Source organism: Podarcis bocagei (assembly GCF_964188305.1).
Source record: "Podarcis bocagei genome assembly, chromosome: 18".
Classification (NCBI taxonomy): Eukaryota; Metazoa; Chordata; class Lepidosauria; order Squamata; family Lacertidae; genus Podarcis; species Podarcis bocagei.
This window is the reverse complement of record NC_138144.1, coordinates 3,037,326-3,179,528: the sequence shown is the minus strand read 5'-3', so window position 1 is coordinate 3,179,528 and position 142,203 is coordinate 3,037,326. Positions and strand designations below refer to the sequence as shown.

The 142,203-nt window shown below is 50.7% G+C and overlaps 2 protein-coding genes and 1 long non-coding RNA gene across 4 annotated transcripts; 1 reads left to right on the top strand and 2 right to left on the bottom strand.

The window, feature by feature from the left end:
* Positions 1-49,842: 49,842 nt before the first annotated feature.
* Positions 49,843-96,420, bottom strand: MIDN (midnolin). Of its 2 annotated transcripts, none has more exons than XM_081177806.1 (8): positions 83,010-83,298; positions 82,372-82,597; positions 79,893-79,980; positions 78,443-78,505; positions 63,268-63,657; positions 60,660-60,792; positions 58,519-58,821; positions 49,843-50,177 (listed from the first exon to the last, which is right to left on the bottom strand). In XM_081177806.1, exons 1-8 carry the CDS (start codon positions 83,281-83,283, stop codon positions 49,915-49,917), a joined length of 1,740 nt encoding a protein of 579 aa, XP_081033932.1. In that variant the 5' UTR covers positions 83,284-83,298; the 3' UTR covers positions 49,843-49,914. The 2 variants fall into 2 exon arrangements, with proteins under 2 accessions (XP_081033932.1, XP_081033933.1); XM_081177807.1 differs by lacking the exon at positions 83,010-83,298 and adding an exon at positions 96,015-96,420 and having other exon boundaries at positions 49,844-50,177.
* Positions 96,421-115,704: 19,284 nt separating this feature from the next.
* LOC308577815 lies at positions 115,705-118,410 on the top strand. Its single transcript, XR_014003713.1, has 2 exons — positions 115,705-116,419; positions 117,711-118,410. It is a non-coding gene; the product is annotated as an uncharacterized lncRNA (long non-coding RNA).
* A 17,117-nt stretch (positions 118,411-135,527) lies between these two features.
* Positions 135,528-142,162, bottom strand: ATP5F1D (ATP synthase F1 subunit delta). The gene is made up of 5 exons (XM_081178084.1): positions 141,965-142,162; positions 139,486-139,639; positions 138,578-138,666; positions 136,612-136,739; positions 135,528-135,678 (listed from the first exon to the last, which is right to left on the bottom strand). The coding sequence occupies exons 1-4, from the start codon at positions 142,094-142,096 to the stop codon at positions 136,617-136,619; spliced, it is 498 nt and encodes a 165-aa protein (XP_081034210.1). The 5' UTR covers positions 142,097-142,162; the 3' UTR covers positions 135,528-135,678; positions 136,612-136,616.
* Positions 142,163-142,203: the final 41 nt, after the last annotated feature.

The following is a 142,203-nucleotide window of genomic DNA, read 5'->3' as shown; positions in this document are numbered from 1 at the left end:
TGGTTCGCCAGAAGCGGCTTAGTCCTGCTGGCCACATGACCCGGAAGCTGTACGCCGGCTCCCTTGGCCAATAAAGTGAGATGAGCGCCGCAACCCCAGAGTCGGCCACGACTGGACCTAATGGTCAGGGGTCCCTTTACCTTTACGCGTTTGATATTGTTATAATTTTGCATTTCTAAATTTTTTTTTTTTAATGAATAAATTCTCAGAGTTCAAGGGCTCCTCTCGGACTGGCAAAAGCAGTTTAGGAGGCTGCGAGGCAGGGTCAGCGAGGGGCAAAGTCCGGGGGGGGGGAGTTTCCGAGGACCAGAGAGAATGGCCCATTCTACTTTTAGAATGGCATACAAAAGATGAGGAAATTAAGGAAGTAATGATAAAATGGGCAATAGGCATTGGGCATGATATTCAGTTTGATACACGGTCAAGGTTATGGAATGTTGGCATGAAATTTACCGCGTATATGACATTGAAAGAAAATATACAGTGGTACCTCGGGTTAAGTACTTAATTCGTTCTGGAGGTCCGTTCTTAACCTGAAACTGTTCTTAACCTGAAGCACCACTTTAGCTAATGGGGCCTCCTGCTGCCACCACTGCGCTGCCGGAGCCCGATTTCTGTTCTTATCCTGAAGCAAAGTTCTTAACCTGAAGCACTATTTCTGGGTTAGCAGAGTGCGTAACCTGAAGCGTATGTAACCTGAGGTACCACTGTAATGAAAATGATATGCAGGTGGTATTTGACTCCTACCAAACCATCTACGAAGTGGGAGATAACCAGAGCATGCGCCACTCTGGCCAGACAGTCTGCGGGCAGGGAGGGTCTCATCCTGCGTACCAGATGGAGCTGGCGGACAGCTGCCCTGGACACAGAATTGACCTGCGCCTCCATGGACGGCTGTGGGTCCAAAATGACCCCCAGGCTGCACACCTGGTCCTTCAGGGGCACAGTTACCCCATTCAGGACCAGGGAGTCCTCCACACCAGCCCGCCTCCTGTCCCCCGAAAACAGTCCTTCTGTCTTGTCAGGATTCAACCCTGATCTGTTAGCCACCATCCATCCTCTAGCCGCCTCCAGACACTCACACAAGACCTTCAATGGTTCTGATTTGAAGGGAGGTAAAGGGTAGGGATGCGGGTGGCGCTGTGGGTTAAACCACAGAGCCTAGGACTTGCCGATCAGAAGGTCGGCGGTTCGAATCCCCGCGATGACGGGGTGAGCTCCCGTTGCTCGGTCCCTGCTCCTGTCAACCTAGCAGTTCGAAAGCACGTCAAAGTACAAGTAGATAAATAGGTACCGCTCCGGCGGGAAGGCAAACGGCGTTTCCGTGCGCTGCTCTGGTTCGCCAGAAGCGGCTTAGTCCTGCTGGCCACATGACCCGGAAGCTGTACGCCGGCTCCCTCGGCCAGTAAAGCGAGATGAGTGCCACAACCCCAGAGTCAGCCACGACTGGACCTAATGGTCAGGGGTCCCTTTCCCTTTGCCTAAAGGCGAAAGAGGAAGAAAGGATGGAAGGGAGGGAGGGAACTGGAAGAGCAGAGAGAAGGGTCCTCTCTCTTGCAGTCCTGCGGTGTCGCCTGCAGGGGGCGCCCTTGCCATGCTGTGTTTCACATACCCTTGCAATGCATGCAGGTTCTTTGTGTGCGGTCCTGGGAGAGGTTTGCCAGAGCGCCAGCCCTGCGGTGCCACCCACGGCTTCTCCTCCCCTAAGCAACCGCCCAGCAGCCAGCCACTTTCCTTGGCTCCTCTGGCCGGCTCTCACCAGGCAGGGCGGCGGCAGATTGGGAGGGTGCAAAGGAGGAGAGACGAAGGCAGTCCCTGGGAACTTAGCAATGCGAGGAGAGCCTGACGGATCAGCCCAATGGCCCGTCGAGCCGGGCATCCTGTTCTCACAGTGGGCAGCAAGCAGGATTCGAACGCAGGAGCAGTCCCAGCTTTCTGCGCTTTGCAACACGTCGCCTAGTAGGCTATGAGGCCTTGATAGTCCTCTTCTCCTCCATGAATTTCTCTAGTCCGCTTTTTGTTGTTGTTGTTTAGTCGTGTCCGCCTCTTTGTGACCCCCTGGACCAGAGCACGCCAGGCACTCCTGTCTCCCACTGCCTCCCGCAGTTTGGTCAAACTCATGCTGGTAGCTTCGAGAACACTGTCCCACCATCTTGTCCTCCGTCGTCCCCTCCTCCTTGCGCCCTCCATCTTTCCCAGCATCAGGGTCTTTTCCAGGGAGTCTTCTCTTCTCCTGAGGTGGCCAAAGTCTTGGAGCCTCCGCTTCAGGATCTGTCCTTCCAGTGAGCACTCAGGGCTGATTTCCTTCCGAATGGAGAGGTTTGATCTTCTTGCAGTCCATGGGACTCTCAAGAGTCTCCTCCAGCACCAGAATTCAAAAGCATCCATTCTTGGTCCATCAGCCTTCTTTATGGTCCAGCTCTCACTTCCATACATCACTACTGGGAAAACCAGAGCTTGACCTATACGGACTTTTGTCGGCAAGGTGATGTCTCTACTTTTTAAGATGCTGTCCAGGTTTGTCATTGCTTTTCTCCCAAGAAGCAGGCGTCTTTTAATTTTGTGGCTGCTGTCACCATCTACAGTGATCATGGAGCCCAAGAAAGTAAAATCTCTCACTGTCTCCATTTCTTCCCCTTCTATTTGCCAGGAGGTGATGGGACCAGTGGCCATGATCTTCATTTTTTTGATGTTGAGCTTCAGACCATATTTTGCGCTCTCCTCTTTCACCCTCAATAAAAGGTTCTTTAATTCCTTCTCACTTTCTGCCATCAAGCTACCCAAGTTAGCTTCCCCCTGTGGCAAGGAGTTCCACAGTTTAACTTTGCACCGCGCGGAGTACTGTCTTTTGCCCATGGCAAATTTTCCACGGTGACTGAAAGCATCTTCTAAATGGACTTCCTATGTCTGTGGGAGCGCATACACTCCGACTTTTCTCGGAGGAAAGCAGGGGCGTTCTATTCCGCATCAGAAAACCTCCTTTAATCTCCCCCGCAAACATAGACGTCGTCTGCACACCTCGAGCGAATGACATCCTCTCCACCGCCCCTACGTTGCAGGATCGTCATCGAGAAAAGAGCGCTCACTCGTGGTTCCTGGGGGGAAAGGGGACGAGAAGCGTGTCGCAGGGTTCTGTCCTGAGCCCGTTGTGGTTCGACGTTTTGATAAAGGATTTAGACAAAATATTTGAGGGTAAAGGTAAAGGGATCCCTGACCACTAGGTCCAGTCGTGGCCGACTCTGGGGTTGTGGCGCACATCTCGCTCCCGGGTCATGTGGCCAGCAGGACTAAGCCGCTTCTGGCGAACCAGAGCAGCTCATGGAAACACCGTTTACCTTCCCGCCGGAGGGGTACCTATTTATCTACTTGCACTTTGACGTGCTTACAAACTGCTAGGTTGGCAGGAGCAGGGACCGAGCAACGGGAGCTCACCCCATCATTGCGGGGATTCGAACCGCCACCCTTCTGATTGGCGAGTCCTAGGCTCTGTGGTTTAACCCACAGCGCCACCCGCATACGCTCGTCAAATTTGTAGGTGACACCAAGCTGTGAAAAGGACCTAGGGGTCTCGGTAGACTGCAAGCTAAACGTCAGCCCAGAGGGTGATGCAGCAGCAAAAAAAGCGAATGCTATTCTCTGCTGCATCTGCAGAATGAAGGGGCACTAATTGTTGTCAGCACCTGTCCGTCTCGAGGGACAATGGAGTGCGTCTCTGGGGGTGAAGCTAAATTGACTCAAATTGAGGAAGCACCCTGTTTTCCCTATTGTAAAAGGTAAAGGGTCCCCTGACCATTAGGTCCAGTTGTGGCCGACTCCGGGGTTGCGGTGCTCATCTCGCTTTATTGGCTGAGGGAGCCGGCGTACAGCTTCCGGGTCATGTGGCCAGCAGGACTAAGCCGCTTCTGGCGAACCAGAGCAGCGCACGGAAACGCCGTTTACCTTCCTGCCGGAGTGGTACCTATTGATCTACTTGCACTTTGACGTGCTTTCAAACTGCTAGGTTGGCAGGAGCAGGGACCGAGGTTGGCAGGAGCAGGGACCTATTGGGAGGTGTGCAATTTTTTATTTCAATAAAAGCACTTCTAAACGGAATCCCTGGAAAGAATCTCTGTGCTGCTGGGAGTCCTATTCCCAAACGCCCATATTGCCAGCTCAGGCTCAGGGCTTGGCGGTCGCCTGCTCTCAAAGATCCTCCTGCTAGATCTTCCCTGGTCCCTTTCCAGAAGCGTAGATCCACAACCCAAGCCGTGAAGGTCGCCCCAGAAGGCGTCCCACAGGTGTTGGGCCTGGAGGGCGGGACCGGTTGCGACAGCATGGGAGGCGTTCCGGAAGATTGGGTGGGCGATGGGCGTTAAAAGGATTTCTAAAATTGGCCAGACGAACAGAGCGTCGTTTCCCAGCCGGAGGGAGAGAAGTTTGGCAGGTCGAGGCAGGTTTTTCTGCAGGAATTGCAAGCAAAGCAACCCTTCTGTCTGGGATCGCACCTGGGAGATCTGAAAAGCACATTCGATCTGGAAGCCCAAAGGTTTCCCCCCGCCTTGCGATTCTGAAATGTTGTTTAGTCATTTAGTCGTGTCTGCCTCTTCGTGACCCCCTGGACCAGAGCACGCCAGGCCCTCCTGTCTTCCACTGCCTCCCGCAGTTTGGTCAAACTCATGCTGGTCGCTTCGAGAACACTGTCCCACCACCTCTTTGGCCATCAGCCTTCTTTATGGTCCACCTCTCATGACTCGAGCTGAGTGTGGGTTCGGGAATGGTTAACCTATGGCTTTCCATGGTTCCTCAGACTCCGACGGCCTCCAGGAATGCAAGGTGCAAAGCGATGGGAAAATTAAAGTGAAGGATACAGTTTCACCTATACGCTCCTGGCGTCCGAACTGGCGGTAGTGACCAGGAGAGAGACCTTGAGGTCGTAGCGCAGTGGTGGCCAAACTCGGCCTTCCAGCTGTTTTGGGACTACAACTCCCATCATCCCTAGCTAACAGGACCAGTGGTCAGGGATGATGGGAAATGTAGTCCAAAAACAGCTGGAGGGCCACGTTTGGCCACCACTGTCGCTTTCTCCCGATTGAAGCGCCGAGTGTTTGAGGACCGGGACATTTGCAGGGAAATCAAAATGCTTGTTTACAAAGCTATTGTACTACCAAATTTACTGTATGCTTGTGAAACGTGGACCACTTATAAATGCCATCTCCAACTCCTGGAAAGATTCCATCAACAGTGTGTCTTGGGAAGACAGGCGAACTATTGTCAGTGTACTGGAAGAAGCAAAGATAAAAATATATTAAAACATCAGTTATTAAAAACTTCCCTTAACAGGGCTGCCTTCAGATGTCTTCTAAATGTCATATAGTTGTTTATTTCCTTGACATCTGAAGGGAGGGTGCCACCACCAAGAAGGCCCTCTGCCTGGTTCCCTGTAACCTCACTTCTAGCAGGGAGGGAACCGCCAGAAGGCCCTCGGCGCTGGACCTCAGTGTCCGGGCAGAACGATGGAGGTGGAGATGCTCCTTAAGGGATACTGGGCTGTTTAGGGCTTTCAAGGTCAGCACCAACACTTTGAATTGTGCTCGGAAACGTCCTGGGACCCAATGGAGGTCTTTCAGGACTAGTGTTACGGTATATGGTCTCAGCAGCCATTCCCAGTCCCCAGTCTAGCTGCCGCATTCTGGATTAGTTGTAGTTTCCGGGTCACCTTCAAAGGCAGCCCCACGGAGAGCGCATTGCAGTAGTCCAAGCGGGAGATAACCAGAGCAGGCACCACTCTGGAGAGACCGTCTGCGGGCAGGGAGGGTCTCAGCCTGCATACCAGATGGAGCTGCCCTGGACGCAGAATGGACCTGCGCCTCCATGGACAGCAATGAGTCCAAAATGACTCCCAGGCTGCGCACCTCTCGCCTGGCCCAGCGCTTGACCCTGACGGGAAATGCATTATCCAGACTTTGGGTGTGGCGTCGAAAGAGGGAAGGAAGTGGGAAGCTTTTAATCAGCAGAATTTGAAAAAGAAAAATCCTGTGTCTCTTTCCCTTGAGGGCTGAGGACCCTTCGAGAAGCGTTGGTTGACTCATTCCCCACGAACCCAAGTTGGCGCAATGCAAACTATGCGGGCGCACATCTCAGGGCAGGACGGTCAGAGTTTGGGAAATGACTGCGTGCGGCGATGACGTACCTTTCTGCAAACTGCATGGGCAAATCCCGACTCTCCCCTCCTGCCGTTTCCAGAAACTGCTACTCAGACACATTTACGGCCTCTGAACTTGGAAGCAGAGCAATCGCAGGTAGCAAACATCCACCGCCTCCTGCACCAATTTGTCTGATTGCCTTTTAAAGCCAGGGAGTGGCAGGGAGTTCCGCAGTTGAACCACTTGGCTCGTGAAGAATGTCCCGAATCTCTCCAGCCTCGGTCCTCGCTGAGTTCGGGGAGGAAAACCCTCGCCCTGCTGCAAATACTGGGATCGTGACCATTTTGCACATATTGCAAATATCATGCAAATCCTATCTTCCAGATGGGGCCTAACCGGGAAGCAAAGTTTCCCTCCTTTTCAAAATGATGACTTTGAGGTGTTGCGGCACCAAAGGTCGTATTTTGCTTCCCCTTTCGGTGAGGTTTTCGGCACAGGGCGCTGAGTCACGGTTCGTCCCCGATGCGGACTCAGCACCCATGTTCCTTCTTTGCAGAAATGTCTTGGTTTGTTGCCCTAGAGTGTCCGGGCCTTGCAAAACGGACAGTGGGAGAATCTCCTGCACCAGGAGAAAAGTTAAACAGCCTACAGAACCTGGGAGTGAAGGAAGACTCCGGTCCTCATCTCCTGGGAAGGTCGGGAAGGAAATTGGCTGCATTTACACAGCTGAGCCTAGGACTTGCCGATCAGAAGGTCGGCAGTTCAAATCCCCGCAATGGGGTGAGCTCCCGTTGCTCGGTCCCTGCTCCTGCCAACCTAGCAGTTCGAAAGCACATCAAAGTGCAAGTAGATAAATAGGTACCGCTCCGGCGGGAAGGTAAACTGCGTTTCCGTGCGCTGCTCTGGTTCGCCAGAAGCGGCTTAGCCCTGCTGGCCACATGACCCAGAAGCTGTACGCCAATAAAGCAAGATGAGCGCCGCAACCCCAGAGTCGGTCACGACTCGACCTAATGGTTAGGGGTCCCTTTACCTTTACCTTTAATCCCCATGTTACATCCCCCCCAAACTACATCACTCATTACATCATGAAAGAGGAGGTCTGGTGGCCGTAATTTGAGCATCCTGGACCCTGCCCCACGGTTCTCCTTGCCCTCCACCAAACACCCATCGAGTGGAACAATATCCGCCCTCCCTTCCCCACAGGTGGGCGGGGGTTTGCGGAGGCTCACCTGGGCGGGTGCCACCCACCTGCTTAAGCTGGCCTTTGACCCGCCCTCGGCCAGGGAGGACAATGGACGGCCGGCCGGGGGTGGGCCTAAGGCCAAAAGAAAAGAGGCTGACCCCTGAGCTCAAAGCTCTTTTGCTGTTTTTCTATTTACATTTCCCTGTTTCCCAGCCAAGTAATCACACCCTTTTGTCTCCATCTGGGTTTGTTATTTCTGGAATGGCTACCTGTCTTGCAAAACGAAATTTCAAAACACCTTTTTCCCCCTAAGAGGAAGTGAGTAAAGAAAGGTGGGGGGGGGGTCAAGTCCGGTTTGTGCAAAACTCAAACTTGCTTGCTATCTCGGGTGGGATGCAAAAACTGCCCTGCGCTTCTTTGAAAGTGTTAAGGGAGAAATCTGAGGGCTCCCTTGGACAAAAAAAAACACAAGGACGCCAGCCAGGAATACCAGAGCGAAACAGCAGCCAGTTGGCTTGGTCTTTATTGAAGACTGTCGCCACAGGACTCCCACCTGCCACCAGGTGGAACAAGATGGAAGCTCCAAACAAAAGAGAACCCCAAACTTTTATTAGCTGATAATCCCCATGTTACACCCCCGCAAACTACATCACTAATACATCATGGTTACATCATGAAAGGGGAGGTCTGGTGGCCGTAATCTGAGCATCCTGGACCCTGCCCCATGGTTCCCCTTGCCCTCCACCAAACACCCATCAAGTGAAACAAACGAGATATTTACATTTCCCTGTTTCCCAGCCAAGTTCATCACACCCTTTTGTCTTCATCTGGGTTTGTTATTTCTGGAATGGCTACCTGTCTGGCACTCAGGTATCAGGAGGCCAGGGATTATCACTCAGGCAGAGGGGCTGCTGAGGAGCTGAGCTCACATGTCCTATAAAGGACTGCTGCCACTGTTGCTGCTGGGCAGAGAGGGCTGTTTGGGGGGGGGTTGTTTTTTTTTACCTATGTCATTTGATATGAATGGTGTATTATTCTTAGTTTTAGATTTTGATTTATGTGGAAATTGTTTCCCATTTGGTTGTGTATTTTTCTGATGTGGTTTATTTATTGTTTATGCCTTTTGTAATTACCAGTATGTAAATCTTGTTATGCTGTAAGCCGGCTTGAGCATTGTTTTTTAACTGTGGAAAGGCGGCATACAAATAAAAAATGATGATGATGATGTCTATATGAATTTCTGAAGTTTCCCCAGTGAGCCAGTACATAGATCCACTGATCAGTGAATTCTTACATTTGGTATTGTGCAGCAAAGGCCCTTTGAATAGACAGGAAGAAACTGTGATGAAGTGTTTTGTGGGGACAAATCGCAAAAGTCACAAAAGCGATTGTGCTGGTTTTGGTAGTGGGCTGCATGTGCGTGATATCTGCTGGAGGGGCAAACCCACTCCCAAAACCTATACATAAATTCCTGCAACATTTCCAACTAAGATTCTACGCATCTATGGATCCCAAATTTGGAGTTTCATAGTTAATGTTAAGTATGAACCCCGTGTATGCTGTATCAAATCCTTGCTTTGGGAGGCATGCAAAACACAGGGTTTTCGCTGCAAAATGCTGCAAAAAAGCAACAACACCCTGGCAAGGGTTTGGAGATGTGATAAGAATTTTAAGGTCTTGTTGTTGTTGTTTAGTCGTTTAGTCGTGTCCGACTCCTCGTGACCCCATGGACCAGGCACTCCTGTCTTCCACTGCCTCCCGCAGTTTGGTCAAACTCATGTTCGCAGCTTCCAGAACACTGTCCCACCATCTCGTCCTCTGTCGTCCCCTTCTCCTTGCGCCCTCCATCTTTCCCAGCATCAGGGTCTTTTCCAGGGAGTCTTCTCTTCTCCTGAGGTGGCCAAAGTCTTGGAGCCTCAGCTTCAGGATCTGTCCTTCCAGTGAGCACTCAGGGCTGATTTCCTTCAGAAGGGAGAGGTTTGATCTTCTTGCAGTCCATGGGACTCTCAAGAGTCCTCCAGCACCAGAATTCAAAAGCATCCATTCTTCAGCGATCAGCCTTCTTTATGGTCCAGCTCTTAAGGTCTTGGATATATATTAAATGTTCATAAATGTACCAACCAAGCACGTACATAGATCAGCACAGGAAGACTGATCTGAAACCGTTTTCGAACAAACCGACCAAATATTTTCTCTGCAGGTCTCAGTGGGCTGCAGGTGCGTGATATCTGCAACCCCTCCAACCTATAAAAATTCCCTGCAACACTGGTGAATGCGAAGCATGGAACCCCATTGTTCGATGCATCGATTAATGCAGGGGCTTCGCTGCAAAACCCAGCAGCAGCAGAACTTTGGGGAGAGAGAGAGGATCCTAAGTTTGGGGGTTCCTGCTGCAGCCTCCCACGGCCGGCCTCGTTTGATCTGCACTTGCAGGCTCGAGCGAGGGAGGGAGGCGATCTTGGGAGGATGACAAGAGGCCTCTCAGACTTGGCAAGCGAGCAGAGCGGAGGAAGGGAGAGAGAGGTGGCGCCGCTGGGCCGCATGAGTCAGCATGCGCCATGCGCAGAGGCGAGGGAGGCCGCTGAAATTCCCAGCAAAGCCCTTCCCCTCGCCTGTTGAGAAACGGGAGCCCCCAGCACATCCCCTTCCCTTCCCCCGCCGCCTCAAAGCTCTGCATCACAGAGAAGGCCTCACGCAAGCAGCACCGATGACGCTGGTGTCTGTGCGCATGGATCTGGCGCATGGTGTTCTCGTCTCCTGCAGGCGGCAGGCAGGGTCTCTTTCAACGCCGAAACCCGTGTGCCTCCGACGGAGCTGCATATCGGATAGAGGAAAGGAAGCGCTTCTTAAGACAGCACGCCGTTAACCTGCGGAACTCCCTCCCGCAGGAATTTGCGCCACCAAATGAGATGGGGCTACTGGCTGCCATGGGCTAGGCTCTGACCCTGCAGTCGGAGGCAGCGATGTGTTCCAGCACCACAGAATTGTAGAGGGCGAAAGATACACCCGTGGGTCATCTAGTCCAACCCCCTGCAATGCGGGAATCTGTGGGTCAATGTGGGATCGGAACCCGCGACCCTGAAAGTCCCAAGCTGACCTGGGATGGCTCAGTCATCAAAGCATGAGACTCCAAATCTCATGCCGTGAAAATGCTTTTCAAAGAAACACAAATTTTGGAGGGAAAAAATACATTGAATTCGCCATTAGCTCGTCACCGCCATCTACTGTCCCGTTTGTATAATGCACCTAAAACGTTACATTTGCAGCCTAGTCCCGGTAACAGTGATAATGACACAAAAGGAAAGAGTACCCCTGAGCATACGCAGAGTGCTTAGGGCCCAGATCTCGCCTCCGTTCAATCCTGCCCAGAGGTTTGGGGATTGGGGGCACCTGGAGGGGAGGGTGTGGGGTGGGAGTCAGCCGTCTCTGCCGCCCCACCACATAACCATTCGCAAAGACATCCATAATTGTCGCAGATGCGTGGGAGCTGTGGACTCTGCATATGGTCAGAGGTGCTCTTTATCCTTACAGTGCCCTGGAGTCGAAATGATAAACCTTGCCTTGGAAATGAAGGAATGCTCAGCCGCTGTTGTGTCAGGATGTGTTAGGCACAGGGCTTTCTGCTTATGCTCAGAGGCACGGCCAGGGACGGTCCCGGACTCCCAGGCACGCAAACAGAACGTCCATTTTACAGAGATTTAGTTCATAGAATCATAGAATCCTAGAGTTGGAAGAGACCCCAAGGGCCATCGAGTCCAACCCCCTGCCAAGCAGGAAACACCATCAGAGCACTCCTGACATATGGTTGTCAAGCCTCTGCTTAAAGACCTCCAAAGTAGGAGACTCCACCACACTCCTTGGCAGCAAATTCCACTGTCAAACAGCTCTTACTGTCAGGAAGTTCTTCCTAATGTTTAGGTGGAATCTTCTTTCTTGTAGTTTGGATCCATTGCTCCGTGTCCGCTTCTCTGGAGCAGCAGAAAACAACCTTTCTCCCTCCTCTATGTGACATCCTTTTATATATTTGAACATGGCTATCATATCACCCCTTAACCTCCTCTTCTCCAGGCTAAACATGCCCAGCTCCCTTAGCCGTTCCTCATAAGGCATCGTTTCCAGGCCTTTGACCATTTTGGTTGCCCTCCTCTGGACACGTTCCAGTTTGTCAGTGTCCTTCTTGAATTGTGGTGCCCAGAACTGGACACAGTACTCCAGGTGAGGTCTGACCAGAGCAGAATACAGTGGCACTATTACTTCCCTTGATCTAGATGCTATACTCCTGTTGATGCAGCCCAGAATTGCATTGGCTTTTTTAGCTGCCGCGTCACACGGTTGGCTCATGTCAAATTTGTGGTTGACGTTCCTGCCTTGCAGGGCGTGGGAATAGATGACCTGCGATTCTATGAGAGCCCTGCTCAGTTGGCTAGACCATGGCTCAGACCCACAGGCCAGAGCTTGTTGCGAAAGGAAGGCGCTCTAGCCATGCTCAGAGGACGCGAGAACATCGCAAGAGCCTCAACTCTCCATTTAGCGGGGCATAGAAAAACGCTTCTGAGACAGGGACTGGACTCAACAGCCAGACCGTCCTGGGCTGAATTTGGGCTGAGCAAACGGACCTCTGAGGATGTGCAGAGTTCTCAACTCCCCGCCCTCCCCCCTGAAGCAGAACGACACTTATTCTCTGGATATGTGGGTCTTATTCCTATCCAGTTATTAAATCCCTTTTATCGTTCTCCTGGAACCTAGAGGAGTTAATCCTGTCGGCTCTGCGTGGGCGCTCTGCACATGTTCAGAGGACGCTGTCTCTGCACGTGCTCAGCGGACGCTCCTTAGACGTGCATGTTTTTTATTTTTGGGTGTTGGGGAGAAACAGGGCGAGGCCCTGCCAAAAAATAAACCGAGGGGGCGGTGTGGGCTTGTTCTCCCCAGCAGGGTCAGCCGAGGTCTCTGGCTCCACGTGGCTGAAGGCCATTTCCACCGTTGAGTCACCAGGGCTGTGGGCCTGTGAGTCACACCTACGCAAAAGACATGGGAGAAAAAAGAGAAATAATATTTTGGGGCAAGCTGGGACAAGGCAGAATAAAAGCCAGCCCAGCGCACCAGCGCGGGCGCTCTGCACATGCACAGAGGTCGAGATGGCAGCCGGGCGGCTCACTGGTTCCCGACCCTGGTTGTCACAGAATTGTGTACCTGGAAAGGGAACCCCGAAGGTCATCGACTCCAACCGCCTGCGATACAGATGGACCACAAGCCCTGTTCAAAAGTCTCCAAAGTCCGCTGCCGTTCAGATGTCTTCTAAAAGTCAGAAAAGTCTGTTTAGGGAAGCTTTTAATGTTTGATGTATTACAGTATTTTAATGTTTTTTGTGAAGCCGCCCAGAGTGGCTGGGGAAGCCCAGCCAGATGAGCGGGGTATAAATAATAAATTATTATTATTATATCTTGACATCTGATGGGAGGGCGTTCCACAGGGTGGGCGCCACCACTGAGAAGGCCCTCTGCCTGGTTCCCTGTAACCTCGCTTCTTGCAGGGAGGGAACCGCCAGAAGGCCCTAGGAGCTGGACCTCTGTGTCTGGGCTGGACGATGGGGGTGGAGACGCTCCTTGAGGGTTACTGGGCCGTTTAGGGCTTTCAAGGTCAGCACCAAGACTTTGAATTGTGCTCAGAAACGTCCTGGGAGCCAATGTAGATCTTTTAGGACCGGTGTTATGTGGTCTTGGCGGCCGCTCCCAGTTACCTGTGTGGCAACCGCATTCTGGATTAGTTGCAGTTTCCGGGTCACTGTCAAAGGTAGCCCCACGGAGAGCACATGGCAGCAGTCCAAGCGGGAGATAACCAGAGCATGCACCACTCTGGCCAGACAGTTTGCGGGCAGGGAGGGTCTCATCCTGCGTACTAGATGGAGCTGCCCTGGACACAGAACTGCCCTGTGCCTCCATGGACAGCTGGGAGTCCAAAATGACCCCCAGGCTGCGCACCTGGTCCTTCGGGGGCACAGTAACCCCACTCAGGGCCAGGGAGTCCCCCACACCTGCCCGCCCCCTGTCCCCCCGAAACAGCACTTCTGTCTTGTTGGGAAGGAGGTGGGGTGTGTCTGAAGCCCCGAGGAATGAAAAAATGCAGCTCAACTCTGAATTCCTGAAAACCCCAGGATTGGCAGGGGAGCCAGAGGAGGGCGTTTTTGCGTTTTCGGCAGAAATCCTCTCCGCCCAGCTTGCTCTGCAATTAAAACCACCACCCTCTCTTTGGGGTTTGGCCTGTGGGGCAGCTGGGGCCGGCCGCCAGCTGCCTGGGGGTGGCAGAGCTCGGCCACCAGATGGATTCAGGTCCCCCCCCCCCGTTTTTTGAATGCCTGGCCCCCAAAAGCCTCTGAAGGAATGTCTGCAATGCCTGTAGGACATGGGTAAAAAGGTAAAGGGGCCTCTGACCATTAGGTCCAGTCGTGGACGACTCTGGGGTTGCGGCGCTCATCTCGCTTTACTGGCCGAGGGAGCCGGCGTACAGCTTCTGGGTCATGTGGCCAGCATGACTAAGCCGCTTCTGGCGAACCAGAGCAGCACACGGAAACGCCGTTTACCTTCCCGCCGGAGTAGACCTATTGATCTACTTGCACTTTTGACGTGCTTTCGAACTGCTAGGTGGGCAGGAGCAGGGACCGAGCAACGGGAGCTCACCCCGTCATTGCGGGGATTCGAACCGCCGACCTTCTGATCGGCAAGTCCTAGGCTCTGTGGTTTAACCCACAGCGCCACCCACATCCCTAAAGTCAAGATATAAAACCACAAAACACAGTGGTACCTTGGTTCCCAAACGCCTTGGTACTCAAACAACTTATGGCGAACTTTTTTTGGAAGTTGAGGTCTGTCTCTTTTTGCTATTTATTTTGCGTTTTCGTTTATGCGGCTCTTTTTCATTTCGTTTTTGCGACTGTGTGGAACCCAGTCCAGCTACTGATGGATTGTGCAACTGCAGTCCATTGTTTTATTGCTTTCATTTTATGGATCAATGGTCTCGTTAGATAGCAAAATTCATGTCATATTGCTGTTTTAGGGGTTGTTTTTAAAAGTCTGGAACAGATTAATCCGTCTTGCATTGCTTTCTATGGGAAAGCGTGCCTCGGTTTTGGAACGCTTTGGTTCTGGAACGGACATCCGGAACGGATTAAGTTTGAGAACTAAGGTACTACCATATTATCACCCAATGTTAGGGCCAGAGAGGCAGAACTGACTCATTATGCAAGTTGTAGCTTCCTTTTCATGTTATAATTGTAATTATGAATCTGTTAAACACCGTGAGACCTTTTGATGATAATAAATAAATACATAATTTTTAAATTGCTATTATTATGGCATGAGATGGTTTCATTCTTCCATTCCATTCCAGTTGCGATCCAGTCTTCGTTTTCCTCTTGGCCCGCTCAAGGAAACCCAATCTTCGTGGCCGCTAAAGTCAGAGGGAAATTCTGGTGTAGATCACCGGATCGGACTGTCGATGACTCTCTCTACATCAGATTTCTCCCTCTACATCAGTATTTATTAATGTATTTCTGTGTCTTTTGTTGATTCCATCCTTATATGCTGCGCCCTGTATTCACATCTTAATGAAAGTGTGAATTACGTATCCGTAAATAAAATAAACCCATTTGCCACTGATCTCACAGCTTTACCATTTGGATGCCTGCCTGCCTGCCTGCCTGTTTGGGCTGAAGTCAACAAATGAATCTGCAACTGATATTGCTGCCTTTTTAGGGGTGGGTGTGGGAACTTTACCGGTTGGATGCCTGCCTGCTCTTCAGGGTAGAGGAGCAAAGCGAGTGACAAGCAAAAAGCTGATTATTATTTTTTTTAAAAGGCTGTTTAATCTTCGTTATTATTAATAATATTTTTAATGCTGCCAGTTTTGCTCTCCGTGGAAAGGTGGGGGGCAGTTTAGCAGAATAAAATAACATTCATTCATCTGCAATCCATTCATTCACACTCCAGAAGCTCCCTAGAGGCCCGTTGCCATGGAAGCCATTCTCTTACTCTGTTGGGGGGGGGGGAAGAAAATGAAAAAGGCTGGGTTGGGGGCTGGGGAGGGGTCCACGGTTTCTTGCAAACCTTCCTCCTTCTCCTACTCAGAGCTCCAGGCTCTTTTAGGCCAGCAGCAGTTTTTTGTTCGCGACAGGCAGGCGATCCAACAGGTAGAGCGTTACGCTATCCCGGTTGAACCTCCACCTCGCCACGTTCTGCTGGGTCCCCAAGCCTTTATTTGGGACGCGAAACCCTTTTCATACGTCCCCCAACCCAGCCAGCTCATTTTTGCTGCCAGAAAGCGAAGCGGAGAGGGTTTCTTTTTAGTTTTTGCTGGGTGGGCGAATTATTCCTCTCTGGGCTGTCCCTCTGCGGCTTGTGGAATAGGCAGCCTGCGATACTCCAGAGACCAAGAACAAATTTCGCCTCCGAGGAGTCTCCCTGGTGAATTGCAGCCTACAGCCTAGAATTGTATGTGTCTGCTCCCGCAATTTGATGTACTGTTTTTGGGGGACAGGAGGCGGGCAGGTGTGGAGGATTCCCTGGTCCTGAATGGGGTCACTGTGCCCCTGAAGGACCAGGTGCGCAGCCTGGGAGTCATTATGGACTCACAGCTGTCCATGGAGGCACAGGTCAGTTCTGTGTCCAGGGCAGAGTGGTGCATGCTCTGGTTATCTCCCGCTTGGACTACTGCAATGCGCTCTCCGTGGGGCTACCTTTGAAGGTGACCCAGAAACTACAACTTATCCAGAATGCAGCAGCCAGACTGGTGACTGGGGGCGGCCGCCGAGACCACATAACACCAGTCCTGAAAGACCTACATTGGCTCCCAGTACGTTTCTGAGCACAATTCAAAGGGTTGGTGCTGACCTTGAAAGCCCTAAACGGCCTCGGTCCAGTATACCTGAAGGAGCGTCTCCACCCCCATCGTCCAGCCCAGACACCGGGGTCCATCTCCCAAGGGCCTTCTGGCAGTTCCCTCACTGCGAGAAGCCAAGTTACAGGGAACCAGGCAGAGGGCCTTCTCGGTGGTGGCTCCCTCCCTGTGGAACGCCCTCCCACCAGATGTCAAAGAGAACAACAACTACCAGACTTTTAGAAGACATCTGAAGGCAGACCTGTTTAGGGAAGCTTTTAATGTTTGATGTATCACAGTATTTTAATATTCTTTTGGAAGCCGCCCAGAGTGGCTGGGGAATCCCAGCCAGATGGGCGGGGTATAAATAATAAATTATTATTATTATTATTATTATTATTATTATTATTATTATTATTATTATTCCCGTATTTCTCCCACTGACAGATTTGATGCGCGACTGGACTCTTAACCCCGCAAGAACAAGCTGGGAAAAGGTGTGTTGGGGGACGGCGACCAGGCACTCTGCACGTGCTCAAACGATCTCTTGCTTTTGCGTGCGTTTCTAATTTATTCTTACGTTCTTTGAGCAGAAAGTGTGCGCTTCGGAAAGAGGAGTATAGGTGAACGAGGGCTTAATTTGAGCCCGTACCCCTACCAAGAATCTGCACCGATGAATTCAGGGGAAGTCCTAAGTCAGGCAAGGGTTCTTCTGAGCATGCACAGAGTGCAACTTGCCCTTGGCTTCGTTGTTAACGAGGAATCGCTGAGAAAGGGGATGCGAAAGCTTAATGTTTCATGAGTCACGGTGCCCATTTTCTCTTGAAATAAAGATGATGATTATTATTATTGTATTGTATGTATTTTGTATGCATATTGTGTGTAAGCAGGCATGTATTTTGTATGCCTAAATTTTGCATAAAATTATTCCAAAATATAAGAAGGAAGTTGCTAGAGAGAGCGCTTGGTCCGGCCAAAATAATTATCTTTTGTCAGTGCAAATCAAATGAATTAGCAATCTTTCTTTTCTGTCTAAACATCTACCTTCCCCCTAGTCTGTCACAGACCACCAAGATTTGATCAGATCTACATTTTTTTCCCCTCCTTTGGTGGGGATTTTAATACCTAAATGGGAGCAAACAATTGGGCTTCGACTTGGAAGATATTTTCCTAACTTCTCGTTGTTCTCCGGACAGGGGGCGTTATATTAATTTGGAATCTGTATCCCTATATAATTTTTATATCCTTCATAGGAGTCTGGTAGTCATTTCTAAGCGCCGGTATACTTATTTGTACGAATATGGAGGAACCGATATCGACCACATTATAGTCTCTACAGTGGTACCTTGCCTCTCAAACTTAATCCGTTCCAAAACCAAAGCGTTCCAAAACCAAGGTGCGCTGCTTTCCCATAGAAAGCAATGCAAAACGGATCAATCCATTCCAGGCTTTTGTTTATTTCCTTGACATCTGAAGGGAGGGCGTTCCACAGGGTGGGCGCCACCACCGAGAAGGCCCTCGCCTGGTTCCCTGCAACTTCGCTTCTTGCAGGGAGGGAACTGCCAGAAGGCCCTTGGGAGATGGACCCCGGTGTCCGGGGTGGAGACGCTCCTTCAGGGATACAGGGCCGAGGCCGTTTAGGGCTTTCAAGGTCAGCACCAACACTTTTGAATTGTGCTCGGAAATGTCCTGGGAGCCAATGGAGATCTTTCTTTCAAAAACCACCCAATCGGTTGAATCCTAGAACTGCAGAGTCAAAAGGGACCACAGGGTCATCTAGTCCAGTGTTTCCCAACCTTGGGCCTCCAGCTGTTTTCGAACTACAATTCCCATCATCCCTGACCACTGGTCTTGCTAGCTGAGGATTATGGGAGTTGTAGTCCAAAAACAGCTGGAGGCCCAAGGTTGGGAAATGCTGATCTAGTCCAACCCCTTGTGATGGAGGTTTCGTGCAACCAACAGCCCTGAGATTAAGAGTCTACCTGCTCTACCAACCGAGAACATCAGGGTTCACAGTACCACTGATCCATGTTTCATTCTGAACCATATTATAAGGAGCTATAAGACGTATAGTTCAAGCTCTGGTTTTCCCAGTCGTGATGTATGGAAGTGAGAGCTGGACCATGAAGAAGGCTGATCGCCGAAGAATGGATGCTTTTGAATTCTGGTGCTGGAGGAGACTCTTGAGAGTCCCATGGACTGCAAGAAGACCCAACCTCTCCATTCGGAAGGAAATCAGCTCTGAGTGCTCACGGGAAGGACAGATCCTGAAGCTGAGGCTCCAAGACTTTGGCCACCTCATGAGAAGAGAAGACTCCCTGGAAAAGACCCTGATGTTGGGAAAGATGGAGGGCACAAGGAGAAGGGGACGACAGAGGACGAGATGGTGGGACAGTGTTCTCGAAGCTACCAGCATGAGTTTGACCCAACTGTGGGAGGCAGTGGAAGACAGGAGGGCCTGGCGTGCTCTGGTCCAGGGGGTCACCAAGAGGCGGACATGGCTAAACGACTAAACAACAATGAAACACCAAAGATTAAAGGCTTCCCTAAACAGGGCTGCCTTCAGATGTCTTCTAAAAGTCAGATAGTTGTTTATTTCCTTGACATCTGACGGGAGGGCATTCCACAGGTAGGGCACCACCACCGAGAAGGCCCTCTACCTGGTTCCCTGTAACCTCGCTTCTCACAGGGAGGGAACTGCCAGAAGGCCCTCGGGAGATGGACCCAGGTGTCCGGGCTGGACGATGGAGGTGGAGATGCTCCTTCAGGGATACTGGGCTGTTTGGGTCTTTCAAGGTCAGCACCAACACTTTGAATTTTGCTCGGAAACATCCTGGGAGCCAGTGTAGGTCTTTCAAGACCGGTGTTATATGCTTTCGGCGGCCCTGATGTTGGGAGAGATGGAGGGTGCAAGGAGAAGGGGACGACAGAGGACGAGATGGTGGGACAGTGTCATAGAAGCTACAAACATGAGTTTGACCAAACTGCGGGAGGCAGTGGAAGACAGGAGGGCCTGGCGTGCTCTGGTCCAGGGGGTCACGAAGAGTCAGACACGACTAAACGACTAAACAACAATATACCAAGAAAATTAAGAACAATCTCTATGTAGCTTGTATGGATTTTTCGACTCCGTTGACTGAAATAGGCTGTGGGAGGAATTTCAAATTGCTAACATTGGTGGCTTATTGACCCAAGATCGGTGACAGCGATGCAGAGATGAGCTTTTAAAACGTCACGGCGAGGTTGCCTTCTGGCTCCCGCGGTTTTTAAGTTGCATATTAATGATTTGGCGCCAAATAGTGGTGCTCAGAACTGGACACAGGACTCCAGCTGTGGTCTGAACAAGGCAGAATAGATTGGGACGATGACTTCCCTTTAAGTCTAAAGACTTCTGTTGATGCAGCTAAGAATAGCATTCGGTTTTTTTGCTGCTCCATCACACTGTGGGCTCATGTTCAGCTTAGATCATGGGTAGGCAACCTAAGGCCCAGGGGCCGGATCCGGCCCAATCACCTTCTCAATCCGGCCTGCGGACGGTCTGGGAATCAGCGTGTTTTCACATGAGTAGAATGTGTCCTTTCATTTAAAATGCATCTCTGGGTTATTTGTGGGGCATAGGAAATCATTCATATTTTTTCTTTCAAAATATAGTCCGGCCCCGCACAAGGTCTGAGGGACAGGGGATCGGCCCCCTGCTGAAAAAGTTTGCTGACCCCTGTCCTGGATCCTTTTCACACATATTGCTAGTAAGCCAAGTGTTCCCACTCCATCTTACAACCGTGCAACTCTTCCTACCACAGGGCCTAGGACTTGCCGATCGGAAGGTCGGTGGTTCGAATCCCCGCAATGACGGGGTGAGCTCCCGTTGCTCGGTCCCTGCTCCTGCCAACCTAGCAGTTCAAAAGCACAAAGTGCAAGGAGATAAATAGGTACCGCTCCAGCGGGAAGGTAAACGGCATTTCCGTGCGCTGCTCTGGTTCGTCAGAAGCGGCTTAGTCCTGCTGGCCACATGACCCAGAAGCTGTACACCGGCTCCCTCGGCCAGTAAAGCGAGATGAGCGCCGCAACCCCAGAGTCGGCCACGACTGGACCTAGTGGTCAGGGGTCCCTTTACCTTATTGGTCCCTGCTGAAATTCATTTTTTAAAATTTGGGCCCTGTTCTCCAATCTGTTCAGGTCATATTATATTATCTTTCTCTTCCAGGGATGGTGCCGTCCACATGTGGTGAAACAACAGCAGCCAGCAGGCCGAATGGGCATGGGAAGTCCCGCAACATGTGGTGGGCCACGCTCCAAGCCCCTGAGCTTCGCCTGCTCCCAAGTTGCCAGCGTCTTTCTGGACAGGGCTGGAGAGAAGCTCGATTTCCCGGCAGGGATGGGTGTGGCTCCGATTGAGGACATCCTGTACCCCGGGCCCGAGGGTGTCGTGAGCAACAGCGATCCCACCACCTCCCTAAAAGCGTGCGCGCGCGCACACACACACAATTGCCGCACAGCACAGGAAGAACATTGTGTTGAGACAGACCGGGGAGGACAGAGTGGAAAATTACACAATGTACAAAGGCAGTCAATAACATCCAAACACCACATTGCAACCCCTTAAAAGATTTCTACACAGGTTAAGCAAGGCTTCCCGAACTGTGGGGGTAGAACTCTTCCAGGAACAGGGTACCCAGATCTCTGTATTATTATTTTTTGGTCGGGTTGCCAACTGACCAGAAAAACCCTGGCCAGGTGTGCTCCTGCGCCTTTAGCGGGTGGGCCTAGCTGCTGCAGCCAGCAGGTGATACCGCTCTGGGCACAGAGGTGAGCAAGGCCTCCCTTTTGCACCCACAGATAGCGCCGACACGAAAGGCGGAGGAGCGGTAGCGGTTGGGAAGGTTGGCAACCCTATCGCAACTATCAGATTGGCTTGGGAGCATCTTGAAGTGATCTGGGTAGGGTTCCCAGCCAATCAGATCTATCGATTGCTTTGGATTCGTAGGCCGTTTTTCTACCGGTGGGGAAGTTGGCAACCCAAAATCTAGGTCGTGGGAGGGAGGGGAAGGAGAAAAACAGAATGCAGTCTTTTTGGGGAAGACAGCCAATTTGAGGCTGCAATTCCTGAGTCTTGATCATGGGGGGGAAGAGACGGTGGCAAGTAGAAAACAGCGGAGGAGCAGGGCCAGGAGGGGAAAGTTGGCAACCCTAAATCTGGGCCACAAGAAGGGAGAGAAGCAGAGCAATGCTTTTTTGGGGGAAAAGATCAAATCAGGCTCACAGGAGAGAGACGGCTCAAGCAGAGAAAAAGGGGCAGAGGAGCAGAGCCAGGAGGAGAGAGTTGGCAACCCTAAATCTGGGTCACAGGAAGGGAGAGAAGCAGAACAAAGCCTTTTTGGGGGAAAAGATCGAATTTGTCAGGCTCACTGGAGAGAGACGGCTCAAGCAGAGGAGCAGAGCCAGGAGGAGAGAGTTGGCAACCCTAATTCTGGGGCGCAGGAAGGGAGGAGGATAGCAGAATAAAGGCCTTTGGTGAAGAGATCCAGCCTGGGGACGCCGTTCCTGGGTTTCGGTGTCAAGAGAGCTCTCAGAGGGAACAGCGCACAAACATACACACACCCAGCTCAGGCTTGCTCTGCCAGCTGCGTCAACCCGGCGCATGACGCACTGTTACCTGTGGGTCGCAGCTATATATATCTCTCGAGAGAGAGCCAGGACCTCCTCCTCTTCCTCCCCCCGCTCCCCCAGTTTGCCTGACTAAACAAAACTCTGGTTAGAGAGTCAAGGGCGTTGCAGGGTGTGGGGTCGACGTGGGGCAGGGCTATGTGCCTGCCGGTTTGGCGGCGCAATGCCCAAAGGTCTTGCCTGGGATCTGTGCCAACACATCTTCAAAAACAGGCCGGGTTTAGCAAGGAGACGATGAAGGTGGGGCAGTTTAGGTGGGATTTGAGCCAAAGGCGGTTGTTGGCGTGGAGCTGGTTGGGGGGCGGCTTGGCCTGGCCCCACACCACAGGGCTATGGGGTGGAGAAGTCCTGGCGAACACCAGCTGCGGGTGGGCAGAGGATTTCTGCTTGGGGAACCACCCCCTCTGAAGAACACCAGAAGATTCTGGCTGTGGGGTGAGGCCCACAACCAGCCCAGTTCTCCCAGGGGCCAAATTCCCCTCATAACCTAGAAATGGTGATAGACTGTGCCTGGGCCGGGAGGTTCCACCAGAACAGAAGAGCCTAGCTGTATCCAGTACTGGCTTGAGAGCAGTACATGTGAAAAGGATCTAGGAGTCTTGGTTGACCACAAACTTGACATGAGCCAACAGTGTGACGCGGCAGCTAAAAAAGCCAATGCAATTCTAGGCTGCATCAATAGGAGTATAGCATCTAGATCAAGGGAAGTAATAGTGCCACTGTATTCTGCGCTGGTCAGACCTCACCTGGAGTACTGTGTCCAGTTCTGGGCACCACAATTCAAGAAGGACACTGACAAACTGGAACGTGTCCAGAGGAGGGCAACCAAAATGGTCAAAGGCCTGGAAACGATGCCTTATGAGGAATGGCTAAGGGAGCTGGGCATGTTTAGCCTGGAGAAGAGGAGGTTAAGGGGTGATATGGTAGCCATGTTCAAATATAGAAAAGGATGTCACATAGAGGAGGGAGAAAGGTTGTTTTCTGCTGCTCCAGAGAAGCGGACACGGAGCAATGGATCCAAACTACAAGAAAGAAGATTCCACCTAAACATTAGGAAGAACTTCCTGACAGTAAGAGCTGTTTGACAGTGGAATTTGCTGCCAAGGAGTGTGGTGGCGTCTCCTCCTTTGGAGGTCTTTAAGCAGAGGCTTGACAACCATATGTCAGGAGTGCTCTGATGGTGTTTCCTGCTTGGCAGGGGGTTGGACTCGATGGCCCTTGTGGTCTCTTCCAACTCTATGATTCTAGGATTCTATGATTCTATGATCTTCTTCTGACAGCAGCCAACCAGATGTCTCTTTGGGGAAGTCTGAGAGCAAGAGCAATGCTCCCCCTCCTGGGATTTCCAGAATTTGGGGTTCAGGGGGCTTCTAAAGTGCTAAAGGGCTCTCACGTTTTTCAGCAGAGGCCCCCGTGGAGAATGTCAGGGCCAAATGTGGTCCTTTCTACTTGGTGGCGCTGTGGGTTAAACCGCAGAGCCTAGGACTTGCCGATCAGAAGGTCGGTGGTTCGAATCCCCGCAATGATGGGGTGAGCTCCCGTTGCTCGGTCCCTGCTCCTGCCAGCCTAGCAGTTCGAAAGCACACCAGTGCAAGTACATAAAGAGGTACCACTCCGGCGGGAAGGTAAACGGCGTTTCTGTGCGCTGCTCTGGTTCGCCAGAAGCGGCTCAGTCCTGCTGGCCACATGACCCGGAAGCTGTACGCCGGCTCCCTCGGCCACTAAAGCGAGATGAGCGCCGCAACCCCAGAGTCGGTCATGACTGGACCTAATGGTCAGGGGTCCCATTACCTTTACTTGGTCAACAGGCCACACCCCCTCTCTTCAGGCCACACCCCTCTCCTCAGGCCACACCCCTCCATTCAGGCCACACCTCCTCTCTTCAGGCCACACCCCTCCATTCAGGCCACACCTCTCCATTCAGGCCTCTCTTCAGGCCACATCCCTCCATTCAGGCCACACCTCCTCTCTTCAGGCCACACCTCCTCTCTTCAGGCCACACCCCTCCATTCAGGCCACACCCCTCCATTCAGGCCACACCTCTCCATTCAGGCCACTCCTCCTCTCTTCAGGCGACACCCCTCCATTCAGGCCACTCCCTTCAGGCCACACCTCCTCTCTTCAGGCCACACTCCTCCATTCAGGCCACTCCCTCCATTCAGGCCACACCTCCTCTCTTCAGGCCACACCCCTCCATTCAGGCCACACCTCTCCATTCAGGCCACTCCTCCTCCCTTCAGGCCACACCCCCTCGCTGGCCTTGTTTTGCACCCACCTCCAAATTCATTTTCTCCCCCCCGGCTGCAAAAACGCATCCTCAAGAAATGGCTCTCTCTCCTGTCCAGACAGAGGACACGAGGGGGGGGGGTTCGGGTCTGTGCGGGTGTCTAGAAACTCTACCTCTCTTTCAAATCAGAATGGATGGCGGCTAATGGATTGAGGTTGAATCCTGACAAGACAGAAGGACTGTTTTGGGGGGACAGGGGGCGGGCAGGTGTGGGGGACTCCCTGGTCCTGAATGACCCTACCTGCCCATAGACTGTCTTGCCAGAGTGGTGCATGCTTTGGTTATCTCCCGCTTGGACTACTGCAATGCGCTCTATGTGGCGCTGCCTTTGAAGGTGACCCGGAAACTGCAACTAATCCAGAATGCGGCAGCTAGACTGGTGACTGGGAGCGGCCGCCGAGACCATATAACACCGGTTCTGAGAGATCTGCATTGGCTCCCAGTACGTTTCCGAGCACAATTCAAAGTGTTGGGGCTGACCTTTAAAGCCCTAAACGACCTCGGTCCAGTATACCTGAAGGAGCGTCTCCACCCCCATCGTTCTGCCCGGACACTGAGGTCCAGCTCCGAGGGCCTTCTGGCGGTTCCCTCACTGCGAGAAGTGAAGCTACAGGGAACCAGGCAGAGGGCCTTCTCGGTGGTGGCGCCCGCCCTGTGGAACGCCCTCCCACCAGATGTCAAAGAGAACAACAACTACCAGACTTTTAGAAGACATCTGAAGGCAGCTCTGTTTATGGAAGCTTTTAATATTTGATGTATTATATAATTTTAATATTTTTTGGGAAGCCGCGCTGAGTGGCTGGGGAAGCCCAGCCAGATGGGCGGGGTATAAATAATAAATTATTATTATTATTATTATTATTATTATTATTATTATTATTATTATTATAGAAGGGACCCCCAACGGCCATCTAGCCCCACCTTCTGCGACGCAGGACTCTCAACTAAAGCACCTGGAACCAATGGCCTGCTTGAAACCTCCGCCAAATTCGCCACAGCTGAAATGCGCATCCATCGCCCTCATTCCCTTAGAAGGGAGCGCGGTGCCTGCCCAAGACGCTAGTCCTCAATGTTCCGATTTAAACCGAGACGGCTTCTGCCAAGCCAGGGCCATCACTGTTCTCGTCTCCCCAGGCCAGGTTTCCAAGCGGCGCATTGCTCTCTGCCACACGCAGTTCTCATCCCCTCCTCCCAGGCGCCCCCCCTTGCTTCCCCGAATGATGCTGATTTGGGGGGGGCAGCGCAGAGAAAGAGAGACGACGGAGTGCGTAAGAGCCGAGCCCACCCCCCCTCCAAGCAGCTGCGTCAGTGTGCCAAATGTGTGGGCTCCCCGGTGACAGCGGCGGCTGCGTTCCATGTGCTCTAAATGGGCACATGGCAGCCGAGTGGTGCATGGGCAAAGGGGGGGGGCGAGGAGGAGGTAACGCGAAGGGCAGGTGACGCCGGTTGACGGCACTTCAACAGCGGCAGCTGCAAAACCTCCCCAGCTTCTCCGAAAAGAGCCATCTGGGGGCCAAAAAATGCTGATTTTTTTTTCTTTTTAATGCACATCTCAGAAGCGAAGCGACAGTCTTTTCCCCCCCGCAAGGCTTTACAGAAGGCGAGCTTCTCTCTTAAAAAAAAGGGGGGAATCTCTGCTTTTCCTGTCTGCCTAATCCTGAGCGAAAGCATGAGACTCTCAAGGTTGTGGGTTCGAGTCCGGCCTTGCGTGAAAAATTGGGGTTGGACTAGATGACCCTGAAGGTCTCTTCCAAATTGACGATTCAAGCGTCGCCCTTAAATCCCTCCCATCAATTCGGCGGCAGAGGGAAAGGCACTCTGTGTATCCTCAGAGGCACAGAATCCTCCCTTGGTCTGACTTTAGAGTCCCTCTTCTCCTCCGATCATATTCTTTACTTTTTTCTGCAAAGCAGAATTTATACCCATCTGGGAAGAGGAGATCCTGCAATATTATTTTGGAACGTACGAAAAGTCGAATTGGGCTGTTTGGCGCAATTTTCATTCATTTCCAGATGAATCCTCTGTGTGTGCGCGAACGGGCACCTTTTTAAAAAATAACAATGCTTTAATAAATTAATTTAAAACTAAGAGAATCTTCATGCAGGGCTCGTGAGAAGGAGGCTGATCTGCGATTTCACTGAGGGCTAGAACCTTCAGACTCGTTTTATATGATCTGGATTATACATCGTTCTCGAGGCAAACTTTGCCACAAACCTGGTCAGTGTGGAACTAGACCTGATAACCAGAACAACACTGATATTGACCATTCGGACTTTGTATCTTCACCTGTCTGCCTCTTTCAAACCTTTCAAAAAGTTATATAAAGTTATATTTCTTTTATTTAAAAGCATTTCTCAACAGCTTAATCTTTTGAAAATTCCTAGCTGTATATAAAACATACAACGTGTTTGTGTGGGAAGAACATTAACACAGCCTCATAAAAACAGAGATGTACTTCGATCTAATCACCCATACCCAACTGCATGAAATTATTTAATTTAAATGTATCATACTCACAGCTCCCCCCCAGAGAATTCTGGGAACTGTAGTTCATTAAGGGTCCTGAGAACTGATAGACTTTTGATTGCCTTTGCATTGTTGCTGTTGTTGAGTCGTTTAGTCGTGTCCGCCTCTTTGTCACCCCCTGGACCAGAGCCCGCCAGGCCCTCCTGTCCTCCACTGCCTCCCACAGTTTGGTCAAACTCATGCTGGTAGCTTCCACAACACTGTCCCACCATCTCGTCCTCTGTCGTCCCCTTCTCCTTGCGCCCTCCATCTTTCCCAACATCAGGGTCTTTTCCAGGGAGTCTTCTCTTCTCATGAGGTGGCCAAAGTCTTGGAGCCTCAGCTTCACGATCTGTCCTTCCAGTGAGCACTCAGGGCTGATTTCCTTCCGAATGGAGAGGTTGGATCTTCTTGCAGTCTATGGGACTCTCAAGAGTCTCCTCCAGCACCAGAATCCAAAAGCATCCATTCTTCGGCGATCAGCCTTCTTGATGGTCCAGCTCTCACTTCCACACATCACTACTGGGGAAACCATAGCTTGAACTATACGGACCTTTGCATACCCTCCAAGATTTCTTTGATGAAAATAGGGACGTTCTAATAATAATAATAATAATAATAATAATAATAATAATAATAATAATAATAATAATATCCTGCCCATCTGACTGGGGTGCCCCAGCCACTCTGGGTGGCTTCCAACATATCCAAAAAACATAATAAAACACTAAACTTTTTTAAAAAAACTTCCTTATACAGGGCTGCCTTTAGGCATCTTCCAAAACTTATATAGCTACTTATCTCCTTATCTGGGGGTCACACAACTGTGCTCAATACTTTTTTCAGGGGGGTACGCACAGTGGCATAGCGTGGGGGGTGCAGGGGGGGCCGGCCGCACCGGGCGCAACATCTGGGGGTTAGGGTTAGGGGGCGCAAATCCACAGGTTAGGGGGCGCAAATCCACGGGTTAGGGGGCGCAAATTACTTGCCTTGCCCCGGGTGCTGACAACCCACGCTACGCCACTGGGTACGCACACCCCTAATTTTTGTGTGACTCTTTGTACTTTTGTCCATTCAACCATATTTATTTCCCCCGATTTGAACTATAAAACAGTGATTTTCTCGAGTGAAAATGAGAGTACCCCTAAACATTTATTATTATTATTATTATTATTTAGGGGGGGGGGAAAGCACTGACTGTACCCACCAACATTTCTCAGGTGAAAATAGGGACGTCCTAAGGAAAAGCAGGGTGCCCTTCTGCAAATCTGGGGCTGTCCCTGAAAAACAGGGCTTGCGGTTGCGACAGCTCCCTCTGTTTCACGTGCCTTGCAAAACGAAATTTCAAAACACCTTTTCCCCCCTAAGAGGAAGTGAGTAAAGAAAGTGGGGGGGGGGTCAAGTCCGGTTTGTGCAAAACTCAAACTTGCTTGCTATCTCGGGTGGGATGCAAAAACTGCCCTGCGCTTCTTTGAAAGTGTTAAGGGAGAAATCTGAGGGCTCCCTTGGACAAAAAACGAGGACACCCGCCAGGAATACCAGAGCAAAACAGCAGCCAGGAGGCTTGGTCTTTATTGAATACTGTCGCCACAGGACTCCCACCTGCCACCAGGTGGAACAAGATGGAAGCCCCGAACAAAAGAGAACCCCAACTTCTATTAGCTGCTAATTCCCATGTTAAAGGTAAAGGGATCCCTGACCATTAGGTCCAGTCGTGGCCGACTCTGGGGTTGTGGCGCTCATCTCGCTTTACTGGCCGAGGGAGCCGGCGTACAGCTTCCGGGTCATGTGGCCAGCAGGACTAAGCCGCTTCTGGCGAACCAGAGCAGCACACGAAAACACCGTTTACCTTCCCGCCGGAGCGGTACCTATTTATCTACTTGCACTTTGACATGCTTTCGAACTGCTAGGTTGGCAGGAGCAGGGACCGAGCAACGAGAGCTCACTCTGTTGCAGGGATTCGAACTGCTGACCTTCTGATCAGCAAGTCCTAGGCTCTGTGGTTTAACCCACAGCGCCACCCGCGTCCCTTAATCCACATGTTACAGCCCCCCAAACTACATCACTAATACATCATGGTTACATCATGGTCTGGTGGCCATAATCTGAGCATCCTGGACCCTGCCCCATGGTTCCCCTTGCCCTCCACCAAACACCCATCAAGTGTAACAAAAATATATATTTCCCTGTTTCCCTGCCAAGTTCATCACACCCTTTTGTCTCCATCTGGGTTTGTTATTTCTGGCATGGCTACCTGTCTGGCACTCAGGTATCAGGAGGCCAGGGATTATCACTCAGGCAGAGGGGCTGCTGAGGAGCTGAGCTCACCAGTCTATATGAATTTCTGAAGTTTTCCAGTGAGCCGGTACAGAGATCCACTGATCAGTGAATTCTTACATTTGGTATCGTGCAGCAGAGGCCCTTTGAATAGATAGGAAGAAACTGCGACGAAGTCTTTTGTGGGGACAAATCACAAAAGCCACAAAAGCGATGGTGCTGATTTTGGTAGTGGGCTGCATGTGCGTGATATCTGCTGGAGGCGCAACCCCCCCCCCAACCTATACATAATTTCCTGCAACAAAAGCACCCTCTGAGATTTTACTTGCAATTCTTTGATTTGGGGGGCAGGGGGTGGACCTAGATTTTGCGGCCGCTCAGCTGCGGTGGCACAAAGAGCAGCCTGTTCCCAGCTTCGCTCTGGAAGCTGTTTCAACTTGTTCCTAACCCCGGGAATGTGGGGAAGGGTGGGGAGGCGAATGGGTGGGTGGGGAGGGAGGGGGCCTCCCTGGCTAGGCGTCCCCCACTCTGATCTCATCGGCCAGGCATCCTGGCTGGCCTCCTCTGAGGTTAAGAGGCCTGCTTTGAAAGCCCCACTTTAGCCCAGACTGTTTAAAAGGAAGGAGGGGGGGCTGGTCTGCTTTTAATTTGCCTGATCCCCCCCCCTTGCCCTCTACAGTAGCAACCCGTCACCCCCGCAAGCAATCTGCGTGGCTTTCTTGTTCCTTGACCGATGACACTGGCGGGAGGTTGGAATCCTAGAATTGTAGATGCGCAAGTGAATAATTAGAATGACACTGTCTATATCATGGTTTCTCTTATGACAAAAGGCAGGAATCTTCGCCCGGGATCGAACCCACAACCATGAGATTACAAACCCTCCAAGTGTCAGAAGCCGTCCTGGTTTCTGATTTCATCCCGGAATGTCCTGCTTTCCCTTAGGACACCCTTATTTTCGTCGGCAAAATGTTGGAGGGTATGGAATAGGATGTCCCTATTTTCACAGGAGAAACGTTGGAGGGGATGGAATAGGACGTCCCTATTTTCACGTGAGAAACGTTGGAGGGGATGGAATAGGACGTCCCTATTTTCAGGGGAGAAACGTTGGAGGGGATGGAATAGGACGTCCCTATTTTCAGGGGAGAAACGTTGGAGGGGATGGAATAGGACGTCCCTATTTTCATGGGAGAAACATTGGAGGGGGGGCACAAGGAGAAGGGGACGACAGAGAATGAGATGGTTGGATGGTGTTCTTGAAGCTACCAGCATGAGTTAGATCAAACTGCGGGAGGCAGTGGAGGACAGAAGTGCCTGGCGTGCTCTGGTCCAGGGGGTCACGAAGAGTCGGACACGACTAAACGACTAAACAACAACAACAATTTTCACGGGATAAACGTTGGAGGGGATGGAATAGGACGTCGCTATTTTCAAGGGAGAAACGTTGGAGGGGATGGAATAGGACGTCCCTATTTTCAGGGGAGAAACGTTGGAGGGGATGGAATAGGACGTCCCTATTTTCATGGGAGAAACGTTGGAGGGGATGGAATAGGACGTCCCTATTTTCACGGGATAAACGTTGGAGGGGATGGAATAGGACGTCGCTATTTTCAAGGGAGAAACGTTGGAGGGGATGGAATAGGACGTCCCTATTTTCAGGGGAGAAACGTTGGAGGGGATGGAATAGGACGTCCCTATTTTCATGGGAGAAACGTTGGAGGGGATGGAATAGGACGTCCCTATTTTCACGGGATAAACGTTGGAGGGGATGGAATAGGACGTCGCTATTTTCAAGGGAGAAACGTTGGAGGGGATGGAATAGGACGTCCCTATTTTCAGGGGAGAAACGTTGGAGGGGATGGAATAGGACGTCCCTATTTTCAGGGGAGAAACGTTGGAGGGGATGGAATAGGACGTCCCTATTTTCATGGGAGAAACGTTGGAGGGGATGGAATAGGACGTCCCTATTTTCACGGGAGAAACATTGGAGGGGATGGAATAGGACGTCCCTATTTTCAGGGGAGAAACGCTGGAGGGGATGGAATAGGACGTCCCTATTTTCATCAGAGAAATGTCGGCAGGGATGTCTCTATTTTCATCGGAGAAATGTTGGAGGGGATGGAGTTATCTGGCCCCTGAGTCAAGGAGATAAGTAACAACAAAACATTTAAAGACCTCCCAAGTCAGCCTTCTATAGGGAAGTTTTTTTTGTTAATGTTTAATGTTTTATGTTTTTATATATGTTGGAAGCTGCCCAGAGTGGGATAGACAACGACGACAACAACAACTGAATAGGACATGCTTATTTTCATCACAGAAATGTTGGAGGGTATGAGATTAAGAGCCTCATCGCTCTACCAACTGAGCTGGCTCATTCATTGGGAGGACAGGTGAGACAGGTGAGACTCACCTGGAGATAGCATCAGTGATCGAACCTTCCACAGGCTAGGCAGATGCAAGATCCCTTCTCCCCAAATTTCCGCATTTCGCCAGGGCAGCAGACGCACCCCTCCTTGGGGAAGTTCGGGGAATTGCAGAGGTGGAAGGCAAGAATCTTCTGCTCAACCGGAATTCGAACCCACGACCGCAGGACCTCAGCACGCTCCATCGACTGACCTAGCCCAGATCAGGCCTCAATTCGGTAGCGTTTCCAGGAAAGTCGGGTTTCCGTCTTGGAAAGTTGTCGCAGTGGGTGCCGTCCTAGAAGCGGCCTGAGGAATGGATTCTGTTTCTGTCCTGGGGAGGAGACCCGAGGGCCAGCTAGAGAAGTCTCGAGGGCCACATTGGGCCCTTAAGCTTCCTCACCCCCTCCAGCTTGTCCAGTTTGGGAGCTGAGCAGGACGCCGTTTATTATTATTATTATTATTATTATTATTATTATTATTATTATTACCCCGCCCATCTGGCTGGGCTTCCCCAGCCACTCTGGGCGGCTTCCAAAAAAATATTAAAATACTGTAATACATCAAACATTAACAGCTTCCCTAAACGGGGCTGCCTTCAGATGTCTTCTAAAAGCCCGGTAGTTGTTGTTCTCTTTGACATCTGTTGGGAGGGCGTTCCACAGGGCGGGCGCCACCACCGAGAAGGCCCTCTGCCTGGTTCCCTATAACTTGGCTTCTCGCAGGGAGGAACTGCCAGAAGGCCCTCGGAGCTGGACGTCAGTGTCCGGGTAGAACGATGGGGGTGGAGACGCTCCTTCAGATATACTGGACCTCAGGCCGTTTAGGGCTTTCAAGGTCAGCACCAACACTTTGAATTGTGCTCGGAAACGTGCTGGGAGCCAATGTAGGTCTTTCAGGACCGGTGTTATGTGGTCTAGGCGGCCGCTCCCAGTCACCAGTCTGGCTGCCACATTCTGGATTAGTTGTAGTTTCCGGGTCACCTTCAAAGGTAGCCCCACGTAGAGCACATTGCAGTAGTCCAAGCGGGAGATAACTAGAGCTGTGTTTATTATTATTATTATTATTATTATTATTATTATTATTATTATTATTTAAAACACACCCGGTTTCACCCCAAGCACCCCAGTTCCTGAGCACACGCCGTGTTCCTTGCAGGCGATTCGAATGCCGCCCACCAGGCGTCTGGCAAGGAACGGCTCCCCCCATCCTGAAATCGCTCGCTGGCACAGACACCAGGTGCCGTGTCTGAGGAGCTGCCGGGAAGAGAAGCATGGCGTGGGCATCTTTCTCTTTCTCCCTCTCCGCTGATATTTGCTGAATTTGCCTCCCTTTCCCCAAACCTCCCCTGCCATCATATGGGGCAACCCTCCTTCAGCCCCCCCCCCGGTCTCTGCTAACTCCCCAACGGCGATTTGCTTGCATTTTACATTGCTTTTCTACCACCGACACACGATAGATGCTCCCTGCAAAAACAAACAAACCCCATTTTATCCACATTAGGCAGCCTCTCGCACTCAGGGTCCAGCGGTCCAGAGGCTCTGTGTATGTGTGTGTGTGTGTGTCCTTGGGGGCCAGTCAGGCTGCCTCTCGGCCAAATCACGCTGTGCGCCTGCGCAGATACAGCGTTCCAACTTGCGCTCTTTTCATGTTGCGAAGGGGCCTCCGATACGGATCCTGTTCGCAACCAGAGGTACTGCTGTATAGGTTGCCCCTCCAGCAGATGTCACGCACATGCAGCCCACTACCAAAACCAGCACAATCGCTTTTGTGGCTTTTGCGGCTTTTGCGATTTGTCCCCACAAAACACTTCATCGCAGTTTCTTCCTGTCTATTCAAAGGGCCTTTGCTGCACGATACCAAATGTAAGAATTCACTGTTCGATGTATCTCTGTACTGGCTCACTGAGAAAACTTCAGAAATTCATGTAGACAGGTGAGCTCAGCTCCTCAGCAGCCCCTCTGCCTGAGTGATAATCCCTGGCCTCCTGCTACCTGAGTGCCAGACAGGTAGCCAGTCCAGAAATAACAAACCCAGATGGAGACAAAAGGGTGTGATGAACTTGGCTGGGAAACAGGGAAATGTAAAGATCTTTTTTGTTACACTTGATGGGTGTTTGGTGGAGGGCAAGGGGAACCATGGGGCAGGGTCCAGGATGCTCAGATTACGGCCACCAGACCTCCCCTTTAATGATGTAACCGTGATGTATTAGTGATGTAGTTTGCGGGGTGTAACATGGGGATTAGCAGCTAATAAAAGTTTGGGTTCTCTTTTGTTTGGGGCTTCCATCTTGTTCCACCTGGTGGCAGGTGGGAGTCCTGTCGCGACAGTCTTCAATCAAGACGAAGCCTACTGGCTGCTCTTTTGCTCCAATATTCCTGCTGGGTGTCTTTGGTTTTTGTCCAAGGGAGCCCTCAGATTTCTCTGTTAACGGAAGGGAGCCACAGGTCATCCAGTCTGACCCGCTGCAAGGCAGCAATCTCAGCTGAAACATCACTGACAGATAGCCACCCAACCTCTGCTTGATAACCTCCACCATCTCCCAAGGGAGACCTTTCCACTGCGAAAAAGCTCTTACTACCGGAAAGTCGTCCCCCACCCCCAAATGTTTAGCCGTAATCTCCTTTCCTGCAGCTCAAAGCCATGGGTTCGAGTCCTGGCCTCCAGAACTGCAGAAAGCAAGCATGTGACTGCCGTCCAAACCTTCTCTGATCCTATGACTTAAGGTAAAGGTAAAGGGACCCCTGACCATTAGGTCCAGTTGTGGCCGACTCTGGGGTTGCGGCGCTCACCTCGCTTATTGGCTGAGGGAGCCGGCGTACAGCTTCCGGGTCGTGTGGCCAGCAGGGCTAAGCCGCTTCTGGCGAACCAGAGCAGCGCACGGAAACGCCGTTGACCTTCCCGCCGGAGCGGTACCTATTTATCTACTTGCACTTTGACGGGCTTTCGGAGTGCTAGGTTGGCAGGAGCAGGGACCGAGCAACGGGAGCTCACCCCATCGCGGGGATTCGAACCGCCGACCTTCTGATTGGCAAGTCCTAGGCTCTGTGGTTTAACCCACAGCGCCACCCGCGAGGGGGCCGTAAAGCTGGGATTTTCTCGCAAGCCGAGATTTGGAGCTGAGAGCAGCAGAGAGAGATGTGAACACGGGTGGGCGATCGCTAGGTATACAGGGGGGCGTCAAAAAGAACACTTCTGTTTGTCCCATGTTTTTTGTGTGTGAGCGTGTGGGCAGGCGAGAGACGGCTGTCCTCCTGCCTATGTGCTCGCCTCGTGTCAGATGGTCTGCAAACCTGGCGCCCCACTTGAAATGGGGGTGGAGGAGGGGGAAAGGAATGCACAGCTCAATTCATCGCACGCCACATTTTAAGAAGGATGTTGGAAAACATCGATCTGTTGGAGATGTAAAAAAGAGGAGCGAGTCATGCTATCATATGTGGTGGACCTGTGTAAAGGTAAAGCGACCCCTGACCATTAGGTCCAGTCGTGGCCGACTCTGGGGTTGCGGCGCTCATCTCGCTTTACTGGCCGAGGGAGCCGGCGTACAGCTTCTGGGTCATGTGGCTAGCAGGACTAAGCCGCTTCTGGCGAACCAGAGCAACGCACGGAAATGCCGTTTACCTTCCTGCCGGAGTGGTACCTATTTATCTACTTGCACTTTGATGTGCTTTTGAACTGCTAGGTTGGCAGGAGCAGGGACCGAGCAACGGGAGCTCACCCCGTCATTGCGAGGATTCGAACCGCTGACCTTCTGATCAGCAAGTCCTAGGCTCTGTGGTTTAACACACAGCGCCACCCACGTCCCTAGCCTTGGGTTATTGCCAGCTAAATCCTGCTCGGAGCAGGCTGATTGAAGTGAATGGACCTAAGTCAATCATGTCCTATAATTTCTGCGGCTCTACTCTGAGAACGATTCTTGACCTTTCAAAAATGATCATTATAATATTTCTAGTAATCAGCTTAGTGATTTCGCTGCAATCCTGAGACGTATACATTCTATAAATGAAAGAATGAGAAATAAAATGATGAACGGCAACCATACATCAGGTCTCTCACTAAGCTCTGGACACAAGACACTAGTCCTTATTGAGGTGCTCCTCCTATCTTTAGATTGCACCACTTCAGACTACTGCGAGGAGGCCTCAAGTATTGAGTGCACCTCCTTCCACACTAAACCATACAAATAATCTAGTCATGGCATGTCGAGAAGAAAGCTAGGGGAAGGCCCTGAACAGCTAGATTTCTAAAGGCGGGGTTTAAATTTTTATATTTGGTCCGGAAAGGAGTGCCCCCTGCAGTCTGATGTGGTTTCGGTGGCAGATTTTATAATTTCCGGGAACCAACGGACCCTCCCCTCCTTCGATTTATCACCAAAGCACAGGGCGTGTGCGGGAGAACTTTTCCATGCGCACAGACAAGACGCGCACGTGCGCGCTTCTCTAGGGCGTGCCGGAGGCAGGGGAGATCCCACATCCCTCCTGCCGTAAAAGGAGGGCTTTGCTGCTGGGGCCCTCCCTTCGCGCTCTCATCTTTTGTTTGTTTTAGTTCAGTTCTGCCTCGCCACATTTGGCACAGGAGGAAGGCCTCCCAATGACGTCAAGCATGCCGAAACCTGCAGTGCGCAGACAGCTGGCCTCTCCCCCCCCATCTCTGGGGCCTTTGCCTGTGCAACTGCGCACGGCTGCTTCCTCTCGCTGGCCACAAAATTGTCGCTTATCAAGAAACCTGGGGCTGCCGCTTCAGCTGAGCTGAGCTGAGCTGCCTCGGAGGCCTTGCAAACCATCGCCTCCTTAGTTGAGGGTTCCCCATGCTCTGCTACTCCCCTGTAAGAACGCTCTGACGTTGGATCAGGCCAAAGGCTTGCGGCCATCGCAGCCCAGCACCCCATTCTCACGGTGGCCAGATACCCCCAAAAAACCTTGAAATTGAGGTAGACTGCCCCTGGCCTGGAAGGTTCCATCAGAAGTTGTTGTTGTTTAGTCATGTCCGCCTCTTCGTGACCCCCTGGACCAGAGCACGCCAGGCCCTCCTGTCTTCCACTGCCTCCCGCAGTTTGGTCAAACTCATGCTGGTAGCTTCGAGAACACTGTCCCACCATCTCGTCCTCTGTCGTCCCCTTCTCCTTGCGCCCTCCATCTTTCCCAGCATCAGGGTCTTTTCCAGGGAGTCTTCTCTTCTCATGAGGTGGCCAAAGTCTTGGAGCCTCAGCTTCAGGATCTGTCCTTCCAGTGAGCACTCAGGGCTGATTTCCTTCAGAATGGAGAGGTTGGATCTTCTTGCAGTCCATGGGACTCTCCAGAGTCTCCTCCAGCACCAGAATTCAAAAGCATCCATTCTTCGGCAATCAGCCTTCTTTATGGTCCAGCTCTCGCTTCCATACATCACTACTGGGAAAACCAGAGCTTTTGCTATACGGACCTTTGTTGGGAAGGTGATATCTCTATTCCGAACTTAAAAATGGAAAGCGTAATGCTAGTGGTCAACAAAAGAGGTTCAAATACTCTCGCAAGGCAAATCTAAAAAAATGTAGTATAAACACCGAGAACTGGGAAACACTGGCCTGCGAGCGCTCCAGTTGGAGAACAGCCTTGACCAAAGGTGTCGTGGGCTTTGAAGACACTCGAACTCAGGACGCAAGGGAGAAACGTGCTAAGAGGAAGGCATGCTTGGCAAACTCTTACCGCGGTCAACTCCCGCTTGGAAACCTCTGTCCCCACTGTGGAAGGACGTGTGAATCCAGAATTAGTCTCCACAGTCACTTACGGACTCACTGTTAAAACCGTGTTCATGGAAGACAATCTTACTCGGCTACAAGGGATTGCCAAAGAAGAAAGCAAGAAACCACCCACAGCCCTTTCGGGCTTCGGGCCCCGGTGTTAAGTTTTCGCCTGCCCCCAGATCGCAACCGCTCTCTCTCGTCTTGAAAGGCCTGCAAGCTCCACTTCCTGCCATAACATTCGCCCCCGTCGTTCTGCTTCTGCTATTTTCCATTCAGCCCCAAACAACCTCCCTCTTCTCTCGCGGCTTTCTTCCCTCGCTCGCCTGCGCCAGTTAGGATGTTGGTGGACGTTCCGTCGCAGCCAGCCGAAGGCACCCAAACCAAACTGGCCATAGGTGATGGAAGATTGGGTTAAATTATGGAAAACTGACTTAAAATTTACAGATTGTTCCCTATTGAAGGAGAATTACATGAAGTTGATGTACAGATGGTATACAAAGGAGTGCAGTTAGGGAAAATGTACAAAACTAGTTCAAATATATGTTGGAAGTGTAAGGAAAAGGAGGGGACATTTTATCATATGTGGTGGGATTGTAAGGCAATTTAAAAAAATTGGGAAATGATATACAAGGAATTGAAGAAAATGTTCCATTTAACATTTGTTAAAAAACCCGAGGGATTTTTGTTGGGGATTGTAGGCCGCGAGAGTTTTAACAGCACAAGGATGGAAGACTGAAGAAACCCCAACTAAAGAATCATGGCAAGAAAAATCGATGGACTTTGCAGAACTGGCAAAACTGACATACAAGCTACGGGACAAGGATAACTGTGACTTTAAAGATGAATGGGAACCTTTCACAAAGTATCTGAAGACACAACAAAGTGAACTGGACTCCTTGGCAGGTTTTGAATAAACATTCACATATTTTTTTACTGATAATAATCAGCTAAACAGTTTGAGGATCTATACAACTGTGTAACATGCAGAAAACAGCAAAGAAACAAAAAACTGGAACTGAGGGAAGTCGGGGGGGCAGGGCGGGGGGGGGTGTTCTGGGTGGGAGGGGGATGGGAGGAGGGAGGAAAAATGGGGAGGGAATAAGGATATGTTTTTGGATAATATGTCTTGTTATAACTTTGAATAAAAAAAATCTAAACAAACAAACAAAAGAAACTTGCCATAGGCGTTCGTGCGCACTGGAAAGTCCAAGGCTGGATTGCTGCAATTCGCTCTCTGTGGGGCTTCCCTTGCCGTCCCAATTGCCTTGGCAGCATAAAATGCCAACAGCCTTCGGACGAAAAGAGGGATATTTGTATCCAATCTCCTCTCAGTCTCCGGGTGAAACAAAGTCAGCCAGGATGTTGCTTGCAGCCTCCATGAGGACTAGCGGCCTGTACCCTCCAACATTTATCTGATGAAAATAGGGATGTCCCATTCCATAGTGATAATTTGACTATTTATACCCTACCCATCAAGGGACATGGGTGGCGCTGTGGGTTAAACCACAGAGCCTCGGACTTGCCGATCTGAAGGTCGGCGGTTCGAATCGCCGCAATGACGGGGTGAGCTCCCCTTGCTCGGTCCCTGCTCCTGCCAACCTAGCAGTTCAAAAGCACCTCAAAGTGCAAGTAGATCAATAGGTACCACTCCGGTGGGAAGGTAAACGGTGTTTCCGTGCGCTGCTCTGGTTCGCCAGAAGCAGCTTAGTCCTGCTGGCCACATGACCCGGAAGCTGTACGCCGGCTCCCTCGGCCAGTAAAGCGAGATGAGCGCCGCAACCCCAGAGTCGGCCACGACTGGACCTAATGGTCAGGGGTCCCTTTACCTTTACCTTTACCTTACCCATCTGACAGGCTTGCTCCAGCCACTCTGGGCAGCTTCCAACATATATAAAAACACAATAAAACATTTTTTTAAAGACCCTTCCCTATACAGGGTTGACTTCAAACGTCTCAGGGGGTCTGATAACTCCATACCCTCCAAAGAAAACAGGGATGTCCTAAGGAAAAATGGGACATTGCGGAATCGAATCAGAAACCGGGACGGCTTCTGTAAATCAGGGAAAATACCGCATTTTTCGCTTTATAAGATGCACCAGACCACAAGACGCACCTAGTTTATGGAGGAGGAAAACAAGGAAAAAAATATTCTGAATCTCAGAAGCCAGAACAGCAAGAGGGATCGCTGCGCAGCGAAAGCAGCAATCCCTCTTTCTGTTCTGGCTTCTGGGATAGCTGCGCAGCCTGCATTCGCTCCATAAGACGCACACACATTTCCCCTTACTTTTTAGGAGGGAAAACGTGAGTCTTATAGAGCAAAAAATATGGTATTTTCCAAGCACTTGCCTTTTCCCCCCATGATCCGACAGGCATGGAAGAATTTTTGGGTGTGAATTTTTCAGGCTCTCAAGGAAGCACTGGCCAGGGACGGCTGGGGAGAATTATTGCTTTCAGCTTCCTCCCTGCAAGAAAGGTGTGAGTCAAACCAAGCACCAAAAGGTCACCTGGCAGTCAGGTGAAAAGGAAACAGGTTAGGTCGCTTTGCTCGCTCTCCTCTCACCCCTGAGCAGCCAGCTGCTCTCTGGCTCTGACAGGGTTAACTGGAAAGCTGCTCTGGCTCTGGCTCAGCCATTTGAGAAGAGGAGGTTAAGGGGTGATATGATAGCCATGTTCAAATATATAAAAGGATGTCACATAGAGGAGGGAGAAAGGTTGTTTTCTGCTGCTCCAGAGAAGCGGACACGGAGCAATGGATCCAAACTACAAGAAAGAAGATTCCCCCTAAACATTAGGAAGAACTTCCTGACAGTAAGAGCTGTTTGACAGTGGAATTTGCTGCCAAGGAGTGTGGTGGAGTCTCCTACTTTGGAGGTCTTTAAGCAGAGGCTTGACAACCATATCTCAGGAGTGCTCTGATGGTGTTTCCTGCTTGGCAGGGGGTTGGACTCGATGGCCCTTGTGGTCTCTTCCAACTCTAGGATTCTATGATTCATTTTGATTTCCCATCATGCCCCGATGAGGCACTTAGGGGCATTGTGGGGGATTTGCTGCCACATACATTTATAATTTTTTAAAATTAATTTTCCAAGTTTATAACAAATACAACACAACACAAAACATATAAAAAGAAAAACAAACATATGAAATTTCTTCCAATCGAAATCCAAATTATTTTCCATTATTAAGTGACTTCCTCGAATCCTTCCTAACTGATTTTCATTAAATCTCATTTTAGCACTTTTCCAATATTCGCTTTCTAATATAATTAACTAGTTCAAATTACTAACTTCCTTTCTTTTCATCATAACCTCAACCCATAGTATTATACAATTCAACATACTTTAATCCTAAACCAATTTAATACTTGCAAGTATTTCCACTTATGTTATATTATAATATTTAGCTAGATATTCCTTAATAATAATAATTTATTATTTATACCCCGCCCATCTGGCTGGGTTTCCCCAGCCACTCTGGGCGGCTTCCAACAAAACACTAAAATACAATAACCTATTAAACATTAAAAGCTTCCCTAAACAGGGCTGCCTTCAGATGTCTTCTAAAAGTTTGGTAGTTATTTTTTTCTTTGACATCTGGAGGGAGGGTGTTCCATAGGATGAGCGCCACCACCGAGAAGGCCCTCTGCCTGGTTCCCTGTAACTTGGCTTCTCGCAGGGAGGGAACCGCCAGAAGGCCCTCGGCCCTGGACCTCAGTGTCCGGGCTGAACGATGGAGGTGGAGACGCTCCTTCAGGTATACTGGACTGAGGCTGTTTAGGGCTTGAAAGGTCAGCACCAACACTTTGAATTGTGCTTGGAAACGTACTGGGAGCCAGTGTAGGTCTTTCAGTGTGGTCTCGGCGGCCGCTCACAGTCACCAGTCCAGCTGCCACATTCTGGATTAATTGCAGTTTCTGGGTCACCTTCAAAGGTAGCCCCACGTAGAGCGCATTGCAGTAGTCCAAGCGGGAGATAACCAGAGCATGCACCACTCTGGCGAGACAATCCGCAGGCAGATAGGGTCTCATCCTGCATACCAGATGGAGCTGCCCTGGACACAGAACTGACCTGCGCCTTCATGGACAGCTGTGAGTCCAAAATGACTCTCAGGTTGCACACACCTGGTCCTTCGGGGGCACAGTGACCCCATTCAGGACCAGGGAATCCCCCACACCTGCCCGCCCCCTGTCCCCCAAGAACAGTCCTTCTGTCTTGTCAGGATTCAGCCTCCTTCCGTTAGCCGCCATCCATCCTCCAACCAACATGGAACCACAAACCTTGGTGCTCAAAGACAAGAGTGCTCCTGAGCATGTACAGGGCACAGACACTCCCTCACCTCAACCGCAGGTCTGGGAGGAACGCCGAGGCCACGAAGCCTCAGAGAGGATATCCCGTGCCGGGAAAGGGGAAAGAGGAAGGGACGAGGTGGGCGGACATGAAAAATGCGCTTCCTCGTAACCAGAGGCCCCGAGCAAACAGGCCTGTGGGCTGTTGCCACGGCATGGGTGTGTGGGTGGCAAAGCCCTGGCTTCTGAGAAACAAGAGGCCAGGATTTCCCTTCTTTGGGCGCGAGGGGCTCTGTGTGGTTTTCGCACTCGACGCTGCACCTTTCGGTGGCTGAGGCTCCGAGGCGTCTCTTGCCGACGTCCGTCTCAGCTCGGCTGAAGACTCATTTTGCATCCTGTTTTCTTTCAGCAGGCAAACAGAATAACCCACCAGCAGGGCAACAGCTGCCGGGGTCCCTGTTAATTTAGACCTCTGTCTGGTGCACCAGACCCTTAAGATTTCTGCATGGTCAGCGTACACACTGGTGAGCTATGTAGGACTTGCCGATCAGAAGGTCGGCAGTTCGAATCCCCGCGACGGGGTGAGCTCCCGTTGCTCGGTCCCAGCTCCTGCCCACCTAGCAGTTCGAAAGCACGTCAAAGTGCAAGTAGATAAATAGGTACCGCTCCGGCAGGAAGGTAAACGGCGTTTCTGTGCGCTGCTCTGGCTCGCCAGAAGCGGCTTAGTCCTGCTGGCCACGTGACCCGGAAGCTGCATGCCGGCTCCTTCGGCCAGTAAAGCGAGATGAGTGCCGCAACCCCAGAGTCAGTCACGGCTGGACCTAATGGTCAGGGGTCCCTTTACCTTTTAACTGTTCCTAAATGGGGCGCAGGTGGCACTGTGGTCTAAGCCACAGAGCCTAGGGCTTGCTGATCAGAAGGCTGGCGGTTCGAATCTCCACATTGCTCGGTCCCAGCTCCTGCCAACCTAGTAGTTCGAAAGCATGTCAATGTGCAAGTAGATAAATAGGTACCGCTCCGGCGGGAAGGTAAACGGCGTTTCCGTGAGCTGCTCTGGTTCGCCAGAAGCGGCTTAATCCTGCTGGCCACCTGACCCGGAAGCGCCGCAACCCCAGAGTTGGTCACAACTGGACCTAATGGTCAGGGGTCCCTTTACCTTTAAAGGACCCCTGGACGGTTAAGTCCAGTCAAAGGCGACTATGGAGTTGTGGCGCTCATCTCGCTTTCAGGCCGAGGGAGCCGGCGTTTGTCCGCAGACAGCTTTCCGGGTCAAGTGGCCAGCAGGACTAAATCGCTTCTGGCGCAATGGGACAGCGTGACGGAAACCAGAGCGCACGGAAACGCTGTTTACCTTCCCGCTGCAGTGGTACCTATTTATCTACTTGCGCTGGTGTGTTTTTGAACTGCTAGGTTGGCAGGAGCTGGGACCGAGCAACGGGAGCACACCCTGTTGCAGGGATTCGAACCGCCGTCTTTCTGATCAGCAAGCCCAAGAGGCTCAGTGGTTTAGACCACAGCGCCACCCACACTCACAATAAGGCAGCTTCATGTATTCCCGAAACAGCTCAGTTGGTTGAGCAGAAGACCGTTAATCTCAGGGTTGTGGGTTCGAAACCCAAGTTGTGCAAAAGATTCGGGGTTGGGCTAGAGGACCTTAAGGTCCCTTGCAACTCTACAACCTGGCCGGGTGCTGATGAGTCTTGGGCAGTGGCGTAGCAGGGGTTGTCAGCACCCGGGGCAAGGCAAGTAATTTGTGCCCCCTAATCCGTGGAATTGTGCCCCTAACCCGTGGATTTGCGCCCCCTAACCCTAACCCCCGGATGTTGCGCCCGGTGCGGCCGGCCCCCCCTGCACCCCCCACGCTACTCCACTGGTCTTGGGAGAACCCCCCGACGTTCCCCAGCTCCCGTTTGACACATTCATCGAGCCGAAGCGTTAAGGCACGGGTTGCAAAACCCCAAACTGCAGAGAAATGTGTTCAACTCCCCCAGCTCACGTTCTCCTTCGCCTTACTGGAAATGCAAGGGTTTGGCTCTGCCCACACAACTCAAGAAAACAGTCACTTGGGCCCCATGAGAAACAGCAAAGTTGGCAGGTTTCACATTTTCGGCTGGTCCAGAGGCCCCCCAAAAAGCCAGGTTAGATTGCTGCAACCTGTTATTCATAAGGCTGCCTCGGAAGACAGTTCGGAAACTCCAGCTGGGTCAGAATTTGGAAGCCGGGTTACTTATAGGGGCAAGACGGTTTATAATAATAAGCAAAGATCACCAGTGTTGAAGCAATGATTCTTCAACATCAGCTTTGTTGGACTGGCCATGTTGTACGGATGCCTGATGATCGTCTTCCAAAGCAACTCCTCTATTCTGAACTTGAAAACGGAAAGCGTAATGCTGGTGGTCAACAAAAGAGGTTCAAAGACTCTCTCAAGGCAAATCTTAAAAAATGTAGTATAAACACCGACAACTGGGAAACAGTTGCCTGAGAGTTCTCAAGGTGGAGAGCAGCTTTGACCAAAGGTGTTGTGGGCTTTGAAGACACTCGAACTCAGGACGCAAGGGAGAAACGCGCTAAGAGGAAGGCATGCTTGGCAAACCCTCAACTCCCGCCTGGAAACCAATGTCCCCACTGTGGAAGGACGTATGGGTCCAGAATTGGCCTCCTCAGTCACTTACGGACTCACTGTTAAAACCGTGTTCATGGAAGACAATCTTACTCGGCTGCGAGGGATTGCCAAAGTAGTAGTAGTATTTATTTTTGATATCCCACCCATCTGGCTGGGTTTCCCCAGCCACTCTGGGTGGCTCTCAACAGAATATTGAAAACACAACAAAACAGCAAACATTAAAAACTTCCCTGATGTCTTCTAAAAGTCAGATAGTTGACATCTGATGGGAGGGCGCCACCACCGAGAAGGCCCTCTGCCTGGTTTCCTGTAAACTCACTTCTCGCAGGGAGGGAACCGCCAGAAGGCCCTCGGAGCTGGACCTCGGTGTCCGGGCTGGATGATGGGGGTGGAGACGCTCCTTCAGGTTTGACCATATTCCCCCATCCTGGCCCAGCCACAGTTTCCAGGGCCCAATTCAAAGTGCTGGTTTGGACCGTGAAAGCCTTCAATGGCTCAGGACCACAATACCCCCAGGGCCACCTCTCTCCGTATAAACCAACCTGGACTCCGAAATCATCCAAAGGCCCTTCTTTATGTGCCTCCTCCACAAAAGGGGCTGGAGGGTGGCAACACAAGAATGGGGCCTTCTCTGCAGTGGCTCCCCATCTGTGAAATTTTATCCCCAGGGAGAATCACCTGGCACCTTCATTATACACCTTTAGGCACCAGGCAAAAATCTTCCTCTTTAACCAGGCCTCTTAAATGTGTTGTCGGAGGGGATCGCCGATTATTGGTTTGCTGTTATTTTTGCAAAGCATTTTGTGGCTTTTGTACTGTTATGTTGCGAAACTCCTGGATTTTTGCAAGATGGAGGTCAGCATACAAATGTAACAAAAATAAATAATTATTATATCTACTCAGCGGTCTGCCCCATGGACTTCAGCTGTCAAATAGATCTACGTAGGATTGATGCCAGAGGTGCAGAACCATTTGAAAACTTCCTCCAGTTGAGCTGAGGTGTGTACACACAGGATAGTTCTTGCACATGCTCAGTTGACCGTTTCGGTGAATTGGGGTTCAGAGGATTTGCTAGCACAGGGAAACCAAACAGGTAATGCTCAGGTGGGGTGACGACACCCCCAAACCACCCCTCTCATCCATAAAATATGAAAATTCAACTTGCGGCGGGCGGGGGGGGGGAGAGTGGGGGGAATGACTTCCTTGCATTTTAAGCCGCTAATATGTACATAGCCTCAGTGAGGTCAAAGGGGGTTAACTCCAGTTACATGTATATAAGATCGCATCCTTAAGCGCTCAAGACAGATGCAAAAAATTGCGAATTTTGCAATCCTCCCCAAATCTCGGGTGAATTTGGGTTGTTTTCTCCCAGCCCCCAAACTTGCATCTCGTTTTAAACATGAAATAAGGTGATTTAGGCTAAAAAGTGTGGCTCAAGCAATCTTTATTTTGTGTTTATTATTTTTAAACCATTTTTAAAAGTTTCTTTTTTTTTAATACAGGTAACTTAAATGAGGTGATAAAACAGGTCTACGTATTCCCCCCCCCCCACATTCTTCCAACACACACACACACTCACGCACACAGAAGAGAGTTATGTTGTAATGCTTTTGGCTCTTATTTCGTTGTTTTATTATATAGACTTTATTTATTTATTTTTAAAAAATCCTGAACCAAAAAACAGAAACACGCAAGGGAGAGGGGGTGGGGAAATGACGACGGGGGGGGGAATCGATAAGATTACATTCACACACCATACAAAAAAGTAGTAACATTTAAATATATAATTAAAAAAACAACAACACATTTTCTTTCTTAAAAAAAAGAAAATTAAAAACCCGCTACAGCGTCACATACGAAAGGAACTTCACATCTAGGGGAAAGGAAACAGGAAGTGTAACGACACTATTTCGCCAGAGGGGGAGCAGCTTCCTTTCCCTCCAGCCAATGGGAGCTCTACCACCCGGATGGTGCGCGAAAAGGCTAGAGGGTTATGGCGGTGGGTTCGGGGGCGACTGCGCACTTTTTTAGAGACGTGAAAGTTGTATTTTTTTGGAGGGGGGGTCCTAGCTAGCTACAAACGCTTTGGGCAGGGTCAAGGGGAAGGCGGTGAACTCAAGTTGCATTGCCAAAATTTCCTTTTGCAGAGGTATTTTGGGGCTAACTCTTTAGAATCAGCCTAGGCTGGCTAGGGAACGATATCTGAAGGAAGCAGTTTTTGGATTTCTTTCATTTGCGGGCGGAGGGGGAGATACACAGCTCTCCCTTTTTAAGAGACGCTAGACTGAAAAATGACCCATGCAGATTTTTTTGAAGTGGGGGGGGGGGGAGAGAAGGCCCATCGAGGTCACAGCCATACAAATAGTGTGGTTTTTTTTCTCTCATGGTTCGAACCAGTGCAAAAAACCCCCAGCTTATCAGCATTTGGGGGTTGAGATTCGGAGGCTGGGAAAATTAAAAACGTACGAATTTAACGCACTGGCAACCAACACAGAAAGGAAATTGGGGAAGTCCTCTGGGGCCAGAAACATCCTTGCCCACATCGCAGCATGGATATAGCTCAGCTGGTTAAGTAAAGGACTCCTGGATGGTTAAGTCCAGTCAAAGGCAAATATGGGGTTGCGGCGCTCATCTCGCTTTCAGGCCGAGGGAGCCGGCGTTTGTCCGCAGACAGCTTTCCGGGTCATGTGGCCAGCAGGACTAAACCACTTCTGGCACAACGGGACACCATGACGGAAACCAGGGCGCACGGAAATGCCGTTTACCTTCCCGCCGCAGTGGTACCTATTTATCTACTTGCGCCGGTGTCCTTTCGAACTGCTAGGTTGGCAGGAGCCGGGACAGAGCAACGGGAGCTCACCCCGTTGCGGGGATTTGAACCGCCAACCTTCCGACCGGCAAGCCCAAGAGGCTCAGTGGTTTAGACCACAGCGCCACCCGCATCAGCTAGCTAGAGCCTGGTCTGATGATGCCAAGGCTGCAGGTTCGAATCCCCGCATGGTACAGCTGTATATTTTTGCAGGGGGGGTTGGGCTAAATAATCTTTAGGGTACCTTTCCAACTCTACGATTTCCCCCCCAAAATATTTCTCTGGATTTCCAAAAGCAGTGCTAAGGGCTAAGACGACCCCTTTTTAAATAGGGCGCCAATTTGATGGCTTGACCGGAGGATCACGGATTCGGCGTAAGGCAAAGAGAAACAAAAAATGGCCAAACTTATGTGCAAACAATTCCAGAACGAGGCACTTGCTTCTAAAGTCCAGTCTGCTTTTTATCCCCCCCCCCGGTTATTATTATTATTATAATGTACATTGGGGCAGCAAGGTAGTGTTAAAATGTCCCTGGACTAAAACCTAATTCGGCTGCTTCGGTAAAAACCTCCAAGTGTCTGCTTACGGAACGTAACTGTGTGAACACACACAGATACACAGGTCTCGATTCAAGGACGTGGGAATGGTTTCGTCGGACACACAGAGACACACACACTTCGAAAAGAAAGGTGAAATAAAAGGGGGAATCTCCAATGGTCTGTCCGTAACTGCCCCATTGTTATCAGAGTCCAACCCTTTGCAAGAAGGTAAAAAAAATCATCTCCCAGCTGTCCCCCTTTGGTACAAAATTCCCCAGAAAACTTTGCAAGGCGCGACTTGCTTTCAACTGGTTCGGATCTCCCGTTCTGTAAAACCCCTGCAAAGTCTACAGACCCCCTGAAATTATTGGAGCAGCCGTTTCCGTGAATTGCAATGGGCCGTACTCAGACGTATGGGGCAGAACACAGACCAGGGTTTGCAGATGCAAGCCTTTATTTTACATCCACATTGCTGGAAACTTTTAAGGCCTAAATCCGAAGTTATCCTAAGTGTATTCTCATCCTTCACCCCAATTTATGTTAAGCTCCTATTGCTGACACTCTCTCTCACACACACATACACAAACACACTGTGGTTGCTAGATTTGCACAAAAAAAGGAGGGGGGAACCAAAAACACACACACTACAGCCTATGAAAAAAATTACTGGCTCAGATCATTGTTAAGTCTATAAATAATATTTTTCTTTCTCTTAAAAAAACCCCCAAGTATCTAAATAAGCATCACTAGATACTATTTTATGTCACTAAATCTTTATTTCGAAAAGCGCGCGCACACACACAGAGAAGAATCTGATTTTAGGGGGAGGAGATCCTGAAAAATAATAATAATATTGGTCTCTACAACGGGGAGGTTACGTTTTCGATTCCCGCTCGGACGCGTGCAGAATTGCAGTTCTATCTGCGGAGGGAGGGGGCGCTTCCGCCGCGTGGTGGAAAGCGGATATTCCGGATTATTGTTCCGGGGGTTATTCCAGATCATTGTTCTGGGTTCTGCCAAGCTAATATCCCGGGCACATCCTCAAATGGGGAAGGAATTGGGTCAGCAGCCCAGAGCGATGGAGTCACGGGAGATGACTGTACCAGGAGGAGGAGCTATAGAGGATGGTGGCGGAGTGTTCTGAGTGTAAACTGGTGAGGAGGGGGCTTTGGAGGATACTGAGCAATGGTTCTGGGGTTCCTCGGACTCCCCCCTTCAGAGGGATGGTCCCGGGCAGATCTCTCGCCTTGCAAAAACCCACACTTATCTTCCATCGATAAAGGGAGGGAGAGAAAACGCCCGGTGGCCTCTAATTTTTAATGCACGCAATTAAAAAAAAAATGCAGCAAAAAAATGCAAAACAGGAAACTCTCAAGAGAGGAAAAGGAAGCCAGGATGAGGTCGAGAAGGGCGTTCTCCCTGCCCTGATCGTGTTTTTTAAAAATATATATATGAAAAACTACCCCAGGCTTCTACCACTTCACAATTCACACCTCTAAAGTGCATGGAAGGTTCCTGGAAATGCAGACTGGATGGTTGGGGGGGGAAAAGGGGGGAGGACAATCGCTTTGATTTGACAGGACTGGGGAGGGGGGGGGGTCCGAAATGCTATATTATTTAAGGATGCGAGACAGGGGGAGAGGAAGAGAGACGAGAGATAGACACACGTACATGCACACATCCTCTTAAAAAAATAATCATAACCAACCCCCCCCAAAAAAATTCCAGAATCTGGGCCCCCCCTCCTCTCCTCCTGACAAATGCACAGCTCTTTCCGTTAACACAGAAACCACCCAATCCATTCAGGAGAGAGATAAACTTTAAAATAAAAAAGGGAAGATTTCAGTATTTGTTTTTTAAGGAACGAAACAGTCTCCAACTTTTTGGGAAGTACAACCAATTTCATAGGCAAGCGAGCAGCATTCGCCACACACCCCAAAACAAGGGTTCGTTTCCCCCCCCCATCTTTCCCCGAAATTAACGAAACCAGGAAAACCAAGAGGTTTGTGAAGTCCTCCCGCTCTCCGCACATCTCAAAGTCCAGCTCCCTTCACTGTTTTCCTTTTTTCCTCCTCCCTGGCCGGGGTCAGTCTTCCCTTCCACTCGTCGGTCTAAGGCAGCTAGCTGTTCGAAGGATCATCATCCTTTTTTAAAAAATAAGAACCGCGAAATGAAAACGAGGGGGGAAACACACACATACACACCCGAGAGAGAGAAAACCGAATTTTTTAAAAATAAAAAGTTCCTTTCAAGTCCACTTTTGGGAAGCAAAGTCTCTTTCTCGCTCCGTCCCAAGCCGCTTCAGTTCTCAAAACGAAAAAACAAGAGTTTCGAAAAGAATAGAAAATACTGTTCCAATCTGCCCTAGGAGATTTCCGTAGGGCTGGTCCGTCCGCCGCGATCCAATAAGTGTTGTTGTTTTTCGTGTGTGTGTGTGTATCTTGTTTTCTAAAAGGATCAAAGCACCCAAGGACTTTGCTCGCACGGACCCAAAAACGTATTATTAATTATTACTAAACGGTCTTTCTCCCCACCCCGGGGCTTCCCGTTCGACGCCCCCTCCCACCCCACCCCAAAAAAACTTCGGTCTCTTCATCCTCCCCTCCCTGCGGTCTTGGTTTTTTGTTTTTCCTTTTATGCTACAACAAATTCGGATTTCATGTCCGCTTTGACTTCCGGTTTCCACACAGAGTCTTCGAAGTCGAGGTCAATGCTCCCTTCGCTCGACATGCTACTGTTGCTGTTTGTGCGGCTGGACTTGCGGTTCGGGAGCCAATGGTAAGGGGCGCGGGCGTCGCGGCGAGCTTTCCGGCGCAACCGCTTCTGTTGCATCAGAAGCTGCAGGCGTTCCACTTTGCAGCGCGTGGCGCGGTTCTCCGTCTGCCGCAACCGGTCGCCTGCGAAGGAAGAAACACAGAGACGTTAAACGAGGCGTCGGAAAACGGGGGCTTGCCAAAATAAAACGGGGGAATTTGGAGAAATCCATGCAAAAAACCCCAACAATGCTATTGCCCCGTCTACCAGCTTCTTTTATCTGCGGTCACAGAATCCTGCGGGTCTCAGTGATCAGGAGACCCCAGAGATAGAAGAACTGTTTTTGGGGGGACGGGGTCCTGAATGGGGCGGCTGTGCCCCCGAAGGACCAGGTGTGCAGCCTGGGAGTCATTTCGGACTCACAGCTGTCCATGGAGGTGCAGGTCAATTCTGTGTACAGGGCAGCTGCCCACCAGCTCCACCTGGTACGCAGGATGAGACCATCCCTGCCCACAGACTGTCTTGCCAGAGTGGTGCATGCTCTGGTTGTCTACTGCTTGGACTACTGCAATGCGCTCTCCGTGGGGCTGCCTTTGAAGGTGACCCAGAAACTGCAACTAATCCAGAATGCGGCAGCTAGACTGGGGACTGGGAGCGGCCGCCGAGACCACATAACACCCGTCTTGAAAGACCTACATTGGCTCCCAGGACGTTTCCAAGCACAATTCAAAGTGTTGGTGCTGACCTTGAAAGCCCTAAACGGCCTCGGTCCAGTATACCTGAAGGAGCGTCTCCACCTCCATCGTTCTACCCGGACACTGAGGTCCAGCACCGAGGGCCTTCTGGTGGTTCCCTCCCTGCGAGAAGTGAAGCTACAGGGAACCAGGCAGAGGGCCTTCTCGGTGGTGGCGCCCGCCCTGTGGAACACCCTCCCATCAGATGTCAAGGAAATAAACAACTATCTGACTTTTAGAAGACATCTGAAGGCAGCCCTGTTTAGGAAATTTTTAATATTTAATGCTGTACTGTTTTTAACACTCAACTGGAAGCCGCCCAGAGTGGCTGGGAAAACTCAGCCAGATGGGCGGGGTATAAATAATAAATTATTATTATTATTATGGATGCGGGTGGTGCTGTGGGTTAAACCACAGAGCCTAGGACTTGCTGATCAGAAGGTCGGCGGTTCGAATCCCCACGACGGGGTGAGCTCTTGTTGCTCGGTCCCTGCACCTGCCAACCTAGCAGTTCAAAAGCACACCAGTGCAAGTAGATAAATAGGTACCGCTCTGGAAGTAAACGGCGTTTCCGTGCGCTGCTCCGATTCGCCAGAAGCGGCTTAGTCCTGCTGGCCACATGACCCGGAAGCTGTACGCCGGCTCCCTCGGCCAATAAAGCGAGATGAGCGCCGCAACCCCAGAGTCGGCCACGACTGGACCTAACGGTCAGGGGTCCCTTTACCTTTACCTTATTATTGTGTATTTTATACTGCACACTGCCCCGGGATGCTTTGATGGGAGGGGAGCCTACAAATTTAATAAATAAAGCAAAATGGCTTGCCTGGCAGCTCCGTCAAGAACCCCTCTCCTTTCCCACCAAGGTTGGAGGAAATAAAAATAAAACAAGGGCATTCAACACCCCAATGCCCTAGGGGGTGGTGTGTGCATGTGGGGAGAGCAGAAACGCAGGCGCGCCAGCCTCGAAATGGAGGACTTTCCATAACCTCAGCACGGGGGAAGCATCTATGGAGAACCAGGACGTCGTCTCCATGGCAACAGAGACAGGATGCCCAAGGAGCATAAAAAACAATGGCTCTTTTGCACACTTCTTCTTTAAAAAAAAATATATCTTCTCTCTCTTTCTTCTCATTCTAGCTCTCTCGCCTCTCCCCCCCCCACCTCCCGCCCCTCCCGGAGGGTTTCGAACACTTCCCGTCTCGGAGGAGAGAACAAGAAGTCACCTCTGACTTCGTGCCTCCCACTCTCTGCCGTCAACAGGCGGCCCTTTTCTCTATCTAACCCCCCCCCCTTTTCCGCGGCTTTGCTATAGCAGCCCGTGGGCGGGAGAACAATTGAGCGGGGTTTTTTTTTTTTTGCAAGAGCTGGGGGGGGAGAGAGATGGAGGCGCCAGAAAACGGCGAGGTTGGGGGGGGGGAGAGAAACGAAAAAGGGAGCCTTGCGAAAACATTACATACATTTATATCTCACTTTTCCTCTGAAGAACGCAAGGGTTTTCTTTTTCGTGCGTGCGTGCAAATGGACGCGCCCCCCTCCCCGGCTGTCTGCAGCCTTTTTAAATCCTCAGGTCCTCCCTTGCAAGGGGGGCAGTGATTTTTTTTCTGGGGGGGGACACACACACAGGGGTACGAATACCCCGAAATGTTTTGTGGATATTTTGTAGTTTTGTCCATTTACTGTATTCATTTTCTGCAAAATGGTGATTTTCTTGAGTCGAAATGAGAGAATGCATTTTTTAAAAGAAAAAAAGGACTGTAGAGGGGCTCCGAGAGTCATTTATTATTATTATTATATTATTATTATTCCAACCCCCTGCAATGCAGAAATATTTAGCGCATATTGAACCTTGTTGCTTTCAGCACACACTCAAACCCGCTGAGCTATCCACCCCACTCAAGGGGGCTAAGAGTCCCAGATTAGGAGCTGGGAGAGTCCAGGATTCGAATCCCACCCACCGCCCACGAGCGACTTTGCCAGGAGGGTCCGACATTCTCATTCTCTCTCTGCCCCCCCCCTTTAAAGGAATCAAAGCACCCTCCCCTCTGCGGAACCAGGAAGGCAAAAGCCGATGGATAGCCGAGCCGCCGATTCCACCCCGTGCCTCAGTTTCCCCCCGCATCAAATTACGTGGGGGAAGAGACCAAAGGAGAAGAAAAGATTGAGCGATGCACACTAATGAGAGCGAAAGGGAAGCAGGAGGCGGAAGTTATGCGCCGCGCTGGTGACAGGCAGGACATAATCTGGGGGCGGTATTTATTCTAGAGGAATTCATCCGAGGAGACCACGACTGCACTAACGCCTCCGGATGAGAGAGAGGGAGAGAGACTGACTCTGTGGACAGGATGAGGACAGCAAGACATGCCCGCCCCCCCCCCCCAGCAAAAGAGTTTCATAATTGGGGAGGTCTATTCAACAAACCCTAGAGGAGACTCTTGAGAGTCCCTGGACTGCAAGAAGATCAAACCTCTCCATTCAGAAGGAAATCAGCCCTAAGTGCTCACTGGAAGGACAGATCCTGAAGCTGAGGCTCCAAGACTTTGGCCACCTCATGAGAAGAGAAGACTCCCCGGAAAAGACCCTGATGTTGGGAAAGATGGAGGGCACAAGGAGAAGGGGACGACAGAGGACGAGATGGTGGGACAGTGTTCTTGAAGCTACCAGCATGAGTTTGACCAAACTGCGGGAGGCAGTGGAAGACAGGAGTGCCTGGCATGCTCTGGTCCAGGGGGTCACAAAGAGGTGGACACAACTAAACAACAACAACAACAACATTCAAAAATCCACGGGGTTTCAAGTCGGCCTTGACTCTCCCTGCAATTTTTGTTTTTTTAAATTAGAATTAAATCAAGGGGCGATTGCTATTTGAATTAAATCAAGGGATGATCGCTATTCGGCATTTTTATCTGTTGCGTATCAACCTGGCAAGGGATGCGGGTGGCGCTGTGAGTTGAACCACAGAGCCTAGGACTTGCCGATCAGAAGGTCGGCGGTTCGAATCCCCGTGACGGGGTGAGCTCCCCTTGCTCGGTCCCTGCTCCTGCCAACCTAGCAGTTCGAAAGCACGTCAAAGTGCAAGTAGATCAATAGGTACCGCTCTGGTGGGAAGGTAAACGGCGTTTCCGTGCGCTGCTCTGGTTCGCCAGAAGCGGCTTAGTCCTGCTGGCCACATGACCCAGAAGCTGTACGCCGGCTCCCTCGGCCAGTAAAGCGAGATGAGCGCCGCAACCCCAGAGTCGGCCACGACTGGACCTAACGGTCAGGGGTACCTTTACCTTTCTAGAGAACATGCAAAAATGCTTTCATCAGGGCGATCTCTCTGGGACAAAAACCATCTGCAAACTAGCCAGGGTTTCCCATTTAAATGGGACGTCCCCCCCCCAAAAAAACTGCACGGCTGCACTTTTGTCGCCCCACTTCCTTCCGTGTTTTTGGTCGGCAACTGGCGGCTGCCCCCCACAACGCCCCCCAAGGCTAACAACACACCAGCCGTCAAAACCTTTTATGGTTCAGAAACGGGGGCAAGAAAGGAAGTTGACCTGTTTTCAAGCAGCGAGGAGGAAAAAATAAAAGAGAATCTAGGAAACGGAGGGGGGGCTTGCTCCCTCCCTCGCCCTCTTGACGAACACAACCGCCAAGCCGCAGGTGCGCGCACAGAAATTGGGTGCAAAGCCACGCTTGACACAGTTCGGTACGTTCTGACAGCCACGCCACCCCCCAAAAAAACCCAGTTTCCACCCAACTCCCCCCCTCAAAAGAAACAGAAAGGAAAGTGGCTGGATTGGGGGAGAGGACGAGAAAATTACTCTGGAGATAGGCAGTGGAGCGGGTCCAGCCAGCAAGCAAGGAACAAGGTTCGGAAGGTGGAATCCGAACGATGCACAGAACTCACGATTCATGCACAAGCGTAAAAAACTACAGACACGTTGCAAGGTGCCAGTCTTTTTGCAGGGGGTGCAGATTGGGGGCGCCCACTCTGGCGGGCGTCGTGCGACGGATATAGGGCAGCGTGCGAGGAGGGGAAGGAAGAGGAGGAGGGGAGTTGAAGGTTTCTGGAAGGTGTGGGGTGGCAGTCCGAGGTCCCCTAGGGGAAAAGTGATTCTTGCGAGGTGTTTCCAGGTCCCATCAAATTTGTGTTTTCGTACAGAGTCTCTAAACCTGGAGCCATCTCTGGCCTCAATGAGGACTAAGGACTTGAGGGCAGCAAGAACAGCCTCGCAGCTACCGCTTACGGCCGAGGCTTATCTGCGTTCCCTTTCATTCCTGCACAACAACACAATTATTTGTTGTTGTTGTTTTGTAAGCTTGCTGCGTGAAGATCAACCCATGTGGAAGCGGGTTCAAATCCAGAACGGCCTGGTCCAAAAGTCCAGGAGGGGAGCAGGGCAGGTGAGAGAGAGAGAGAGGAGGAAAATACCCCACACTCGTCTCCCACCCGCAATTCTCGCAGCAAGGAAAATCGCAAACCCAATAGTATTTTTTGTTTAAATATTTGGTGGAGACACAGAGAGAGGCAGGAGGAGCAGGGAAGGGATTTCGGAGGTTATGGCCAGATTTTTTTGGGGGTGTGTGTGTGGATGAGGCAGAGCTACCCGTGTCCTCCCAGCCTGGAATGCCGCCTTGCCAGAACTTGGCTGTGAGACAGGGAACTGTCAACCTCTTTCCCGCAGAAGACGCAAGAGAGGAGCCTCAGAGAGACGGTGGCGGTGAGGAGGGGGGGAGTGGGCCGTCGAGGAGGAGAAAGGAAAGCAGGAACCGTGTCGGTTTTTCTGCTGCGCCCCCGCCAGCTCGCCTTGCTATTTTTGGGACGGGGGCCTTTGCCACACACAGCCTACGGGGGTGCAGAGAGGAAGAGGCGTGAAAGCAGGGAGAGAAAAAGAGAGAGAGAGAGAAAAAAGATAGAGGGAGCTATCGCCCGCCCCCCCCCACTTCGTTAATCTACTAACTCGGCCCCATGGGGCTTGCAAAACAACGCGGATAAGAGGAAAGGTGCCAACGTCCGTGGGAACCCTGAAGGTCATCCAGCCCAACCCCCTTGCGATGCGGGAAACGTTCGCCCAAGGCGGAATTCGAACCCGCAGCCCTGAGGCGAAGAGCGCCTCCTGCTCTACCAACCGAGGATAGAATCGACAGCACACAAAAGGAGGGTGGGCCAAGTGGGTTTTACTCAAGAGTAGACCCACCGGAAGGAGCAGGATGTCAATTTCAACAGCTCTCCTGCAGCAGGGAGTTCCATAGTTCCTCGCGGCAACGGTGGGTCCAGCGGCTAAAATGTCGGACTAGAACCTGGCGGAGACTGGGGTTCGAATCGCACCCTATTGCCTAAGCTTCCTTGCACGGTTGTTGTGTGGGATGGAATGAGTGGCGAGGAAGGACCGTGTAAACGCCACTATTGTGCTGGGGTCCCAGCACCTCTGGAGAACAAATCCAGATGTTGTTCTACTGCCGGCACCCCAAACTCACCCCTCCAGATGTTTTGGGACTACAATTCCCATCATCCATGACCTGTTAGCCATGGATGATGGGTATTGTAGTCCCAAAACATCTAGAGGGCCGAGTTTGGGGGTGCCTGTTCTACGGGGTCCTCGTGCAACATTTGGTCAAGTTTAATCCTTAAATTGGGTTTGGGATGGCATGGGATTTTTAACCTCAGGGTCGTGGTTTTGAAAGCCACGTCGGGCAAGACAGGTTCCCGCATTTCAGGGGGTTGGACTAGATGACTCTAGGGGTCCCTTTCCAACTCTACGATCCTACGATCCCCCCCCATGAAACTATGAGCTCACAGGGCATTCCCTATGTGTTTCTCGGCTGCAAAATAACTCATTCAGTCCAATGGGACTTAGATAAGTAGGATAAAAAGGACCCCCTGACCGTTAGGTCCAGTCGTGGCCGACTCTGGGGTTGCGGCACTCATCTCGCTTTATTGGCCGAGGGAACCGGCGTACAGCTTCTGGGTCATGTGGCCAGCAGGACTAAGCCGCTTCTGGCAAACCAGAACAGCACACGGAAATGCCGTTTACCTTCCCACTTGAGTGGTACCTATTTATCTACCTATTTATCGTGCTTTCAAACTGCTAGGCTGGCAGGAGCAGGGACCGAGCAACGGGAGCTCACCCCGTCATTGCGGGGATTCGAACCGCCGACCTTCTGATCGGCAAGTCCTAGGCTCTGTGGTTTAACCCACAGCGCCACCCACATTAGATAAGGAGGATAGGATTGCTCAAAAGCCATTCACGTACTTTCCCCCAGAATTCCATAGCCCGGCGCCCTCTGAACGCTTCGAACTACAGCTCCCATCTGCGAACGGAGGAAGGGGGCAAGGGGGGACGCTTCTCAAAACCTCTGGAGTGGTTTAAATCTGCTTTAATCTGTAAGCGCCTGGGGGCAGAGACCTTGGGAGTAAAGAGGACACATAACTGAACAGAAACGCAAATTCTCGCTTTTGCCAGAGGGAAGGGAACCCCCCCAATTTAGCCGATCCGAACTGCGAAGAACGGGTTGTGGGTGCAAAGTGGCCCATTAAAAGCATGCAGGAGAAAAAGCCGTTTTGGGGGGGATTTTAGGCAAGAGAGTATGCAAAGTGCACCCACGAAAACTGAACTGAAGAGGCTAAAACTGGAAGTGTTTGCAGAAGGGATTAATATCTATTAGCATCCAGACAGAAGCGGTTCGGTTCATCCTTGGCAACAAACAGGGTCACCCTGACCGAGAATAAAGAGTACATCTTTCTCTTCCTCGCTCTCTCCCCCCCGACGTCCAGACTTACTCTGCAGGGAGAGTTTCTGCATGTAACACAAAACACCCCACCGTGCTCAGCACGGATAACTTATCACTTGGGGGGGGGGAGTGGAGGAGAGTAAATAAAATAAAATATCAAGTCCTTTCCTTTTGCTGCACCCCATTTGCACGCAGACGTTAAGAGGTCCTACAAGGCTGCATCTCCCTTTTTTAAGAAGGGTAAAAGGTAAAGGGACCCCTGACCATTAGGTCCAGTCACGGACGACTCTGGGGTTGCGGCGCTCATCTCACTTTATTGGCCGAGAGAGCTGGCATACAGCTTCCGGGTCATGTGGCCAGCATGACTAAGCCGCTTCTGGCGAACCAGAGCAGCGCACGGAAACGCCATTTATCTTCCCACCAGAGCGGTACCTATTTATCTACTTGTGCTGGTGTGCTTTCGAACTGCTAGGTTGGCAGGAGCAGCGACCCGAGCAACGCGAGCTCACCCCGTCATGGGGATTCAAACCGCCAACCTTCTGACCGGCAAGTCTTGGCTCTGTGGTTTAACCCACAGCGCCACCTGCGTCCCCTTTTAAGAAGGGAGGAATGGAGAAAAGGAGCAAAAAGGAACACGCCTGATATCGCGCCCATCTAATTCAATACCACCTGCAGTGATCGGCAGCAGCGCTCCAGGGGAGAACTGAACCCGGGACCTTGTGCGAGGAAAGCTCCTTGGGGCTACGGCACTGCCTAAATATATCCACGTACAACGCAAAAGTCACAAAAGTCAAGACGCTAGCCCTCACTGTTCCAAATTTGGGACTTGGGCTTATTCTGTGCATCGCTCGATTTAGCACAGTGCTGGCCGGCAGGGGTTTCAGACAGAGCCCTACTACCCAGAGAGGCCGGCTTTCGAACTCGGGCCCTTTGCATGCAGAAAGTGGCAGCTTCCTTACAGACCAAGAGCAAAGCAAGTTACTAGACCTCATGACCCGAGCCACATTCTGGATTCTTTTTCAGAGGCAGGACTCACCGCAAGGCTTAGACACTGCCACTTGGCTGGCGCAGGGGGCGCCCAAGTGTAAGGACTGGCTAGCAGCTGCTGCGATTTTCTCTGAGGTAGTGTTGCTGGCGAGATCCGGGGATTGGGGCGGCGATGGCGATGAAGAAGTCGAGGAAAGCGAGCACTGCGTCTGGCACCGCAGCTGCGTCAGGGACTGGGGCATGCCCTGGTAGTGCCGCGTGGCGCTCAACAGGTCGTTGAGGATCTGCAAGATGGTGCCGATGTCCCGCCGGGGCCGCCCGCTGCTGTCCTGGCAATTCGGGTGCAACGTGCCTGCGAGGGAGAAGCAAAGTCAAGTCGCTAGCCCTCAAGGTTATCGATTCGCAATCTAAACGCATGAAGTTGCTTGGCTGGTTTTTCCTCCCCCTCCCCCAGAATTTGTGTTTGTGGTCGGGTGCGGAAGGAAAATTTGGAATTATAGAGTGGGCACCCCAAAGGTCATCCAGCCCAACCCCGGCAACGCAGGGATCTCAACTTCCCAAAAAGCCTCCAAGGAAGGAGAGGCCGCCACCTGCAGAGGGAGACTGTCAGAAAAGAGTCTTGTTAACTTCCCTTTCCCGCGCTTGCTTAGGGTGAATGTTAAAGCTTTTGAAGGGCAGGTTTCTAGTCCACATGAGAAGAGGAAGTGGCAATAATCTGGGCCAGGGAGCAAACTCTCCAGTGTTCTCTTTGCTTTTTTTAAAACCAGCTTGGCTGGCGTACCTCTTCGAATCAACATAATCCAGTCCAACCCCCTGAAAATTGGGAATCACAGCAAAATTAACGTATTTTTTGCTCTATAAGACTCACTTTTCCCCTCCTAAAAAGTAAGGGGAAATGTGTGTGCGTCTTATGGAGCGAATGCAGGCTGCTCAGCTATCCCAGAAGCCAGAACAGGAAGAGGGATTGCGGCTTTCGCTGCCCAGCGATCCCTCTTGCTGTTCTGGCTTCTGAGATTCAGAATGTTTTGTTTCTTGTTTTCCTCCTCCAAAAACTAGGTGCATCTTGTGGTCTGGTGCGTCTTATAGAGTGAAAAATACGGTATATTTGGGATCCCCACTTTGAGGGAGTTGGGCATGTTTTGTTGTTGTTGTTTAGTCGTTTAGTTGTGTCCGACTCTTCGTGACCCCCTGGACCAGAGCACGCCTGGCCCTCCTGTCTTCCACCGCCTCCCGCAGTTTGGTCAAACTCATGCTGGTAGCTTCGAGAACACTGTCCCACCATCTCATCCTCTGCTGTCCCCTTCTCCTTGTGTCCTCCATCTTTCCCAACCTCTGATTAAAAACCCCCTCTTTAATGTTGCCAGACAACAAGAGAGTATTCCAACCCTGGCTCTCCAAGCTACAAACCCCACGACCCCCAAGCAGTGGTTAGGCATGGTGAGAGATTTAGCCAACAACGTTTGAGGGACCAAAAGTTGAATAACTCTAGAATAGAACCCCAGTTTATCCCTAACCACTAGTGGATATTATCAGAGTCCTGCAACATCCTTTGAAGGGGCTGCAGTGTCACAGATTTCCCAAACCGCAACCAACAAGCCCATTTAATAAATAATAATAAATAATAATAATAATAATAATAATTTGAAGTTATATACCGCCCTTTACCCAGGGGTCTCAGGGCAGTTAATAAAAATCAAGATATAAAACCACAAAATAACTAATAAGAATAAGAACAACAACACAATAGCTGCAACCCCCACTGGAAAAAAACCACATTTTGGAAGGGCATAGGATGTAAATGAGCTCAACCAAAGGCCTGGTTAAAAGGGAACATTTTTCCAGGCGCCTAAAGGTGTATAATGAAGGCTCCAGGCAAACAGATACAATTTTTTAGAAATGTTGAGCTGCAAATTCACTTGGTTTTCTCTTATCAAAAACCAGCAGAGATCAGATTCAGATCTGCTTTGTACAGAAACCCATCAGTTGGCTCCCACAGTCCATTTTCGATTGTAAAAATGGCACATGGACCTGCGCCAGCTTCAGGGCTCCACAGGGCTCTTCTTCAGCCAGCAAAAGCGCTCGGTGATGTTCCTGAAGCTTGCACACACACCACAACACGAAGCCGTATTTTGTTCCCACGAAAGGCAGAGGGGTCGGAGGAAGAGGAAATAAGGGTCAACGAAGACTTACCAGAAAACGTCCCCGAAAAAACACCCGGAGCGTGGTTCACGAAGCTTTCGATCACAGCGCCGGGTTTGCGGGGTCGGGAAGGCTGAACGGGGCTGGCACTGGGTGAAGGTTTGCTCCGTGTGGCGCAATCGACCTGAGAAAGGAGGGCAGGGGTGAAAATTGAAGTCTGTGCAAAGATTCAGAAGGGGCACCCCGCGGTCATCTAGTCCAACCCCGGAATCACAGGCAACGAATTCCTGACGGATGTCCGCCCAACTTCTGCTTAGAAAGCTCCTGAATAGAGATGCGAATTCCTGCCTCAAACCATATTCAGAAAAGGGTTTTTCTTAAACGCCCCCAAAAAAGTCTAATTTGAATTAAGGCCAAAATTGTGGCTTTCTGGTGCCAGGGCAAGAGAAGTTGTGGGTTCAAATGGGAGAGTATTTGCTCTGAATGAAAGTTCAATCTCCAGGGAGATCTGGGAACTGCCTTCCATCTAACCCCCCCCCCCCCCGATGGCGGCATTTTTCCATCTCCGCCAAGCTAAGCAGTTGGCCCCTTATCTCTCTCGCCCTGACCTAGCCACTCTGATCCACGCGACGGTCACCTCCAGACTGGATTATCGTAACTCGCTCTACGTGGGGCTGCCCTTGAGAGTGACCCAGAAACTCCAATGGGTGCAGAATGCCGCGGCGAGACTCCTTATGGGGTCTTCGCTGCGAGATCACATTCACCCGGTGCTATACCAGCTGCACAGGATCAGGTTTAAGGTGCTGGTTTTAACCTTTAAAGCCCTATACGGCCTAGGACCCTCGTACCTACGGGACCGCCTCTTCTGGTATGCCCCACAGAGAAACCTACGGTCTGCAAATAAAAACATCCTGAAGGTCCCAGGCCACAGAGAGGTTAGGCTGGCCTCAAGTAGAGCCAGGGCTTTCTCGGCTGTGGCTCCGATCTGGTGGAACACTCTGTCACAAGAGACTAGGGCTCTGCGGGACTTGACATCTTTCCGCAGGGCCTGCAAGACGGAGCTGTTCCACCAGGACTTTGGCCAGGGCACAGCCCGACTCCTTCCCTCGGCAATCTTCGCGGAGCTCTGGCCCAATGGTTGCCAGTGGTTTAATTTGAATTAATTTTATAAGGAATGATTTTAGAGTGCTGTGTTGTGTTGTACTGTTGTACTGTTTTATTGTTGTTAGCCGCCCTGAGCCCGGCTTCGGCTGGGGAGGGCGGGATATAAATAAAATTTGTTATTATTATTTATTATAGCTGCTGCTAGTCCGTGCAGACATTATTGAATGGGATGGACCAACGCTCTGACTTGGCGTGCGGCAGATTTCTGGCCCTAAATGGTGACGGGCCACAGCTCGGTGGCCGGACACCTGTCCTGCATATAGAAGGCCCCCTCCCAATGTTTACTCCTCTGCAGATAGGGCCAGGAACATCCCTGGAGAGACGCTGCGAATCAGTGTAGACCATACAGAAGGAGGACTAGTGGTCTGCATAAAGGAGCTCCCTATCTACCGTATTTTTTCGCTCTATAAGATGCACCAGACCACAAGTTTTTGGAGGAGGAAAACAAGAAAAAAAAAATATTCTGAATCTCAGAAGCCAGAAGCGCAGTGAAAGCAGCAATCCCTCTTGCTGTTCTGGCTTCTGGGATAGGTGCGCAGCCTGCACTCGCTCCATAAGATGCACACACATTTCCACTTACTTCTTAGGAGGGGAAAAGTGAGTCTTATAGAGCAAAAAATACAGTAAATCGGCCCCTCATGAGGACTAGAACCCTAGAGGCTTCTGCCCAATGGAGTTTCATAGACTCGTGGAATTGCAGGAGGGACCACATGGGTCACTCAGTTCAATGCAATGTAGGAGTCTTTTGTCCAATGTTGGGCTCAAAGCTATCACGCAGGGGCTCTCTGCACGTGACCAGGAGCCAGAGGATGGCTTTGAAGACTAGACCCTGGTTTTAGATCTTGAGTTAAACTTTTGAACATGGGGGGGGGGGATACAGTGAGATCAGATAACATTCCTGCGATGAAGGAATCCTTCGCCCAACATGGGATTCGAACCCACGACCCAAAGAGCCTCAAGCTCTTCTGTTAACGCTTGCAGACTGAAACAGGCTCGCGTTCTGTCCGCTGCGTGCGTTTGTTTCAACGGGTCTACTTAAGAGCAGGGCTTAGCGGCCACGAGCCACTTGGAAAATACCGTATTTTTTGCTCTATAAGACTCACTTTTTCCCTCCTAAAAAGTAAGGGGAAATGTGTGTGCGTCTTACGGAGCGAATGCAGGCTGCGCAGCTATCCCAGAAGCCAGAACAGCAAGAGGGATTGCTGCTTTCACTGCGCAGCGATCCCTCTTGCTGTTCTGGCTTCTGAGATTCAGAATATTTTTTTTTCTTCTTTTCCTCCTCCAAAAACTAGGTGCGTCTTGTGGTCTGGTGCGTCTTACAGAGTGAAAAATACAGTGTTTCTACCTATGGCGATGGACGATAAGACCCCTCACCCAATTCAGTGCCCTGAAAGTGAGACCCTTATTTTCCCGAAAACAACCCCCCATTGCAATAGCTCAGACGTGAGGCTCAGGTTCTGGGTTCGAGTCTCGAACGGACGAGACCAAGACTCACCTCTGAACACGACGAAGAACTCCCCATGCCACCGTTCGCCTGGGCCCCGTGCGAGCGGAACATGCCGGCCGTGACGGGCGTCGGGTGGGCGGAGCTACAGTACGTGGGCGGGGCCTGCGGCGGGGAGGCGGGGCTTTCCTGGCAAGCGGGCGGGGAGGCGGGGACCCGGGCGAAGTGGGGGGCGTGGCCGCCCCCGTGGAGAGCGGCGGGGCAGTCGGGACCGGCTGGGGGCGCAGCGGCCGGGGGTTCGCCGCGGCTGGCGATGAGGTGGCGGTGCTGCAGCTGTCCGCCGTTCTGCTGGGCCGCCAGTTGCAGCTGAACGAACATCATATGGTCCCCGACGCGGAGGGCCAAGGTGAGAGGGGATCTTCCAGACAGGAAGTCGTTTACCTGGGGAGGGAAGACGAGGGGGATGTGAGAGGCGGAGGCGTAAAGGAGGCAGGTATCAAAATCAAAACAAAGCAGATTCATTTTCACACCTCGGAATTCGCAGAAAGGGGAGGAAAAAACCACAAGCGCAGCATTGAATAATAATAATAATAATAATAATAATAATAATAATAATAATAATAATAATAATAATTTATTCATACCCCGCCCATCTGGCTGGGTTTCCCCAGTCACTCTGGGCGGCTTCCAACAAAACACTAAAATACAATAACCCGTTAAACGTTAAAAGCTTCCCTAAACAGGGCTGCCTTCAGATGTCTTCTAAAAGTTTGGTAGTTCTTTTTCTCTTTGACATCTGGAGGGAGGGTGTTCCACAGGGCGGGCGCCACCACCGAGAAGGCCCTCTGCCTGGTTCCCTGTAACTTGGCTTCTCGCAGTAAGGGAACCGCCAGAAGGCCCTCGGAGCTGGACCTCCGTGTCTGGGCTGGACGATGGGGGTGGAGATGCTCCTTCAGGGATACTGGGCCGTTTAGGGCTTTAAAGGTCAGCACCAACACTTTGAATTGTGCTCGGAAACGTACTGGGAGCCAATGTAGGTCTTTCAAGACCGGTGTTATATGGTCTCGGCAGCTGCTCCCAGTCACCAGTCTAGCTGCTGCATTCTGGATTAGTTGTAGTTTCCGGGTCACCTTCAAAGGTAGCCCCACGTAGAGCGCATTGCAGTAGTCCAAGCGTGAGATAACCAGAGCATGCACCACTCTGGCCAGACAGTCTGCGGGCAGGGAGGGTCTCATCCTGCGTACCAGATGGAGCTGGCAGACAGCCACCCTGGACACAGAATTGATCTGCACCTCCATGGACAGCTGTGAGTCCAAAATGACCCCCAGGCTGCGCACCTGGTCCTTGAGGGACACAGTTACCCCATTCAGTACCAAGGAGTTCTCCACACCCTCCCGCCTCCTGTCCCCCCAAAACAGTCCTTCTGTCTTGCCAGGATTCAACCTCAATCTGTTAGCCGCATCTATCCTCCAACCGCCTCCATACAAGCAGGGTGAGTAAAACTCAAAAGAAATAGGATTTTTAAAATTTAAATCAGATTTTTTTTTAAAATTTCAATCGGATTTTTAAAATAAATTGCTTTTGGAGGAATTTTTTCTTCTTCTAAAGATAGTTTTCTGTTTAAGTTACATTGTACTCCAAAGGCTATTCATCAGGAAATGTTACAGGTAGATAGCCGCGTCGGTTTGCCATATTTGAAACAAAATTTTAAAATTCCTTCCTGTAGCACCTTAGAGAGCAACTAAGTTTGTTATTGGTATGCGCTTTCGTGTGCATGCACAATTCTTCAAACCTCAGACTGGTGACTTCTGTTTCATTGTATCTGAAGCAGTGTGAATGCACACGAAAGCTCATACCAATAACAAACTTAGTTGCTCTATAAGGTGCTACAGGAAGGAATTTTAAAATTTTGTTTCGACACCAGGAAACATTTTAACTTTTTCATGTGTGCTAAAACTCAGTCCAAGTTTGCTTCTTGTTGCTTTTTAAACCCAATTTAACCACATCACTTAACAAACATGGATACATAAGCTATAATGTTACCGCTTTGGTTAAATAAATTGTTTCAATTGTTATTAAGGAAATGATTATTTTTCTCCTTCCTATAAAGTACAGCAGAAAAGCTGTCCAAATACAGTTAACTTATTAAACTGCACAATAATTTCATAATAACCTAAGTATTTCTAATAGTATAACCAAATCAGTCATTTTTGATGTAACTGTAAAAACTACTCTGAAAATTTTTTATTCCAAAAATGAAACCTTCATCTGGTTGTAAAAATTAAGATTTTGCCAGCAAGAATGAGTCTTTCTGTAAAAAAAAAAAGAGATTTAAATTGTCTTACTGACTAGTGATTAGAATCAAGTCTTACTGACTAGGGATTTAAATCCTGATTTAAATCGATTAGATTTAAATCAAATCCACCCTGAAATCAAGGGGTCAAAATTGGCACAGTTATAACCACAGTTTGGAAGCCACAAGGTTAAAATCAGTGCCGTTTTGAGATCAAGTCGTCAGATTCCATGCAGTTTTGGAATCAGTGGTCAAAACCAGCCCCTTTTGAGATTGTGGGGTCAAAATCGAGCCGTCTCTAAAGGTTCGTCCCGCTTTCTTGAGTCGAAATGCTCCCCAGCAGCATGCAAATGGACAAAACTCCTTGAGCAGTTGTGAAAACTCACGTCTACGATATCTCAAAAAGGGCCCAGATCCGAAGCAAACAGACAAAAACAAACCAGGCATCCAAACGTATATAGTGGATTAATGGATTTCGATACGCTCCTCACATTCAGTCCCAGAGCAGTGTCCGACAACAAATTTACTTGGGGAGCGAGTGAAAATCAAGTTGCTAGACCTCAGGGCTGCAAACCTCAAAACGGAAACGGGTTCAGGATTCAGAGTCTGTTTTTGCTGGTTCCCTGCTCTCTCTCCCCGCATACTCCAAATTCTCCAAACGAGGAACAGGGGAGGATTTTTAAAAAAACTTACGCATAGTCGCCTGGAGACACAGCCCGACTCGCCATAGGTGAGCAGCTACCTGGAAAAGCCTGGTTTCAGAGGCAGCTCACAGCTACAGTCTTACTTTTTAACTACCATGTTTTTTTCTCTATAAGACGCACCAGACCACAAGACGCACCTAGTTTTGGGAGGAGGAAAACAAGGAAAAAAATATTCTGAATCTCAGAAGCCAGAACAGCAAGAGGGATCGCTGCGCAGTGAAAGCAGCAATCCCTCTTGCTGTTGTGGCTTCTGGGACAGCTGCGCAGCCTGCATTCGCTCCCTAAGACGCACACACATTTCCCCTTACTTTTTAGGAGGGAAAAAGTGAGTCTCATAGAGCAAAAAATACGGTAATTATAATAAAAAATAAAGGGTCTGTTTTTATGCGTATTGTGTTGTTTTTATGATGTTAGCTGTTCTGAGCCTGGCCTCGGTCAGGGGGGCGGGATACAACTAATTTTTAAAATTATTATTATTATTATTATTATTATTATTATTATTATTATTATTTTGCCTCCTCCAGTCCTTACAAAAACAGAAACTAGGAACAGTTTCCCCTTGGCCCAGGTTTCCAGCGGAGGATGAGAGCACAGTCCTCACGCCAAAACCACACCACTCACAGTTCAAAGAATGGGTCACGTGGCAGGCAGCCCGTTCAACAGGGGCAGCTCTGCCGCCCATCATTCCAAGTTTGGGAGCAGCTACACCTGACGGATTTCCGCCTGCCGGGGGCTGGTGCTCCATTGGGGTGGTGGAGAAAGCCAGCAGATTGGAGGGCCGGGTTTCTCAAAAGACAGGCCCCCGCCGCCCATTTTCCACCTCATCGGAGTCAATCACCACTGTGGGCAGACCATAATACCCGACACACCTGTGCGATCTGCCGGGATTTGATCTGGGGAAGCCCCGGTTCTTGGGAGGGGTGGGGCGACAGCAGTAAATATTTGCCTAACCAGGTGGGGTTCGCTGGTCTAGGGAGGAGTCTTTTAAAAAGACATAACTAGACATTTCGTCCTCGCCAACTTAAGAAGGTAAAGGGTATGAGAAGCAAACTGAATAATAACCTGGTTTTTCCTCCCTTCCATGCTGCCACTGAGATAAGGGTCTGCAAAGCAGCCGCGAAGTGGGTGGGTTTTTAAAACCACGAGACGCTTCTAATTCCAGAGTTCTGGGTTCGAGTCCAAACTAAGGCCCGGGGGCTGGATCCGGCCCAATCGCCTTCTCAATCCGGCCCGCGGACAGTCTGGGAATCAGCGTGTTTTTACACGAGTAGAATGTGCGCTTTTATTTAAAATGCATGTCTGGGTTATTTGTGAGGCATAGGAATTCGTTCATTTCGCCCCCTTCAAAATATAGTCCGGCCCCCCACAAGGTCTGAGGGACAGTGGACCAGCCCCCTGCTGAAAAAGTTTGCTGTGTCGGTTTGATAATGTGTGCTTTGCTATGCCTAATAAAGGATATTTGATTTGGAAAAAAGGTGGCTGACTCCTGCCTTAGGGATTGGTGGAGTTTATTCCTCCTGCAAAGGCAATGGAGGTTTTAGGAACAGAGTTTTCCTTCTGTTTTTCTTGCTGCCTAGGAGTGGTTCAACCGACGCTTCCGGAAATTTTTGCAATGCACACAGAAGGAGAGGAATCCTCCTTTCTTGCTGCTGCAGAAATGTCAGCAAAAGGGAGAGAGAAAAGGAATAAAAATCTAGGTAAGGGTAAAGGGACCCCTGACCATTAGGTCCAGTCGTGGCCGACTCTGGGGTTGCGGTGCTCATCTCGCTTTGCTGGCTGAGGGAGCCGGCGTACAGCTTCCGGGTCATGTGGCCAGCAGGACTAAGCCGCTTCTGTTGAACCAGAGCAGCACACAGAAACGCCGTTTACCTTCCCGCCGGAGTGGTACCTATTGATCTACTTGCACTTTGACATGCTTTCAAACTGCTGGGTTGGCAGGAGCAGGGACCGAAAGACGGGAACTCACCCTGTCGCGGGGATTCGAACCGCCGACCTTCTGATCGGCAAGTCCTAGGCTCTGTGGTTTAACCCACAGTGCCACACGCGTCCCATAATAAAAATCTAAGCGCACCCAAAAAATGCTCCTTGCGTCATCCATGACCCTACTTGACTCCAACCCTCCCAGCACCTGCTGGAATCCTCTAGACTCCCTGCAACTGTTCATGCCCCCATCTACACACACAGAAGAAACGGAAGACAACACCCCCCACCCCCCGGCTTCGAAGTTTCTGAGAAACTCGTGGGAACTGAGGGGGGCCGGATGCAGGCAGTGGGCGCAAAGCAGCGAAGTTGAGTTTCGGACAGCCGGGAAGTTGAGCCGAGCGAGGTTTAGCAGGCTGCTACCTGCAGGAAGCAGACCTGAAACCACCTCTAGCACGCAAATTATTGTTATTATTTTCGAAAGGTTAGAAGGCACCTAAACACGGAAGAAGTGGGACGCACCTCAGCGCTGCCATTTTCTGCAGGAACAGCGCCATAAACAAAACAGATGCGGAAAGCATCAAGCAAAAAAAACCCCAGTTTGTTAAAAATATATACCGTATTTTTTGCTCTCTAAGACTCACTTTTCCCCTCCTAAAAATAAGGGGAAATGTGTGTGCGTCTTATGGAGCGAATGCAGGCTGCGCAGCTATCCCAGAAGCCAGAACAGCAAGAGGGATTGCTGCTTTCACTGAGCTTCTGGCTTCTGAGATTCAGAATATATTTTTTTCTTGTTTTCCTCCTCCAAAAACTAGGTGTGTCTTGTGGTCTGGTGCGTCTTATAGAGCAAAAAATGCGGTAATTTGATTTAACAAATCATGCATATTCAGACCTGGTAACTGTTTCTCTACTCTCTTCACAAACACTGGGGTGGAAGTGGCTGAAATACCCAGGAATGGTGATGTCAAGGGGTTTCTGAGCATGTGCAGAGTGCAGCCCTGCGAGCTAGTGTAGAGTAAGCATTCTTATCCCCGGGAAGCGAAGATTGCAGACGTAAGTCCTCCGTCACTCTTCCTGCCTTCATTTGCAGCCGGAACCCAAGACTGTAAGCGCCTCGAGGGCAGAGACTGGGTTTCCTGGTTGCCGCAATGTGCCACATTGCTACCAGGGATGTGGGGCAAAATAGAAGAGGGCAAAACACGCCTGTTCTGGTAATTGCCCTACGGAACTCTGCCACAGGAAGGCTATGCGGAAATACCGCTTGCACTGAAACCCAGGAATATTTTTTTTGGGGGGGGGGACTCTGTCTCCTGCATTGCAGGGGAGTCCCACTAGATGACCCTCATGGTGCCTCTGGAAGGGATAATTCGAACTCAGACCCCACCCCACAGCCATGAATCTCAGAGCCTCTCAAACATACCAGTCCTGGGTTGCAGCACGAATGATGCAGGGGAGGGGAGGGGGACTCACAACCAACCCCCCCTCCAACCAAATTATTTGGAGCTAGTATACGGATCAGCCATGCAAAAGTGCAGTCTATCTGTGAGTGCGAAGGATGGTTTCTTCCATCAGGGCCAGAACAAATGCGTGCCTCTATGACATGGGTAGGCAAACTAAGGCCCGGGGGCCGGATCCGTCCCAATTGCCTTCTCAATCCGGCCCATGGACGGTCCGGGAATCAGGGTGTTTTTACATGAGTAGAATGTGTCCTTTTATTTAAAATGCATCTCTGGGTTATTTGTGGGGCATAGGAATTCATTCATTATTATTTTTTGCAAAATATAGTCCGGCCCCCCGCAAGGCCTGAGGGACAGTGGACCGGCCCCCTGCTGAAAATGTTTGCTGACCCCTGCTCTATGACAACCTTGTGCCCTCTGACGAGGGCTTGAGGTGACCCAGGGCAGATCTACAGGACTAGAAATTTGGCCTTTGCTCCCCCCCAAGTCTGGAGAGCTGTGGGGGGGGGCAGAGAGGGGAGAAGCCGCGTTCTCCAAATCTCCAGGCGTCTGGCATCACCTCCCCCCCACCGGCCTGCGCCAGTCACGAAATTCCAAAACCAGCCCAGCCGCAGAGGAGCCTCTGCCGTCAAAAGCACCCTCGCGCCCCCCCCCAATCCGCCGGCCGCAAGTCACGACTCCCGGGCTGTGTGTCTCTCCCTGCAGCAACCGCCCCCACCGGCGGCACAAAAGACCGCTGGACACCCGCCAGGTTATAAAAAAACAACCACCCATCACCGCGCAATAGGCAGCAAGCAATATTATTGATTTTGATTAAACAGCGGAGGGGCGGGGGCGTCTGTCGCACACAGCTGGAAGAGAATCTTCCCATCAGGAAAAGAAAATGCATTGTTTTCAGGCTCCCCCCCCCAAAAAAAAATAATAATATCGCCCCACCGGCTGAATGGAGTGAGCTCCTTTGTTCTCAAAAGCCTCACGCCAGCCCAGATGGCAATTTCCATATGCAGAAGAGGTCTGGGGGAGATTTTCCTCAAAGGATAAATTCTCTCTGCCCCCCTCACCGCTGTAAATTCGTGAGTAGCCCCTCTGCTGGGATTTCAGTGGCGATCAAGTACATTGTCCCCCTGGCAAAAAGGGGGATAAATTTTGTGGATGGGGTGTATTCTGCCTCCCCCCCCCCCCGGTATTATAGAAACTAGGCACCAAGGGAACGTGGGACGTCAAGAAATGCAGAGACCTATTTTGTGCCCCCCCCCCACAAAAGCCAGCCGTTGAAAAATACAAAAGCAACATACACTCCCCCTGGCAAATCGCAAGGGCCATAAACTTGACCATAAAGCATTTTAATAACACGAAGCCGTAGGAGAACAAACAAAATGACGACTGCACATTATATCATCGCAACCTCAGAGGATATCGCAAACCCATTTCACAGACTCTGTGACTGAGGGTATAGCACAGGGAGGAATGAGACAAACAAAAAAATAATAATTCGGGATTGTGCACCAGTACGGGGGAAAATAGCTTGGAATCTACATGCATTTGATGCCCCCAAACCCCCCAAAAATGCTGCCTTGCAAGGGGTTGGGCTAGATGGCCTCTGTGGTTCCCCCTTCCAGTTCCACAGCTCTTTGAAATAAGAACGGAGGGCTCTCCAGCTGGGAGAAAACTAAACCCACCCGTGACTCATAGCTCAGAGCCCCCTTAAGGCTCAACGCCCCCTCCTCAGTTTTTTGTTTAAAGCTGCCATCTGTTTTCCGCTTGGCGCTCTAACCATTAAGGCACTCTGCCCCTGCCGCAGAAGAGAGCCCGTCTCTCGCTCTGCGCTCCTCCTCGCGTTTCCTCTGACGTCAGAGGCCAGGCTGAAGATGGAGTGCCCTTCGCTGTCATTAACCGGAGGCTGACGATGCCCTGAGTACCAGCCACCTCCGTGCCAAAGGAGCCTGGCAGAACTAAAAATAAAATCTTCCCCTGGCGCTCGCTTCTTTGTAAAGAGAGAGAGAACGAAAGAAACAGAGAAAGGAGGAAGAGGCCCAATTATCTGCACGCAGGCACAAAAAAACACAAATAGGCAGAAGAAGCAGTCAGATCCTGTGCAGATCTGCAGCCTGGCATCAGAGACAACGGGTCAAAGGAACCACAAATGAGGACACCCGCCCAACATCGCCCGCCAGGCGCTTCGCGCTACAGTTCCCGGCCTGGGGGCAGGGGGCGGGTGGGAACTGGGAGTCCCAGGACGACACCAGGTTGACCAATTCACATGCCAACTTTATACCTCACTGGGCCTGGTTTAAAAGAGAGAAAGCGCTAATGCAGGTAATTTGGGGGGGGCATTTTAAGGGGGGGAAGCATACCCAGGTCTGAGGCATTGCAAAGGGTTGGACCAGAGGACCCTAGCAGTATGCTTCACACTTTACAATTCAAATGCATGTTTCAAATACGCATCACGCAAGGAAAGAGGACTGGGGAGGGAAGAGGAAAGTCAGCGGGCTCATAGAGACACTACTTTTTTTTACAAATGGGAAGGAAGAGGGCTTGAGGTCACACCTTCCAGTATGGCTATGCAGTTCCCTAAATCCCTTAGCTCTGTAGGCCTGGTTCTGGCTCCCAGGAACTCTGCACACGCTCTAAGGAATTGTTGCCACTTCCTGGTTTAGAGCCAGGAACACAGGAAACTGCTTTGTTACCTGGCTTATTTTTGTCTACCTGTAGGATGCTGGGAATTGGAATCTGGGACGTGCTACATGCAAAACACTTGATTTAGCACTCAGCTGCAGCTAGGCTGAGCCCACACTCAAAATTTCTCTTAACTTGTCACCTCACGTATACACCTCATGCAAAACACCCACTCCAAAGGCGCACGACAGAGGCAATGAAAAGAAAATGAAACTCTGTGCAAGCTCAGAAACCCTGCTGCCCTGGAAGCAGAGACAAACCTTTCTGCAAAACACAGCAGAGGGAGAAATCAAAACTCAAAACCTGTTACCTGCTCTGGAGGATGAAGTTGCACAACTGCACACCCGCCCTGGGTGGGTGGGTGGGGAATGCACTCTGCACATGCTCAGGGAACCTGCCGCCCTCGACAAACACGGATAAGCCTTTCCACAAACTAGGGGGGGGCGGCTTGGGAACTAAAAGAAAAACGCGGCAGTCACCGTGATTGCAACACAACCTCAGAGGGTTATCTGCGCCGGAGGACGCAAGTTTCACAATCGCACTCTCTTCTGGGAGGGAACTGGGTGGGTGGGAAAAAGAGAGACACACACACACAAAAACCCAACTCCGTGTTCTCTAGAGAGATGGCAATGGGTTTGGGTTGAGGGCGGGAGAGAGAGAAAGAAAGAGACAGAGACGTACTTCTGTGCCAACCATCCCAAAAAGCAAAAAAAAATTATTTTCCTGCTTGGATTCAGAAAGCCTTCTGAAGGCAGAAATTTAAATTGATTGCCTCTGAATCTAGCTCAAGAGCTGAGCCCCAGTTCCCAGAAATCAGGAATGACTCAGAGTACACGGAATTCTTCCTTTCTCCGAAGAAGTGTTCAGAAAACTTGGCCCGAGGTAACCCTGGCCTTGCCCGCTTCCCCGCCGCTCGGGGAGGCTGGCACCACGGCCACGCTCCGTGGGTGAGGCGGGCGGGCGGCTGGCGCCCTCCCTGAGAGGAGGGTGGCAGGCATCACTGGAGGGGCACCCCACAGACTTCCTGGACCGCCCCACCCCTTGCAAAGCAAATAAACACACACAAAAAACAACAATCAACGTCAAGGAGGAACAGGAAATTTAGCAAAGCGTTGCTCAGTCCAAACCAGCCTTTCTCAACCTGTGTGTTGTTGAACTACAACTCCCATAGCCCCTAGCAAGGCCAGATCTCGGGGATGATGGGAGTTGTAGTCCAACAACATCGCCAAAAAACGGTGCCCACCCCGAAAACCAAAACACAAGCCAGGAGAGGTTATGATTTCGGCCAAGCAAATCCACAAAAGACTTGTAAAAGCGGAGATTCTCAGCAGGGTAATAATACTACTACTAGGTTCTGGGTTCGAATCTCTGCCATAGCTGTCAACTTGCAGATTTGAAAATAAGGGGCCAGCAGCCTCGAAAATAAGGGATCAGCAGCCAAAATAAGGGATCAACGATTACTTTGATAAAATGCCTATTTTGTTGCGTTCAAATGGCTTTAGATACCTATTAGGTCCATTAATTACCATATAGCACATATTCAACACAAAAAAACAGCAACAATTTGTTGTTGGCAAAGGACAGCTGGACATAGAAAGGGCCCCAACACCTTCAGTAGCTTATTTAAGGGACATCATCAATAAGGGACAGCAGCGGGACATGGCGCTGGGATAAGGGACTGTCCCGCCAAATAAGGGACGCTTGACAGCTATGGTCCCTACTTGGCCATGGAGCTGAATGGGTGACCTCGGGGCAGGCATTGGCTCTCTCGGCCCGGCCGACCTCGCAGAGGATTCATCGAGGGCAGGGAACCCGTGGCAGACAGGGGTTCAAATCCCACCCCCTGCAATTGCACCCCCTCCAGCCTAATCTACCTCTCAGGGTTGTTGTGGGGGAGCGCTGCCTTGGAGAACGCAGCAATAGTAATTAAATAAAACACACACACTCCGTCTCTCAATGAACGGAAGCGAGAGATTTCAGCCACCCTCCCTGCACCCAGATCTCAGGAAAGGGCGTCAGATCTTTCGTAAGATCCACCCCAAACATTCGAGGAAGCAGATTTTTTCTGCTCTTAGCAGAAAGAAGACGGGCAGCCGTTTGAGGCGAGCAGAACAGTCGCAGGATGAAAGAGAGGTGGGGCTTCCTGGTTTTGTCTCTCTCTTCTCCACCCCAAGTAAATACCCGGACAGTAACTGGGCGTTCCCTTCTGTGGAAAAGCTATGCTTGGGGGAATGGGGGAGAGGAGAGGTTCAACACCCCCCCACACACCATTTCCCTGTCCTAGGAAGAACGCAGAAGCGTTTTGGTGCCTTGAGCTTATTGGTTTCCTCTTCCCTCCCCAACTCTCTTTCCTCTAGTGTGTGTGTTTCTTTTCAAACAATATTACTAAAGATTGCAAGCCTTTGGGAGCAGAGCTTGCCATATAGATAGAGATATATAAGATATACTGTATTTTCTGGAATATAAGACTACTTTTGAACCCAGAAAAATCTTCTCAGAAGTCGCGGGTCGTCTTATACGCCGGCTACAGCAGCAGCTCAGGCAGCAACTCCCCACCAAAGGACAAAACGACAGAAAATTAAATCAGAGGACACCAAGCTCCCTAGATGAAGCAGAACTACGCTTGAAAATTGGCCCCAGAAGCCCCTGGCCACTGGGAAGTGGAGCGGATTTCCGAGCCAGACTGGAGACTGGTTTTTTAATTTTTATTTGGTGTGCGTTGGAAGAGGGGTAGTCCTATACGGCGAGTATATCCCAAACTCTGTATTTTAACTGGAAAAGTTGGAGGGGTCGTCTTATACGCCGGAAAAACGGTATATACATGCACGCACGCACGCACACACACACGGGACATATGTCAGATTCTAGGGAGCTTTATTACTTATTAAATTTGTTATTAAATTATTAAATAATTATTAAATTGCTTATTAAATTATGGCCCTGTCCCTGTAGATCTCACGAGCGGTTCACAACATTAAAAACAATGCAAGCTTTCACAATACGAAGATGGCGACGAATAATATCGATTCACTAAATAGAGAATGAATATTTATGAAGAGAGATGCACGAAATGGTAATTTTCATGGTTGCAAAGTTGTTTTACAAAGCTCACACCCAGACTGAGACCTTAGGACGGTTCCCTCCCTGCGAGAAGCGAGGTTGCAGGGAACCAGGCACAGGGCCTTCTCGGTGGTGGCGCCCGCCCTGTGGAACACCCTCCCATCAGATGTCAAGGAAATAAACAACTATCTGACTTTTAGGAGACATCTGAAGGCAGTTTAGGGAAGTTTTTAACATTTTGTCATGTTTTTAATATTCTGTTGGGAGCCGCCCAGAGTGGCTGGGGAAACCCAGTCAGACCCAAGCATACAAATAAAATAAAATAAATAACGTGGACTAAATGCATACAAGATTGCAAGTAGCGCAGGCTCAAAATTAAAGGGAATGCATGCGGCTGGCCAGGATTCTGCGCCAAAATCACTGGGCCCAATTCAGCACAGCTGTTATGACACAACTAAGACCCATACAACGGACAAGAACTTCGAAATCAAGGCCAGGCAAGCATCAAAACTTCAGAGGAAGCCAAGGGCAAGTAGTCTTTAAACCCAGCCACCCTCCCGCAACCAGATTCTGCGCCCTTCTCCGCCCCCCAACCCCCCCAAGACATTTTTTTGCTACCAAAAGAAAAGTCTCCGCAAAGAGGAAGGAATGTGGGTTTAGCAGAAGCCAGAATAATCAAAGCCAGACCCATCAGAAACAGATGGCCGGCTGCCACTTGGCTCAGCTCCCCCCCCCACAAAAAATGCATGCATTCTTGGCATGAACCCCCGCCCCCCGCCATCAATAGGCCAACCCACCCACCCCCCTCAAATTCCACCCTTGCCTCTTCCTGAGGCTCCTTCTCCCATGGGGGCTGGGAGAGAGAGAGCGCGCGCAGGAAATAAATCAAAATTCCCCGCCCCTCTCTTCTCTATATAATGATCAGGCTGTGAGGTGGAGGGGGGGAGAGTAAGGAGAAATTAGACTCTTCCCGCCCCCCCTTGCTGCTACTCTGCACCCCAAATCTCGCCCCGCCAGCCACAAGCCCCTCTGCGCTTGGGCAGGAGACAAAATAATAATAATTAACTGGCCATTCCACAACACTGCCCTACTATATATTCATTTTTTTTAAATAAACGTGGGCCTAGTTTTTTAAAAACCCTGGGCACCACGTAGTAAATTCCAGGCGCCTTAGAAGTGATATAAATGCCCTGGTGAATTTGGCGTTGGGGAAGAATTGCAAACAGAAAACGAAAAACTGGGTGAATACTAAAAGTTGGAGGTCTATTGAAATTAAATGACAGGCATCTGGTTTGCTATTGTGAGAACGGTTCTTTTTACTTATTGGGGCTGCGGGGGGGACGACAGGACGACTGGAAAGGGGCTCACACCTTGATTTTAAATCACATTATCAAAATGCACATTTTGATCACACGAGGATTAGAAAGACAATCGGTTTTCATCCAGCTATGTTGGACTCAGATTGGGCTGCCCCCCACCCACGGAATTAATGGACACCCCCCAGTTCACCTTGTCCATTAAGTTCAACGGGACCACAACCATTTGAAGAATCGGTGCCCGCTCGGTTTCCTCTTCCCTCCCCAATGCTTTTTCCTTTTGTGATGTGTTTTAAATTGCGGCTGGTTCTGTTTGTTCATTTCTGTGGCTGGCAGACTAATGGCGAGGGACAAAGCCAGAGATATGAAACGGAACAGGACTCATTTAGGTAATTTAGAACGCCATGAGCCATGTGCAATGTTAGCCCTACTCAGAGTAGACCTATAGCTGAGAGACCCTCATCTCGCTGCCTTTCTCCTCTAGCCTTGAAGGATTACGAACCCAAATCAGTGTTAAGCAGCCTTCCTTGAAGACTCCTGAAATATAATTAAGTTTCCCTTACAGGATTCAGTTAAATCCATCAAAAAGCTAGGCTTTCCCTTTTGGGTTCTCTCTAAAGGCAGCGGTTGCCAACTTATCTAGACCCCACAGACGCATCTGCATTTTGGAGCGAGCCCCACGGCAACACCTCCCTCTAAGCCCCTTCTGCCCTCCCTCCACCAGAGCAGGCGAAAATAAAACGAAAATTCAGATTTGCTGCAATTCATCCAGAGCCTCGAAAAGTCCATAGAGATGAAAGAGGAAGTGGGAAAGAGCGGCACTCTTTCACACTTCCTCCTTCAACTCTATGGCCTTTAAGCCTCGCAAAAAAACGAGATCATACAAAGCAGTCACTCCCCCTTCTCAAGTCCCATCCCTCTACATTTAAAGCAATCACGGTGCACAAAGGATTCTGGGAACTGTAGTTTCAGGGTGCTGAGAGTTGTTAGGCGACGTCCTGTTCCCACCAGAGAACTGCAATTCCCAAAATTCCTCTACAAAGAGGGATGGGCTCTTTAACCACCTTGGGAACTGTAGCGCTCTCTCAGCACCCTTGAACTATAACTCCCAGGATTTTCTGGGGGAGTGACTGCTTTAAAGTGTCAAGATACTGCTTTAATAATAATATTTTTTTATTTTTATCCCTCCCTGCCCGGCCAAAGCCGGCTAACAGATAAAAATAGCACACTGTACATAAAATATGTACATTAAAGGTTATTAAGGAGATGCAACTTAACAAGGAATAAATTAAGACCCTCACAGAGGGGAGGGAGGGAAGATAAATGGTGACAATTAAAGATGTATTAAAGATACGTCGAATGTACAAATAAAATAAAATACACGCGGAACCAACGATGTCCTGGACCACAGGCAATTGGGGGGGGAAAAAGATGCACAATCGAGCTACAAAATTAACCGCACTAAAGTTCCCAAGTCAATACGGCAGCAATCAGGGAAGTGACCCGACAGGAAAGAAGGAGATTTGACCCAAAGGCAGAAGAAGAGCTCGTTTTTCTTTTAAAATCCTTATTTTATATGCATGGGGGGGGTGGTTTTCTAAATTTTTAGGAAAACCAGGCATTTCCAGATCTGGAGGTCACCAGGGCTGAGACAGCCGGCCACTGACCAAGCCCTGTAGTCCTCGCAGGGCGATTTCAGGCAATGGAACAAAATAAGGTCTTTGGGAGGAATTTTCACAGACACACACACACACACACACGCACACACACACACATGTCCTGAGCCGAAAAAATCCTTACCTGAGTTTCTGTTAAACTTTCCAACGCTTGCATTACGGACTGCTCCGGTCTGGATGCTTGCGACTGTAGAAGGTGGGGTTTTTTGGGGGAGAAACAAGGAAAATAAGATAAATCTCTTTTTCCAAAAATCGAGACTTTGCCTAGTCCAGTATATCTGAAGGAGCGTCTCCACCCCCATCATCCAGCCCGGACACTGAGGTCCAGCTCCGAGGGCCTTCTGGCGGTTCCCTCCCTGCGAGAAGCCAAGTTACAGGGAACCAGGCAGAGGGCCTTCTCGGTGGTGGCGCCCTCCCTGTGGAACGCCCTCCCATCAGATGTCAAAGAGAACAACAACTACCAGACTTTTAGAAGACATCTGAAGGCAGCCCTGTTTAGGGAAGCTTTTAATGTTTGATGTATTACAGTATTTTAATTTGGGGGGGGGGAAAGCTGCCCAGAGTGGCTGGGGAAGCCCAGCCAGATGGGCGGGGTATAACTAATCAGTGGCGTAGCGTGGGTTGTCAGCACCCGGGGCAAGGCAAGTAATTTGCGCCCCCTAACCCGTGGATTTGCGCCCCCTAACCCGTGGATTTGCGCACCCTAACCCTAACCCCCAGATGTTGCGCCCGGTGCGGCCGGCCCCCCCTGCACCCCCACGCTACGCTACTGTAAATAATAAATTATTATTATTATATTATTATTATTAGTCACCTACAGAGCATTCCGAATCAGTGGCGTAGCGTGGGTTGTCAGCACCCGGGGCAAGGCAAGTAATTTGCGCCCCCTAACCCTAACCCCCAGATGTTGCACCCGCTGCGGCCGGCCCCCCCCTGCACCCCCCACGCTACGCCACTGTTCCAAATCGCCTCTAGGCAAGCAGGAAGGAAAAGAGCCCAAGGGGAGGCTAACTTATCTCCGCACCCCCCCCCCCGGCTGCCTTTGAGTGACCTGTTAGCTTGCAGAGGGGCTCCAAAAATTAAATTAAAGGTTAGGGAACCTTATCCTAGCCAGGGGACTAATAGGCCCAGGGCCAATCTTCCGGGGGCCGCATGGCAGAGGTGCGCAGGGCCAGACCTAAAAAGCACGCAGAATTTTACTAGTTTCTGCAGAAACTCCCCGTCTGCCAGGGATTCTTTTAGCTGTGGTTCCTTAGAGCAGGCATAGGCAAACTCGGCCCTCCAGCTGTTTTGGGACTACAACTCCCATCATCCCTAGCTCACAGGAGCAGTGGTCAGGGATGATGGGAGTTGTAGTCCCAAAAAACATCTGGAGGGCCGAGTTTGCCTGCCTTAGAGGATGACTAAGGCATCCATCGCCATACTCAATGCCTTCTTGACTACAACTCCCATAATCACTGGCCATTCACACACACCCAGTTGCAGCGGATGGGAGTTATAGTTCAAAGCACCCGGTGGGCGCCACATCTTGGCTCCTCCTGATGCTGGGGAGATAATAAATGAAACTTATTTACCATTAATCCGGTTTCCACCGTTGGCACCAGAGTCAACTTGCTCCCGTCTCCAACACCCAGATCTTGAAGTTTGCCCGAATTAAGTCGACTAAAAGGATATTTTTGGGGGGTGAGCAGGGGGGAGAGAAACAGAGGGAGGGAGGAGGGATAAAGCATTGTTACTTTTTTAAAAAAAAATACAAATGGTAATTAAATTGCTTTCAGAACACAGAACCTCTAATTATTCATCTTTCCAGTATTTCTCTTTTTTGGGGAGTGTCTTCCTTCAGCCTCTCCCCCTTTCCGCTCCTTTTATGTAAACACAATATAATAAGTCAGTCTCTCTCTCCCCCCCCCCCCAGACACAGGGCAGCTGGTATTCCGCAGTCATCCGTCAAGCAACTATCTCTTTGCACAAACCTACTCTTCCAGACGATTTCAGCGACAGATCTGGGTAGATTATTTTATCCATTCATTCATTGCAAAAAAACCCCCATTGTATCTGAAGAGAGAAATGGCCATATTTTTCCAAGGGGAGAGACAGCAAGCGATAAATTTATGGTTGTAAAAAGAGGGGCTCCCCCCCATATTATATTGCAAGGCCCAGAACCTAAAGGGGAAAATATAGAATAAAATGACATTACTGTTCCCTGATTTTTAAGTCTGAACTGTCCCCCGTTTTTACCTAGTTGTGCAAAGAAGGGAAACCATAAAAATGCATTTTTTTTTATTTATGCATTAAAAAATAAAATAAAAAGCAGATCAGACAGGGGGTGGGAGGGAAGATAGACAATGGGGGGGGGAGAGATTTCCTTCCCCCTCAAGGGCTCCTCACATAAAGGCAACTGCTTCCTTGCCTCTTAGGAACTGATCTGTCTCTCTACCCTAACAAAGCTGAGATTTTGTTAAACAAAGGGAGAGGGAGGAGGAGGAGGAGGAGGGACCCCCCCCCAGCCTGGCCCTTATAAGCTACTGTTGCAATTAGACTTCCACAAATCCTCTGCATAATTACAAAAAAATAAAATGAGAATACAATGTTTCAGATTCCCTGCAACGCAGGGATGCTCAAATATTGATTGATTTATTTTTAAGCAGGTACGGTTTGCACAGAGGTGGAGTATGCTGGGGGGGGGGCGCGTCCTGCAATTGCAAGAATCAAACTTCCGAACAAAGGACAGGAAGGAGAAGGCCAGGCCAGGATTGGGGGGGGCAGGTAGATTTGGGGGCCACATTGAGAATTTCCAGCTATGCCCCAGACAAACGCTTTTGTGGGAACCCCCCCCCCAAAAAAGAGGCCAGGACAAATTTTTTTCCTGGGGGGGGGGAAATAGGTATGAAAAATATGCCCCCCCCCCGGGAAAAAACACCAGCCACCCCATGCAAGGACCCACATAAATATTCTCACCAAATATCTCAATTTGTAAGTGGGTAATTTCAGAGTGTGGTTTTTTGTAGACCCCCCCCTTCATAAACAGTGGGAGAAATGGAAATGGGGGCTATTCGGGGACAATAAGTATTTTGGGGACACACCAAATCTAGGCTGAAGGCATCTCTTTTATAAACACACCCCTTTTACACATCCTAGTCTGGTGCCATCAAAGGAACCCGACGCAAATGACAATATATATGCATTTTAGGCGATTTTTGGCAAATATGCACCAGCACCTATCAAAAGACAGGTTTATAGCAGGGATATATAAAAAGGGGGGAGGGTCCCGAGTGTGTCATACGTGTGAACACGGGCGCAAACACACCCACCCCACAAAAGCAAGCAGAAATTGTTTTTATTTTTTATTTCGGCCCCTCCTCGGTCGAAATCCAGCCATTGCAAGGAACGGACCCAAGTCTGCAACTCGCTTCCACTCATTTCAACGGGTCTACTCTGAGCGCGATCCGCTACACTTTCCTGCCCTTCTGAAAAAGTTGCACGGCAAAGCTTCCCGGCTGAGCTTACTCCCGAGTAGACCATTCCCCCGCCCCAAATCCCCCCCCTCTCTCTCACACACACACACACCGCGCCGCCCTGGTTGCCCTAGGATTAAGCCCTCCTGGATTCAGCTGCGGAAGCCTACTCCCGAGTAGAACAACGTCTCGGGCTCCGGGATGCAGGTCGAAAAGCGAGGCGCTGGAGCCCAAGCTCTCCGCCGGAGCTGTGCAATTAAAAGGGCGCGCAGCTTCCTCAAGCCCATTCCTTCCAATAGGTCTACTCCCGTGTAGAGCTCGCACACTTTCCACCGAACGCAGCGAACTCGGGCACATCCCTTTCCCACGGGTCTCCTCCCGAGCAATTCACACCCACCCACTGACACGGAGACGTTGCGTGAAGGTCAGCGGGTCTACTCCCGAGTAAAACTTCGCAACCCGAACTTCTTGCTCCGGATTTAAGCCTAACTCCTCTACACGGGTATTCGGGATGGGGAGGGGAGGGAAGAAAGGAAAAGGAAGCGGGGAATTAGCAATATAATATACACACGCACAGACGCGTACACGTGTAATTTACCTTTCTTTGTGCAACAGCGCCAGCCTCTCCCGCGGGACCTTCAGCCTCTGGGACAAGCGCCGCTTCAGACCTTCCACCGTCTCTTCCACGGGCACAGACAGCTCATACCGCGCCCCGGTGGTCGTGTGAACGAGAACATTCATGGACGGCTCGCTCTGAACCGCGTCGCAGGCTGGGGGCCCCCGGCTGCAGCTCCTGGGGGTGGGTTGGTGGTCCATTCGATTACCTAGAGGTTTTTTTTTGGGGGGGAGAGACAAGGAGACACGGATCAGACAAAAGGAGCGCTTCCCGCGAGAAACCGGAGCGACTCCGCTTCGAGCGTTCACACGGCGCCGGAGTCAATCCGAGTGCGAGCTTTCCAGACGTCCTCCTCTCTTTTCTCTTTCTCTCTCTCTCTCTCCCGCCCCCCCCCCCGCCGCCGCTCGCGTGCAAAGATCGCGTAGGGAGCCGACGTCCTTTGTCCTCCTCCCCCAAAACTCACGCTCAATTCTCCCCTCCCCCCTCCCACTTAAAAGACAATGGGAAGGCGACTTTGTAAAAAACACGCACACAAAAAACCCCCCAAAACCTGGTTGAAATATAGTTTAAAAGGTTTTTTTTTAATATATATATATATATTTAAATTATTTCCTCCCCACCTGAGGCTCGAACCCGCGGCCGCACAGACGGAGCAGCGAAGCAGCCGGCGCCGCCGCCGCCGCCGCCAGGGCTGCTGCTGCTGCTGCTGCTGCTGCTCCCGAGGTCTGGCGTGAAACTAACCAGCGCAGAAGAAAGGAGGAGGAGATGAAAGAGGGGAAGAGCCCGAATGAGAAAGAGAGGAAGGGAGGGGGGGCGGGGCGGCGGCGCCGAGCGAAAGTTATAATGTATCAACGTTCCAAACGGGGGCGGAGCCTCTCTCCCCTCCCCATTCATTCTTTTCTCCTGCTCTCCCCCCCCCCAGCCAATCCCAGCCCTCCGAACGCCCAGACGCCACCGCGGCGGGCCAATGGCGGCCGGCGGGCGGCTCTCCCCCCACGTGGAAAGGGAGACCAGCGCCATCAAGCCATAGGGGGAGGGGCCAAGATGGAGGGTTTTTTTTTAACCCCCCCTTCTCCGCCCACACGCCTTTTTTTCTTTTTGGAGGGGGAGGGGTAAGAGCCGGCCCCCGTATTTCCTCCCCCGCCCCGGTCTTTTTTTTTTTTTTAAAGGGCCATTCATAATATATTCTCTCTACAACAAAGAACGTTGCAGTATTAAAAGAATGAGACGTGTGTGAGATCGATTGTACTGTGTGTGTGTGTATTTATATATATATATATATATACAGTAGATAGATAAATATAGATATAAAAATAAATATATAAATATATATACATAAATATCTATATATATATATAGATATATACACATACATAAATATATATGTATGAACTAACTTAATTGGTCTTTAAGGTGCTACTGGAAGGAATTTTTTTATTATAAATATATATGTATTTAGATATATACGTATATATCTATAACTATTTCTATATATACACACACACACACACACACACACATATATATGGATTTATAGATAGATTATGTTGTTGTTGTTTAGTCGTGTCTGGCTTTTTCTAGCAAAATTCAAGCTTAAACTGAAGAAAGTAGGAAAAACCACTGGGCTGGTAAGATACAATCGAAATCAAATCCCTTATGAATAGATAGATTATATAGAAGCCCAAATGGGGAGGATGTTAATTGCAAGGAGACTCGAGGGTTGGTTTTTTTTGTCCTAATTAATGTTTTTTTAAAAAAAATTGAAGGTTTGGAGCCCTGAGACGCACAAAGAGCATCAGAGGAAGAGTGGTATATAAATGTAATAAGTGATGATGATAAATTAATAATAACAATAAGTCGTGATAATAACATACAATTTTCAATAGGAATATTGTATCAAGTTTTTAACGGTTTAGGATAGCTTTTCTTGCGTACGACCAGTCCAGTACATATTACTAGGTTATTATCAGTTTGTTTGTTACTGTTATTAACAATACTGTTTGTACATCGCTAATTGGACCAAACTGGGATGCGGGTGGCACTGTGGGTTAAACCCCAGAGCCCAGGGCTTGCCGATCAGAAGGTTGGCGGTTCGAATCCCCGCAATGACGGGGTGAGCTCCCGTTGCTTGGTCCCAGCTCCTGCCAACCTAGTAGTTCGAAAGCACACCAGTGCAAGTAGATAAATAGGTACCGCTCCGGAGGGAAGGTAAACGGCGTTTCCGTGCGCTGCTCTGGTTTGCCAGAAGCGGCTTAGTCCTGCTGGCCACATGACCCGGAAGCTGTACGCCGGCTCCCTCGGCCAATAAAGCGAGATGAGCGCCACAACCCCAGAGTCGGCCACGACTGGACCTAATGGTCAGGGGTCCCTTTACCTAAGAGGCAAAGGGGCACCTGGGAGTGTTGGAGATACCTTTACCTTTAATTGGACCAAGACCCCGCAAAGAGGTGAAAGAGGTATCAAAAAACAAAACGGTATCTGTATCAAAAAGCACAAACTCAAATCACTCAAAATTATGAACCAAGTACGGTGGTACCTCAGGTTACAGATGCTTCAGGTTACAGACACTTCAGGTTACAGACTCCGCTAGCCCAGAAATAGTACCTTGGGTTAAGAACTTTGCTTCAGGATGAGAACAGAAATCGTGCTCCAATGGCGCGGCAGCAGCGGGAGGCCCCATTAGCTAAAGTGGTGCTTCAGGTTAAGAACAGTTTCAGGTTAAGAATGGACCTCCGGAACTAATTAAGTATTTAACCCGAGGTACCACTGTACGTCTGACTATTATTATTATTATTATTATTATTATTATTATTATTATTATTATTAACCACCCGACATCTGTAAATCTCAGGGCAGTTTGCAACATAAAATAGGACTCGCTCTGCAGGGATGTATCAAAGCAAAATACTAGAAAGTTAATCCTATAGGCATGGTCACTACAGAATGGCTCCGACTGAACTGGTCAGCACCTTCACAGAAATAAACCCGGCAGGGACTAGGTACTTGGAAACTCAAAAACTGGAAATATAATTCTCCTTTATTTATTTCTTGTAAACAGGCATTATTTATTGTCTTGATTTATGAAGACGGTGATAATTTAAATTATGAGAGTTGTTTTAAAGTGCTTATTATTATTATTATTATTATTAGGGAATGCTTTCCCTGTCCCATTCATTTGGGGGAGGAGAAAGTTTGAGTTTTCACAGGGTAACTTGAAATTCTTCACATGCCTTCCGCATTTGAGCAAGGGGTATTTATAATTAGGTTTTTTTTCCAGGAGACACCTGGCGAGAAAAACTCAAAACTGACTCCCCTCCTCATTTCTTCCCATTTCTGTCTATCCAGACTGATAGAGCCTTGCAGAATATTCCATTGCTCACTGACCCACCCACCCTAAACTCCCGGATCAAGACCTTGCCCCTAAGACCTGTTCTGAATGAGTATTCGCTGATTAACAGTGCCTCTGGGCATGCGCAGAGTTGGTTCTGCTAAACCTCTCGTGCAAATACACAGAAGTCCAGAAGGGGAAAACCGGCTTCCTGGTTGTATCCAGACAAACCCAATCTCTACTCGTTATTAAGTAATCCCAAAATATTCCCCTGCAATAAAATAATACAACAGCCCTGTACTGCGGTCCTCCCTGCTTTTGCAGAGTTAATCAGAAATAAATACATCTGTGCCCCACAGAACCGTAGGGTCCCAGAACCGTTTTTTGAAAGTAGAGCTATATCATGGGACGCGGGTGGCGCTGTGGGTTAAACCACAGAGCCTAGGGCTTGCCGATCAGAAGGTCGGCGGTTCGAATCCCTGCAATGACGACATGAGCTCCCGTTGCTCGGTCCCTGCTCCTGCCAACCTAGCAGTTCGAAAGCACGTCAAAGTGCAAGTAGATAAATAGGTACCGCTCTGGCGGGAAGGTAAATGGCATTTCCGTGCGCTGCTCTGGTTCGCCAGAAGCGGCTTAGTCCTGCTGGCCACATGACCCCGGAAGCTGTACGCCGGCTCCCTCGGCCCATAAAGCGAGATGAGCGCTGTAACCCCAGAGTCGGTCACGACTGGACCAAACGGTCAGGGGTCCCTTTACCTATATCATGTTAGGTTATACCCGGAATAAACCCAACGGAATGTACCTCCATCGTCCAAATTAATGGCCTACTCTAGTTAAAAATGGGTTGGAGACAACCTTAAGGCGAAAACTCTCTTTTCAGGACATGCATCTAGCAAGCTAGATGCCTGAGCTCCCTTGTGGAAGCACGGTGAAAATATGATAAACAAAGAATGTATCGGAGCATGCGCAGAGTGCCAGCAGAAACAGGGACATAGAAGGCCGGCTGTTGGTCTATCAAGCTCAGTTTTGTCTACTACAAGGAGTGGCAGTGGCTGCCTAGGGTTTCAAGGAAGGAAACTGCAGATGTGAGGGACTCAACCTGTAAGAAGAAGAGGAAGAAGAGGAAGAAGAGGAAGAAGAGGAAGAAGAGGAAGAAGAAGAATTTTTATACCCCATCCATCCAGCAGGTTCTCTACCAATGATTGCCCTCTTGTGTGCAATTCGGCAGAACATTATTATTATTATTATTATTATTATTAGATGCTTGCATTCCGAGGCGACCCTCCTGGTGTCTCTTTTGTGATTAGTTGCATTTCTGCCCCCTGCAAGAGCCTCAATGCAGCAATTAAAGCTCTCCACCCTACCTTTTACCTGTACAACAACTTTATAAGGTAGGTTAGGAGCAGAGAGATAGAGAGAGATAGAGAGAGGCAGGCAGGCAGGCAGGCAGCAGAACTAGCCCAAAGTCACTCAACGAGCTTCCTGGCAAAACAGGGGTACAAATTCAGTTTTCCGGTTCCCATCTACCGCTGTAACCACCAGGCCACGTTGCCTTGCTGCACAGGCCGGGCTGTCAGAGCCAGGAGTTAGCGCTGTTATTCCCTGAAGCCGAGAGGGGTTGTTGCCTTCATCCCATCGCTGCTACGATTCAAAACGGCACCCTCGAGTCTTTATAGGATTTGTGGAGGGGGACCCAGAGGTCATCCAGTCTGACCCGCCACCGGCTCGGGGTAATCTAGCAGGAGGTTCCTTCTGAATCTACTTGCACCATCGAGGCCCCACACAGACAATAGTGAGCCGAATGAACCAACGCCCAGACTCCTTATGAAGCATCTTCTTGAGACTTGAGAGGTACGTTCCAAAATCTATCCAGAGCAGCAAGTTTCTAGTCCTTTTGAGAGTTAGAGCTGCGAATTCACTGAATGTAGCAAAGGGGATACCTAAGATTTGTCGCGGAAGGAAGCCGGCATTTCTAGAATAAACTACCGAGGGAGATGCATTTACTGCATAGCCGATAATGCAATATTAACCAACGAGCAAAATTCTACTTCTTGGGTGGGTTGCAGCCAATGTTTAAGCTGTACGCAAAATGGGCCCGTTGAAATTCACAAACGTGGCTTACTGAGGTCCATTCATTCCAATGGGTTTACTCCGAGTAGAAGATAGCTGGCTGGAAATTATATGTATCGATGCATTCTCAGTGCAGATAAATTATTATTATTATTATTATTATTATTATTATTATTATTATTATTATTATTATTATTCTGCAGATTGGGTGACGAGGATTGAGTACGGCGATAGATTTTGGGTCTGGGATGAAACATCTGGGTTATAACAGATGCTTGACTTGCAATCCTGCGTCTATTTACTCAGAATTAAGTCCCAGCGGTAATTATTCTCAAGTGCTTTACCAAATGAGGGGTGCAGGTGGGCCTGAAAAAAACCCTGTCCATAATTTAAACTGCAAATTGGCTTAGTGGTTAGGGCTAACTGCCAGGGGAAATCACTCTGTACGTCCTCAGAGGCACTCTTGACCAGCCAGCACGCCGCTGCAGCGGACTGGTTGATGGAGGCAGGCGTGAATTGTCGGTAGACCTGGCTAATATTTCGCTTGTGGGTTTGGGGTGCTTTATCACCAGTGTGTTGATAAAGCGATCAAATCGATCTAGTAGCTGTGCGGTTGCTGAGCTGAGATCCCCAAAGGAGATCAACACGGGGGTTCCTTTGCTGGGACTAAATGGTGTAGAGAATAAGCAAGCTTGGGCGGTTTAACAGGGCTCTTCGTCGCCAGCGCTCTGTTAATACCCGCAAGCTTGCACCTCTCCTTGGCCAAACCCGGCTGCTCCGCATCAAGAAATACTTCCTCATCTTAACTTTCCTGTTCAGGGGGAGAAAGAGGTGCTTTAAGTAAATCAAAACTCTTTTTGTTGTTGTTGTTTAGTCGTGTCCGACTCTTCGTGACCCCCTGGACCAGAGCACGCCAGGCCCTCCTGTCTTCCACTGCCTCCCACAGTTTGGTCAAACTCACGCTGGTAGCTTCGAGAACACTGTCCCACCATCTCGTCCTCCGTCGTCCCCTTCTCCTTGCGCCCTCCATCTTTCCCAACATCAGGGTCTTTTCCAGGGAGTCTTCGCTTCTCATGAGGTGGTATTGGAGCCTCAGCTTCAGGATCTGTCCTTCCAGGGAGCACTCAGGGCTGATTTCCTTCAGAATGGAGAGGTTTTGCGGTCCATGGGACTCTCAAGAGTCTCCTCCACCAGAATTCAAAAGCATCAATTCTTCTACGACCCTTCGCAAATAGGGGCACAGGCACCTTATACCAAATCAGACCACGGATCCATCGATTCTAGCTCAATATTGCTTACAGTGACACAGCGTTAGAAATTCCTAAGAGGTTGCAACTGACTCTAAGTTCACCCAGTGAGCTTCCTAGCAGAGTGGGGTTTCTAATGCTGATCTCCCAGGTACTAGTCTGACACTCTAACCCATGAATACACAAACTAAGTCCCGGGGGTCGGATCCGGCCCCATCGCATTCTCAATCCAGCCCGCAGACGGTCCAGGAATCAGCATGTTTTTCCTAGCAGAGTGGGGTTTCTAACGCTGATCTCCCAGGTACTAGTCTGACACTCTAACCCATGAATACACAAACTAAGTCCCGGGGGTCGGATCCGGCCCCATCGCATTCTCAATCCAGCCCGCAGACGGTCCAGGAATCAGCATGTTTTTTCATGAGTAGAATGTGTCCTTTTATTTAAAATGCACCCCTGGGTTATTTGTGGGGCATAGAAATTTGTTATTTTCTTTTTCTTTTTCCAAAATATAGTCCGGCCCCCCACAAGGTCTGAGGGACAGTGGACCGGCCCCTGCTTAAAAAGCTTGCTGGCCCCTGCTCTAACCACTACTACACCCCACCGGCTTCCTAGAGCACGTCTGCTATGGGGCAGCTCTATAAATTATGTAGGTAAATAAATAGGGGGAAAGCAAAAATGTCCCTTAGAGAAGGATCCGAAATCTTTTCCTTGAATCGGTTGTATTCTGGATTGTTTTGATAATTTCATGTGCTCTAAATGGCTTTGAGACACCCCCCCTGAAATATACATCAAAATACTACTACTACTACAACAACTACTACTACTACTACTACTACTAATAATAATAATAATAATAATAATAATGGTGATAAAATCCATGGGGGAATAGCACCTTGACATTCCATTGTGGCAACCATAACCTCAGTTTAAGCTAAAGGGACCCCTGACCATTAGGTCCAGTCGTGGCCGACTCTGGGGTTGCGGCGCTCATCTCGCTTTATTGGCCGAGGGAGCCGGCGTCCAGCTTCTGGGTCATGTGGCCAGCAGGACTAAGCCGCTTCTGGCGAATCAGAGCAGCGCACGGAAACGCCGTTTACCTTCCCGCTGGAGCGGTACCTATTGATCTACTTGCACTCTGACGTGCTTTCGAACTGCTAGGTGGGCAGGAGCAGGGACCGAGCAACGGGAGCTCACCCCGTCATCGCGGGGATTCAAACTGCCGACCTTCTGATCGGCAAGTCCTAGGCTCTGTGGTTTAACCCGCGTCTAAGGTAGCACCTTAGAGACCAACTAAGTTTGCTATTGGCCTGAGCTTTCGTGCGCATGCACAGTTCTTAAGAAAACTGAGTTGGAGTGATCTAGAGACAACCGGAACAATTTTACCAGCAGGGGGAATATTATTCTCTGGGAACGGTGGGTTTTGGTGGGAGAGGATAACGCAATCAGCAAGATGACGAGGAACCCCTACGAAGCCGTGTCATCTATAATCTGACACCCACAGGTTTAAAATCTGGGGTCCTTTGAGGTCGTGACGCACAGTGATGGCGAGATCTTGGGGTTTTTATTCCCAACGCCTCCTCCTCCTCCTTTTTTCTGGGAAGCTGCTGAAGGGTGGTCCGATCCTGTCCGTGCTGAGCAAAGCCCCTTTGCGTCCTGAAGGTGCTTCTTCGGGCAAGGACCTTATTCGGCTCTGTTGTCTTATGGTCAGCCAAAAGGCAGTGGCGTAGCGTGGGTTGTCAGCACCCGGGGCAAGGCAAGTAATTTGTGACCCCTAACCCGTGGATTTGCGCCCCCTAACCCCCAGATGTTGCGCCCGGTGCGGCCGGCCCCCCTTGCACCCCCCACGCTACGCCACTGCCAAAAGGGAACGGGGACCTGATCTGGAGTGGCTCTGGATTGAGCCAGCAAAACAAGGGCACCCCCTGGTGGGGAAAGGGGAGAATTAAAAGCCCCAGGAACAATAGGTGCATGGGGGGGGGGGTTAAGGCATATTTGGGGGTGGGGAGACACGAGGGGTGGCCGGGCCAAAGGGCTGAAATCCCCTCGTTGGTGGTGAACCGCCTTGGGCGATCTCAGAATTTTTTTAAAAAAGGGGGGCTGTATGTCAGCTTAAAGAGAGTTTCGTAAGCAAATCGGTACATCTTTGATGCAGATTTTTTTTTTAAAAAAATAATGTCCCCCCCCCCTTTTGACCTGTTTTTCAAAGGGAGGTATATTTTTTTAAAGATCCAAAATACACAAGTCATATATCTTATAATACCTACTTATGGATTTAAATTGATGGGCATGGCTGGTTTAAGTCCTTTAATTTCAGTGGGCCTAACTCTGCATATTGATGGGACGCAGGCGGCGCTGTGGGTTAAACCACAGAGCCTAGGACTTGCCGATCAGAAGGTCAGCATTTCGAATCCCCGCAATGACGGGGTGAGCTCCCGTTGCTCAGTCCCTGCTCCTGCCAACCTAGCAGATCGAAAGCACGTCAAAGTGCAAGTAGATAAATAGGTACCGCTCCGGTGGGAAGGCAAATGGCGTTTCCGTGCACTGCTCTGGTTTGCCAGAAGCGGCTTAGTCCTGCTGGCCACATGACCCGGAAGCTGTACGCCGGCTCCCTCGGCCAATAAAGCGAGATGAGCGCCGCAACCCCAGAGTCGGCCACGACTGGACCTAATGGTCAGGGGTCCCTTTACCTTTACCTTTAACTCTGCGTATTGGGGTTTAACACGTAGCGAGTGCCCTTTCAGGAAAAGGCTTGCAAGGGGTTTGGGAGCAAAAGATGCTCACCTACCCAAATAAATCTATGCCTGAATATTTCACAGGGACTCTGCTCTCTTCAGTCCAAAGCAGGCTCAGCCGGGCGAAAGGAAAAGGGGCATGTGCAGAGTGCAGTTTGCTGCTGAGGAAAGGCATTGCAGATAGATTCCAAAACAAGGCCCTTGCCCTGTGCATTTTAAGCACCTGACACCCCCCACCAAAGAATTCTGGAAACTGTAGTTTGCACCGCCACCGAGCCTCAATCCCTAGCGCCCTGGAACTACAGTTCCCACGATTCTTTGTGTGGAGAGTGCTTTAAATGGGCGCCGAATGTGCTTTAAATGTGGGGTGCAGATCTGCAAGGCAGGCCAGAAAGAGAGAGATCCTTCTTCGGCAAAATAAAGGGAAGCAGGAGAATTATGGGATGCACACGGCCACCGCTGGAAGGCGTGGAAAAAGTTAAGCGGAAAACACTGGTGCCGGGAAATGCCACCCCTCTCCCCATGGAAGAGCACATGGGAGAGCACATACCTCGCAGGAGCAGAAGGCTGCCGGGTGAGGAAAACCTCTGAGCCATTCTAGAGACCCTCCCTTTGCCCCCAACTTTGGCCCAGTAAGCCTGAGGTCCTAGCAGGCTGCGAGTGCCACACTCGGCGTACTTGGAAGATTGGCACCTATTTGGCCTAATAGCAAACTTCTGGGTCACACTCTTTGTCCTTCTCTGACGAGGAGTCCCCGGCCACCCAGAAGCTTGTGACGCCTGGCAAATGAGGGCCATGTCAGCCCCACCTTTGCCAGCAGCGCAACGACCTTCCGCAAAACGCAAGAGCGCCGTCGCGGCTTTGCCCCCCCCCGACGCTCGAGGTGTGCGCAGGTCCGAAAGCAGTGAGGCAGGAGAGTGCCCCGTGCCGTACTCCTCAACAACCTCTGCCAACTGCACAAGGCGTTTCGGAGGGAGGAAATAAAATAAAACGAACCCGATTGCCCGAATGACACATTCTTGGCTCGCCCACTCGCCTCCTTTCTTAACCAAAGGCGCAGGGAAAGATTTATGCGATAGTTGCCACCTCCAGAAGTCCTCAGAGCGAAGAGATCCCAGCCTCCAGCCTCTTCTCTTTCTCCCACGGAGGTTATTAGATAAGGGAGTAACTCTGGCTTATTTCAGCAGGGAAAGGAAACCCGGTGCCTCAGTGGAACAGGCGTGTGAAATGGGCCCATCAGGCTCACGAAAGAGGCAGTCGCAGTGGTTGCCTGGAACAACGGAGAGCCATTGCGGCACGGTGGTTAGGCTGGGAGAGACCAGGGTTCGAATCCTGGCTCAGCCAAGAAACTGAGGGGCTTGGGGGTGGGGCAGCCGCTGCCTCTCAGCTTGAACCACCTCACAGAGATCAAATGAGCGCTAGGACCTGGGAGTGAGACCCTCACCCAGCCATGAAATTCACTGGGTCACCTTGGTGGCTTTGCCACTGCCTCTCAGCCCTGACCTACCTCACATAGTTGTTTTGGGGGATTAAATGAGGAGGGGAAGAACTAGGTGCTCTACCTTGGGAAGAAGGTAAAGGGACCCCTGACCTTTAGGTCCAGTCGTGGCTGACTCTGGGGTTGCGGCGCTCATCTCGCTTTATTGGCCGAGGGAACCGGCGTACAGCTTCCGGGTCATGTGGCCAGCAGGACCGAGCCGCTTCTGGCGAACCAGAGCAGCGCAGTTTACCTTCCCGCTGGAGTGGTACCTATTTATCTACTTGCGCCTTGACGTGCTTTCGAATTGCTAGGTTGGCAGAAGCAGGGACTGAGCAATGGGAGCTCACCCTGTTGCGGGGATTCGAACTGCCGACCTTCTGATCGGCAAGCCCTAGGCTCTGTGGTTTAACCCAAAGCGCCACCCGTGCCACCTTGAGAAAGATGCCATATGAATAAAAATAAGAAATAAAGTCTGGGGGAAAACCACACACACGGCCAAGGCTATTCTCCTATCCAAACACAGGCCTGGTTTTCTTGTAGGCTTCTGAACACGCACAGACTGCATTCCGCCAGGGAGCAAACAATGGTGGTTCTCTTGCGGCTGGGGTTCAAAGTGCAAGGTGCTTAGGTCAGCCAGGTGGGGGCTGAGCCCCTGCCCCTTTCCAGAACCGAAATTAAGGTGCTGCCGCACTCTCTGCGGGTTCCCAGCCTCCCCACTGTGACATATGAGCCCAGGAACCCCCTTCTGGAAGCGGCGCCCTCGAGGCATAAGGGCGGGGGGGGGGTCTTGTGTCCTTGGAGGCTAAAGTAGACCCCCCCTTTTGATCGGGCTATGGAAATACGGGGTGGGAAGAGGAAGAGGGCGGGGGGAACGGGAGTCCAGATGAATGGGCAGCGTTAACAATGCGAGCGGGTGGGAGACGCACGGAGAGGAATATCTACGTGGGCAGAATACATTTCAGGGTGTGGGTCTTCTGTGTGGTTTGTGTGGCTCCTCCGCCTCCCCAGTTTTTGGCAAAGCAAAAATCCGCCGCCCCCAAAAAACCCCACAGCTAAATCGAGCAATGAGAGATGCCCTTCCGTCTTGAAAAATAAGCCAGTTAGATTAAGGACTGGAGTTCCCAAATCTAATTTCTCTCTCTCCAAAAGTGGTTTTCTTTCCACAAATTTAAGGCACAAATTTGCCTTCCATTTCCGCAGATGGACAGAGAAGTCCATGGAAAGACAAGAGGAGAGAGGCGGCGTTATAACAAACCACCACCCCCCTCAAACAATGAAGAAAACACCCACCCACCCAAACCCGAAAATTGTTTAAAGAATTTTGCAGTTTTGCGGCTTCCCGAGAAACACCCGTGTGCGTGTGAATTAAGCCTCTAGCCCTCAAGGAAGGGAGCTTAGGCTGGGCTGTGTTGGAGAAGCTAAAGAGCACGCAAGTCTCTCTTTTTCGGCACCCCCGACAGATCCAGCAGACGATTATTATTTCTCTCGCCGCCCCCCCTCCAATAAAATCCCAAATGGTTTTGGTCTCTCATGACCACAGTGCTCTCTGTATCTGCATTTATACAGGATAAATGGATGCTGAATATATATATATATTTCTAGTGGTGTGTATTGGGGGGGGGGGAGGTAATCTTGTTTGGGCGGAGGGGGCCACCCGCACCCCACCCCGGAATTTGGCTGAGTCTCTTATCCGCAAGAACAGAAGATTATTCTTGATGAGTCCCTGGCTCTCGCCTCTCTCTAACACGGCAAGGGCGGGTAGGAGGGGGGGGGAACGACTCGGATGTAAAAGAAAGGAGCTTTTGATGAATGGTGTGAGTCTCCTCCCCCCCCCGCCCTCCGCAAGAGCCCCCTCTCCAAAAAAATATCAGGGTATCCTTCGGAGAGCCTTCCGGATAACCCGGTGAAATTTCTTTATAAGGGGGGAGCAGAGAGAGAGAGAGAGAGAGAGAGAGAGAGAGAGAAAATGCAAAGATCCATTGGGCTGCTAGTTCGTGGGACTTCAGGAGGCCCGATCTGAGGCGCTTTCCCCGCTTACTCGGGAGTAAGCTCCACGACGGCGCGCGCTTTGCAAGCTTACTCAGTGAAGCAAGTCTCATGGGTTACGTGTACGTGTGAATTGACGCTCTATCTGTGTGCTTGCAAGGCAGACGTGTGTGTGTGTGTGTGTGTGTGTGTGTGTGTGTGTGTGTGTGTGAGAGAGAGAGAGAGAGAGAGAGAGAGAGAGAGAGAGAGAGAGAGAGAGACCCGTGTGTGCACGAAACAGACGTGCGTTCGTGTACAATAGACCCGTGTGAGTCTGTCTGTTCGATAGACCAGTGCGTGCGTAAAAACGCACAGCCGCAGTGGCAATTGAAACTCAAACGCGTGACGGATTTTTCACGGTGGAAAGACTGGTTTTGATTTCTGCCTGCCTGCCCCCACCCCCCCCTACCCCCTTCTCCTCACAGAAGCCCCAACGACGACATGGAAAATGTCAAAGGGATCTTCTGAAATGTGATCCACGGAAAGCAGGCTTGAGCGAAGCCAGGCGTTTCCCTGGGAACTCTTTTGTCTAGCCAGTTTGGAGAGGAGCCCGTTTGAGAGCATTTCCCTTCGAGATGGGGGGTGGGGGTGGGAATGGGTGGGGGAAGCAACTGCCGAAGCGGCGCAGGATTCGACCCCGGAGGAGCAAGAGCCAGGCACGGACGGGCCCCACCGCCCGGGTGTGGGGAAAAGGATCTCCTTACAAGAGAACCCAAACCGCGTCGGGCCGTAAAGGGACTCACCAAAATCCGCCAGGAGACGCCGCCTTCTCCGCCGAATCGCTCCCGAAAACGAAATTAAAAAAAACCCTTTCAGGAAATTTCTCCCCAAAGCGGAAAATTGTATCCTTTGTCTCCAGACGGGTTGGCAGGTCCTCACGTGGCGGGGAAACCCTTCGGGAGAAGAAAAGATCCTTTCTTGCGGATGTGGCAAGGAGGAAGAAAAAAAAAGCACAAGGAGGGAGGAAAAATATGTATGTAATCCTTCTCCAGAGGCGTCGTCCGCTTTGCCTGTGGTGCTCTGCCGCGTCTCTCGCTCCTTCCAGCCAGCAGCGCTGCGGTTTTGCGTGGTTCTGTTTTTTTATTAAATGAAATGTTCGGGAGGTGCGCGAAAAGTTTTTATCCCACACAGAACCCAAGGGCTGACAGTCACATTATGCTGGGTGGGGCTTGGGAGAGGGAGGAGGAGGGAGGGAGGGAGGGAGGAGGAGGGAAAGAATGAGAGGGAGAGAAGAGAGCCCTGCTGAGCATTGCAGACTCAGCAAAGGGATTTGCACACTGGCGCTGACGCAACACTGAGCATAGACGGCCGCTTGCCAGACTTCGGCTGCCACTCTCAATCTCTCCCTCTCCCTCCCTCTCTCTTTTGGGCCAGTTGCCCATGGCGGCCGCTCCATGCTTCCCACTCGGCGTCCTGCCACAGGCCCCCAAACCAGACAACCTTACGAGTTGCAAGGGAACCCCAAAGGTCATCCAGCCCAACCCCGTGCAGTGCAGGTAAAAGGTAAAGGTAAAGGGACCCCTGACCATTAGGTCCAATCGTGGACTCTGGGGTTGCGACGCTCATGTCGCTTTACTGGCTGAGGGAGTCGGCGTACAGCGTAGAGCAGCGCACGGAAATGCCGTTTACCTTCCCGCCGGAGCGGTACCTATTTATCTACTTGCGCTTGGACATGCTTTCGAACTGCTAGGTTGGCAGGAGCAGGGACCGAGCCAAGATATTAGCCCACTTGCGAACGAGTGAAGATGCCCGGGTGTCAGGATGGCATCTGACATCTCCGCCATCTGGAAGTGCATGCCTGGAGATCCTTGGATCGGGACCGTTTTCACACGCTAATACCCCACCCTGTAGAATTCTACCCCTTATATTTTATCTGCACCGTCGGAACGAATTTCAGGAACCAAAATGCTTATTCTGTGCAGTCTGAGCAGAAGCAATAAAGGACGTTATTGTGAATTGTCGTCGCTTGTCATTGCTTCCCCAACCACTGCCCTGCTCACGGTTGTGAAGAACATTCTTAATAATAATAATAATAATAATAATAATAATAATTTATTTATACCCCGCCCATCTGGCTGGGCTTCCCCAGGCACTCTGGGCGGCTTCCATAAAAACCAAAAATACAGTAAAAAGTTAAGTTATGAATGGTCCGTGTCACCATTAAGAAAAAGAGGTCAACAAATATGTGGACTGTCCCTGGGTCAAAGGACTTTTCTTCTTTCAGTTCTCAAAGCTCTTAACCCAGCTCAGCAGAATCAATCACAGTCAGCCGATCCTTTGACAAATAGGACTTTAGAGCTGTTTTACCCCCCAAAATGGCAAATAGACATTCCATTCTTGTGAATGATGCCTATTGGGAGTCCGTCAGCCCCAGGGAGTCGACACCAGGGCCTTTTTAGTGGTGGCTCCCCATCACTAGAAATGTGTGCTGAATGCAAGCTGACAGGTGTCCCAAAGCAGTCTTGGTCACCGCATAAGCCACACGGGTGGGTCAGGCTGCTGAGGGGATTGCTCATGCACTGAGCTGATCTCTGACCCCCCTGTGACTCAGTCGTCACCAACCCATTACTCAGAATTCTCCCCTGTCCCTCCCCCCTCCAATAGCTCATCTTCTGCATCAGAACAGCGAAATCCCAGCCAGCGTCGACATCACAGAACGAGACACATCCATGGTCTGACTCTGTACGAGACCCCTTCTGCAGGGTAGCTCGGCTGGCAGAGCAAGGGACTCAAGGTTGTGGGTTCGAGTCCTGAGTTGAACAAAAAAATTTCCTGCATCGCAGGGGGTTGGACTACATGACCCTGGTGGTCCCTTCCAACTCGACAATTCTAGGATTCTATGATTCTGTTTCTCTTTAAACCAGCCCTCTGTTCATCAACATGAGGACTAGAGCCTTGTCTTTTTGTTTTTAAAAAGAGAGAGTTTTCCATGCAGAAGGCACCAGATGTAGGCAGGGCAGGGAGAAGGGCCCAGTGTAGTTAACACCGAGATAATGGATTAGTGGTTTGCCTTCACAGAAAGCAGCTTCCTTTGAAAAATCGAGAACAATGAGGGCCGGGTTCTTAGCTGTTCTTTAGGAAGAGCTCACCTCTGTTTCGCATGCTGGAGGGAAGCAAATCTAGTAAGTGTAAGCCATGGGTAGGCAAACGAAGGCCCGGGGGCCGGATCCGGCCCAATCACCTTCTCAATCCGGCCCGCGGACAATCCAGGAATCAGCGTGTTTTTACTTGTGTAGAATGTGCACTTTTATTTAAAATGCATCTCTGGGTTATTTGTGGGGCATAGGAATTCGTTCTTTTCAAAATATAGTCCGCCCCCCCCACAAGATCTGCGGGACAGTGGACCGCCCCCCTGCTGAAAATGTTTGCTGACCCCTGGTGTAAGCCGAGACCAAGCAGGGAAGCGTCCTCTGAGCATATCCAGAGTGCCGTTTGCAGAACAGGGCTTTCCTGAAAACGGGAGAGGTTTCTTGGTCTTCCGAGGCTGATATGCCTGGCGTGAATTGGTAAAGGTAAAGGTAAAGGGGCCCCTGACCATTAGGTCCAGTCGTGGCCGACTCTGGGGTTGTGGCGCTCATCTCGCTTTATTGGCCGAGGGAGCCGGCGTACAGCTTCCAGGTCATGTGGCCAGCAGGACTAAGCCGCTTCTGGCGAACCAGAGCAGCGCACGGAAACGCCGTTTACCTTCCCGCCGGAGTGGTACCTATTTATCTACTTGCACTTGGACGTGCTTTCGAACTGCTAGGTTGGCAGGAGCAGGGACAGAGCAACGGGAGCTCACCCCATTGTGGGGATTTGAACCGCCAATCTTCTGATCGGCAAGTCCTAGGCTCTGTAGTTTAACCCACAGTGCCACCCGCGTCCCAGCATGAATTGGAGCCTGCCCTTAAAAGGATTTTTAAAAAAACAATGGTGGCCAGGAAGGCAGAAATCCAACCGGCGAAGCTCCCCCCGCCCCTTGTTTGCCCGGCCGAAAAACATTTCCTTTGTTTGTTTGCGGCTCTCGCCCAGAACACTCAGCCGATGCCTCAGAACCCAACCGTGTTTCTGGGTGAATCAAAAAGTCTAAACAGAAAATGACAAATGAGAGCTGTTTTTTTTTGCGGGCTGAGTCACTGGATCTCAAGGACAGGGAAACGAAAACATACGGGCAGCGAAAGAGGAAATAGTAGCAAGGAGGGAGAGGGAGAATTCAGGTCACCTTGTATCCTTACAGAGGTGTAGGGGCTTGGTGGCTGGGCATTTGTTTGGCATGCAGATGGTAGTCAAGGTGCTAGACCTCAAGGTCATCTCCAGTAAATACTCCTGATTTGAGACAAATACCTGGACGCAGGTGGCGCTGTGGGTTAAACCACAGAGCCTAGGACTTGCCAATCAGAAGGTTGGCGGTTCGAATCCCCGCAACGGGGTGAGCTCCTGTTCCTCGGTCCCTGCTCCTGCCCACCTAGCAGTTCGAAAGCACATCAAGTGCAAGTAGATAAATAGGTACCGCTCCGGCGGGAAGGGAAATGGCGTTTCCGTGAGCTGCTCTGGTTCGCCAGAAGCGGCTTAGTCCTGCTGGCCACATGACCCGGAAGCTGTACGCCGGCTCCCTCGGCCAATAAAGCAAGATGAGTGCCGCAACCCCAGAGTGGTTGTGGTTTAACCCACTAGTGGTTAGAGCATCGCATTAGGAGTGGGGAGAGATCAGGGTTCGAATCCCCAGCCCTTGGCCACGAAGCTTGCTGGGTGACCTTGGCCCAGCAGCTGCCTCTCCCGGCCTAACCCCCCTCACAGGGTTGTTGTACCGATTCAGGTGGGGGAAAAGAGAGACAGAGAGCATAGCCACCTCGTTGGTCGGAAAAAGCTGGAATATCAATGCATTCATGAATGAGACTAATACGACGCGTCTCCTTTGAAAGTAAGGGTCTGTGCCGCTGTGGCGGCGCAGGATCGGGGCTTCAAAGCCCTTCCACCGATCCTGCCGGGACACTTTTTGTCAGCTAAGCAGCCTCCACTCCCTGCAAACTCTTGACGTAGGCAAGGCTTGCAGATATATTTATCTCTTCCTCTGTGTAAACGCTCGACGACGCACATGGGCCCCTGCCAGGAACGGCGTCGCAAGGTGGGAGGGAGCTGTGTTCGGGTTGCACAAATAGATTTGTATGCGTTCAGTGTGTGTGTGAGAGGGCTGGCGGCGGAGCAATCACAGCGCTGGCAAGTCGAGGAAGCGGTGACCTTTCGTTTCTCCCTCTCCATCTACGTAATCTGAGTCACCTTCCCTGAGAATCAGGAGGCGCTGCCCTGGTTTCCCGGCCCAGGCTTTCGAACAACAACAACAAAAACAGGCCGAAATCCAACCGGCAGAGCGATGCCTCGCCACTGCGCTCGGCAGGACATCTGAAGCCCTTTCCTGTAGAGTCATACCTCGGGTTACAGATGCTTCGGGTTGCGCGTTTTCTGGGTTGCGCACTGTGCCGAACCTGGAAGTATTGGAACAGGTTACTTCCTGGTTTCGGCGCTCGCGCATGTGCAGAAAAACCGAATCGCGACCCGCACATGCGCAGATACGACGGTACGGGTTGCGAACGCTGCGAGTTGCGAACATGCCTCCCGCATGGATCACGTTCGCAACCCGAGTGTCCACTGTTACCGTATTTATCGCTCTATAGGCAGCCCTGTTTAGGGAAGCTTTTAATGTCTGATGTATCACAGTATTTTAATATTTTTTTGGAAGCCGTCCAGAGTGGCTAGGGAAGCCCAGCCAAATGGGCGGGGTATAAATAATCAATTATTGTTATTATAATAATATTACCAGACCATAAGACGCACCTAGTTTTTGGAGGAGGAAAACAAGAAAAAAAATATTCTGAATCTCAGAAGCCAGAACAGCAAGAGGGATCGCTGCGCAGCGAAAGCAGCAATCCCTCTTGCTGTTCTGGCTTCTGGGATAGCTGTGCAGCCTGCATTCGCTCCATAAGACACACACACATTTCCCCTTACTTTTTAGGAGGGAAAAAGTGAGTCTTATAGAGCAAAAAATAAGGTATTTTTGTTTTTAGCTCTTCCGACAGTTTCTACGGAACTCGCAGCATATTCAACAGGAAAAACAGCGACCATTTGTTGTCGGCAAAGGACAGCTGGACATATAAAGGGCCCCGTTACCTTCAGTAGCTTAGGGCCTCATCAGACCTAAATCTGGCTCTGGGCGCGTAGTTAAACTGCAGAACTCGCTGTCACAGGGCACAGTGACGACCCTTGGATTGCTTTAAAAGAGGACTGGACGAATTTGTGGAGGAGGCAAAGTTCTATCGATACGATAATACGATATGATAATCTTTATTGTCATTGTCCCATACAGAACAACGAAATTCAAAAATCTACATCAGACATTCAAAAACCAACAAGCCTGCTATCCCAGCTATCCCAGCCTGGTTAGCCCCTTAAAAGCTCTGATACCCCATCATTAAATTCAATATACTCCTATACAGACTACCTTACCCTGCGTTTAAAACCCAAATTGCATTTGGATAGAAACTGTTTCTCAGGCGGCTAGTCCTAGTCTTTATAACCCTGGACCTTCTTCCAGAAGGCAGAAGCTGAAAGAGATCATTTCCGGGGTGCACACTATCCTGCGCTATCTCTGCAGCTTTCTTATGGCACCTGGAAGCATTAATAATAATAATAATAATAATAATAATAATAATAATAATAATAATAATAATTTATTTATACCCCGCTCATCTGGCTGGGTTTCCCCAGCCACTCTGGGCGGCTTCCAACAAAACACTAAAATACAAGGTACCGTATTTTTTGCACCACAACACTCACTTTTTTCCTCCTAGAAAGTAAGGGGAAATGTCTGTGCGTGTTATGGAGCGAATGCCTACGGGTGGCAGGAGGATCTGCTGCAGTCATGAGCAGAGAATCCATAGTTCCCCTTCCTTCCCTCCTCCGTGGTTACAAAGCATGGATCCACATGGATCCTCAGGATTTTTGCATTGGGCTACTCCAAACTCACTGTCAGATCACATGTCTGTGGCCACAGCATGAACCACAAAAATCATATATCCACTATTTCGTTTAGAATATTTTTTTTCTTGTTTTTCTCCTCTAAAAACTACGTGCGTGTTATGGTCTGGTGTGTGTTATAGAGCGAAAACTATGGTACCTTGATCCCAGGTAGGGAGATGGCTAGTGCGTAGGTGAGGAAGGGAAACAAATGGTGGTCTCAAGAAGAAAACCCTTTTCTGCTAGTTCAGATTGTTTGCAGAACCTTGAAGCCTGCCAGGGGTGTGTGTGTGTGTGTGTGTGTGTGTGTGTGTGTGTGTGTGTGTGTGAAGCTGGGCTGCTGAGTTGCACCATCTGCCTGTGGCCTTTGCACTCAGAGGTGTGGGTCTTGTCTCCAGGCAGAACTTGTAAGAGGAATGTTTGCAAAGGGCAGGAGGCAAGCTATGCCATGGAAGAATCCCAAAGTCTGAGAAGCTTTCTGGGTGGGGAGTGTGAAGGAATCTGTACTAGGCTGACCCAGAGATAGAAAGAAGACAAAGTTCCAGAGAAGAATGGCAGATTAAATCGATGGATTATGCCAAAATGGCAAAAAAGGACCGGAAGAATCAGAAACCGGGGGGACCAAAACTTTAATAAGGAATGGAGAAAACCTTTTAAAACCATTGTGAACAGCTAAAATCATTACAGTGGTACCTCGGGTTACATACGCTTCAGGTTACAGACTCCGCTAACCCAGAAATAGTACCTCAGGTTAAGAACTTTGCTTCAGGATGAGAACAGAAATTGTGCAGCAGTGGCGCAGCGGCAGCAGGAGGCCCCATTAGCTAAAGTGGTGCTTCAGGTTAAGAACAGTTTCAGGTTAAGAACAGACCTCCGGAACGAATTAAGTTCTTAACCTAAGGTACCACTGTAGTAGGATTGGAATAACACTTGTTGTTTAATGTTGAGTTTTGGCTATAATCATTTGGCTAGAGCTTAGGGCCGCACTCTCTTGGGGGTCCCCCCAAAAATTAAAGGAAAAAACCCTGGATGTACATTTCCACAATATAAGATAAAAAACAAGTAAAATAAAACCTACACACAGCAACAGTGTTTTGTGTTGTGCAGGCTCCTATGATGTAAGTCATGGCCCCCGCCTGCTAGCCTGTTCCCTAAAATATCACTGGTTTGCTCCTTTCTATATAGAGGGTGCCTACATTCTGCATGGACTGATGTGCAAATGGCTTGGGATACCTATGAGGTCCATAAATGACCATATAGCATATATTCAACACAAAAAACAGCGACCATTTGTTGTTGACAAAGGACAGCTGGACATAGAAAGGGCCCCAATACCTTCAGGAGCTGAGGGCCTCATCAAACCTGAATCCGGCCCTGGATATGACGGAAATGTCAAAGATTTGGATTATTATAATTGACAGCAGGAGGAAACGGTTAACCCACAAAGAGGAGGAGGAGCAAAGTCCAGGAGATTCCTTGGAATCTTGTTTCTATGTTGTTTGTTGGATAATTTACCTTAAACCAAAAAACTAATTTTTATTTTAAGGAATCTGTGCTAGGCAAAGTTGTGTGGGATGAAAGGGGACGAGGTGGGAGAGACCCACAAACGGTGCAAGGGGGAGTCCCATAGTCTGCGTGAAAAGGGGCTTTCTTTTTCTCTGTCCCGAAAGCTCCAGCATTCGGCTCCGTTGGATCCTAACAGGAGGAGAGAGGGGAGGAAAAGTTTGGATGGAGTCGAAGTTGAGTGGACTTTTCCCTCCTGGACTTATCTCGCTTGACCCGGAAACTACAACTAATCCAGAATGCGGCAGCTAGACTGGTGACTGGGAGCGGCCGCTGAGACCACGTAACACCGGTCTTGAAAGACCTACACTGGCTCCCAGTACATTTCCGAGCACAATTCAAAGTGTTGGTGCTGACCTTGAAAGCCCTAAACAGCCTCCGTCCAGTAGACCTGAAGGAGCGTCTCCACCTCCATCGTTCTACCCGGACACTGAGGTCCAGCTCCGAGGGCCTTCTGGCGGTTCCCTCACTGCAAGAAGCCAAGTTACAGGGAACCAGGCAGAGGGCCTTCTTGGTAGTGGCGCCCGCCCTGTGGAACGCCCTCCCACCAGATGTCAAAGAGAAAAATAACTACCAAACGTTTAGAAGACATCTGAAGGCAGCCCTGTTTAGGGAAGCTTTTAATGCTTAATAGGTTATAGTATTTTAGTGTTTTTGGGATGCGGGTGGCGCTGTGGGTTAAACCACAGAGCCTAGGACTTGCCGATCAGAAGGTCGGCGGTTTGAATCCCCGCGACGGTGTGAGCTCCCGTTGCTCGGTCCCTGCTCCTGCCAACCTAGCAATTCGACAGCACGTCCAAGTGCAAGTAGATAAATAGGTACCGCTCCGGTGGGAAGGTAAACGGCGTTTCCGTGCGCTGCTCTGGTTCGCCAGAAGTGGCTTAGTCCTGCTGGCCACATGACCCGGAAGCTGTACGCCGGCTCCCTTGGCCAGTAAAGCGAGATGAGCGCCGCAACCCCAGAGTCGGCCCCGACTGGACCTAACGGTCAGGGTCCCTTTACCTTTACTATTTTAGTGTTTTATTGGAAGCCGCCCAGAGTGGCTGGGGAAAACCAGCCAGATGGGTGGGCTATAAATAATAATAATAATAATAATAATAATAATAATAATAATAATAATAATAATCCTGCTAAGCAGGTGCGAGAGGGATCTCGAGGCAGCATGGAAATGTCAGAGGGAGGGACTCCCCCCGGCTGCAGGTTTCCACCCAGGCGGGAGGTGCCAAGTTCCTCTTGACTCTGTGTGTGGGAGAATCTCAGGCACAGCCCAGGAATAGCCAAAGGAGGTTTGTAGCAGGTCAGGGTGTGCTGAGAGGCGTCTTTTGAGCCAGGCAAGCTGTGTGGGAGAAAGCCGGAGCCAACCGGAGCCATCCCTTACCTGAGATTGAGGGATTTAAGAGGCATGTGTAGGAGACGGCTCGCGGCCTAGGAATAGCTGGAGGAACCACAGGTCGGAGTATTAGCACAGCTGTGTGGGAGCGTTGTCGAGAGATTGAGGGCATGTGCGTGACCCATAGCTGTCAACTTTCAGATTTGAAAATAAGGGATCAGCGACCTCGAAAATAATCGTTCAGCAGCCTCACCTGTCCTGGGGACAGTCTATGGGATATCTAACAATCTGGGATATCAGTGGGAAACAAAGCTGGAATAAGGGAATTTCCTGCAAAAAAAGGAAAAGTTGACAGCTACGGTGTGACCCTGAACAGATCGGAGATCTGTGTCTGAAAGGAGCAAAACGAATTTCGACAGGGAGCGACGTCAGGTCCCGCGCTGGAAGAACCAGATGCACAAATTTTAAGATGCTCGGCTCGTTAGCAGTACAGCGGTACCTTGGTTCCCGGACAGATCGGCTCCTGAACACCGCAAACCCGGAAGCGAGTGTTCCGGTTTGCGAACGTTCTTCAGAAGTCGAACGTCCGACGTGGCTTCCGATTAAACGCAGGAAGCCCCTGCAGTCGATCGGAAGCCCCACCTTCATTTTCGAACGGTTCCAGGAGTCAAACGGACTCCCGGAATGGATTAAGTTAGCTATATAAAGGTAAAGGGACCCCTGACCATTAGGTCCAGTCGTGGCCGACTCTGGGGTTGTGGCGCTCATCTCGCTATATTGGCCGAGGAAGCCGGCGTATAGCTTCCGGGTCATGTGGCCAGCAGGACTAAGCTGCTTCTGGCGAACCAGAGCAGCGCACAGAAACGCCGTTTACCTTCCCGCCGGAGTGGTACCTCTTTATCTGCTTGCACTTTGACGTGCTTTTGAACTGCTAGGTTGGCAGGAGCAGGGACCGAGCAACGGGAGCTCACCGCGTCGCGGGGATTCAAACTGCCGACCTTCTGATCGGCAAGTCCTAGGCTCTGTGGTTTAACCCACAGCGCCACCCGTGTCCATAAGTTAGCTATATGCTATATGCTAAATTTATGGACCCAATAGGTATCTCAAGCCATTTGCCCATGTGGCCATGCAAGCCGTCCATGCAGAATGTAGGCACCCTATATATAGAAAGGAGCAAACCAGGGATATTTTAGGGAGCAGGCTAGCAGGCCTACACAACACAAAACACTGTCGCTGTATGTAGGTTTTATAACTACACTGGGCTGGATGAACAAATACTATGGCATTAATTCATATAATGAGAATAAATAAATAAGAATAAAAATACGCGCACCACCACCGAGACTGTAACATCATAACTATCTAACCTCCCAAAATTTCGACGCCTCTTGCGATGGTTTGACCCCTTTCCGTTTTAACAGTACAATTTCTACAAACACCTTCCACATCTCCCCCGAAATCATTTCTCCTGTAATGTTCCCCATCTTATATAAACGACACGTGTTGACTTATCATTAATAGCTATATCCCAACCAATACTATGGCTTGATAGGAGCCAGCCGCCTCTAATTCACAGGTAGGGAACCTGAGGCCTGTTTTTGTTTAGTCGTTTAGTCGTGTCCGACTCTTCATGACCCCCTGGACCAGAGCACGCCAGGCCCTCCTGTCTTCCACTGCCTCCTGCAGTTTGGTCAAACTCAGGCTGGCAGCTTCGAGAACACTGTCCCACCATCTCGTCCTCCGTCATCCCCTTCTCCTTGTGCCCTCCATCTTCCCAACATCAGGGTCTTTTCCAGGGAGTCTTCTCTTCTCCTGAGGTGGCCAAAGTCTTGGAGCCTCAGCTTCAGGATCTGTCCTTCCAGTGAGCACTCAGGGCTGATTTCCTTCAGAATGGAGAGGTTTGATCTTCTTGCCGTCCATGGGACTCTCAAGAGTCTCCTCCAGCACCAGAATTCAAAAGCATCCATTCTTCGGCGATCAGCTTTCTTTATGGTCCAGCTCTCACTTCCATACATCACTACTGGGAAAACCAGAGCTTTTACTATACGGACCATTGTTGGCAAGGTGATGCCTCTGCCTAGAGCCCCCCAAAGGTGGCCCCCATGCCGCTCTATGTGGCCCTTGAAACTATCCCCGGGCCACACTCCTCGCCGTGCTTTGCACACAGTGTTCTGGCTTAGCTGGGATGTGCTCTTTTTGAACCCTGTGCCAAAGGGAGGGCGATGGAGAGGTTTGTGTGTGTACAGAAACTGGGACTGGAAGGGAACTCCAAAGGTCATCCAGTCCAACCCCACTGCAACGTTGAAGAATTCCTGGCATCAAGTTCTCGGGTGAGGGAGAGGCTTCTCCTTTCGGAGGCAGACCGTCCCCCCCCCCCCGTCAAACCAACTTTACGTTGGGTTTCCTGCCCTGCTTTTGCCCCTGGCTCCGCCCACCACTGCGCGGTGGCCCTCAGAAGGTTGCCCAGGAGGGAATTCGGCCCTCAGGCAACAGGAGGCACCCGCCTCCCTCCCTCCTGCTGCTGCAAACCCAGAAATCCCGGCTTCTTCCTTTTCCCAGAGCCGGCAGAAACCCCGCAGCCAGCAAGTTGTTGCGAGCCAGGGTTTCTAGACTCGCGGCAGATGGTTCTGTTTGTCTAGCTGGGCTTGTTTGGCCTGGAATGATCGGGAATGGCAGATGCTCCTAGCGCTGGCATCGCCCTTTCCTTGGCACCAGGCTCCCTTCCTCCCAAACCAGCCTCGAATCCCAGAACGCCCAGAGAGACGCGGAAAGGATTCGAGAGAGCCCTCCGTTGTGCCCACGCATAACCTCAGCGCCAGCTCCCCAGAGGGCTGGACAATAATAATAATAATAATAATAATAATAATTTATTATTTATGCCCCGCCCAGCCACTCTGGGCGGCTTCCAACAAAACACTAAAATACAATAACCTATTAAACATTAAAAGCTTCCCTAAACAGGGCTGCCTTCAGATGTCTTCTAAAAGTTTGGTAGTTCTTTTTCTCTTTGACATCTGACGGGAGGGCATTCCACAGGGCGGGCGCCACCACCGAGAAGGCCCTCTGCCAGGTTCCCTGTAGCTTTGCTTCTCGCAGTGAGGGAACCGCCAGAAGGCCCTCGGCGCTGGATCTCAGTGTCCGGGCAGAATGATGGGGGTGGAGACGCTCCTTCAGGTATACTGGGCTGAGGCCGTTTAGGGCTTCAAAGGTCAGCACCAACACTTTGAATTGTGCTCGGAAACGTACTGGGAGCCAGTGTAGGTCTTTCAAGACCGGTGTTATGTGGTCTCGTCGGCCGGTCCCAGTCACCAGTCTAGCTGCCACATTCTGGATTAGTTGTGGTTTCTGGTCACCTTCAAAGGCAGCCCCACGGAGAGCGCATGGCAGTAGTCCAGGCGGGAGATAACTAGAGCATGCACCACTCTGGCCAGATAGTGTGCGGGCAGGGAGGGTCTCATCCTGCATCCCAGATGGAGCTGCCCTGGACACAGAATTGACCTGCGCCTCCATGGACAACTGTGAGTCCAGAATGACTCCCAGGCTGCGCACTGGTCCTTCAGGGGCACAGTCACCCCATTCAGGACCAGGGAATCCCCCATACCCGCCACCCCCTGCCCCCCCAAAACAGTACTTCTGTCTTGTCAGGATTCAACCTCAATCTGTTAGCCACCATCTATCCTCCAACCGCCTCCAGACACTCACGCGGGACCTTCACCACCTTCACTGGTTCCGATTTGAAAGAGAGGTAGAGCTGGGTATCATCCCAGGATCCCAGCAGAGGGCTGCTGGCTGTTTTAATATTAGGCTGCCACAGCAGGGGCTACTGCTGATTGCAGCAAGCTAAGAGGTCAGCTTTGCAAGACCTGAGTTGCTTCTATGGGGCCAGAAGTCCAGGACAGACGCTTAGGCGTTTTGTCAAAGGGAAAGGAGCTGACCAAGATAGAATCATAGAATCATAGAGTTGGAAGAGACCACAAGGGCCACCGAGTCCAACCCCCTGCCAAGCAGGAAACACCATCAGAGCACTCCTGACATATGGTTGTCAAGCCTCTGCTTAAAGACCTCCAAAGTAGGAGACTCCACCACACTCCTTGGCAGCAAATTCCACTGTCAAACAGCTCTTACTGTCAGGAAGTTCTTCCTAATGTTCAGGTGGAATCTTCTTTCTTGTAGTTTGGATCCGTTGCTCCGTGTCCGCTTCTCTGGAGCAGCAGAAAACAACCTTTCTCCCTCCTCTATGTGACATCCTTTTATATATTTGAACATGGCTATCATATCACCCCTTAACCTCCTCTTCTCCAGGCTAAACATGCCCAGCTCCCTTAGCCGTTCCTCATAAGGCATCGTTTCCAGGCCTTTGACCATTTTGGTTGCCCTCCTCTGGACACGTTCCAGTTTGTCAGTGTCCTTCTTGAACTGTGGTGCCCAGAACTGGACACAGTACTCCAGGTGAGGTCTGACCAGAGCAGAATACAGTGGCACTATTGTATTCCCTTGATCTAGATGCTATACTCCTATTGATGAGGCCCAGAAGTCCTAAGTCCTTAAAATCCCTCCTGGCTTTGGGGAAGGGGCAGGGCGCTTTGGTGGCAGAAAAACACACACACAAGCCGGCCGACTGAAGGCAAGATTGCAGGATGAGCAGGCAGTGATTAAGCCCAATGGGATGGCATGACCTTGAGTCAGATGTCCTGCTGGGTTAACGTTCCGCCCCCAAAAGGTGTGGCCCCAGAGGCCCGTGACGTGCCATGACTGTCACGCAGGAACATGGGGGCTGGCTCACAGCCTCCGCATTCCCACGCCAGGGAGTTGTTGCAAGGCCCGGCGATCTCCCACTTGGAGCGCGGCCAGGAATGCAACCTTGCCCGCCCAGCCCTGGGGAGCTGAGAAATATCTCTCTCTCTCGCATACACAGAAAACATGCCTCTGTGTGTGTGTGTGTGTGTGTGTGTGTGTGTTTGGCGCACACATGTTTTCTTAATATTCCCGGGACGGCGGCCAGGAGATCGCTCAGCAGGCTGTTGTTAGACTGCGGAACTCCCTGCCACAAGAGGCAGGGACGGCCACCAATGGTTGAAGGCAGAAATGTTTCTGAAACTACAGAGCGCGGAATAATAATAATAATAATAATAATAATAATAATAATAATAATAATAAATTTATACCCGCCCATCTGGCTGGGTTTCCCCAGCCACTTTGGGCAGCTCCCAACAGAATTAAAAGCACAATAAAACATCAAGCATTAAAAACTTCCCTAAACAGGGCTGCCTTCAGACGTATTCTAAAAGTCAAGTAGTTGTTTATTTCCTTGACATCTGATGGGAGAGTGTTCCACAGGGCGGGTGCCACCACCGAGAAGGCCCTCTGCCTGGTTCCCTGTAACTTCACTTCTCACAGGGAGGGAACCGCCAGAAGGCCCTCGGAGCTGGACATCAGTGTCCGGGCTGAACGATGGGGGTGGAGATGCTCCTTCAGGCATACTGGGCCGTTTAGGGCTTTCAAGGTCAGCACCAACACTTTGAATTGTGCTCGGAAACGTCCTGGGAGCCAATGTAGGTCTTTCAGGACGGGTGTTATATGGTCTCGGCGGCCACTCCCAGTCACCAGTCTAGCTGCCGCATTCTGGATTAGTTGCAGTTTCCAGGTCACCTTCAAATCTGCGACATGCTAAAAAGATTCACAAAGCCTTCGATTGAGCCTTGGAAGTTTTTGCTTCGGTCCCTGCTCCTGCCCACCTAGCAGTTCGAGAGCACGTCAAAGTGCAAGTAGATAAATAGGTACCCCTCCGGCAGGAAGGTAAACGGCGTTTCCGTGCGCTACTCTGGTTCGCCAGAAGCGGCTTAGTCCTGCTGGCCTCGTGACCCAGAAGCTGTACGCCGGCTCCCTCAGCCAGTAAAGCGAGATGAGCGCCACAACCCCAGAGTCGGCCACGACTGGACCTAATGGTCAGGGGTCTCTTTACCTTTAAAGGTAAAGGTGCCCCTGCCCGTACGGGCCAGTCGTGTCCGACTCTAGGGTTGCATGCTCATCTCGCTCTAGAGGCTGTGAGCCGGCATTGTCCGAAGACACTTCCGGGTCACGTGGCCAGCGTGACGAAGCTGCAGCTGGCGAGCCAGCACCAGTGCAGCACATGGAAACACCGTTTACCTTCCCACTATAAAGTGGTACCTATTTAACTACTTGCACTTAAGAGTGCTTTCGAACTGCTAGGTGTGGCAGGAGCTGGGACCGAACGACAGGAGCTCACCCCGTCATTGCGGGGATTCGAACCGCCGACCATACGATCGGCAAGTCCTAGGCTCTGTGGTTTAACCCACAGCACCTAGGCTCTGTGGTTTAACCCACAGCACCACCCGCATCCCTTTACCTTTACGGAAAAGAGGGATCAAATCACAAACCGGGACGGCTTCTGTAAACTGGGGACTGTCCCTGGGAAATAGAGACACTTCGGAGGGTCTAGAAGCAGGATAATAATAATAATAATTAATAATTTATTATTTGTACCCCGCCCATCTGGCTGGGTTTCCCCAGCCACTCTGGGTGGCTTCCATAAAAACCAAAAATACAGTAAAATATCACACGTTAAAAACTTCCCTGAACAGGGCTGCCTTAAGATGTCTTCTGAATGTCAGGTAGTTGTTTATCGCTTTGACATCTGCTGGAAGGGCGTTCCACAGGGCGGGCGCCACCACCGAGAAGGCCCTCTGCCTGGTTCCCTGTAGCTTTGCTTCTCGCAATGAGGGAACCGCTCCTTCAGGTATACTGGGCCTTTGAGGCCGTTTAGGGCTTTCAAGGTCAGCACCAACACTTTGAATTGTGCTCAGAAACGTACTGGGAGCCAATGTAGGTCTTTCAAGACCGGTGTTATATGGTCTCAGCGGCCACTCCCAGTCACCAGTCTGGCTGCCGCATTCTGGATTAGTTGTAGTTTCCGAGTCACCTTCAAAGGTAGCCCCACAGAGAGTGCATTGCAGTAGTCCAAGCGGGAGATAACCAGAGCATGCACCACTCTGGCCAGACAGTCCGCGGGCAGATAGGGTCTCAGCCTACGTACCAAATGGAGCTGGGAGACAGCTGCCCTGGACACAGATTTGACCTGTGCCTCCATGGACAGCTGTGAGTCCAAAATGACTCCCAGGCTGCACACCTGGTCCTTCGGGGGCACAGTGACCCCATTCAGGACCAGGGAATCCTCTACACCTGCCTGCCTCCTGTCCCCCCAAAACAGTACTTCCATAACATTCTCCAGACTGTGGTCTTCAGAAGCTGGCTGGATGGGTTTTCAGAGAGCTTCGGAAAGAGGAAGGGAAATCTGCATTTCTCTGCCTCCCACCCGGGTTCTTTCTGCACCCTAAACACATATTTTGAATCTTGATGCCTAGCAAGCTTGCGCCCTTCTGAGTAGACATGCCCCGGGCTTCTACGTTGTGCAGGAGGCACAAACCTGAGTCACTTCCAAACCGCCAACCCCATTCCTGACCCAGCTCCCTGTTTGCAGGAGCGGAGCCTTGATGAACCACCCGCCCCGTCGCCGGTCACCCAGGAAGTGTGGCTCAGTGGTTAAAGGAATCCCGGCTGCCTTGTTTCTATTCTCGGCCCTTTGACTGGTGCCTCCAGGAATCTCTTCCTCCTTTCTAATCCTGCGAAATTGAGATAATGAGGACCATTATTTTGGAGGAGAGGCTGGAAGAAGCAGGGAGAGGAATTGCTGCATCTCCCGGCACTGGGGGGGGGGGGAACAGAGGGGGCAGAAAAGCAGGGTGGGGGCGGGGGGAGAGGAGGCAGGCAGGCTGACTCATCCCCAGAAATGTTATGGGGGGGTGGCGAGGCCTAAGGGTGGGCTGGGTAGGGGGGAAACCAACACCACCATAAATTAGGGCGCAGCTGCCTGAGGCCGAATGAGAGCCCGCTGGTTTACTTCCGAGTAAGCCCATCCAGGAATATGCTGCCGAAACCCAAACTGCGGCCAGGGCGGATTCTCGATTTGTTTTCTTTGAACGGAACTCCCTTCCAATACAGTGCTACCTCGGCTTACATACGCTTCAGGTTACAGACTCCGCTAACCCAGAAATCGTGCTTCAGGTTAAGAACTTTGCTTCAGGATGAGAACAGAAATCATGCTCCGGTGTCGCGGCAGCAGCCGGAGGCCCCATTAGCTAAAGTGGTGCTTCAGGTTAAGAACAGTTTCAGGTTAAGTACGGACCTCCGGAAGGAATTAAGTACTTAACTCGAGGTACCACTGTACCAGAAGTCAGTTTCAAAAGGAGTTTGTTACCCAATTTGTTACCATGCCCTCCAACGTTTCTCCGATGAAAAGAGGGACGTCCGATTTCATAATAATATTTTTGCTATTCATACCCCACCCATCTGACCGGGTTGCAACAGCCACTATGGGCGACTTCCAACATATATAAAGACATAATAAATCATCAGACGTTCAAAAAATAAAACCAGTTTCCTACACAGGGCTGCCTTCGGACGGCTTGGGGGAGTCGGATAACTCCATCCCCTCCAACATTTCTCCAATGAAAATAGAGATGTCGTAAGGGAAAGCTAAAAGGGACGCGGGTGGAGCTGTGGTGTAAAACCACAGTGGCTCCTGGGCTTGCCAATCGGAGGGTTGGCGGTTCGAATCCCCGCAACGGGATGAGCTCCCGTTGCTCGGTCCCTGCTCCTGCCAACATAGCAGTTCGAAAGCATGTCCAAGTGCAAGTAGATAAATAGGTACCACTCTGGCGGGAAGGTAAACGGCATTTCTGTGCACTTCTCTGGTTCGCCAGAAGCGGCTTAGTCCTGCTGGCCACATGACCCGGAAGCTGTACGTCGGCTCCCTCGGCCAATAAAGCGAGATGAGCGCCGCAACCCCAGAGTCGGCCACGACTGGACCTAATGGTCAGGGGTCCCTTTACCTTTAAGGGAAAGCTAAAAGGGACGCGGGTGGCGCTGTGGTCTAAAACCACGGAGCCTAGAGTTTTGGGGAGATTCTGACTCAGGAAGAACGTTCTGCTTGACTGCGGAACGGTCTCTCTCTCGGCAACGTGGCGGCCTCTCCTTCCTCGGAGGTTTTTAAGCAGAGGTTGGGGTCAGGGATGCTTTAGCCGAGATTCCTGCGTTGCCGGGGTTGGACTAGATGGCCGCTGGGTGCCCCATCCACCAGCTTTACGATTCTACGGGACCTTGAACATTCTGCCTTCAAAGCTGAGCTGCAAACCTCCCCGGATTCAAGTGCTGGCCTGCTGTTGTCTAGGTGTGTCCCCCCTTTGGCCTGATCCTGCCCGGAGGCTCTTTTGACATTCTTTCCTTTAATTTAATTCAGGGCAGCGCCTTGGTGGGCTTCTGGTGATGGGTGTGTGTGTGTGTGTGCAGGTAGCAGATAGGTCCAGCAGTCGCCCACCCCCTTGAGGAAACACAGAAGAATGCCAAACCTGCTCTGTTTTATTATTTTACAAATCCCTGAATCACCTTTCTGCCTCGGAGGGGGATGTTGCATCCTTGCAAAACAACAGATGCAAATCGATGCAAAACACCCATTAAGCACCTTTAAGAGGAGAACAAAAAAAGCCAGGATTTAACATCCATTCAGGAAACAAAGACCCTCCTTTTTTTCTTGTTTACATCTTGCCTGAAGCTAGGCAGGGTGGGGGGTTTACACTGACCCCACCCCACCCTGGGGAAACCAGTGGGGAACACTTGCCACTGCTGACCCCCACCCTCCAAAAAATCCCCCTGGAATTCTGAGATATCCTGTCTCTAAAACCGATGACCAGGTGATTCAGGGACCTAGCTGCTCAGGGTGCAAAGCAGCGAAGGTATGATGTTGGATTTGGTGTGGTGACCGGGAGCGGCCGCCGAGACCACATAACACCGGTCTTGAAAGACCTACGTTGGCTCCCAGTACATTTCCGGGCACAACTCAAAGTGTTGGTGCTGACCTTGAAAGCCCTAAATGGCCCAGTATCCCTGAAGGAGTGTCTCCACCCCCATCGTCCAGCCCGGACACTGAGGTCCAGCTCCGAGGGCCTTCTGGCGGTTCCCTCCCTGTGAGGTTACAGGAAACAAGGCAGAGGGCCTTCTCGGTGGTGGCGCCCACCCTGTAGAACGCCCTCCCATCAGATGTCAAGGAAATAAACAGCTATCTGGCTTTTAGAAGACATCTGAAGGCAGCCCTGTTTAAAGGTAAAGGGTAAAGGGACCCCTGACCGTTAGGTCCAGTCGTGGCCGACTCTGGGGTTGTGGCGCTCATCTCGCTTTATTGGCCAAGGGAGCTGGTGTACAGCTTCCAGGTCATGTGGCCAGCATGACTAAGCCGCTTCTGGCGAACCATAGCTGCACACGGAAACGTTGTTTACCTTCCCGCCGGAGTGGTACCTATTTATCTACTTGCACTTTGACGTGCTTTCGAACTGCTAGGTTGGCAGGAGCAGGGACTGAGCAACGGGAGCTCACCCTGTTGTCACGGGGACTCGAACCGCCAACCTTCTGATCGGCAAGTCCAAGGCTCTGTGGTTTAACCCACAGCGCCACCCGCGTCCCTGTTTAGGGAAGTTTTTAATGACTGATGTTTTAATGTATTTTTAATCTTTTGTTGGGAGCCACCCAGAGTGGTTCGGGAAACCCAGCCCTATGGGCGGGGTATTATTATTATTAATAATAATAATAGTAATAATAATTATGAAGGTGAGGAGGAGGCAGGAGACAGAGACGCAGGAGGAAGAAACTGCCAGAGCAGCCCAGGTGAGCACATCCCTTCCGCGATCCCAGGGGAAAACGGAACGGAAAAACATTTGGCAATTCTCCTGGAGGAGTCCTTGCAATTAACAAATGTGCGATCGGTTATTCATCCGTCATTTTTTCGGGAGGGTGTCACACGCCGTGCCTCGCTTGGCAGGCCTCTTTGCCTCCTCGGCCGCTCGCCCTGCTGGAGTCTGAGTCACCAGAGCGGGTCTCATCTCACAAAGTGGAAGTCAAGGTCTGCGGAGACGAATCTCTCGCTCTTGTTTCCTGTACAGGCAGTTCTGCTTCTCTGAGTCACGTGGAGAACACTTTGTTCTGAGGAGGCTTCCCCTTGCCCGCTAGTTGGGCGCACGCTTCGGGCATTTGCTCTGGGTGCGAACCACGAGAGGCCCATCGAGTGCCCGCAGCCGCTTGCTCCTTGGGAAAACTGCTTTTGTTGCATAGCTGTCAACTTACAAATTTGAAAATAAGGGACCAGCAGCCTCGAAAATAAGGGATCAGCAGCCAAAATAAGGGATTTTCCGGGCACAGGTATGTTCAACTTCTGAGCCCCTCCGAGCCAAAGGCAGAAAGCCCAGCTAGCAGCCAAACAAAGCCTCATCAATAAGGGACAGCAGCGGGACATGGCGCTGGGATAAGGGACTGTCCCGCCAAATAAGGGACGCTTGACAACTATGTTTTGTTGTTGCTACCCTCTATGGCACGGGCAGAAGGTGCCATCTTGACTGCTGGACCCACGCTTGGTCTCGTCCGCTCAATCCACCGAGCCATGCAGTGGAAGTCGCTGACTTATGGAGGGTTTGAGACCCATACATTAAAGAACTGGTGGACTTGTAAAAGGGTAAAAGAGTACAGTGGTTGTTGTTTAGTCGTTTAGTCGTGTCCGCCTCTTTGTGACCCCCTGGACGAGAGCACGCCAGGCCCTCCTGTCTTCCACTGCCTCCCGCAGTTTGGTCAAACTCATGCTGGCAGCTTCGAGAACACTGTCCCACCATCTCGTCCTCCGTCGTCCCCTTCTCCTTGCGCCCTCCATCTTTCCCAGCATCAGGGTCTTTCCCAGGGAGTCTTCTCTTCTCATGAGGTGGCCAAAGTCTTGGAGCCTCAGCTTCAGGATCTGTCCTTCCAGTGAGCACTCAGGGCTGATTTCCAGTGGTACCTCGGGTTAAACACTTAATTCGTTCTGGAGGTCCGTTCTTAACCTGAAACTGTTCTTAACCTGAAGCACCACTTTAGCTAGTGGGGCCTCCCGCTGCCACCGCGCGATTTCTGTTCTCATCCTAAAGCAAAATTCTTAACCCGAGGTAATATTTTTGGGTTGCCGGAGTCTGTAACCTGAAGTGTATTTTACCCGAGGTACCACTGTATTGGGAAATGATCCATAATGAATTGGAAAAAAACTGTATAAAAGTAAAGGTAAAGGGACCGCTGACCGTTAAGTCCAGTAGTGGGCGACTCTGGGGTTGCGGCACTCATCTCACTTTACTGGCCAAGGGCGCCGGCGTTTGTCCGCAGTTTTTCCGGGTCATGTGGCCAGCCGGACTAAGCCACTTCTGGCGAACCAGAGCAGCGCACGGAAATGCCGTTTACCTTCCCGCTGGAGCGGTACCTATTTATCTACTTGCACTTTGCTGTGCTTTCGAACTGATAGGTTGGCAGGAGCAGGGACCGAGCAACGGGAGCTCCCCCCGTCGCGGGGATTCGAACCGCCGACCTTCTGATCAGCAAGTCCTAGGCTCTGTGGTTTAACCCACAGCGCCATCCACGTACCGGGCGGGGTATAAATAATAAATTATTATTGTTATTGTTATTGTTATTTTATCAGTTCCAAACTTTCTGCGTACGCTCAAGCCTCTGAAGCCACTCTGCACATGCTTGGAAGCCTCCCACTCCGTCGCCTTCCTGCCTTCTTGAGAGCGGCTCTGACATCAAAAGGCAACTCCCTGAATCTCAGCCAAGCACCTTCAAGGTGCAATCGATGAAACATCTTCCTCTGCCACCCACCCGCCCGGGTGAGATGACTCGGTTCGCACGTGAATGGTGGCATATCAATGCTGGGAATAATTGGCACCTCACAAGACGCCAGCCTTATCTGTCATCTACTCCTCTGGGAGAGGAGAAGGCGTGAAATCGCTTTGGCAAATACCCTGAGGAAGTATGTTCCACTGATTAATTGCCCTGGGCAATTCAGTTTGTTTTTTTCCTTCCTCCGCCCCGCTGGTCCAGAACCGCCTTGTTAAATGACTCAACCTCTACACATCTTCCTCCTCTTTCCTTAAGTGCTCTTAATGACAGAAGCGCAACCGACTTCCTGGTGTCTCGCACGGCCATCCCCTGTCCGGCTAATGGAGTACCTTGGGCAGGAAAAACAAAGTTGTTGACTCTCAGATTGCCCTGAAGCTTCTCTGGGAGAGGAGAAGGAGGCCGGAGGTGTTTTGCAATGTTTACGCCTTTTATCCTGAGCTGGCAGCTCATATTTTGCAAAGCTTATGTCTTGCCTTGAGCTAACAAAGTTTATTTTTTTTAATATAGGGGTCCTTTTTTTTAAGGGACGCGGGTGGCGCTGTGGGTTAAACCACAGAGCCTAGGGCTTGCTGATCAGAAGGTCGGTTGTTCGAATCCCCACAACGGGGTGAGCTCCCGTTGCTCGGTCCCTGCTCCTGCCAACCTAGCAGTTCGAAAGCACACCAGTGCAAGTAGATAAATAGGTACCGCTCCGGCGGGAAGGTAAACGGCGTTTCCGTGCGCTGCTCTGGTTCGCCAGAAACGGCTTCATCATGTTGGCCACATGACTCGGAAGCTGTACGCCGGCTCCCTCGGCCCAGGGTCAGCCACGACTGGGCCTAATGGTCAGGGGTCCCTTTACCTTCTTTTTTTGTATACAATTTTAAAGTAATTTTTCTGTTTTATAATTTAAAGTATTCATTTTTGCATCCTTAAGATATCCATGACATCCCTTCTTCTCTTCCCATGGTTCATTTTACATATCATAAATCCCTGCATATTTTACAATAACTACACCATTAGTAGCTCAGTGGTTTAGACCACTGTATAAAAGTACTTCCCCTTCCATTATTGCATCCATTAAAACTTATTTACACTGTTGAATTTATCTTAATGCTGCCAGCGTTTTCAGCTATACACAGTTATTTCCCATATATTCAATAAACGTTTTCCAATCTTCTCTAAACATATGTTCTCTTATTCTATATGTTAACGGTAAAGGTAAAGGGACCCCTGACCATTAGGTCCACTCGTGGCCGACTCTGGGGTTGAGGCGCTCATCTCGCTTTACTGGCCGAGGGAGCCGGCGTACAGCTTCCGGGTCATGTGGCCAGCAGGACTAAGCCTCTTCTGGCGAACCAAAGCAGCGAATGGAAACGCCGTTTACCTTCCCGCCAGAGTGGTACCTATTTATCTACTTGCACTTTGAGGTGCTTTCGAACTGCTAGGTGGGCAGGAGCAGGGACCGAGCAACAGGAGCTCACCCCATCACTGTTAAAGAAAAAGGGCGTCTAGATATTCTGCGCAGCTACCCTAAACCCAGGTCTAAGGCATAGCTGTCAACTTTTCTTGCGAGGAATCCTATTCGGAATAAGGGAATTTCCCTTTAAAAAAGGGAAACGTTGACAGCTATGGTCTAAGGTGCCATTTGATGATGGGCTTCTAAATCTGAGTTTCTCACGCTGCCCGGGACTCAGGAGAATGAGGGTGGTCCCCGCGCTTCTCAAACCCAGAGCCACACCGCCTCTCTCCATCCCGGCAGGAGCGCCTTGACCTCCTGGCGGCCTGTGACGGATTGCCACCCCAGGGCCGCCCGTCCCCCTCAGATGCTTCCCGCCCCATAGCCCATCCGCCGACCCAAACAATGGCTGGACTTCCTGAAGAGGGGAAAAGAAGGATGTTGGATCTAAGGAAATGGTCCTTCAGGCCTGCTGTGGGTTCCTGGCAGGAAGAGCGAGCTGGAGGGGGTGTTTCTCTAGAGTAAACACGGGGTGGGGTGTGTATTTACAAGGAACCGAGGGGGAGACTGTTCTGCTGTCAAAGTCCTTCCTGATATCGGAATCTCCTTTCTTGCAACTTGGAAGCCGTGGGTTCGAATCCTGACGCCTGCTTAGCCACTGCGAGGCCTGGACTGGTTGGGCCACTGGGTAGATCCAGGAAGTTCCTCTCATCATCATCATCATCATATTATTATTATTAGTACTTCCCCCCCTAAAAAAATGTTCATTTTGACTCAAGAAAATTGCCATTTTACAGTTCAAGTCGGGGAAAAGGAATACAGTAAATGGACAAAAGTACAAAGATTCAGCGGTGTCCAAACTTTTTCCAAAGAGGGCCATATTTAATGAAACGAAGGGCCGTGAGGGCCGACCAAAGTTGTTGAGTTGACCTTTTTTTTTAGGATTTTACCCCAGGAAATAAATTGCCACAGAGGCCGGATGATTAGGCCACCAAAACAGACTTATTTCTCCCCTTATTTCTCCCCTTATTATTATTATTATTATTAGGGACGCGGGTGGTGCTGTGGGTTAAACCACAGAGCCTAGGGCTTGCCGATCAGAAGGTCGGTGGTTCGAATCCCCACAATGATGGGGTGAGCTCCCGTTGCTCGGTCCCTGCTCCTGCCCACCTAGCAGTTCGAAAGCACGTCAAAGTGCAAGTAGATAAATAGGTACCACTCTGGTGGGAAGGCAAACGGCGTTTCCGTGCGCTGCTCTGGTTCGCCAGAAGCGGCTTAGTCCTGTTGGCCACATGACCCGGAAGCTGTACGCCGGCTCCCTCGGCCAATAAAGCGAGATGAGCGCCGCAACCCCAGAGTCGGCCACGACTGGACCTAATGGTCAGGGGTCCCTTTACCTTTATCTATTAATATTATTATTATTAGTAGTAGTAGTAGTAAGTACCCTGTCCATCTGACTGGGTTGTCCCGACATTCTCAACACTCTCCTTTTGTTCCTGGAGGAGAAATTCTAGGAATGGGAGTTGGGTGATTCAGCCCCGGCTGGTTTTTCCCCTCTCTTTTTTTGTGGGGGTGGGTGGGAATGTTAATTGTTGGGGGCAGGCGACTTGCAGAAGGCACACCTTGTCTCCCTGAGCAGCGCCCACGGAAGGGCGAGTCGGAGCGTTGGAGGGTGGGAGAGAGAGAGGCAGGGCAGGGGTTAAATGGGTGGGGAGCACCAAATCTCTCCCAGCCAGTTCCTACTGGGTGGCAGCTGTTCAGGGCTCAGCCGGCAGCACTCACACCCTGTGGGCCTCGGAAGGGAGAGGGCAGAGCAAAAGGGGGCGGGGAGAGAAAGGGGGAGAGGGAGCGTGCAGAATGCCGTACCTTCAACACCCGCTGGCGTCTTGGAGAAAGCTCCCTTGTCTGGAAAGGGGAGAGATGCTGCCAGCCCGTGCAAGCCATAGCGGCCGCCGAGACCACATAACACCGGTCTTGAAAGACCTACATTGGCTCCCAGTTTCTGAGCACAATTCAAAGTGTTGGTGCTGATCTTTAAAGCCCTAAATGGCCCAGTAGACCTGAAGGAGCGTATCCACCCCCATCGTCCAGCCCAGACACTGAGGTCCAGCTCCGAGGGCCTCCTGGCGGTTCCCTCATTGCAAGAAGCAAAGCTACAGGGAACCAGGCAGAGGGCCTTCTCGGTGGTGGCGCCCTCCCTGTGGAACGCCCTCCCACCAGATGTCAAAGAGAAAAATAACTACCAAACTTTTAGAAGACATCTGAAGGCAGCCCTGTTTAGGGAAGCTTTTAATGTTTAATGGGTTATTGTATTTTAGTGTTTTGTTGGAAGCCACCCAGAGTGGCTGGGGGGACCCAGCCAGATGGGCAGGGTATAAATAAATTATTATTATGAAGTGAAAGGAACAAAAGAGGGATTTATATCTAGAGGCTAGGCTAGAGATGATAAGGAAAACAAGAAAACAGGAAGATACAATGAGAGGTGGTGCTGTGGGATTGGCGGAAGTCAATGGTTTTTTGTGTGTGTGTGTTTATATTATTAACTTGTAAGATATGGATTTGTGGGTTTTTTTTGTGTTTTGTGTTTTGTTATTTTTTGATATTTTTCATGTTGCATGGAAAACACTAATAAAATTTATTATTTAAAAAAAGAAGGAAAGGAACTCTGCACGTGACCCGCGACACCCTCTTTGCCACCAACGCAACAGAGCGACAGGCTCTCAGCGGCCTTTGCAGCAACCCTGGCTGGGGGAAAAAGGAAACCGCGTTCGGAGGAGAGGGAATGGGGATATTTTGGATGGGAGAATACAAAGGCCCCTTTCAAGCTCTCCCCCAGAGAGGAATTTTGGGTGGTGGTGGTGGGGAGAGTGCTGAGTTCAGGAACCACAGGCTGCGCTTTTACAGCTGTCTATTTATATCTGCCCTTCTGGTCCCATCACCTCCTGGCAAATAGAAGGGGAAGAAATGGAGGCAGTGAGAGATTTTACTTTCTTGGGCTCCATGATCACGGCAGATGGTGACAGCAGCCACAAAATTAGAAGATGCCTGCTTCTTGGGAGAAAAGCAATGACAAACCTAGACAGCATCTTAAAATACAGAGACATCACCTTGCCAACAAAGGTCCGTATAGTTAAAGCTATGGTTTTCCCAGTAGTGATGTATGGAAGTGAGAGCTAGACCATAAAGAAGGCTGATGGCCGAAGAATTGATGCTTTTGAATTGTGGTGCTGGAGGAGACTCTTGAGAGTCCCATGGACTGCAAGAAGATCAAACATCTCCAATCTTAAGGAAATCAGACCTGAGTGCTCACTGGAAGGACAGATCCTGAAGCTGAGGCTCCAATACTTTGGCCACCTCACGAGAAGAGAAGACTCCCTGGAAAAGACCCTGATGTTGGGAAAGATGGAGGGCACCAGGAGAAGGGGACGACAGAGGACGAGATGGTGGGACAGTGTTCTCAAAGCTACCAGCATGAGTCTGACCCAACTGCGGGAGGCAGTGGAAGACAGGAGGGCCTGGCGTGCTCTGGTCCAGGGGGTCACAAAGAGGCGGACACCACTAAACGACTCAACAACAACAGCATTTATATCTGCTGATGGCTGGGGAGAAGGAAGGTTTTGTGGCCTTTGCAGCAGAAAAATCTCCTGCACCATATGGCAATTCTATAGGGTGCCCCACACACTCGCCTGCCCCCAAACCTTCTCGGGTCGGCCTTCTTGGATCGCAGGCTGGGTGCGGTAGGTGGAAGGAGAGGAAGAGAAAAAGAACTGGCTGTAAAATGAACAGCCTTGGCATCTTGCCCGCGGGAAGCAGGAGCTGCCTAAACCTATCGCTGGCCCGGCAGCAGGCTGCCAGTTTGGGCTGGAAGCCCCAAAGGGGCGTTCGGGTTCGCCGAAGCTCTGCCTGCCCTGAGAAGCTGAGCTATAACTCTTGGGGTGTGCCTAGTTCAGTGATTCCAACCCTGACTGGCAGCCGCCGCACAGGGTTGCCGGCGGAGGCGTTGCCAGTCTTCCCTGGAGGTGCAAAGCCATCGCCCCGTCGCTGCCCTTCCCTTGAAAACAAAGGTTGTAGTCCACATGACCGGGAAGACTGATTTAAACACAGAATGGCAGGATTGTAGAGTCGGAAGAGACCTCTAGGGTCATCTAGTCCAACCCCCTGCAATGCAGGAATCTTTCCTCCGGGGTAGGACTCGAACTCGTGACCTCAATAGTCTCGCGCTCGACCAACAGAAGCTGCCAAAAAAGCATTCTTACCCTTGAATTACGGCCCTTAAAAGCAGAGCGTGAGGTTGGCGAAAAGTTTGATTTGTGTACGAAGCTGACATATGTACACAGTCCATCTAATATCGGCCGCTCTGACCGGCAGCAGCTCTCTGGGGTTCCAGGCCGGGACGTTTGCAAAAGTGGGTGCGTCTCCTATTCGACCCATCCCTCAAATCAAGTCTGTAGTCCTCATGGTGGAGAACAAAGGGCTGATTTATTAAACAGGGAGCTGCCTTATGCTGAGACAGTCCCACCGCCTGCACTGACTGGCAGCATCAACTAGGCAGCGTTTCCCCTGCGCCACCTGCCGGAAATCGAACCCGTGCTCAGCTGCAGCCAAGTCGTATTTTGGGGCATGCCTGGACCACAATGCAGGTCTCGCTCAAGCGCCGTGCGCCTTTCCTAGAGCGACGTTCGCACGTTGATTCGGCATGCGCAAGGAAGCAGACCTAAAAGGGCCCCTGCGCATGAGAATGGTCCATCAAGCCGTCGCTGCCTACTGTGGCAGGGAGTTCCGCCGTTCAACCGTAAAGGAGACCTGTGCATGCGCCGCCGTGAACCCCGCAAAATGGGTTGCGCTAAAGGACGCCGCTGGTCCCTTCCCACTCTGACGATGCTGCAATTCCGCGGAATAGCAACAAATCAACGCTATGCGCACCTTTCCCTCTCTGCGATGCGCAAACCCGCCACCCCTTGCCAGAGCCCTGTCCTCGTCGAACGCACAACACTGCCCTTCCCTGGTGTGGGGGTTGCGCATTCCTCCCTGTGCCCGTTTCTCCCCCACAAGCGCACGGCTGCGCCTCCCCCTCTCTGTTTCCACTGCGCACACCTGGGCCCGGCCTCCCTCCTGCGCACTCCCGAATGTGGCAGCCGGCCAGTTGCCGCGGCAACCGCCGCCAGCCCGGGATGCCTCTGTGGGAACCTGGCCTGTGGCCAAATGCTCCATGCGCCACCCTCCCGTCTGTGGCAGGCTGTCAAGAAAGGAGGAGAGGCTATGGCAGAGATGTTCCCCACACACCTCTCTCCTCCAAAGCCTGCCGTTTGCGCCTCCGCCATGCGCCTCCAACGCCCTCCCCTCGAGGTAGGCCCTGCGCAAGTGGCGTCGGCTGCGCGTCTCCGCCTGCCCTATCTGGGGCCTGATCTGACCCCCCTCTTGCTCCTGCTCTTAATGAGGGATCTGCGCCGGGTGTGCTCCCATTCCCACTCCCTCGCGCCTGGTACCGGCTGGGCACAGCCCTGCCAGCCGCTACCAACGCCACGCCAACCGGGCGCCATGCGCGGCACTCCCAGGCCGAGCCTAGGCGGGCGGCGACTTCAGAGGCTGCCCTCGCCCGGCCCGGCGGGTCCCACGATCCGGCCTGGGCCTTCGGGGAACGAAGCGGAGCAAAAAAACCCAGTTTCGTTTGTGCCCGACGAAGCTTGCGCGGCTGGCTGTGGCTTTTCGGCGCATGACAGCCCTGCGGGGTAAGCCCATAGAGAGAAAAAGAACATGCGGGTGTATTCGAACCCGCGTCCCCCTTGGGTCTAACCGCTGGTTGGCCGCACGACAGCCCTGCGGGGGTAGGCTGATAGAGAGAAAAAGAACGTGTGAATGAATTCGAACCCAGGTCCCGCTCGGGTCTAACCGCTGGTTGGAGCCACAGAATTGGAAGGGACCCATTTCTAGTCCAACCCCTTGCAATGCTCAATGTGGGGTTCAGACCCACGACCCTCAGATCAATGGGTTTATGCTCTGTCCCGCACAGGGCCTATAAAGCCCGTATTTTAAGGCCGGAACACAAGCCTGGGTTGCTATGAAGCACATTGTACAGTAGAAAATTCCTCTGGGCATACGCAGAGAGCATTTTCATGTCCTTGTTTCCCCCCGCTGCCCAAGGCTCCTGTGTCCTTCCTTGTCTGTGCAAGAGGCAGGGATTCAAACGGCGACTCCCCGGAAAACATCGAGGTGCGTCCAGGAAAGCTGCACCCGTTGGATTCCTGCCTCTTTCCTCTTTTATCTTTTTTTGGGTGCGTTTTGCCTGCAGACGAGGAGATCGAGAGGTGATATGATGCCCATCTTCAGATACCTGAAGAGCAAGCTTGTTTCTTGCTGCCCCAGAGGGCTGGGCCCGGTCCGGTAGATTCAAATGACCAAAAAGCAAGATTCCGGCTGAAAATTAGGAGCGACTTAAAAATTTGGCATTTTGGCAGCGGAGCGGACTCCCTTGGGAGCTTGCGGGTTCTTCCTCCTCGGAGGTTTTTAAGCAGAGCTTGGATGGGCCATCGGTCATGGATACGTGAGCTGATATTCCTGCGTTTCAGAGGGTTGGGATGGATGACCTTCGGAGGGTCCCGTCCAACTCCACAATTCTATGAAAATGGGCCAATTTTGCGGGGGAATTTGCAACATCTGGAAAGCGGAGCCACGGAGGGCTAGCTTTGCCCTGAAGCAACAGACTCTGGAAGGTACAGAACCGTAAGGTAAAGGTAAAGGGGCCCCTGACCATTATGTCCAGTCGTGGCCGGCTCTGGGGTTGGGGCGCTCATCTCGCTTTATTGGCCAAGGGAGCCGGCGTACAGCTTCCAGGTCATGTGGCCAGCAGGACTAAGCCGCTTCTGGCGAACCAGAGCAGCGCACGGAAATGCCGTATAGTTTCCCGCTGGAGCGGTACCTATTTATCTACTTGCACTTTGACGTGCTTTCGAACTGCTAGGTTGGCAGGAGCAGGGACCGAGCAACGGGAGCTCACCCCGTCATTGCGGGGATTCGAACCGCCGACCTTCTGATCGGCAAGTCCTAGGCTCTGTTGTTTAACCCACAGCGCCACCCGCGTCCCTACAAAACCGATACAAAACAGAACCATAAAAAACAGAACACAGAAAACAGAACCTTAGAATCATATAATTGTGAAATTTGAAAGGGACCACATGGGTCATCTAGTCTGACCCCGCGCAATGCGGGGTTTTATTTTGCCCAAAGTGGGGTTTGAACCCACAAGCCTGTGATTAAGAGCCTCACGCTCTATCGACTGAGCTAGCCCAGAGAATTATCGAGCCGGAATGCAGGAACCGTAAAGAATCGTAGGGCTGCGGAATCGGAAAGGGCCCTCCAGCGCTCATCTAGCCGAACCCACAGGCCTGCGATGCAGGCGTAACCAAGATTCTTCCACGACCTCTTGCGAGGCCGGAAAGAGGTGCAAAAAAACTGAAGCGTATGTAACCTGAGGTACCACTGTAGTATTATTATTCTTATTATTATGCTTGTCATAAATTTGGAAAATTAATTTTAAAAATTGGAAAAAAACCACACCATCTACTGGGTGATTTGGGGTTGGGGTTTGGGACAACCAGCAGGGAAAATGTGCTGAGAAAGAATGCGAATGGGTGACTTTGTGGGTCACGGGTTCTGCTTTTACACACGAGTCGCCGCCTCTTCCTTTTGTCCGGCAAAACACACAACGGATTGAGGCCGAATAGCCGGTTCTAGCCAGAGGCTTCAAGGGCCCCGGTGGGAATGAGGTTATCTAAGCCCAAGGGCAACAGGGTGCAGGATGATGTCCTTTCCACCCCCACGGGAAACTGCGGGCAGAGGCAAGGGGCGGTGGGAAGTTGCGCGATCGGAACAATTAGCAAAGCCGAGGGTTACTCATTAAAAGCTGGGAATAACAGGAGGGAGGAGGAAGGGAGGGGGCGGGAAATGTCCTTCAGAGGCCCTGCAAGGTTGGCTTTCCTGCTCGGACCTGAGCAAAAGTTTGCCCCAGGGCAAAATTCGGCCAAATGTGGCCCTCGGGACCTCTCTCTCCGGCCCCAGGAACCTTCCACAGGCTCTCTAGACTGTCTCTGTGTCTTCTGGCCTGGCAAGGAAGCAATGAGACATTTTACTTTCTTGGGCTCCATGATCACTGCAGATGGAGACAGCAGTCACGAAATTAAGAGACGCCTGCTTCTTGGGAGAAAAGCAATGACGAACCTAGACAGCATCTTAAAAAGCAGAGACATCACCTTGCCGACAAAGGTCCGTATAGGTAAAGCCATGGTTTCCCCAGTAGTGATGTATGGAAGTGAGAGTTGGACCATAAAGAAGGCTGATCGCCGAAGAATTGATGCTTTTGAATTATGGTGCTGGAAGAGACTCTTGAGAGTCCCATGGACTGCAAGAAGATCAAACCTCTCCATTCTGAAGGAAATCAGCCCTGAGTGCTCACTGGAAGGACAGATCCTGAAGCTGAGGCTCCAAGACTTTGGTCAAATCATGAGAAGAGAAGACTCCCTGGAAAAGACCCTGATGTTGGGAAAGATGGAGGGCACAAGAAGAAGAGGACGACAGAGGACAAGATGGCTGGACAGTGTTCTTGAAGCTGTTAACATGAGTTTGACCAAACTGCGGGAGGCAGTGGAAGACAGGAGTGCCTGGCGTGCTCTGGTCCAGGGGGTCACCAAGAGTCGGACTTGACTAAGCGACTAAACAACAACGACCTGACTGGAAGAATCCACGACCAGAAAGAAGAGGAGATACAAGAGGATTGGAAGAAATTGAAAGAATATTTAGCTCAATATTGCAATATAAGATAAATAGAAAATTCTTGGAAATAATAAGTAGGCTTAGGGGCTAGAACAAGAATATACGATAGTAAATGTTAAGCATTAAAATATTAATAAAGGAGAAGAGGTTAGTAAATGAAAGGAGTTAATGTTATTAGAAATATGAATTTGGAGAACTGTTACATAGGTGATATAATGAAATTCAGTTTGAGGGGATTCCAGGAAGTCAGTTACCAATGTCATGAGAATTTGATATTTGAAGAAACAATTTATTCTGTGTTTAGTTTATTGTTGTGTAATGCATTTTTCTTTGTTGAGTGTTTTGTTATGTCATTTTTGCAATAAATGTGGAAAATCAATTAAAAAAATTTTTTTTGGAGGAAAGAATAGCATTAGCCTTTTTTGCTGCTGCATCACACTGCGGACTCATGGCCCAACGAGACCCCCAGATCCTTTCCGCTTGTCCTGCCAGTAAGCCAGGTGTCCCCCCCCCCAATCTTATATTTGTGCATCTGATTCTTCCTGAATTAAGTGCAGAACATGACATTCCCCCCCGGCTGAAATTCATCTTCTTAGCTTGGGCGATCTGCACAGGTCATTTCAAATCTCCGGCGGCGTTTGCTCCCCCCACATCAAAAAACCGCAGATGTGTACAGCTCCCCCCCCCTTTCGGCTCCAAACCCGAAAGCCTCCTGTTTTGTCCAGGAGCCAGGAAGCCGAAATCCTAGCCCACCCTGCGACGTCCCGGCCAAGCGCTACTCCCCCCCCCGTGCCCGCAATGCACATAGACGCATTCCTGCGCAAACGTGAATTTGCCAGTCCTCCCCACAAGACGATGGGACTCCTTCTCTGCAAAGAAGATAGGCCAAGCCAGAGAGGCAGGGAGAGGAAGCCATAAAAGGAAAAGGAGAGGGGTGTTTTTGAGCGTGTGGGGCTTGGAAGAAGTTGCCGTTTCCAGGCCCCATCCGGCCTCTCGCCCCCCCCTTGCCAGCCGCCCACATTCCAAACTTCCTACCTCATTAGCCGGAGAAAAGCCATCTTAGATCAGCTGAAGTGCTTGCGGAGGGGAGAGCCTGATTCCTGGAAAGATATTCTGGGTGGGGGGCTCTGTGGGGCAGACAGAGACTCAGTCTGGATTGGGGCTCCTTTTGTGAGTCGTGGCGCTGTGGGTTCAACCACAGAGCCTAGGACTTGCCGATCAGAAGGTCGGCGGTTCGAATCCCCGTGAGTCGTTTGGTCCCTGCTCCTGCCAACCTAGGAGTTCAAAAGCACGTCAGAGTGCAAGTAGATAAATAGGTACCGCTCTGGCGGGAAGGTAAACGGCGTTTCCGTGCGCTGCTCTGGTTCGCCAGAAGCGGCTTAGTCATGCTGGCCACACGACCCGGAAGCTGTACGCCGGCTCCCTAAGCGAGATGAGCGCCACAACCCCAGAGTCGGCCACGACTGGACCTAATGGTCAGGGGTCCCTTTACCTTTAGGGTCCCCTTAAAACTCCAATCCTATTATTCTAACAAAATTTGAGCTCCTTGTACAGGGGTCTGCAACCTTATATAAAAGGTAGGATATGCATAGAAAACAACTTTAGGTATATGTAACCCCATTCAGAATTATTATTTTCACGGCGGAAGAACTGTGTCTAGACTCACTGAGGTCAGGGTGGGGGGCAAACGCGATCAAATTCCTCCATGTGGAGAGGGAAGGGGGAATCCTTGCTCCTGGAAACATAGCAACTCAAGGAAGCTTGGCAGAAACCCTAGCTTTCGAACGCGGAGGTGCCCTCTGAATATATTTCCCGCGTTCCTGATTTCACGGCTCCATCTTCTTGCAAACTGCTTTGAGGGTCGTCGTCCAATTTTGCAATCGAGCGGCGTATAAATTTTACGGATCGAATGAACGAATTATTTCGTGTGGCGTAGCGGGTAGGAAAACCCTCGCTTCTGGAAATGTAGCGTGTCAAGGAGGAAGGAGGGGCAGGAATCTTTCTCCAGCAGCTTTGAAAACCAAGGTGCAGAATTTGCGGTTCACAGAAATGTACGGGGACCCCAAGTGCTCATCTAGTCTGACCCCGCCCCGCCAAATTGCAGAGGAGAGATGCAGAATTTCAGAACCTCGCTTCTGGCTTAGGAAAAACGGCGCCTTCCCTTCTAAGTTTAGGAAAGCCGGGTTTCCCCCTTCTACCCTTCTGACGGCTTATGGCTTCCTTGTTGTTGTCGTTGTTTAAATAAAAAAAAAACCCAAAACACATTGACAGCAAAAAGATGTTGAAATAAGAACAGCGTCCCGCTCCTTGCCTGCGTCAAAACCCGCATGTGGGAAGTATAAGGGAGAAAAGGGGTGTTTTTCTTTGGGGGGGGGGGCAGAGAGACTGGGGAGGAAGGAAAAGGCTCGGAAGACTGGGTCTGTTGCTGGCTATTCCTGCGGATGCTTAAATTAGTCCCAGCTCCAATCCTGGCTCCACTGCATACTGCAGGACCTGACCTTTAAAGAAGATGGAAAAGACCAGGGTGGATAGCTGAGTCCCCCCCCCCTTGGTGTGGGGTGGAAGTGAGAGGAGGGAGGGCGAAGGAAGCAGCCGCAGCGCTTCCCATAACCATTCAGAGTCTATTAATAAACTTTAAAGCAAGGAAGCTGTCTTTTTTTTATTGTGTCTTTTAACGCCGGGGAATCTATTTTTTGATCGCCGGCGATAAAAAGAGAGTTGGTTGGGGAGGGGGTGGGGGGACTGCTTGGCACCGAAAGCAGCAAAGACGACATCCTGGGTGGCGAAGGCTCAAAATAACCCACACGGAGCCTGGGATGACGTGGGGAAAGCGTCACGGCCCCCGGGAGGGAGGAGAGAAGGCGAAGAGCCGAGTTTGGATCATGGGCAGGTGGAAGAGGAGGAGAGGGGGAAGAGCAGGAGGAGGGGAGGCTTCCCTGCGTGATCAAGGCGCATGGCCTCGGTTTGCCCGCCTGCGAAATGGGTGCTTTGAAGAGCAGGCCAGTAGCTCACATGGTACAGCTCCTGCTTTGCAGGCAGGAATGTCCCATGGGTAGGGCTGCACGCTGAAGAGCAAGGGGGGTGCAATGGTCTCTGCCTCAGCATGCTAGGATTGCGGTTGATTCCTAAGACAGAAGTGCTCTTTCAGGGCTGGCAGGTGTGCGGGACTCCCTGGCCCTGAATGGGGTGGCTGTGCCCCCGAAGGACCAGGTGAGCAGCCTGGGAGTCATTCTGGACTCACAGCTGTCCATGGAGGCACAGGTCAGTTCTGTGTCCAGGGCAGCTCCATCTGGAACGCAGGATGAGACTCTCCCTGCCCGCGGACTGTCTGGCCAGAGTGGTGCATGCTCTGGTTATCTCCCGCTTGGACTACAGACATGCGCTCTCCGTGGGGCTGCCTTTGAAGGTGACCCGGACACTGCAACTAATCCAGATTGCGGTTGCTGAACTGGTGACTGGGAGCGGCCGCCGGGACAATATAACACCGGTCCTAAAGGCTCCCAGGACGTTTCCGAGCACAATTCAAAGTGTTGGTGCTGACCTTGAAAGCCCTAAACGGCCCAGTATCCCTGAAGGAGTGTCTCCACCCCCATCGTCCAACCTGGACACTGAGGTCCAGCTCCGAGGGCCTTCTGGCGTTTCCCTCCCTGCGAGAAGTGAGGTTGCAGGGAACCAGGCAGAGGGCCTTCTCGGTGGTGGCACCTTCCCTGTGGAACGCCCTCCCGTCAGATGTCAAGATTTTTTTCCAGACTTTTAGAAGACATTTGTACAGGGAAGTTTTTAAGGTAGAGCAACAGAATTGTAGAGCCGTCATCTAGTCCGAACCCACAGGGGTCCTTTTGCCGAATGAGGCGCTCAAACCCATGACCCTGAGATTAAGAGTCTATTATTATTATTATTATTATTATTATTATTATTATTATTATTATTATTATTATTATTAGGCTGGAAGCCGCCCAGAGTGGCTGGAGCAACCCTGTCAGATAAATATGATGATTATTATCAGTGCCGGTATTGCGTACACTTGCATACCCCCAGAAAAAGCACTGGTTGTTGTTGTTGCTATTATTATTTTCCAATTTAAACCAGCCCTGAATTCAGAACCATGAGGAGTGGCATCTTGTATGAAGCTTTGGGGGGAGAGGTGTAGCTGGAAGATCTGAGATTTTGCTTCATTTCCAAGGAAAAGGCTGCTCGGAGTCTGCTTTGCAGGTAAGGCCGGGGCGGAAAGCTCCCAATCTAGGAACCATTGCTGCCGGTCAGTGAAGGAAACATTGAGCAACTGTAAGCTGCAGCAGAAGGCAGTTTCCCATGCGCCTGACTCAGCCTGGCAGCTCTGAAGCAACGTTTAACGAGCAGCGGCCTTATTAGATCGTGAAATCTGGCAGTAGCCGGGAGCTAGGCTGCGTGGGGGAAAAGAGGTCCGAAAACAGCCTCGCAAGCGAAGTTCCTAGTCCACAACTCTTTACAACGCCGCTCCGTAATTACGTAGTTAGTTAGATGCGGTGCCGGGGACAGGCTGATTAAAAAACCCCGAACACACCTCTGCGCATTTTCACGCAGAAAGTCAACTGTTTTAAACTCTGGCTTCAAGCTTAATTAAAGAAGCATTCCGGAGTAGCACAGCGTCAAATCAAAACGATTTAAAGTTTTCTCTGCAGAATACGGATAGGTGATTTTTTCGAAACGGGGAAAAGCGATGCCTAGTGCAAGGACGGTATCGTAACGCAGTTGTGTTCTACGCTGCAAACCAAGCACTGCTATTTGTTGCTTCCTTTCCCGATGCCTTCCTTTGAAAAATTCGGAGCGGCGCAAGGGTATTTTTTGTTCTGAAAGCGTGGCCCAGGGAAAGAAGTTGGGTGGTGGGCTCCAGGCTGATAAACGCTGCGGCTTGACAGTGGGTGGGTATGAAAGAGGCTAGGGGCTTCCAGATGGGGAGCCTGATATATCTATCTATATCTATCTATATACACACACCCCACATTTTTCGCTCTATAAGACGCACCAAGACCACAAGACGCACCTAGTTTTTGGAGGAGGAAAACAAGGAGAAAAATATTCTGAATCTCAGAAGCCAGAACAGCAAGAGGGATCGCTGCGCAGCGAAAGCAGCAATCCCTCTCGCTGTTCTGGCTTCTGGGATAGCTGCGCAGCCTGCATTCGCGGGTTGCGAACGTGCTTCCTGCATGGATCATGTTCGTGACCCGAGCGTCCACTGTACTGGCAAGGCGGCGACGGCGTTCATCTCTGGAGATGCAGGAATCTCTTGACCAATGTGGGGCTCTGTGCTCCGAGCACCCCCAGTCGGAGGCAGCGATGATTTTGAACCCCAGTTCCTGGAAACCGCAGGAGGGTAATCCGGCCTGCAGGCTTCAAAATTGGGGCATCGGGTTGGTTCCTGTGAGAAGAGGAGACTGAAATAGATGAACCACTGGCCTGAGGCAGCCGACTCTCCTTACGTTCGTATGTTAACGGGAACGGGTTCAGAGGACGACGATGGACGCAGCCCGCGACACGGTGCACAAGTGAGGAACAGGCGAAGGAACGGTTTCCCAGAATGCTTCCGACCACAACCAGAACACAACCGGGATGCGTCAAGGCCTAGGACGGACGCAGACCGCCCCCCAGGCCTGTCAGCATGCAGACACAAAGTGATTTCTGTTGGGGCTGAAGGCGTGGGATCCTGGGTCTGGTTGAGATCCGAAGACCACCTGCTGTCTCCAACCGGTGGTGGGGAAACAGTGTTTTTCAGAAGGGGGCTTGGAGCGGCCACACCCTCCTCGATCCTGCCCCCAAAGTTGTGCCACAACAGGAGACTTCCCCATGCCCTGGATGGCAAACCAAGGTCCCTGATGGCAATCACCGGAGGGGAGAGTGGCATCCGTTGCGCAGGATGTTGGACTGGACAGTGTCCCCCCCCCGGCCAGATCCAGCAGCCAAGCTCTTCTTAATGGCTACCAGCCTCAGAATCGTACAGCTGGAAGGGACCTCCAGGGGTCATCCAGCCCAACCCCCAATCTCAACTAAAGCAACCGTGACCGGTGGCTTTCCAACCTCTGCTTAAAAAACTGAAGGAGAGTCCCCCCCCTTTCCAAAGGAGTCCGTTCCATTTAGCCAAGTTGCTGCTGTGCTGGGTGCTGTTTTTGAGGGTTTATTATTCCTTCCCGCCCCCCCTCACTGTGACGTGGGAGTTGCCAGGCTCAATGCCAAAGCAGGGGAGCGGGATCATTTGCCGGCCAAATAACACACCTGGGTGAGAAAGCGAGATAAGCGGACGGGGGGGGGGGGCTGGAGAGCAAGGAAATCAACACAACTCTCCCCCAGTTATCTGCCCTTGCTGCCACCTGGAAGCAGAGCCTTCTCTCGGTTCCTGGATGCCCCCCCCCCCGGTTATCATAATTATGATTAATTACCTGCCCTTCAGGGTGGCGCTGTGGTCTAAACCACAGAGCCTAGGGCTTGCCGATCGGAAGGTCGGCGGTTCGAATCCCCGCAATGACGGGGTGAGCTCCCGTTGCTCGGTCCCTGCTCCTGCCAAGCTAGCAGTTCGAAAGCACGTCAAAGTGAAAGTAGATAAATAGGTACCACTGTGGCGGGAAGGTAAACGGCGTTTCCGTGCGCTGCTCTGGTTCGCCAGAAGCGGCTTAGTCCTGCTGGCCACATGACCCGGAAGCTGTCTGCGGACAAACGCCGGTTCTCTCAGCCTATAGAGCGAGATGAGCGCGCAACCCCAGAGTCGTCTGCGACTGGACCTAACGGTCAGGGGTACATTTACCTTTTGACCTGCCCTTCACAGCCCAAGGTCCCAGGGCAGGTTACGACGATGAAAATGCAATGTTAGTTCGAAAGCAACCGCAGATGTAAGCTGCATCCTAAAAAACGTTCACCCAGGTGTGAAATGTCGGAGGTGAGAGCCCAAAAGTCCGTCACTGCGAACGTCCTGGCCTGTCTCATCCTAGCTCTGACCTCTCCCTAAACCCACAGGCCTTAAAACGCTCTCAAAGTGATGCTTCCCTCCTTTCCCTGGACCCCAACAGCCGCTCGCCCCACAGCCTGCCACGGATGAACAGCTTAACTAGCCTTTTGGGCTCACCTGGGAATTCAGTACCTGGGAGATTAGGCTTGCTGGCATTTCCAGGATTTTGTGGGGCGACTAGAGGGGGCGGCTTTGAGGGGGAACGTCATCTCCTTCCTGATCTATGGAAACATAGGGTTGGAAGGGACATTGCGGGTCATCTGGACCAACCCGTGGCAACGCAGGAATGTGAGACTCGAACTCGTGCCCTGAGATTGAGCGTCTCATGCTCTACCAACTGAGCTAACAAGGGCTTTCAACTGAAGCAGGTGCACAGTTTTGCAAACGGCGCAAGGGCTCTTAAGCCGCAGGCAAGAATGTAAACAAGGACGAAGGTGCAGAGGGGCCTTTCGCAGATTTTCCACCCGTTTTTTAATTGGTCAAAAGCTAAATTGATGGGGTTTACCCAAACCATCTGCACGGACAAAAAGAAGGAGGTCCAGAGGGAAAAGAGAGACAGGGCCGTTTCCAGAAAGCAGCGGGGTATTCCTGCAACGGAGAAAACGATAGGATCAAAGAGTTGGAAGGGAACACCAAAGCTCATCCAGTCCAACCCCCCAGCAATCCAGGAATGGACTCACTCTCGGTCCCATCCGCTCAACACAGCAAGATCCTGCCTTCATACGCAGGGGAAGTTCCTAACTCACCGACCTTTCAGCCCCTTGGGCTCCCCTCCGCTGTTTGTCTGCTTGTTTATAATATTGTGAAAACTAATACAGTGGTGCCCCACAAGACGAAGGCCTCGCAAGACGGAAAACTCGCTAGACGAAAAGAGTTTTCCGTTTTGGAGGTGCTTCGCAAAACAAATCTCCTATGGGCTTGCTTCGCAAGATGAAAATGTCTTGCGAGTTCCTGCTGTTTTTTTTTTCCTTCCCCCCTTTTTCTAAGCCGCTAAGCCGCTTATCAACTGATCCGATCAGTAGATAAGCCCCTAAAAGCCGCTAATAGCGCTAATCCGCTAACTAATCCGTCAATGGGCTTGCTTCGCAAGACGATAAAAGCGCTAGACGAAGAGAATCACAGAACGGATTCTTTTCGTCTTGCGAAGCACCACTGTAAAAAAAATTTTGGGGAAAAAAGCAGAACTCTTTCGGTCCTCCTTGACACAGAGAGTTGGGGATAGAGTGGCCTTTCTCCCACTGGGGCCCTTGGCTGATGCAAAAAAGGAGAAGGCAGCAATCATTTCCTTTTTCAGGATGGAACGGAAGCAAAGTCACAGAATAGCCAATTAGGAAGGGGAGCCGGAAAGCTCACCTGATATATTTTGCCTTTGTTTGTCTGCCAGCCCTTTTGTGCCACCTAGCGGCAGGAAATCTGTCTGAAGCAACAAATCTCTCTCACCGCTTCGAACCACCCTCAGTGCCAGGAACTGGGGTCCTGGGAAAGCGTGGCGTAATGGTTAGAGCGTGGATTTGGGCTTACCCTCCTCACTCCAAAGCTTTCACGATCGCCTCATTGGCTTCCACGTTGATCTGCGCTTCCGCCTTTGCCGCTTCGTCGGAGGCGGATGCCAGCTGCGACAATGCCTTCTCCAGGTTCGACTTGGCTGTCTGCGAACGGCAGGGGGGAACAAAAGTTATCAGGATCAGATCCGGAAGAGGAAAAAAGGAGCAACGTGACAGTTGCCGGGGAGGGCATTTCGGGCGGGGGTGATGGGGACAAAACGCTATCGTCTGAACATGTCACAGGGCTTGAAAGAGTCTCTGAGTCTATAGGCTGAGAGAACCGGCGTTTGTCTGCAGACAGCTTCCGGGTCATGTGGCCAGCATGACTAAGCCGCTTCTGGCGAACCAGAGCAGAGCACGGAAACGCCGTATACCTTCCTGCTGGAGCGGTACCTATTGATCTACTTGCACTCTGATGTGCTTTCGAACTGCAAGGTTGGCAGGAGCAGGGACTGAGCAACAGGAGATCATCCCGTGGCGGGGATTCGAACTGCTGACCTTCTGATCGGCAAGTCCTAGGCTCTGTGGTTTAACCCACAGCGCCACCCGCGTCCCTGGGTAATCCTCCGCAAAAAAGCTCAACAACTCTGTGCCATCTCCCCCCATTTTCTTAAATTAGAGTCCCCCAAAATAGGGGGAGTCTTATACATGGGGGCGTCTTGTAGACGGAAAAGTACAGTAACTTTTCAATAAAGGATATCTATAGACTTTGCCTCTGTTTGGCAGACATATGACAGGCCAATCACATGGATAGCAATATCTGAGGCAAGTACATTTCCATTCTGTAATTATAATGTTTGTTTTGCATTCTCTCTGCGCCGGGTCTCTTTCTGTGGCAACATCTAATTCAATGTGCTCTCTCTTGAGAATGCACTTGTGTTTTTTGAAATAATGGCTGTGAACCCTGGTTTTTTCCTTTCCTACTGGACTGTTACTTTATAATAAAGTATTCTTTTACTACAAACCCTACCGAAAATTTCAAAAAAGCAATGCACGCACAATTGTTAAAGTCTTGCATGCGGTCATCCCTGCAGTATTGAAACAAACTTGGAAAATATTTCACGTTACAGATGAAAAGGTAAAAGACCCCTGGATGGTTAAGTCCAGTCAAAGGCGACTATGGGGTTGCGGCGCTCATCTCGCTTTCGGGCCAAGGGAGCCGGTGTTTGTCAGCAGACGGCTTTCCGCGTCATGCGGCCAGCAGGACTAAACCGCTTCTGGCGCATGATGGAAACCAGAGCGCACGGAAACGCCGTTTACGTTACTGATTAAGCTCACGCCCGCAGGGTATACTTCGAACTAAGGTGTCAAAGTGATAAAATCTCTTCTAAAAATGGCTAACCCCCTAGGCCAGCACAAAATTGGGCTACAGATGGGGAGCAAGTCATGCTCCTGTCTGTGACGTCGCTGATGCCACACACTGGACAGAAAAATGCGAAGTGGAGAAGAGGAGGTTAAGGGGTGATATGATAGCCATGTTCAAATATATAAAAGGATGTCACATAGAGGAGGGAGAAAGGTTGTTTTCTGCTGCTCCAGAGAAGCGGACACAGAGCAATGGATCCAAACTACAAGAAAGAAGATTCCCCCTAAACATTAGGAAGAACTTCCTGACAGTAAGAGCTGTTTGACAGTGGAATTTGCTGCCAAGGAGTGTGGTGGAGTCTCCTCCTTTGGAGGTCTTTAAGCAGAGGCTTGACAACCATATGTCAGGAGTGCTCTGGTGGTGTTTCCTGCTTGGCAGGGGGTTGGACTCGATGGCCCTTGGGGTCTCTTCCAACTCTATCATTCTATGATTCTATGATTCTATGAAATCAGAAGAATCTCTGCATGACCATGGAGCAGACCTCTGATATTTTTAGGGATTTTAAGGACAGGCTCCAGCTGGGTATGTAAGGAAGTCTCTGGGAGAAGAGGAAAGAGAGGGCTGGCACGCCACTCACCGCAGCATCGAGCTGATCCAACATCGCTACTTCCTCAGCAAGCAGCTGGACCGAAGAGTCTGCGTTCACTGTGATAGAGCCGCTACTAACTGCAAAATTTCAAGGAAGGTGGGGGAAAACACATACAAAAGAATTAGCTGAGAACAGGGCCATGAAACATTCCTTATTCCTTCCATTTCCTCCATGGAACTTGAAAGATGGTCACATAATAATAATAATAATAATAATAATAATAATAATAATTTATTATTTATACCCCGTCTATCTGGCTGGGTTTTCCCAGCCACTCTGGGCGGCTTTCAACAGAATATTAAAATACAACAATCTATTAAACATTAAAAGCTTCCTTAAACAGGGCTGCCTTCAGAACCCACCTGAAGTCTTGCTCTCCCGGCTTCAGCGAAAGGAACCCGAAGCCTCCGGAGCACAGCGGCTATCTCTGAAGCCTTCGCAGTGCAGTGCAAGTTCCCGCTGAGCTCCGGTGGCTTCCGGTTCCTTTCGCTGAAGCCAGGAGAGTCTTGCTCTCCCGCTGTGCTCCGGAGGCTTCAGGCGGCTATCCCTGAAGCCTGGAGAGCGAGAGGGGTCAGTGCGCACCGACCCCTCTCGCTCTCCAGGCTTCAGCGAAAGCAACGCGTAGCCTCCGGAGCGCGGAGGGAGCGCTCCCTCTGCGCTTCGGAGGCTTCGCGTTGCTTTCGCTGAAGCCAAGGAGCCTGCATTCGCTCCATAGGACGCACACACATTTCCCCTTCATTTTTGGAGGGGAAAAAGTGCGTCCTATAGAGCGAAAAATACGGTAAGCTTTTTCTTAAACCAAGGTACCACTGTATCTGAGTTTCTAACATGGTTCACTGGGGGGTCTCACTGCAAAGGACCCAAAACCGCAACCCTGCCCCAGTTTCCAAACGTACTGAAGTATTTTGTGGAAGAGCCGTCCTCGGCATAAACCGTCACAACTCCAGGCTTCAGGACTTGCAAGGTGGGAACATGGGCGGCCAAGATGCCGAAGGATCCACTCAGCGTGGGGACGTCGACTTGCTTCACGTTGGCCGCATTGTAGTAAACCTGAAAAAAGGGACAGGGAGCGTGTGAGAAGAAGCAGAGAGGTCCTTTACAGACTCACCTGAGCTTGCTGGTCATTTCAAGAAGCTATCGTATTTTTTGCTCTATAGGACTCACTTTTCCCCTCCTAAAAAGTAAGGGGAAATGTGTGTCCGTCTTATGGAGTGCATGCAGGCTGCGCAGCTATCCCAGAAGCCAGAACAGCAAGAGGGATCGCTGCTTTCACTGCGCAGCGATCCCTCTTGCTGTTCTGGCTTCTGGGATTCAGAATATTTTTTTTCTTGTTTTCCTCCTCCAAAAACTAGGTGCGCCTTGTGGTCTGGTGCGTCTTACAGAGCGAAAAATACGGTGCTTTTCTGCATTCAGCCTTCCAGCGTATTTATACGGCTCTGTCTTTCAGTCTGCTTGGGCAGGTCGGTACTGGATCATGTTGCTGGGGGTTCCACAGCCTTCCCCCGCCCCTCAGATTGCCCTTTCTCAACACCTTCCCCAAAATTTAGCCCTCCATCCCTATTTTTAAAAGGCTCTGCAAAGACTCTTTGGCTGCAAAACACACACTTTATACGGGCTTAGCTACCGGCAAGTTAATTTTGTCGATTTATTTCAAAGATGTGTCTATGTTGTTATGTTCTTTTAAGTACACAATTAACACAGAAGATGTGATAAAACGACAAATAAATAAATAAATACAGGAAGTCAATCGAAACAATCCAGAAGCACAGAACCACCAGATACGCTTTGTTTCCAAGGTTCCAGTTTCAAAGCATTTAAAGCAATAGATTTTAGGGATTAACTGAATTCTAAACGGGAACCAGAGCAAGCTTGTGCAAACTTCTCTTTGATGCTTTTATATCTTTAAACTACATGTGCACTTTTTTCAGAAAGGCAACCTCGCGGACTAGTGACAAGGCTATGTACCCAGAGGTTCCCCTGGCCCTCCAAGTTAACCCTTTAAATCCCTCTCCCCCTATCAATCCAGCAACCTTGTGGACTAGTGCCTTGCCCAGGCTAAACCACATTAACCAGGAGGTTCTGCAGGTCAACAACTCCTCCCCAAAGTTGTTTTTTTGTCGTTTAGTTGTGTCCGACTCTTCGTGACCCCCTGGACCAGAGCACGCCAGGCCCTCCTGTCTTCCACTCCCTCCCGCAGTTTGGTCAAACTCATGCTGGTAGCTTCGAGAACACTGTCCCACCATCTCGTCCTCCGTCGTCCCCTTCTCCTTGCGCCCTCCATCTTTCCCAACATCAGGGTCTTCTCCAGGGAGTCTTCTTTTCTCATGAGGTGGCCAAAGTATTGGAGTCTCAGCTTCAGGATCTGTCCTTCCAGTGAGCACTCAGGGCTGATTTCCTTCAGAATGGAGAGGTTTGATCTTCTTGCAGTCCATGGGACTCTCAAGAGTCTCCTCCAGCACCAGAATTCAAAAGCACCTCCTCCCCAAAGTAACCCTCTTAAATCTCCCTCCTGTTGATCTTTTGCAAAGAAGCGAATGTAATTATTCAAAGAAAGAATAATTAAAAATATTATTATTATTACGTAAATCCTATAAAATAAACAAATGAAGTCATGAGTGACCTTGTGGACACTTGGAGCAGGCTGACTAGCCACATACTACCCCCCTCCTCCTTAATTTAACCCTTTAACCCTCTTTAAATTAAAATTAATTAAGTGGTAATATGTGGTATGTATCTTTTTTCTTCTCTTTTTCTCCTATTTTTTGTTTGTCTTTATTATTGTTAACCTCTTCTTTTTTCAGTTTATCTACTGAAAATAATAAATATTATTTGAAAAAAATAAGCCTCTTTCAATTAACCCTTTAAAGCCCCTTTCCCCTTCCAATGAAGCGACCTTGTGGACTAGCAACTTGGCAGCTCGTCACGTAGCTGGGGGTTCCACAGGCTCCCCCCATTGCTGCAAGTTAACCCTTTATTTATTTTTATTTTTTATAAAGTTTTTTATTGGGTTTTAACAATAGAAGAAAAAATACAAGGACAAAAAAGGATATAAAAACACACAATGCATACTACAAAATACAACAATACAGACATTAAGCACTAAAATACAAAAATACATAAAAAGAAAAACACATATAGAAAAAACACAAAAATTCTTATTTTATATCTAAAATTCACATATTTTCCTGACTTCCTCACATCTCCCATTCTTGTATCCCTTTTAATGGTTGGTTCAGCAAATTCATAGCCCTTAATCTATCTAATTATTGGTTTGATCTTAAGTTTTGCTGCAAGTTAACCCTTTAAAGGCCAGTCTTTAAAGAAGTCCCCCCCCAAATCCTCCCCCCCCCCGCCTTTGGTTGCCATGGCGACTACCTGGGAGGGCGAGGCGAAGGTGAAGGCCATCTGGGCCTGCCCGGCAGGGGCGGCCTCGGCATAGTGCCTGGCGTGGGCCCGGGAGCCCAGGGCCCAGGCGCGGCGGGCGAGGAAGCGGCCGAGAGGGAGCATGGCGACGCCAAGGGCACAGCGGAGACGAGCAGCGGGGAAGGAAGGCGCCGGCAGAAGCCTGGGACTACAGGTCCCGGCATGCACCGCGCCGAGCGGAAGCGGGGCCT

Bases quoted from the DNA above. Each gene is read 5' to 3' on its own strand.
- ATP5F1D (XM_081178084.1), bottom strand. From the start codon at position 142,096: ATGCTCCCTCTCGGCCGCTTCCTCGCCCGCCGCGCCTGGGCCCTGGGC. The intron at 139,640-141,964 runs GTAGTCGCCATG...CCCTTTTTTCAG, and splicing joins CCTTCGCCTCGCCCTCCCAG to GTTTACTACAATGCGGCCAA. The intron at 136,740-138,577 runs GTGAGTGGCGTG...TGCCGTTCGCAG, and splicing joins TGGATCAGCTCGATGCTGCG to ACAGCCAAGTCGAACCTGGA.
- MIDN (XM_081177806.1), bottom strand. From the start codon at position 83,283: ATGAATGGGGAGGGGAGAGAGGCTCCGCCCCCGTTTGGAACGTTGATA. The intron at 78,506-79,892 runs GTAAATAAGTTT...CACCTTCTACAG, and splicing joins CGGTGGAAACCGGATTAATG to TCGCAAGCATCCAGACCGGA. The intron at 63,658-78,442 runs GTAAGGATTTTT...TTCCCTCCCCAG, and splicing joins AAAGTTTAACAGAAACTCAG to GTAAACGACTTCCTGTCTGG.